We start from the raw sequence: 129,924 nt of genomic DNA on the forward strand, positions 1-129,924 counted from the left end.
ACAACAAGGCTGTAAGTTTTTGTGCTTTTTCTCTCTCACTCTCTTTCTCTCTCTCTTTATTCTTCACTCTTTTCTTGTTTTATAAAAGGAAATCACTGGCTATAAAACCAATGGGTATGTTTATAAAAGGAAATCACAAAAATTCCCTTCTTTATTAAGAAATAAATAAAGTGGTTGATCTTGTTAAGACTGTTTGGGTTATCAAAATGCTATTCAACAGGTAATAAAGATTGAATTGTAAATTTCCGTATTCTAATATTGACAAACTTATACCCAAAGTAAAATAGTGGTTTTGTTAAAAGCATTAAAAACAAAAATACCTGCTGATTTTGGTATATTGTTACAAAAACAAGGAGAAAAACTCTTTATTGCTTATTTCTGTTCCTTGTTTTCTGAACTAATGGATCTAGCCAATTACCAACTTTTGTGGAGTTTTTTTTTTGTAAATAAGAAGTTAAAATAACTCCCTACTCAGCTTTTTAATATAAGCTAATGCAGTAGAATGCCTTGTCAATGCAAAGTGTATACAATTTCTATACTATTACCACTGCTGCTGTTATATGATATAGTCCTTTTCTGGACTCATTTTCTGACTTTGGTAATATAATAACATAAGGACTATACTACTTGTTATGTGGTTTTGGTTGACTGTTGTAAACTAGTTTCTTATTCATCAAACATTTTCTGTATATGTTTGTGTAAAGGGGGTGAAGGTGAGGGGACACAATGCAGACAAGAGCAAAGTTTACATTCCTTTGAGGAGACTGGGCTGGCTCTGTTTTGTTGAACCTGTTTATAAATCCTTGATTAAAAAAAAAAAAAAAATCCATAAGTGAAGTTTTTATGGGATAGTAAAGCGCTAGCTTAAGCCAAAGATGAGCAGAAATAATGTCAAATAATAATTCAAACTTAACCAAACAAATAATGAGACAAAAAACAAACAAACAAGAATTACAATGAATATTAACATTCAAACTTAAAATGAATAGGAAATACTACAAACAGGAGTAGGGATAATCCTCCCTAAGGGTGGAAGGAGATATGCTTGGGCTCCCAAAGAAGAATTTTAAGCTTTGGGCCTTGGTCCATTCCCTCCACAGGCGGTTCATCAAGTGTAGCTCTATCCCCCTCTTTCTGTCTCTAAAAAGCTAGACCTCTAGTAATTTGCCTAAAAGTAGATTTTAGACCTAGATGGAATCTGGAATTTTACAGTTGGTTCATCAGACTTATTGAGGTGTATTTCCTCTTATCCCTCTGTTTTTTTTTTTGTTTTTTTTTTTGTATAATGTCTACCCTTGTCTACAAACACATGTGCAGTGATATGATGACTTATAAGCTCTTGGCAAAGGAAATCAGCAAGCACCTCAAATAGCTGACCATCAACTCCACAGGCTTTTAATTTGTATAGAAGTCCCTCGTGTCATACTCTTGGTAGTGCGGAATTATACAGTCTAACATAGATCGTTTTCTAAAAAAAAAAAACATATTGTGTGTCAGCCAATAAGCGGTGTGACTTAAGGTGCTGATAAAAGGTCTTGTTGATGACACTCTCATAAAATTTTGCTACATAGGACAGGTGACTGATTGGCTGATAAGATCCTACATTAGTAGGGTCAATATCTTCCTTAGGGATAGGTACTACATGAGTAACTTTCCAGGCTTTTGGAAATGTTCCCTCTGCAAAACAAATTTGAAACAGAGTGGCGAGAAGACCAGCAAGTTCAGGGTAACACCTTTTGAGGCCAATGTTAAACATTGTATCAGGCACTGAAGATTTGGTGACATCCAGTTGACAGAGCGTTCTAAACACCTTGCTACTGGTTATGTTTACATCAGTGATTTTTGCATCTGTTCGTTGAGGAAAAGAGGGAGGGGAGAGTTCCACGTCCTTAAGTTGAGAGACCTTCCTAAAATCTTTTGCAAAAGCATCCGCTTTTTCCCAGCTAGATTGCATCACCACCCCTTCAACATGAAGTGATGGAATTGAGGAAGATTTAGATGAGGGTAGGGGTTCTTTGACAATGCTCCACCATTGCTTTTCAGGGCACTTTTTAGCTTTGCTTCAAACTTGCATTTTTAATCAGTTCTTTCTTGGTGTGTGGCTTTAACAGACTTGTTCCAAACTCTAAAAAAAAACATCCCGATTTTCGTCCGATTTTGTCGTGCACCATTTTTTATGGGGCTTCTTTCTGTCCCTTGCTGCATTTCTACAAGCAGCAAATAAATGTATTTAAACATAACTTTTCTCTTATTCTTCATAGTGCTATAACAGATCATATACTCAAAGTTATTAAGGAATAAAAGTGCAAGGGAAAGAGACAATTCTTAATGTGGATTTAAGAATTTTGCTGTTTTGCAAGATAATACTCATTCTGATGATCTTTTTTCGACGCAGGTATCTGATATGCAAATAGAAAACATGCAGGTTTTAGAAGGAAGTTGATGCTGAAAAATTTTATTTCAGATTATCCACTCAAATACTTAACTTGATCGATTAGCAGTAATCAACAAACAGAACAAACAGTTGTGTAAAGGTAATGAGAAAGGATTTTCATCAATGAATAATGAACCCTAAACCAACAAAACTTGCTGTTTTATCTTTTTGAAGCCTTTTGACTTTATGCAACAAGTCCTTTTTGGTGGCCAACTGGGTTCTCCTGATTTTAGTTATGATATTAGTCTTATCATCACTAAAGAAAGAAGCCGTATGCATTTCAGAGGCAACGCTATAGCGTTGCCTATAGTAAAGGCCATACAGCTCCAATGTTTTATTATTATTTTTTTTTTCTAGAGGCACCGTCGTATAAATTTCAAAGGTGGCTCATTCGATTGGAAATTGAGAGTTCTAGTGCCCTTTTTAAGAGTCAAAAGTGATCGGAGGGCAACTCGCCTCCCCCCCCCCCTCACGCTCTTTATTTCCCAAATGCATCCAATAAAAATTTTGAGATACCCATTTTGTTAAAAATATTTCAATGATACCATAACAAAAATTTCGAAGTCGACATAGCCCCCAAGGGACTGGGGGCAGGCGTTGTAAGTTATGCCCTTGCAGCATATATGGTTCTTATGGAAGGAATGCTCGTATAAACTTCAGAGAGGGCTTATTTGATTGGAAATTGACAGTTCTAGTTCACTTTTTAAGAGTCAAAAGATATTGGAGGGTAGCCAGCCCTCCTCCCACGCCCTTTTTTCCAAAGTGCATCCGATAACAATTTTTAGATAGCTATTTTGTTAAAAATAGTTCAAAGACCATATAACGAAAACTCTGGTGTTGACAGAACCCCCCAGGACCCGGGGGCAGGCGTTATAAGTTATGCCCTGGTTCTTATATATGGTTCTTATGGTTCATTTGATTGGGAATTGAGAGTTCTAGTTCACTTTTTAAGAGTCAAAAGAGATTGGAGGGGATCTAGCCCCCCCCCCTCCACACCCTTTTTTCCTCAAACCCTTCTGATACGAACTTTGAGATAGCTATTTTTAAAACAGTAGTTCAAAGACCATATAATAAAAACTCCTGGCCAGCCCCCCAGGGCGTGAGGGCAGGCGTTATAAGTTATGCCCTGGGGGAATATATGGTTCTTATGGAAGGGATGCTTGTAAGATAGCCATTATGTTAAAAATTGTTCAAAAGTCAGATAACAAAAACTCAGGTGTCTACACAACCCCCAGGGCCGGGGGGCAGGCGTTGTAAGTTATGCCCTGTGGCATATATGGCTCTTATGAAAGGGATGCTCGTATAAACTTCAGAGAGGGCTCATTTGATTGGAAATTGGAAGTTCGAGCTCACTTTTTAAGAGTCAAAAGAGATCCAAGGGCAACAAGCCCCCCCTTAATACCTTCTTTTTCCAAACCCATCTGATGAAAATTTGAGATAGATATTTTGTTAAAAATGGTTCAAAGGCTGGATAAGGAAAACTTCGGTGTCAATACAACCCGCCAGGGCCCGGGAAAAGGCGTTCTAACTTATGCCCTGAAGGCATGTATAGTTCTTATGAAAGGGATGCTTGTATAAACTTCATAGAGGGCTCATTTGATTGGAAATTGAAAGTTCTAGTTCTGTTTTTAAGAGTTAAGAGATTGAATGGTGACTAGCCCCGCCCCCCACGCCCTTTTTTCCCCAAACCTATCTGCTACAAAATTCGTTCAAAAATTAGATAACAAAAACTCCAGTGTCGACAAAATCCCCCAGGGCCCAGGAGTAGGCGTTGTAAGTGTTGTCCTGCAGGCATATATGGTTCTTATGGAAGGGATGCTTGTATAAACTTCAGAGAGGGCTCATTTGACTGGAAATTGAAAGTTCTAGTTCTAAATTTAAAAGGGGGCTCTTTTGCTTGGAAATCGAGAGTTCTAATGCTCTTTTTAATAATCAAAAGATATCGGAGGGTAACCAGCCCCCCTCCCCACGCTCTTTTTTTCCCAAATGCATCTGATAAACATTTAGAGAAAGTTATTTTGTTAAAAATAGTTCAAAAATAATATAACAAAAACTCCAGTGTTGACTCAACCCCCTAGGGCCCGGAGGCAGGCGTTGTAAATTATGCCCTGGGGGTATATATGGTTCTTATGAAATGTATGCTCGTATAAACTTTAGAGAGGGCTCATTTGATTGGAAATTGAAATTTCTAGTTCACTTTTTAAGAGGCAAAAGAGATCGGAGGGCCCCCCCCCCTCCATGCCCTTTTTTCCTCAAACCCATCAGATAAGAACTTTGAGATAGCCATTAAAAAGAAAATGGTTCATAGACCATGTGACGAAAACTCCGGGGTCGACACAGCCCCCAAGGGCCCGAGGGCAGGTGTTGTAAGCTATGCCCTGGGGGAATATATGGTTCTTGTGGAAGATATGCTCGTAAAAGTTGAGAAAGGGCTCATTTGATTGGAAGTTGAAAGTTTTAGTTCAGTTCTTGAGAGTCAAAAGAGATTGGAGGGCAACTAGCTCCCCCCCCCCCATGCCCCTTTTTTCCCAGATGCATCCGATAAAAATTTTGAGATGGCCATTTGTTAAAAATTGCTCAAAAGTCAGATAACAAAAACTCAGGTGTTGACAAAACCCCCCACGGCCCGGGGGCAGGCGTTGTAATTTGTGCCTTGGGGCATATATGGTTCTTATGAAAGGGATTCTCGTATAAGCTTCAGAGAGGGCTCATTTGATTGGAAATCGAAAGTTCGAGTTCTATTTTTAAGAGTCAAAAGAGATCTGAGGGCAATGCCCCCTCCCACGCCTTCTTTTTTCCAAACCCATCTGATGAAAATTTTGAGATAGACATTTTGTTCAAAAAATAGTTCAAAGGTCGGATAAGGAAAACTCTGGTGTCAATACATCCCCCCCGGGCCCGGGGGAAGGCGTTCTAAGTTATGCCCTAAAGGAATGTATGGTTCTTATGAAAGGGATGCTCGTATAAACTTAATATAGGGCTCATTTGATTGGAAGTTGAAAGTTCTAGTTCACTTTTTAACATTCAAGAGATTGAAGTGCAACTAGCCCCCCCCCCACGCCCTTTTTCCCCAAACTCATCCGCTACAAATTTTGAGATAGCCATTTTTTTTAAATAATTTAAAAATCAGATAACAAAAACTTCGGTGTCGACACAACCCCCCAGGACCCGGAGGGTAGGCGTTATAAGTATTGTCCTGGGGGTGTATATGGTTTTTATGAAATGGATGCTCGTATAAACTTCAGAGAGGGCTTATCGATTGGAAATTAAAATTTCTAGCTCACTTTCTGAGAGTCAAAAGATACCCGAGGGCAACTAGTCCCCCCCCCCCACACACACACCCCTTTTCCCCAAACTTATCCAATAAAAATTTTGAGATAGCCGTTTCGTTAAAAGTAGTTCAAAGGTCAGATAAGAAAAATTCCTGTGTCGATGCAACCCCCCAAGGCCCGGGGGCAGGCGTTGTAAGTAATACTCTGGGGGCATATATGGTTCTAATGGAAGGGATGCTCGTATAAACTTCGGAGAGGGCTCATATGATTGGAAATTGAAAGTTCTTGTTCACTTTTTTAGAGTTAAAAACAGATCGGAGGGCAACTAGCCCCCCCCCCCTCCACGCCCTATTTTACTCAAACCCATCCAATAAAAACATTGAGAGAGCTATTTTTTTAAATGGTTCAAAAGATCATATGACCAAAACTCCGGGGTCGACACAATCCTTCAGGGCCCGGGGTAGGTGTTGAAAGTTATGCCCGGCGGGCATATATAGCTGTTATGGAAGGGATGATCGTATAAACTTCAGAGAGGGCTCATTTTATTGGAAATTGAAAGTTCTAGCTCTGTTTTTAAGAGACAAAAAAGATAAGACGACAATTATCCTCCCACGCCTCTTTTCCCCCAAATGCATCCGATAAAAATGTTGATATAGCCATTTTGTTAAAAATAGTTCATAGGTCAAATAACAAAAACTCCGGTGTCTACACAACCTCCCAGGGCACGGGAGCAGGCGCTGCAAGTTATTCCCTGGTGGCATATTTGGTTCTTTTGGTTCTTTTGGAAGGGATGCTCGTATAGAGTGCTCATTTGAATGGAAATTGAAAGTTCTAGTTCAATTTCTCAGACTCAAAAGAGATCGGAGGGCAACTAGTCCTTCCCCCCTCCACGCCTTTTTCTTCCCCAAACTCATCCTATAAAAATCCTGAGGTGGCCATTTTGTTAAAATAGTTTCAAACGTCAGATATTAAAACTTTGAGGTCGACACAACCCCCCAGAGCTCGGGGACAGGCCTTGTGAGTTGCGCCTTGAGGGCTTACATAGTTCTTATAGAAAGGATGCTCGAATAAACTTCAGAGAGGGCTCATTTGATGGAAAATGGAAAGTTTCTCATTTTTAAAGAGTCAAAAGAGATCGAAGAACAATTAGCCCCCCCCCCAACCCCCACGCCCTTTTTTTCCCCTAATCCATCCGATAAAAATTTTTAGATAGCTATTTTGTTAAAAATAGTTCAAGCATCAGATAATAAAAACTCCGAGGTGGACACAAACCCATATTTTACTTTGATTTTGGTACTTTGATACTAGTTTTGATACTTTGATTAACATTTGACTTTGAAATAAAATAGTTTAATTTTGAAATAAAGTATTTTTAAAAACTTGAAACTTTTCGCAATAAAAAAAACAAAAATTAATTATAAAAAAACTTTCCGAAAAAAAAGTTTTTCAAAGAAAAATAAAAGCCATTTTAAACTTAAGATCAGCAGATACAAATACCTCTTAAAACAAACAAACAAGAGTTAGTTTGTATATGGTCTCCTACTCTCACTGTAAAAGTCTAAAACCTACTGCGTCATGGCGCTTTACTGAAAACTATATGTGTCTTGAACAGTCTTAAAAAGTATAAACAAAATCAAATTGAATGTTTGATATATAATGATGTTAATTGTTTAAAGATCCATCAGTTCAAGATTTTATTTCACTGTAATTTTATTTTCATTTTCAATGCTGTAAGAACTGGAACAGAAAATATTTGTAATACAATTCGTTTTCAGTAAAGTGCCATGACGCAGTAGGTTTTAGACTTTTACAATGAGAGAAGGCACCAAACTCTTCTTTGTAGGGATTTTGGTTCGTTTCAAGCTTGATTTTCATATGCAATTTAAGTTTCACTCGTTTTAAGATTTATTTATTCATTTACTTTAGTATCTATTGTATGTTTGTTTGCATTGATTCTTTATCTAATTTCTGTTCGTTTTGGGTTTCATTTATACTTCAATACCAAATATATTTTTTTCGTTTTAAGCTTGATTTGCATATTCAAATTCAGCTTAATCTCTTCAAGATTTATTTATTCATTTGTATTTGCTTGTTGTATTTTGTTGGCTATGATTGTTTATTTAATTTCTATTCGTTTTGGGTTTCATTTATTCTTTAATAGTAATTTCTCGTCGTTTTGTGTTGGAATTTTAACAGGTACTTGTATCTGCTGATTTTAAGTTTAAAATGGCCTTTACTTTTCTTTGAAAAACGTCTTTTTCGGAAAGTTTTTTTTTTAACTAATCATAGGCAGCGCAATAGCGCTGCCTAAGTAAATAACGATGTTGGCACAATGTATTATTTATTTTTTTTTCTTGGTTTTAGACCAGGGCACTTCGTATCGAAGGAGTTGTCATAGAAACTTCTAAAAGGGCTCACTCGATTGAAAATTGGAGTGGCTAGTGCCCTTTTTAATAGTCGAAAGTGATTGGAGGGCAATTAGCCCCCCCCCCCACCACGTCCTTCATTTCCCCAAACACACCCAATCAAAATTTTGAGATAGCCATTTTGTTCAGCGTAGTTGATTTAAAGATAGAAAATTTTGTTTTTGAGAAGGTCACTCCCCCACAACCCTCAGGGCAAGGGTTTTAAGTTATGCCCTGGGGGCATATAAGAACGATGTTGGCACAATGTATTATTTATTATTTTTTCCTTTAGACCAGGGCCCTTCGTATCGAAGAAGTTGTCGTAGAAACTTCGAAAAATGCCTTTTTCAATTGGAAATTGGAGTGGCTTGTGCCCTTTTTAATAGTCGATAGTGATTGGAAGGGAACTAACACCCGTTCCACGCCCACCATTTCCCGAAACACATCCAATCAAAATTTTGAGATAGCCATTTTGTTCAGCGTAGTTGATTTCCAGATAGAAATTATGTTTTTCTGGAGGTCACTCCCCCACAACCCTCAGGGCAAGGATTTTAAGTTATGTCCTGAGGGCATATAAGAAAAATGTTGGCACAAGGTATTATTTTTTTTTTTTTTCTTTACACCAAAGCTCTTCGTATCGAAGAAGTTGTCGTAGAAACTTCGAAAAGGGCTCATTCAATTGGAAACAGGAGTGGCTAGTGCCCTTTTCAATAGTCGAAAGCGATTGGAAGGCAACTAAAACCCCTTCCACGCCCACCATTTCCCGAAACACATCCAATCAAAATTTTGAGATAGCTATTTTTTTTAGCGTAGATCATTTCCAGATAGAAATTATGTTTTTGAGGAGGACACTCCCCCACAGCCCTCAGGGCAAGGGTTGTAAGTTATGCCCTGGGGCCATCAAAGGTTTTTGTAGATAGCTTTGTCGTAGAAACTTCAAAAAAGGCTCATTCGATTGGAAATTCAAAGGGCTAGAGCCCGTTTTAATAGTCGAAAGTGATTGGAGGGCAATATCCCCCTCTCACGCCCACCTTTTCCCCAACCACATCCAAAGAAAATTTTAAGATAGCCATTTTGTTCAACGTAGTTGAAAGTTTTGTAAATTAGGTATTTAAGGATGACAACCCCCTCCCCCCCACAGCCCTCAGGACAAAGTTTGTTAGTTATGTCCTTGGGGGATATAGGGTTCTCATATAAAGTGTTTTCGTAGAAACTTAAAAAAGGGCTCATTCGATTAGAAATTTAAAGTGCCAGTTCTCTTTTTTAGAGTTGAAACTGATTGGAAGGCAACAAACACCCCTTCCACATCCACCATTTTCCCAAAAACATCCAATCAAAATTTTGAGATAATCATTTTGTTCCACGCAGTTTAAAGTTCAGGAAGTTATACCTTTGATTAGAACACTCCCCCCACAGTCTTCAGGGCAAGGGTTATAAGTTAAGCCCTGGGGGCATGTAAGTTTTTATTGAAATCTTTGTCGTAGAAACTTGAAAAAGGGCTCATTCGATTGGAAATTCAAAAGGGCTAGCGCTGTTTTTAATAGTCTCGACAGTGATTTGAGGGCAACTAACCCCCCTCTCACGCCCACATTTTCCCCAAACACATCCAATCAAAATTTTTAGATAGTTATATTCAAAGTAGTTGAAAGTTTTGGAAATTAGGTCTTTAAGGATGACAACCTTTCCACCCCCACATCCCTCAGGGCAAGGGTCATAAGTTATGCCCTAGGGGCATATGAGGTTTTTATAGAAAGCGTTGTAGTAGAAACATCAAAAAGGGCTCATTCAATTGAAAATTGAGAGGGCTAGTGCCCTTTTAATAGTCGAAAGTGATTGACGGGCAACTAACCCTCCTGTCACGCCCACCATTTCTCCAAACACATCCAATCAAAGTTTTGACATATCCATTTTGTTCAACGTAGTCGAAAGTTCTGGAAATTAGGTCTTTTAGGATGATAACTCCATCAGAGCCCTCAGTGCAGGGGTTGTAAGTTATGCCCTGGGGGCATATAAGGTTTATATAGAAATTTGTTGTAGAAATTTCAAAAAGGGCTAATTTGATCGGAAATTGAAATTGCCCTTTTTAATAGTCGAAAGTGAGTGGAGAGTAATTAACCCCCCTGTCGTGCCCACCATTTCACCAAACACATTCAATCAAAGTTTAGAGATAGCCATTTTGTTCGACGTAGTTGAAAGTTCTGGAAATTATGTATTTAAGGATGACAAACCCCCAGAGCCCCCAGGGTAAAGGTTGTAAGTTATGCCCTGGGGGCATATAAGGTTTTTATAGATAGAGTTGTCATAAAAACTTCAAAAGGGGCTCATTCAATTGGAAATTGAGAGGACTAGTGTCCTTGTTAATAGTTGAAAGTGATTGGAGGATAACTAACCCCCACTTTTTGGATAACTCTCACGCCCACCATTACGCAAGACACATCCATTCAAAATTTTCAGATAGCCATTTTGTTCAACGTTGCAGAAAGTTCTGGAAATTAGGTCTTTGAGGATGACAACCCCCCCCCAGCCCTCAGGGCAAGGGTTGTTAGTTATGCCCTGGGGCATAAAAGGTTTTTACTGAAAGCGTTGTCGTAGAAACTTCAAAGGGGCTCATCTGATTTGGAATTGAAAGGGCTAGTGCCTTTTTAATAGTTGAAAGTGATTGGAGAGTGACTAACGCCCCTCTCACGCCCAATATTTTCCCAAACACATTCAATCAAAATTTTGAGATAGTCATTTTGTTTATCGTAGTTGAAAGATCTGGAAATTATGTCCGAGGATGACAACCACCCTCACAGCCCTTCGGTTAAGGGTTGTAATTTATGCCCTGGGGGCATATAAGGTGTTTATAGAAAGCGTTGTCGTAGAAACTCAAAAAGGGCTCATTCGATTGGAAATCGAAAGGCTTAGTGCCCTTTTTAATAGTCGAAAGTGATTGGAAGGCTTGACATTTTTATAGTAAAGATCGATGTGGGTATAATGTATTATTTTTTGGTGTTGTTGTTGTTTAGACCAGGGCACTTCGTATAGAAGGAGTTGTCGTAGGAACTTCGAAAAGGGCTCATTCGATTGAAAATAGAAAGGGCTGATGCCCTTTTTAATAGTCGAAAGTGATTTGAGGGAAACTAATCTCCCTACCCCGCCCACCCTCCCATTTGTCTTTATGTTTAAAAACTAAATTTTGTCTTAAGATTAAATCAAAATGTACTGTGTTAATGCTAATTCCCAATAAGGCATCTCAGCAGTATCCCAAAAACAACTGAGGGTATTATGTTCAAACTTTTGGGGCTACTTCTGCTCTTAAAATTTGACCAAATAAAAATAGCGTAAGTGTATCCAAAATATCAAAGAAAGTAAACAGATTTTTTTGCAAATGGTATCAAGTTTTCTATTTCAGGTCAACTAGAGGAGGTATGAAACTTAATTAAACCACACTATTTGTGTCCAGATTATGTAAAAGGTTGTAAGTTTTTAATAATTGCTGAAAATTTTTCTCCAGCATACAAATAGCAGACCAAACTATAAATTCTTAAAAAAAAGAAAAGATTTAATGTATTATTTTCTTTTTCCTTGAAAAGACTTCAATAGAAAACGAACAGAAACTAATTAAAAAGAAAAATTCCACAAAATAAGTTTTTCAAAGAAAAATAAAGAACTCCATTAAACAAAAAATGAACAAAAATAAAATCAAATAATCTACCAAGTGTGAAACTACCACAAATCAACATCGATAAATAAATGAAAGTCAAAACAAACAGAAAGTACAACAAATAGCCGAGTCAAACTCAAAACGAGCAGAAATTAACATAAGTTGGGCTCAAAATCCCTATGCCTTCCCAAGTCCAGAAGATAATTTGCACTTTACTGAAAAAAATACGAGTGAATGTGCATTGTCAGTTGAATATACATACAGTGATACTTAGTAATAACACTGACGGTACTATTTGATAAATCGGAATTATGAAAGTACAAACATTTAAATTTTTTTCAGTAAAGAGCAAATTTTATTATGGCCATGGGAAGGGATAGGGGTTTTGAACCCAATTTATGAAAATTCTTGTTTGTTTTGAGTTTTCTACCAGTAGAGATGCCAAAGCGGGCAGTAGGTATGAAAAAATCGAGTACCCCCTGCTCTAGATGTTTGGTATTTTTGAAGGGAGCCAGAATACTGCACTCATTTATGGTAGTTCGTGTTTTTTTTTTGACTTCATTGATCTTGTTGATTTATGATTGTTTTAGATTTAGTTCTAACATTTATCGCTATTTCATTTCGCTCCTAGTTCAATATCACTTTGTTTCATAATTTACACACTGTTTTTCATTATAATGTCTAATAAGCAAGTTCAGGATTTTTTTTATCCAAAATGAGAAAATTTGCAGCCGAGTGGCAACATGTATATTTACTAACTAAGGTAAAAATCAAACGCAATCTGTGAAGTGTGTACTTACTGTATTTTGATTTTGGACGTTTATATATCAGTAATCACTTGCGAACTATGGTGGAGGTTGGGTAGCAGTTAAAAAAATCAATCTGTGTGCTGTACTTTGTTTTTGTGTGCTCATATTTTGTTTGAATCCTGTATGTGTGATCAGTGAAAAATCCTCAAGTACCAACTTTTGCAGATATTAAGCATCAAGTGTCAAAAACCATTTTTTACAAGCTTTGATGGAAGTCAAACATAGATTCACTTTTCTTTGACTTGGACAGTCGTTTGATCATTTAAGACCCCTCACCAGATGATCCTTGAGTTATCACGAATCAAATGAGCTGCAAATTTTTTGCACTTGCGGAAGGAGGGCACCTGCACTGCTGGTTCCCTGCAGTGATGTAGACCTAAATTCTGGCACGATTCTAATTTTTTTTAAATGAAAAGTGTTGGTCTTGCTGCTAAAATATATGTCTGAAGTTTCTTTTTTTAATTATATGTTTTGCATTTTTGGGCCCTTGCCTTTCAGGCTGTACAAATCATAATATCCCCGGAGGTACATATTATTATCTTTCAACCTTTCAGATTAAAGCGGCTATTTTTGAATTTTAGTCAAGCAGCACGTGGGGCCCGGGGTACAAAAGCCGTTGAAAGGGCATTTGGTTGTCAATGATAGACTTTGACCCTTAAAAAGGCACTAGACCAAAGTGCGCAATCGGATGTGGCCCTCCCCCGCCCCCCGCTTTCACAAACTACTTATTCCACGTTATGAGGCCTGAGGGGAAAACTTCAATAAAGAAAAAATATGTGTGAGAAACACAATATGATTTACACTAAGATTTTCACAATATTTGTAAATCATAGAATCGGCTTTGATTTAGAAATGTTTATTTAAGATTTTTACAAAGAAATTTCGAGCTGCTAGAATTTTATTTATTTTTAATAGGTACTTCTGGGGTCCAGGTGTTTCTTCTTCTAATTCACAGCAGGCGGGCATGTGTTTTTGTGCTTACAATTTGAGGGTATTCTTGTTCTTCCTTTGTCTTTCGGGTTTTTTTAGGGACGCAGAGTCTCATTGAAAAGCTAGTATGGTGTAACAACGGAAATAACTGATGTACAACTCTATGTCTAGCCATGCAAAAGTCTGCTGTTGTACTTTTGTCACTAGTCAGCCATTTTAATTTTGAAAAAGATTAAGAATTAACCTGATACTTAGCAAAAACTTTATGTATTTGGTATTTAGAGTGTCCAGTTTCATGAAAGCGGGAAAAATCATAAAGAAAATGTTACTAAGAAGATTACTGATCTCAGAAAAAAAGGCATCAAAGAAAAACAAGAAAAGGACGAGTTTGATGAAGAAATGAGAAGAATAGAAGAGGTTAGTAAGTTTGTTCACTTCTATTACAATACAGGGAAAATTTCTCTCTTCCGTAAAATTATCTGATGAAGTTCCTATAGAAAACTAATAGCCTAATTCTATTATTAAAGATTGTGTTATTATTTTTAAAATGATTATTTTCGCATTTTTTCTACTTTGAAAATCTAGATACTTAGGTTTCCTAAGCAGGCTAATTGAAATTATTAATGCTTTAAAATTACAAATAATAAAAAATTCTCATAGTATGTGAAAATTTTGAATAGGATCCAAATTTTAATCCAATGTTTTAATTAAGAGGCTAAAAAAATTGAAAATATTCCTACAATTAACACATAATGACAGTTTTTAATTGTCGCAATCAAAGTAATGCTGCTATAACTCATACAGTGGCTCCTTAGCCAAAATGTATCAAGCTCCGGATATAAGTAACAGTTCAGCAGGGAAAATCCTTTTATTCGACAGTGAAACACAAAAAAAAATCTCTTTATATTTCGTTCACATGTACAGTGGCCGTCTTCAGCAGATTTTTTTTAAAGTTTCGCTGTCGAATAAAAGGATTTTCCCTATTGAACTGTTATTTATACGTCATGAAGAGACAGCGTGGTCTTCGAAAATATTTGCTCTGGATACATTTAGAGCTTGCTCAAAATAGGTGTAGTTGTAAAAATCTAATCTGTAATTAGCTTTCATCAATTGTATGTTTTCACTTGGCACTTTGCATATACTGTATGTGTATTAAATAGTTATTTATAAAAATGCAGGCTTAGGGCCTATACATTATTATCAAGGTCTGGTCCATAAGAAAACCAGGAAAAAAACAGACTAACTGTTCATAATATGAAAAATATGAAACATTATTGGGAAATCTCGAAAACCCTCAGGTTTTGGTGTAGGCAAGGACCAAAAATTGAAGATATTGTTCATGTTCAGTTTGATTCATCGCAGTTTTCAGATACGAAAGCAGACGATGACATCATTCTTTACTTTTTAATAGGACCGAGAGAGTAAGATACATTGTAGAAGTCGTGTCTTCAGAAGGCACTGCACCTCTCTACTGATAAAACAGAAGCAACAGAAAGGCTTAGGAAGAGTTGAATTATAATGTAGAAGAGGGGATAAACAATCCTAGTTCCATTAATAAGATCCAACCCATAACACCACAAGCTTTTTGGTTTTGAATTAAAGCTAGGATTTCATTCCATAATATCTTTTATTCTCTGTTGGGACAGTAGAATTACGAATAATTGCCCTTGTCCAGAAATTTGTAAAGGTGACAAAAGTCCCCCACTAGTTGTAGGACAGGTTGAAACTTTTAGCTGTTATAAAACCGCATGTTGCTGAACCAGCTGCAATGCAGCCGTTGTCTTCTTTATTATTATCATACAAAGCATTACCATTTTGCGCTTATTTTAAATGTATATTTGCACTATTTCTGAACATGATAAAGTTCTGGGAATCAGTTTTGGAAACTTGAAAGATCTCTATATACCTCTAAGCTACAGGATATTTATGAGATAGCTCATGTGAAAAAGACTAAACTACTTTTTTTTAATGAAATATAGGGATAATTGCCTTTTTTTTATCGAAAACAACCTGTTATGGTTTTGAAGAGAAAGTTTCTGGTAATTTTACGCATCGGATACTGAACGAGATGATCCCCAGTGCGTCTAAATCAGTTAAAATGCTATTGTAGAGGCGGAAAGAAGAAAAAAAAACTGATTTGAACGAAGATTCTACGTGTGGGTATTAGAGAAAAGGGAAGGAGATATGGGATCAAACATATTCCTTCAAATGGGGACTGTGTAGCGGATGGTATAATAGGAACATTTCTTGTTTTTAGAATATCTGACAAGTTAACAGGTGTAATCGTCAATAAACCAGCACGCTAGTAAATGAAATATTCTAGCTTCTTTTTTTTCAGGCTGCTCTTGAAGCATACCAGTCGGATGTCTACAAGAATCCAGATATGACAGGCTTTGAGGTTCAACAAAAAGTGGAAGAGGTAACTGGAGAAAAAATTGAGAAGGAATGTGATTGGTACGAAGCAAAATCGGATGAAGGTCATACATACTATTGGAATATCAAGACACAAGGCAAGTACTTAAGTTATATACCTTATCGAGTAGTTTTTGGTATCAAAGGTGACTAGAAACTGAAGTTTATCCACCATGATAGGTACCATTCCAACATTACAAAGGCCTGCTCCCCTCAAAGTGAAATGAAGGCAAAATCAGTTCAAGAAAAGCAGTCAAGAGCCGTATGTTTGTATGGACCTGGAATATAGTATAGTTTTCTCAGCGGCCTTAAGATTCATTTGATGGATTCATTAAGATCCAAAGAAGAAACTGTGCAGACAATTGTATTCTTTGAGGCATCAATATTCTCTTAGTATGCTTCTGAAACGAACACAATATGGTCTATTGCTTTTCTGTTGTCAATAGGGAGTGGCAGTAATTGACATTTTTGTTGGAGGTGTGGTGGGGGAAGAAATACAGGAATTTGCATTTGAATGTAACCTTCTTCATTTCATTTATAAAGTCTTAAATTGAACTATTGAGAGGAAGTGTTGCGGAGACAAATTAACATATACAATTTTTGCGGGAAGTGGTGGAGCCAAGGAAATGATGTAAATGAACTTTAATTTTTAAGAGGAAATATTTTGATATAATCGTGTAATGAGAACAATATTGACGACCACGGTTACACCCTCTGCAATGACGACAAAGCGACTCTCAACGTGAATAGCATCGCAGAATGCGACAGGGATGTGAGCGACCTCAACTTTGAAAATAAGCTTGTTGCCAGCGACTATTTTAGTGTTGAGGCAAATGAAGATTAACAGTGCCAATAAGAAGATTGAAGACAGAGGATGATATTGATGACAGCCTCTACGATAATAGGTATTGGCACTAGAGATTGAAGTTGGCGTCTACAGCTGTATTAAAATGGAGGAATAACCGTAGAATAATTTGCATACAGTTTATTTCAGCCTCTTTTTTTTTAACATTCGTCCGTCCCACTTAGTTGGTTTGGTTGGCTAGATTCTTAGTACTGGGAACAAATCCCAAATATATCCCGATTCCGGTTCTTATCCAAAAAAATTTTGCTATATTATCAATATTTCTATCTACACTTAGTGGGTAGCCGAGGGGTATCATATTCTTCGTGATAAATGTTAATTTCAAACGACCAGAAGAAAAAAAAACTAAGTACTAATTCAGATTCTCACTGTCTGGGAGAGAAAAATGTGCAATTAAGTATTCTTCCCTGTCTATGGATTTTTTTTTTTTTTTTTACTTCTACATTATCGTATCGTCAATCGGATGTACTACGAGTAGCCTAAGTATGCACTTCTGTTGAACTGTGTCTTTATCGTTACTTAGTCTATACAATTTCTTAATCGTTCCAGCAACTCAATGGGAGAAACCTCCTTGTGGTTACTTAACTCTTGAAGAACAGCAAAAACGAGAGGAAAAACATCTCGAGGATGTGAAGAAAAGCGTTGTTCCCGAAGAAGAAAAGAATGAAAAGCATAAGGGGATCAAACTTTCAAAGCCTACCTTGATTTTCAAAAAGAAGGTAGCTAAGGAAGAGAAGGCTGTCTCAAAAGAAGAGGTATCAAATTCAATATCCTATGGTCCTGTCCCTGCTGGAGACCCTTATGGTGGATGGGAAACAAGGGTCAAACCCATGTAAGTTCTCTTTTTCTTCTTTAAATGTAAAGAAAGATACCCATAGCGTTTCCGTAGAAATAAGGACATCTCACAACCGAGGTCGTGTCCAGGGGAGGGTTACCGGGTTTGAAAACCCTCAAGCCCCCCCCCCCAAATTTTGTCTGACTCGTAAAAACGTTACAAAAATGCACATAAACCAAATATTGGTGCGTTTTTTAAGGTTTTTTTTTTTGTAACCCCCAAACAAAAATCTTGGATGTGGCCTTGCACACAACCTGTTACTCTTCAATTACAACCAAGGCATTACCAATGTGTAGGACGTTAAGCCTATCTTTCTCTAAAATATACATTTTCTTGACCGTGGATAACCAAATGGAGTTGCCTCTTCCGATAAGCCCTCCACTTAAATGCTTTTTTCGGTGTGGTACTACTGCCCTCTTTTAAGTTGTCCCTGTTCCAATTTCCTCCTTTTTATGTATATGTTTTGACAAAAAAATTGTAACAGGAATAAAAAAAAAATGAGAGATACATTTTCTAACCTGCGCAGCTTAGGTAAAAGAAGGTAAACAGGTAACATGGATTCTGGCTGGCATGTCAGTCGGAAATCATAATTCCTATTCAAAATTCTTTCAAGTATACAGTGTGCTTCACCATTTTGTATTCTTTTTTTAAAGTGACATTTTTAGACATTGTAAGTCAAATGTTTGGGAGAAATAAGTACCAAAAAATTCTAATGAACAACCAATTGTATAGATATCAAGAGCTACAAGACTAGAGCAATATGGAGCATCGGGATGGGGAGCATAATTGCAACGGTTAAGATCAACCCCTGTTTAAAACCATGCCTTAAATGTATATTCGCTCAAAGGTAATCAATTTTTTATATATGAAACTTATAAATGAATTCCACATTGAAACTTTCCTTGTTAAGCTCCTTGCCTCTTTTCTTTCTAATAGATCTCAAGCAGTTAAATATCTAAATTGTTTCTCAGATCACCTCCCCATATTTAATGGCATTCCTCAGGGGACTATTCTAGGTCCTCTCCTTTTTTCTCTTATGATTAACAGCCTTTCAACCCTTTATGACAATAGATGGAAATTTGTCGATGACTTGACAGTTTTAGAGATATGTCATAAAAACATCTTTAGCAACCCAATGGGCATACTCCAAGATATTGCCTGTGAGGCCTCTTCCCTTGACATGACAGTTAACCCTTCTAAATCCGCAATAGTCTCAGTAAGTTTCCTTAAATCCCCTCCCCTTTTTCTTGCTCCTATTCCTCCTGAAACCTCTGTCACATCTCTTAAACTCCTTGGTGTTACAATTTCTTCTAATTTGAAATGGGATGCCCATATAAATAATATCCTACGACAAGCAAACTCCTCGTTTTCCCTCCTTAAACTTTTAAATAAATTCAGTTGCCCCCACTCACATTTACTGCAAGTATACATTTCTTTTGTGCGTCCCATATTAGAGTACGCTTGTCCTGTGTGGCACCCTGGCCTCTCTAATGAAGCAACACAAAAAATTGAAAATGTCCAACAGAGAGCTCTAAGAATTATTTTTAAAGAGGGCAAGATACCCTATTTGTATTTGTTAAATATTTCAAACCTAGAGACCCTCGAGAGACGAAGAGATAATTTGTGCCTCCGTTTTGGTAAGTTTGCACTTTTGAACCCCCGTAATGCGAACTTTTTCCCTGAATACCATGTACCTGATAGAAATCGTCCTCCACAAACTGTGTCACAGCCTATTCCCACCTTGTCTCCCATTCTCTGTACTATCTCGCAGTATAAGAAATCTTTTATCCCTTTTTTTACTGATTTAATAAATAGTGGTTAATTTGTGAATAAATTTTGTCGTTTCTCTTATATAATAAAAGAAACAGCTCGGTTTTCTCTATACTCTTTTTTTTGTTCCCTATCCCCTTTTTATTTTGTTTTTTAAATATTTGTTAATTTGTATATTATTTTTTTTTTTTTCAGTTTTATTAGTTTTTATATTATTAAATAGTTGCCATTTTTAATTTTTTTAATATAAGTGAACAAGTAATCATAAAGCATTCCGATATTTGATTTTTTTTTTTTTTTTTTTTTTTTTTTTTTCATTGGTTGCCAATCTTTAAATTGTTGTGCTTTTGTTATGATTTTCTTGCTTGTTTGTTTTTTTATGGACTTCGAAATTCGAATTCGGCCCTTCAGGGCTTGTGATAGTAATTTCTCGAAATAAATATCTTATCTTATCTTATATGTATCAACAGGGGAGATATTCGCTTCTCGGAAAATTGTTTCTTCTGTTTGCTATAAGCTACCTTTGCTGCAAGGTAACTTCATAATATCTTCAAAACTCTGTACTTCCACTCTAAATTTATTGGATTAGCGAAAACTCATCTTCCTGAGTATTTTTTCGACCATACAAGCTATTTTGTAGACAAATATACACTACTCACAAAATTAACTGTATTCCACATTAAAAAAAAATACTCAACCGAAAAGTTTTCTGATCTACTTTTAATTTTCAAATAGTATCAGTAGCAGATGATTTAATCAAAACCAAAATTTAAACGAGGATTAGTCCCTCATTTTGCCATTATCATTTTTGCTATATAATCAAGCTCAAACAGGAGTGGCGCCCCTTGAGGAATTATAGCCTAGTAAACGACACAGCATTCGCATGGGACTCTGATTGATGGATAATTCTTCTGGGCTTGATATTTTGACGGGCGTCTTCTGCCTGAAAAACCTCTTCCTAGCTAATTTATCTACAATGGGCTGCCTCCCCGTAGTAGCATAATATTTGTAGGCATGCATATATAATGAGTCGGAGGTAATAGGCTTGAGATTGTCTGTGCAGGATTTCGACTCTTGTTGATAGAAGAGCATCGCCAAGTGCTGAAAACCATGTTGTGACCAAGATGGGCCCAGGATTGCAACAAGCCTCCGTTCATGGAGGTCCCAGGGACTTCTTGCTGTTCGGTTCTAAGCCGGCTTAAGCACTTCGGTGTAGATTTGAGAAGATATGTGATCCCCATCATGCACTGGTATCCGGATCATTGCTTGTCCTGATGCCAAAATAATGTCAATGATTTAAAGAATATGAAAATTGGAACTTGGGATGTTACAACTTTAAAAAATGACCATCGTATCGACATTTTGAGTGACGAATTTAGACGATTCGAACTGGACTTATTAGGAATTTCAGAAGCTCATATCCCAGGGGTAGGAAGCATGAAATTATGTGATATAGAATTTGTTTAATCAGGCAGGAAGGATGGGGAACATAGACAGGGAGTAGGGCTCATGATGAATAAGGAAGCTGCTAAGTCTTGTTTAGGCTGGGAAGGTATTAATAATAGAATACTAATTGCTCATTTAATGACTAAAAAGTTAAAATGTATCAGTTATAGGCCCCTGCAGAACCGACTGACAGAAATACTAGTGACTCAGATGAATTTTACTTACAGCTACAGGAGCAAAAAGACAGGGTCCCAGGTAGAAATATGGTGTTTTTACTAAGAGATTTTAACGTCCAGGTTGGTAGAAATAGGGATATATGGTATACCAGCCTAGGTAAGTTTGGTGTAGGAAAAGAAAACATTAATTGATACAGACTTTTGCAATTTTGTAGGTATAACAATCTAGTTATAACCAATACGGTGTTTGGTCATAAAATGGCTCATAAGTTAAACTGGTATTCACTTGATGGTAAGACAGCAAACCTTATTGATTATGTTATGGTAAACCGAAGACTGGCAGGATCAATAAGAACAAGAACTGGCAGACGAACAAGATACTAGGGTATTTAGGAGTGCTGTTATTGATGTTAAAAGTGAAGATCACCATCTAGTAGTGTCCAGGGTTAATTTAAAGCTGAAATTTCGGAAGGTTAACTACCTCCCGGGGTTTTATGATGTTAGTAGAGTCCAGGATGAGAATTTGAGAGAAAGTTTTCAGGAACAGTTGAATACTAAATCGGAAAGTTTAAAATTTGACAGTGTGAAAGATGGATGGAATTATTTTAGGAAAACAATTTTCGAAGTTGCTGATGGTGTCTTAAGGAAGAAAGATAGGAATGTAGCTAAGAATATTAGTGAAAAAGCTTTATGTTTAATAAAGAGGAGAAAGGACTTGTATAAGAATTATCTGAGTGATAGATCATATGAAAACATAAGGAATTTAAAGAAAGTGGAGAAAGCATTAAAATATGAACTAAGGAGATGTGAAGTGGAGGCTATGGATAAAATTGCCGATGATCTGGAAGATGCAGCTAGACTACATAATAGTATAATATTGTACTGGCATGTTAATAAATTGAGAGGGAGTAGTCAATCCGCACTTGGCCCAGTTAAAGATAGGAACGGGGCCACAATTAGTGATAAGGAAAGAGTCAAAGAGAGATGGGCAAAACATTTTCAAAATTTGCTGAACCGAGATAGAGCTGCAGGAAAAGATATAGGCGAAAATGAAAAAGTTTGTGATGCCTTGGATGTGAAGGTAGATTTGTTTTGTGAGGATGAATTAGCGACAGTACTAAAAGGATCAGAAACAATAAGGCTCCAGAGTCTGATAGGGTGGAAAAAGAGTTTCTTAAATATGGTGGCTCTGAGGTTAGAAATAAGTTACTGAAGATTATGAATATGATTTTTGAAAAAGGGGAAGTACCTAATGATTTTAGGAAAACCTTAATTAAGCCAATTTATAAGAAAGGTGATAAAAGTGAGTGTGGTAGTTATCGAGCTATTAGTCTGGTTTCTGTAGGTAGCAAATTACTTACTAATATGATGCTTTTTAGACTGAGAGATGCCGTAGACAAAGTTTTAAGAGAAGAACAGTGCGGTTTTAGAAAAGGTACAGGATGTGTCGACCAACTTTTCACTCTTATAGATTATGAGCAAACGTTCGATTATGTTGATAGAAGAGCTTTAGTAAAGCTTCTATTCTTGTTTGGTATACCAGAAAAATACATTAGAGTGATTAGTGCTATGCGCGATAATAACATTGCTGCGGTTAAGTTAGGAAATGAGGTTAGCAGCTGGTTTTGTAATAAATCAGGAGTTAAGTAATAGTCAAACTGGAAAGCGATCAGCCTTTAAGACTGCTTTACGCAAAATGAAATTCTGAAATGCCATTTAGACTTGTTTTTTTATTCAGTTACCCTTTCACCGTTACTAGGAAAGGGTCGTCCAATTTTAGTTTGGTGTTTTTATTTTAAGGTTTGGTTTTTATATTTTTATCAGTTTTATTCTGCACTGAGGACAGTCAAGCAGAGGTCTTGACCGAAATAATTGCATAATTTTTCAATTTTTTTCACCGGCTGTTAATTGTCCTCGTTTTCTTCCTTTCTTCTCGATTTTTTGTTTTAGTTAAGCAGGGGTGTGTTCTATCCCCCTTTTTATGGATTATTTTGATGAACTTTGTCTTAAGGAGAACAGGAAAGGCAAAGGGAGACCACGGAATCAAATGGGGAGGAAAAAGTCTCCTGGACTTAAATTATGCTGATGATTTAAGCCTCCTAGATGAAAGTGGGAGCAAAATGAATGAACTTTTAGAGATTTTGCGAGTTCAGGGTGCTAGAATATGTTTGAAAATTAATGTTAAGGAGACTAAGTCACTAAGGCTAGGAATACGTGAAGATGAAAATGTGACGTTGGATAATGAAAAGATTGATCAGATAGGCAGCTTAATTTACCTTGGTAGTATTATTAGTAAAGATGGTGAGAGCAGTGAAGGTGTTAAAAGTAGAATAACCAAGGCTCAGGGTGTTTTTTCATATTAAAAAAAGTTTGGAAGAATAGGAAGATAAGTCTGCAAACCAAGATTAGAATATTAGAAGCTACGGTGATGACAGTGGTCGAAAATAGCTCTGAAGCATGGGTGCTCCGAAAAGCGGATGAAGAGTTGCTATGATGTTTTTCAGAAAAATTGCCTAAGGATTGTTCTGGGTATCCGGCTGACTGACCGTATTTCAAACAATAGGCTGTACGAAAAATGTGGTTCAATACCGCTCCCTAGGGCTATAATGAAAGAAAGGTTAAGGTGGCTAGGGCAGGTTGTGCGGATGAAAGATGACAGATTGCCGAAGATTGTTCCTTTCGGCCAACCGTCTAGGGCTAAACGGAAAGCAGATCGTCCTCGTCTAGGGTGGGAGGACGTCATAAAGAAAGATTTAAAGGAAATGGGAACTTCTTAAGATGGTGTAAAAAGGGAGACTTTGAATAGACTGAGATTGAGGAGGAGAGCGTTGGCTGTGTTGGCCTCAGGCGGCTTGGTGCTGCGGTGAGTTGTTAGTAGCAGTAGTAGTATATAATCAAGCTCAAACAGGAGGCCTAAAAAAATTGGTTAATAATCTACATACTGACGCCTCCTCACTGATTCCTTCAATATTCACTCTAATGGCAAGATCTTCATGTCTAACACCATTAATAAATTAAGCCACTGTTTAATTTCATAATGATGCCCTTAATTCGGGTTAAATTGCCAAAGTTGCACCATTTCCTGGAATGAAGGTTGCATCGTATTTACAAATCCTGACAAAAAAAAGTTTTGCAGCTGTCTGAAGTGATCGCAATCGTGTTCAGAATGTTTTCACGTCGTGTTACGATTATTTACCATAATAAGCTAAACTTATCAAATATTCGAGTTAAAGTTTTGTAGCGGTTTGTTTTGTAGTTTCGAGAATGGCCACACAAGCCATAAGGCTTTTTGGGAATTTTTTCTTTTTTGTATTGTTTTTTGTGTTTTTTAAAATAAATTCTCTCTCTTAAAGACCCTGAGATGAAAACCAATACCTTAATTATCTTCTTATTTAGTATGTATTGACTGCATTTTTAGTAGTAGCATAAATTCTTTTTATGGTTAAAGCAGTAGTTGCAATCTAGTCAAGAACAGATCAGTGACCAAAAATTTGAAAATACGTGTTTTTAAGGAACTTTGTAGTGACAGATATTTCCTAATCTGTATTAATTTGGAAGTAGTATCCAGAGCTGTGGAGTCGGAGTTTTAGTAAATTTTGTCTGAATGGAGTCAGTGTTGGAGTCGGAGTCGGTTATAAATCATAAAAGCTATTTAAATGAAGCTTTAAAACCGGGCTGTGGAGTCAGAGTCGGAGCTTGAGTTGATATATTGAAAATGTCGGGGTTGGAGTTGTAGCGACTCCACAGCCCTGGTAGTATCCTGCTGATCTTGCTGAACAGTATTTTAACTATGAAAGTAGTATTCAATTTCTATTGAAAGTCTGAAGTCGCTTAAATATGACCATAAACCTTAAATACCACCATAGTGGAAAACCCTGGACTAGAGGTTTGCATCCCCCACCTTGAGCAACATCACATGTATGCAATCACATGTTTGCATCTTGCCACAACAAGTTACCATTTCCAGTCATTTTATGCTATGAAACATCAATTTTGGGAAATCATGTAAAAAATTACGAAGCATAGATTCTGAGATAACCAAATTATTTTCCATGGTCGGACATCTTAAAATAAGGTTTACAGTCCTTTATTTTGAAACCAAGGGAAATCGAACCGTTTTGTGTTAGAATAATTATGCACAATTGTTGTGACTCCTTATTTTCTTCCTTTTCCCTTGAGGGAGGGGGGGGGGGTATTTTTTTTCTTTTTTAAGTGAAACGGCAAACGATATTTAATTTCGGTTTTAACTTTAGGACAGACCAGACTGGCCCAGTTGACTTACAGCTACCTCAAACGGATCTAGAAGAAATACCTGTTCCACAATTGCACCCTGAGAAGCGTTTTAAATTCCAAACTAAGGTGGTAAATAGTCTTGGGGGTACTGCCGAGTTCAAAAAGCGAAGAATAAACGAAGAAACGAAAATGAATGTCCGCACAAGAGGAGAAGATTGATTTTAATAACTTTTAAGCGTGGGAGGGTCACTTTGAATTGGAGAATCGGGGTTTTAAGAAAAATTGGAACCGAAAAACTTTCCCGATTCTCAAGACAATTCCACGATTAAGTTGTGTTTTTGAAATACTAGAACAGTTTATCTTGGGTTCCCATCTACCAGTATTAAAATATGCAGTACTTGGACTTCATGAAAGTCTTTGATTGAGATAGGGCAATTTTCATACAAAGGATGGAATCATGTCAAGCTTTTCTAAATTGTCATTATTATTTGTACTTACAGGCTTTCGTAATTAAAGAATGTGAGTTTTGTTTATGTCGCTTAAAGGGCAATGCTGAATCTATAATTTCTTTTGTAGTCTTAATATTAGTTTCCTATATGAAAAAAAAATTATTTTAAAAGGTGGTATCAGTGAAGGTAAGAGTAGTTTTTTTGGCTGAGGTAATAATTATTCGATTTTTCTGGAAATTTGTTACTTTAAAACTTGGGATTGAGCAAAGGTTTAAGGCTCAAAACACTTTTATTTTGCCTCATTTCAGCAGAAGATCTATTTTGCAAGGTTTCACTTTTATGACACAAGGATTGTTAAAGTCAGTGCCCTTTAGAGGGAGAAGGAATGGGGGTAGATGGTTCAAATATTTTTCAAAGAGATTTTTAAGGGTCTGGATGTACTCCCGGAAGTTCCATTCACCTAACTCAACTGGTTTCCCAGATGGCAAAAAGCTCCTAAACTAGACTACCAAATATGATTTTAGCCCCATTGGCCTCTGCCTATTAACGTGCTAATAACTTAGTATCAACAGAAATTTTTTAATAGGTCAGTATAAACAAATCGAATAGTTTTTTTGTTTTTTTTTTCCAATTTTTTTTTTCAATATGGCCTTGTGTTTCAAATATGGTTCTGAAGCATGGGCACTCCGAAAAGCGGATGAAGATTTGCTAGATTTTTTCCAGAGAAATTGTCTGCGGATCATTCTGGGTACTCGACTGACTGACCGTATTTCAAACGGTAGGCTGTACAAAAATTGTGGTTCCGTTCCGCTTCCTAAGGCTTTAGTGTAAGAAAAATCGTCATTGTTGGGGCACTTCTTATGGATGAAGGAAAACAGATTGCCCTTATCGGACAGTCGTCGAGGGCTGAACAGAAAGCAAGTCGTCCGCAGTTGGGGTGAGAGGATGTTATACAGAAAGATTTAAAGGAAATGGGAACTTCCTGGGAGAGTTTAAAGAGGAAGGCTTTGAATAGATTGGGATGGGGGAAGAGCGTGCGTAGCTGTGTTGGCCTCAGACGCTGTGGTGAGTTGTTAGTAGTAGTAGTAGTAACAGTTTTTTTATGATTTTAGGGCACAAAGGCTCTAATCTGCACAAGTGTCTGGCATCAGACTTTACCTGAATGTTTTTCTTTGTTTATTCGTATGCTCTGGATGTATAAAAGCATGATACAAAAGCTAACATCAAAACCTAATTTTTGTAATGGGTGTCTTTTTTAACAAAGGATTTAAACTTCTATAGATAGCATAAATAATATATAAAATAGGTAGTCTATGAACTGTAGCTACCTCCAAGAGGACCTGAATGAAAGACTCGATGTATCTATAATCTTCCAAATTTGATATGCTTGATTGTGTTTACATTTTGGATTCACAAATGCATGTAAATGAATGTATAAAGAAGCCTATTTCCAGCAACTTGTGACCCTGTGTCTTCGAAAAAATGATTGAAATGAAATAGTTGAGCCAGGTAAATTAAAGAAAATGTAAATGTTATAGCTAGTGACCTTCAAATTGAAGGTTCTATTTTTAGCCAGGAATTAAAATCATCCACACTACTTATGCTTGCTGAATTTTAAGCAGAGCTGATTGTAAAATAGCTTTGTCTATGGACAAAATTTGGAAGAAGTACTTAAGGGCTAGGCACACGTAGCTGATTTCGGGAACTGATTTGAGCATCAGTGGACAAATGATAGCGGTAAGAAAAATTTGCTGAAAGAAAAATTTTTTGCGCGAGATTTTCAAAACAAAAAATCATGGACACAAATAGTCAACTGGAGTTTATTAATAGTTGCATCTTAGTTCTCAGTTTATTTCTCAGCTCAGTAGCGGGTTCTTTCACCACAGACATCTCTGGCTGACTATTTATTTGTATCCCTATCTTTTTTATGATGATCATGATGGAAATTGGTGCCGAAAACTAGAAAATTTTTCAAGCTCAAATCGACGCCGATTTCTTTTAAAATCAGCGCTAATTTGGAAAGGAGTTCCCGAAATCAGCTACGTGTGCCCATCCCTTTAGTGCTTATATCCTGAATCAAACAGTTCGTGGTAACGAACTGTAAGTAAGGAGCGACCCGGCTCAATAGTGATCGAAACTCTAAAAAACAGGATTTTGATACCAACAGATAGATCAGATTTTAATGCTGATTTCAAATATATAAGTTTCATCAAGTTTAGTCCTACCCATCATAAGTTACGTGCCTGAGAAAATTTGGCTGACTTTTGAAAAAAGGGGGGAAGACCCCCTAAAACTTATAGAATCTTAATGAAAATCACACCATCAGATTCAGCGTATCAGAGAACCCTGCAAAAATGTGGAATTTTGTATTTTTTTTTTTTCCAGAAGAAAGATCACGAATGCGTGTTTATTTGTTTTCTTGTTTCTTTGGTTTTTTTTTCAGGGGTGATCGTATCGACTCAGTGGTCCTAGAATATGGTGGTATGTCTCATTGGAACGCAAATTAAAATTTCTAGTGCCCTTTTTAAGTGACCAAAATAATGGAGTGCAACTAGACCCCCTCCCATGCTCATTTTTTCCCAAAGTCACCCGATAAAAATTTTGAGATATCCATTTTGTTCAGCATGGTCGAAAATATGATAACTATGTTTTTTAGGATGACTTAATCTCCCAAAGTCCCCGGGGGCAGGGCTGAAAGTTATGAATTTTAAAAAATGTTAACATACATGGGCGCCCATATGGGGGGGAAGGGGGGGGGTCTTGCCCCCCCCCCCTGGCTGAATGATGCTGCCTTATTTTTATATTTTTGTTCTGAGATTTCTATTATATAGCATTAAAAGTGCCAATTAGACAAAGTTTGCCCCCCCCCCTGGAATTCAGCTTATGGGCGCCCATGTTAAAATATAGTATTGGTTATTGGGAAGTATACAGACGTTTTCAAGGGGAATTTTTTCTGGTAGTGGGGGGGGGGGTCGGGGGTTATTTGGGAGGATCTTTAAATGGGGGAGGGACATTGCTATGAAGGGGGCGCCGGATTTCCCAGCATTATTTAAAAAAAAAGACCAGAAATTAAATAAAAAAACAAGTTTTTCAACTGAAAGTAAGGAGCAACATCAAAACTTAAAACGAACATAAAGTATTACGTGTATGATTGGGTTCGCCCCCTAGTCAATACCTCACTCTTTAAGCCAAAGCTTTCTTAGTACTTTCATAAGACCTACTTATTCTAATTAACGGCCTTTGTGATTAAGGGTTCATTTTTAAAGGATTGGAACAAAGTTCGAACTTTAGCGTAAAGAGCGATGTATTGACTAGGGGGCGAACCCCCTAATATACATATTGAAAATATATGAATATAGAAGTTCGTTATGTAAGCTAATTCGTAAGTTATGTATATTTATTACTAATAAAAACGTTCGTAAACCAAATTTCCAGAACTTCCAACTACGTTGAAGAAAATTTCTATCTCAAAATTTTGATTGGATGTGTTTGGGGAAATGGTGGGCATCAGAGAGGGGTTAGTTGCCCTCCAATCTCTTCCGACTATTAAAAAGGACACTAGCCCTTTTAAATTCTAATCGAATGAGCCCCTTTTGAAGTTTGTACTACAACACTATCTATAAAAACCTTATATGCCTCCAGGGTATAACTGACAACCCTTGCCCTGAGGGCTGTGAGGGGTTGTCATCCTCAAAGACACAATTTCCAGAACTTTCAACTACATTGAAAAAAAAAATGGCTGTCTCAAAATTTTGATTGGATGTGTTTAGGGAAATGGTGGGCGTGATAGGGGGGTTGCCTACCATCCAATCACTTTCGACTATTAAAAAGGGCACTAGCCGTTTCAATTTTGGATCGAATGATTCCTTTTTGAAGTTTCAACGACAACCCTTTCTATATAAAAAAACGTATATTACCCAAGGGCAAAACTTAAACCCCTTGCCCTGAGGGCTCTGGGGGAGTGTCATCCTCAAAAACACAATTTCCCGACTTTTTAACTAGGTCGAGCAAAATGAATATTTCAAAATTTTGATTGGATGTGTTTGGGGTAATAGTGGGTGTGAGAGGGGTGTTAGTTATCCTCCAATCCCTTTCGACTATTCAAAAGGGCACAAGCCCTTCTAATTTCCAATCTATTGAGCCCTTTTTGAAGTTTGTACAACATCACTATCTATAAAAACCTTTTATGCCCCCAGGGCATAACTTACAACCTCTGCCTCGAGGGCTCTGAGGGGGTTATCATCCTCAGACCTAATTTCTAAATCTTGTCACTACATTGAACAAAATGGCTATCTAAAAATTTTGATTGGATGTGTTTGGGGAAAAATTGGGCGTGAGAGGGGGGTTAGTTGCCTTCAAATCACTTTCGACAATTAAAAAGGGCACTAGTCCTTTGAATTTCCAATCGAATGAGCACTTTTTTAAGTTTCTACGACAAAACTTTCAATAAAAATCTTATATACCCCCAAGGCATAACACAAACCTTACCCTGGGGGCTGTGGTGGGAGTGTCATCCTCTTAGATATACGAGTAATTTCCGGACCTTTCAACAAAATGGCCATCTCAAAATTTTGATTGGATGTGTTTGGGGAAAAGGTGGGCGTGAGACGGGGGTTAGTTGCCCTCAAATCTTTTTCGACTATTAAATAGGGTACTAGTCCATTGAATTTCCAATTGAATGAGCCCTTTTTCAAGTTTCTACAACAAAAATTTTAATAAAAACCTAATATGCCCGCAAGGCATAACACAACCCTTACCCTGAGGGCTGTGGGGGCAATGTCATCCTCTTAGATATACGAGTAATTTCCGGACCTTCAACTACATTGAACAAAATGGCTATCTCAAAATTGTGATTGGATGTGTTTGGGGAAAAGGTGGGCGTGAGAGGGAGGTTAGTTGCTCTCCAATCACTTTCGACTATTAAAAAGGGCACTAGCCATTTCAATTTCCAATCGAATGAGCCCTTTTTGAAGTTTCTACGACAACGCTTTCTATAAGAACCTTATATTCCCCCAGGGCATAACTCGCAAACCTTTCCCTGATGGCTCTGGGGGGGTTGTCATCCTCAAAGACCTAATTTCCAGAACTTTCAACTGTGTTGAATAAAATGGCTATCTAAAAATTGTAATTTTATGTGCTTGGGGAATAGGTGGGCGTGAGAGGGGGGTAGTTACCCTCCAATCATTTCCGACTATTAAAAAGGGCACTAGCCTTTTGAATTTCCAATTTAATGAGCCCTTTTTGAAGTTTTTACGACAAAGCTTTCTATAAAATCCTTATATGCCCCCAGGGCATAACTTACAACCCTTGCCCTGATGGCTCAGGGGGAATGTCCTCCTCAAAACCATAATTTCTGTCTGGAAATCAACTACGCTGAACAAAATAGCTATTTCAAAATTAAATTGGGTGTGTTGCCTTCCAATCACTTTTGACTATTAAAAAGGGCACAAGCCACTTCAATCGAGCCCTTTTCGAAGTTTCCATGACAACTTTTTCGATACGAAGTGCCCTGGTCTAAGACCAAGAACCAAAAATAAATAATACATTGTGCCCACATCGTTCTTTACTTAGGCTGTGCATTTGCTCTGCCTATGACAATGCAGAATTTGGTTTATTAACTGTATTATTATTTATGGAATTTTGTGTAGTTATTGATGGGTTCCGACTTCTCGATCGATATTGCAATTCCGCCGAAATGAAATATTATATCAGTTGTATCGTGGAAGATTTTTGCAAACTATTGATGTTATTTTGACAGAATAGCAAATTTAAATTTGCACTTCTGTGTTTTTTGATAAACTACCCAGAAAGAACTTTTTTTCTGACTCGTAAGAACTGAAATACCTCTTTCTCAGAACTATTGTCTCAGTCGCATTAGTTCATGTTCATGAATAAACGCAAACTTAATATACTCAAAGCAAAGCAGTACATTCGTCGAACAAGCAGCTATCCACTTTTTGCGAATGTACCCAGAAAACCACTCATTTCAAATAAAAATTGGAATGAAATTTGCCAGAAAAAGAAAGAAGGATAAAATCCAGTGGATGAAGAAAAATTGTTTTATGTGACTAAGAATTTGTTGACTGTTTTTTTTTTTTTTTTTTTTTTTTTTTTTTTTTTTTTTTTGCTTCTATGATCCTTGACATGGATACAGTGAAGTCAGCCATAGTTCATGACTAGTTAATTGGACTTCTAATATTTCTTTCAAGACATTTGAACAAATTGGGGGCACAATTCTATCTAAAAATTTGATGAAGTCAACTATAGTTCAGTTAAGTCCATCCAATGAAAATTAACACATGCAAATTTCTAGCAATGCATTCCTTTAGCTATAAAAAGAAAGAAAAACATTGTCTAACTCATTATGTAGAGATTCATTTAAGCAGAGAGCCCTCCTGACTTTATTTTATAAACAGTTGAAAAATTTAAGGGCAATATGTAAATAACTTCTTAGACCATTTTTTCGTTAGGGCAATTTGTTTAATGATTGGAGGATAACTTATAATTAATTCTATGTTTAATGATCAGAGGATAACTTATAAATAATTCTAAATGACGTAAGAGTGATCAGAACAGAGAGAGGCGCATGTGGCGGGATCCGTGCGTGCCAAATTTTAATTTACCGTCTTCTTAGCAAATAACCCTCTTTTTGTGCCTCGATTTGTCTTCTTTTGAGGCGTCGGTATTTAGTAACCCTGATCTGTATGCCTTCATCCCTATAAAAGGCAAAAAACTATGCAGATTTTCGGTCCATTGAGTTCCTTCTACCTATCCATCCAAAGTTCTATAGTACAACTATCGTCAAAACTTAAAATGTAAACTTAAAATGTACTTAAAATGTAAATAGCAAACCAAAATCTTAATATTTTTGTAGGAAAATCAAAAGAAACCTTACATATATTCCTTTTATGAGCAGAAAAAAGAAATTGTTTATCCAAAACGAACAGCCATTGATTTAGAAAAAAAAACTTTCCGAAAAAGTTTTTTTTAAGAAAAGTAATGAGCTAAGTTTATCCAAAGATAACGAGAAACAGCCAAATCACAATTCTAACTTTAAAAAAATAGAAAGTACTATCAATGAAGAAATGAAGCCTAAAATGAATAGAAATTAAAATGAACAATCCAGTCAAAATAAACAAAAGTTACCCTAAGATTTGTTTGGAGACCCATTTGTTTTTTCTCTTTTTTACCTTTTCTTAAAAAAGTAAACTTGTTACTTTGGTCAATATATTGGCGCCCTTGTGACATTGCCCCCCTCCTTCCAAGAATTTGCTGTAGATCCACCTTTGACCTGAAAGTTTTTTTTTGGAAAGTTTTTTTTAATTATTTATAAAATAATTATTTTAAATATTTATATCCATTATGAAGTCTGTTCATTCTGCTTGTCATCTATTCATTAATAGTTATTTCTGTTCATTTTAAATTTGAATTATGGTTTGAGTTTATATCCGGTCGTTTTTAGGTAAATGAATCTAACTCCATCCTTTTTTTTGAAAATTTTTTTGGAAAGTTTTTTTTAATTAGTTATAAAAGTCCGAATATCTTTGCCAAATTTCAAACCTATTTTTTCGAAAAGGGTTGTGTTTGTAGTAGCAGTAACTCTGCGTATTTTTATAGTCTGAAAGAATCAAGGCACCGCTTTATTTTATTTTTTTTTAAGGCACAGAGGTACACGGGCGAATGGGTTCTCAGAACCCGTGTTCAGCCACGCTATTCTGGTGCGTTACAATTTTGAAAAACCCGTATCCAACACGCTTTGAATGCTTGAGCTTGGGATGCCAAATGGACACTTTTAGTTGCTTTTGGACACTTTTTCACTCTGAGGAACACCGGGACACTATTGGATCAAAAAAGGACATTTTTCCAAATCAAAACCAAATGTCTTTATTTTCTTCTTCTTTTTTTTATAAATACGACTGCTTTTAATTTATTTTTTACTTTTAAGCTTTGGTAACGGCTTGGGGATTTTTCTTAGATGTTTTTGCGCCCTGCGCGAACACCATTTATCAACCGAATAGGAATAGGACCTAAAGTCTTAACCAATGTGGTATTCTAGAACTATCGAATCCATCTTTTTCTTCCATCTTACGTTTAACGTTTGTCATCAAGTCGGTCAACTTCAAGGACCCACCTACTGCTAGTGGCAAAGTCACCAAGGCCGCTGAGAAGGCTGGAAACAAGAAGTGAATGGTCATTCCCTGCTGGCACGTTCCGCGTAAATCCTTGTGGCATGTAGCCGTGTGCATATGGCTATTATTACACTGCTGTCATAGAAAGAAAGGAGTTTCACAGAAAAGCTGTGTTGCGGCTCAATTTTATTTATAGCCGCTAGCGAATGTTTCTGTTTTATATTCTATACTTTAAGCTGTGATTTTTTGTCAAACGCTTTTGGCCAGTTTCTATCGAGTATAACTCAAGCGAATTTATTTCAATCGGCCTTGTCTTTTCACTTTTAACCCTGTATATTGGCTAATTTTTTAGAGGGGCACCATAAAAGTGAACATTTTTGGCTGATTTGGACTTTTGTTCCTAAAAGTTTGGCAACCCTAGTTTGAGGGAATTTCAAATTGTGGCTAGCACATGAAAAATACTGAAGCATATTTTGTTTTTTATGTTCTTTCAATTTTTCATGTGGCTAATGCCACAAATCAGTTGATTTTAATATCTTTTGATGGATTTCGACATGATTACCTTGAGAAAACCAATCTGGCTAATATTGAAGGCATTGCTGACAATGGAGTTAAAGCACCTTACATTATTAACACCTTTGCAACAAAGACACTGGTGAATCATTTTACGTCTGTAACAGGTGTTTCTGCTGAAACTCACGGAATTATGAATAATGTTTTCTATGATAAAATATTGAAAAGGGACCTCAGTGCAAAGGATGCTTCATTTTGGCAATGGGGAATTCAAACTATAACACCAATTTGGGTAGGTACTCAAATAAGAGATTTCACTTTATAAGAGGTGCTTTACACTGAGGGAAAATGGTTTCTAGTAGTCTTGGTGTAGCCTAATATTCTTTTCTGAATACAACAGTAGGCTATAGAAGGGGTAGCCTATCATTTGTATCCCCACTCAACATTCTTTCCATATATAATATTGACTACTATGACAATTATGTGTAAGCCAAATCTTGGTGCGAAATTCCTTGGTAACAGTGAGCACTAGTGGCTGTAGAAAAGCAAACATGCTAATGAAATTGGCACCAATATTGGCCTATCCTTTTTATGCTAATTCTAGTTATCAGATTTGTGACAGTGCAATCCCCATTCCCATCAAATGGTCTAAGATATAGCCCTAAATAGTATATTTTCTTATACATAGCCTATATGACACAATGCAAGTGTAGACTCAATCATCTCTCACTAGAGCCAGCCCAGTGGGAGTAATTTGTCCTAATAAATCCAATATGTGATCTCTGATTTGACAAGCAAGTGAAATGATAGAAACACACGTGTATTATCTGTGATTTACAGAACTAAAATAAATAAATGAGATTTAGAATTTTAGAATCAGAAGACAATCAGCTTTTTATTAATATGTGCATAATACTGAAACACTAAAAGGATATACATTAAAATAGGATAATTGGTATGTCCAAAAAGAGGTCTTTCTTGGTAAGTCAATAAACTAATAATTTTAAGTGAATAATCTTAAATAATTTTAAAAACACCCATGTTGTTGCATTGCTTGGATTTTTAGCTATTCATTGGCCTATACAAACCTTTTCAACTCTAATTTGATAACAAGATATGAGGTTTTAAGTTTTAAATAATTTTGCTCAATTGGATACTGGTCTTTTACCCTAGGCTATGGTAAAATTCTAGACAAGCTATTCTTTGCTGTCTTGGAAAGGGGTTGGGTTAGGAAAATGAAACTTTCAGTAATGAATCCAGGGCCATAAAAAATACTCAATGAAGGTGTCTTCAAGCTTCTACATTAACCCTATTCTGATTTCTAAGTCTTGGAAATTTGCCTTGGCAGGTTTCAGTTCCTGTTTTGCTGGATTTTGTTTTGAAAATGCACTTCCTGTTATTTGAGCAGAATTTTAAGCCATATCAATAGGTTTTTTTTTCTAAATTTAGGAAATGTATTTGTAGATCTTTGAAACTTCATAAATTGATATTGAGGAGATGTATGAAGCTGAAAATACATTTCTTGTGCTTCATTCAAGCAGAAGATCTATTTTCCAAGGTTTTATTTTTATAGCCCACAAATTTTAAAGGTCATCATAGGTCAGTGCCCTCTAAAGGGAGAAGGAGTGAAGTTAGATACATTGAAGCACCTTCTTTAGTCTGTTGATCCAATCCTGAAATTTTCACTTTCTTATCATAACCCCTTTCCAAGATAGCCAAAAGTAGCTTGTCTAGAAGTTTACCTTATATATTCAAAGATTCATAACTAAGGTGGACAAGGAGACAAGGTGAACACATTAATTGATGCCTGTTTTTATGATCTTTCCAAAAATATTAATTTTTTTACTCACAAATTCTCCCCCTCTCTCTGTGGTTGCATAAATAGCCCTTTTACTTGTTTTCATATTCACACATCATCTGTATACATATTAATTGTTACCCAAAAGGTTTGAAATTCTTTCATTGTCAGATATAGGTTTAATGCTTTTGGCAGGTCAAAAAAAACACAAAGATAAGTTAGATAAGATGTTTATATCAAAAATTGCTATCACAAGCCCCGAATAATATTGAAAGCAATAATGTTTTGGTGTCAATTAATAAAAAACAGAACAAACCAAAGACCTAAAATGCAACAAAAACTAAACGAATGTCAAAATGAAAATCTATTCATTAATCAATGTTCAAACTGAGATGAGTCATAAAGTGTTACAAAGATAAAAACAGGTAAAAGTTGATAAAACAAAAATAGATAAACACAAATACAAAAAATATATTCAAAGAGATATTTAAAAAAGAAGAGAAAAAACAAGCTAACAAATAAAGAATATTGGCAGCATCTGTACCAAATAACAAAAAAGGGAAACTATCTAGATGTTTGGTTTATTTTTTTTAAATGTAGAGTACAATGGTTTTATCATATCTGGTTGTATGGCACCAAACAGGGGACAAGGTATGAACAAGCTGGGAAACAGGCTAAGGAGAGAGGAATTTGGATAGGTAGTATCTTTTTGGAACAATATGTTCCATGTGAGGGTTTGTTGTTGCATTTTAGAAAAAATGGTAGCACAACATCCCTTTCCTGTACTGAGGCATTTCTAATGCAGTCTTTTTTAGAAGGAGAGACTTATTTGACTATACCATTTTTTGAAAATTATTTGCAGGGCTCTTTTTTGGATAGAATAAATTGTATCTGCCTCTTTTTTGGAAATGCCAGGGTGCCCAACTGGAGAAACATATTTGAGATGAGGGTGGGCAAAGTAATTATAAATCCTTAAGGAATAAGAAGAGGGGATGCAAAATTCACCTAAAAGCTGAAGGATAGAAATGGATGCATTAGCTTTATGGATGAAATTTTTAACATAGATACCCCACTTTAAGTTAACAGGAATTATGATGTCAAGTCATTTAAAGGAGGACACAGAGATTTCAGGAGGGAAAGGATTAAGAAAAGGGGGGGGGGTAAAGGTATATATTAACAGAGTATTCAGATAGCCAAGAAACAAACTTATCTTTATAATCGATAATTTCATCCTTGACCCAAGTATGATATTCATTTCCATTGTGAATTTAATTTTAAGCCCTTTACAGACCCTCAAAGATTATACCTTTTTCTGTTATTTTAGGTACAGCTTATATATCTGTATTCACAAACTTACCTCTATAAACAGAATTTCATTCTGAATCCAAATATGACATTTGTTTTCATTGCACATTCAGTTTTAATTTAACCTTTCTAACCTTACCCAAATATAGAGCTTGTATTATATATATCCCATGCATTTATTGATTCTCAATTTTATTAAGGTCAATTCAAATTGTGGGTAAACTGGTTTTGACAAGGTTTATGCTATCACAGGTATATGAGCTGTATCTAAAATAAGAGAAATTGTATCATCTTTGAGGGTCTGTAAAAGGCTTAAACTTAAATTTCAACATAAATGAGTGTCATTTCTGGATTTGGGATCAAATTCTGATTGTAGAGGTAAGTTTGTTTCTGGCTATCTGAATATTTTGTTAATATATACCTTCACCAAATGGGGTAGGAACTAAGGAAACAAATTGGTATTATCACAAATTTAGAAAAGTTTACTCTCATGTCCAAGTATGAGCTATCTTGTGCAATGTCCTTGAGCATGCTCATAGGGTCACTCAATAAAGTTCTATAGGAAATTTCAATGATTATGAAGTCATCAATATATATCATTTTGTCTACAAATTCCTTAAGCAGGCTGTTAACTCATGACTGAGAAAAGGAGGGGCATAGGAGAGTACCTTGGGGTACTCCATTGTGGACAGGAAGAGGATTATAATAATGATTCTGATATTTAACTACTTTTGGTCTATCTACTAGGAAAGAGGCTATCAATTTTACCAGGGAAGAATTAAAATTAAATTCAGTGACAAGTTTGTCTACTAATATGTTGTGATTGACAAGATTAAATGCTTTTTGGAGGTCAATGGAAATTAAAGTGTCAGTTTTTTCAAGATTTTTTCCAATGGTAATCACAAGATGATCAAGTTAATGGGATGTTAAATTGGATTTGAGGTTCCCAATTTCCTTCAGGTCAGTAAAAGCTTGGTTTTGTTCTCTAAGCCTGTCAGCAAGGAATATTTCATTCAGTTCAACAATATAAGAGTGAGAGAAATAGGGTAAAAACCTTCAAAACCCAGCTTTCCAATTTCTTTAAGAGTATTATGAAACCCTGCTTCCACTTTTGTGGAAATTGCCCAGAACTGGTAATATCATTGAAAAGGATAGACTGGGGTGCTGAAAGGAAACAATTGAAATTATTAACAAGGGGAAAAAGTATAGCCTGTCCAGAGGGCAGACACTTGTTTTTCTTAGTCTCCCAATCCCTCTTTTGATCTCCAAAGTAAACAAAGTATTATCAAATATTGTCAGTACTAAAGTATGTGTCAATCACAAAAAAACAAAAGATAAGAAAACAAAATTGAGAAGATAACTGCTTCCCTTCTTCAGCAATATTAGACAAGTTAGATTTTGGGCAAGTTGCTGACCTTTTTTGATTTGGGTTTATTGTTTTTAATTCATTATTGTTTTTATTTTACCTCTCATTTTCTTCTGTGTTGTTAGCTCTTTAACTTTTCCGAGTTAGATTTTTGTCTTGTTTTGATTTCCACATGGTTTGCTTTTGTCCTTTATTATATGTTTTTTCTGGTCTAAATGGTTTGCATTTTTGCTCATAGAATTTGCACTTGATTTTTTGAGAATTTCTGCAAAATCTCTGAAGAAGGGAAGCAGTTGTCTTCTCAAAATATCCATTGTGTTGCATCCAGTATTTTTGTTGGCTTTATAAATCCCCATCCTTGCTTTTATTCTCTTGTTTTTTTGTTATGGCAGACTGATGTGATGTATAAAATGATCTAAGGTTGTTAATTGTTAAGTATGTGAATTTCACTGCTTTTAATCAGTGTCCGTTGAATTGGCCTATATGACCTGGAAAGAATTGATTTATAATTGTTGGTATGATGTTAACCACTTTTCTTAACCCATGTCTTGTGCCAAAAATAAGGAGTTAGGTGTCACTCTAGGGCTCATTAATGTGCTTTGAATTGGATTTGCAAGTGAAGTAATTATTTTATTTAGATAGAGCATAAAAAAGGCATTTAGTAGCAGGCTCATCTTGTCCCTACCTCAGTTATGGAATCTTAAATATATATATTTACCTTTTCCCATGTTGTTTTTCATCTTGTGGTGTGTTGTTTGTTTTTTGTTAATAGGTAATTGTATTCTAGACCTGTAAAAAATATAAGGCCTGTGTCATTGCAATAGGATTGAGTTAGATAAATTACTATTTACAAATATAAATAAAAATGGAAGGAAATAAGATAATCATATTAATACAAACATGTCACATATTAAGTAAGAATTTTATTGTTTTTATTTTTTTTTTTTTTTTTTTTTTTTTTAGTTTTGTATATGTCCTAGGACTATTTCTGGGACCACAAGGAGTGCATTGGGGTATGTCATTACAAATGGGAATGTGATATTTTGAAAAATCATAAAATAAGGAATCTAATAGACTACTTATATTATATTAGCATGTTTCCTTCTGTGAAGCTGCTAATATCCATTTTATAACAATTACTTTTCTAAACCAAAGACTTTAATAAACAAAAGAGTTAAACCATTTGATTAGTCATCTAACACTTGTTTGACATATTAATTTAAACAAATAGATGAAAATTTAAAAGGCAGTGTGATCAAAGAAATTATTTTTCATAGATAAAGTAATGTACTAGGTACCAGGCAGTAAAAACATATTTTTTACTTTAAATAAAAGCTGGATAACTTTTAGTCCATTAAAATTCAACAAGTATAATAGCCTATATATCATTTCAAAATTCAAAAATTTAATATTGAAATCCCTAATGTAAATTTCAGTGGCCTGAAAGTAGATGTCAATAGCTTGCCAGAAGTCCAGACTCCTAAAACTTGCATTTCTGTTTTTGTTTAATAGTAGTGTTTGCCATTAATTTTGTTGACAATAATGTATGTTCAGTTCCAGTTTGAAGGAGATAGTGTAATAACAAAAGAGTGCACTTTCTAGATATAATGATTTTTGCCATGAGAGTTGCACCCCACCTCTCAAATGGGGCCAGATAAAGCCCTAGATTATACATAAAAATTCTGAAGAAAACACTGTAATAACAAAACTCTTACTTCATGAAATGCAGAAATACAAAAGATCCCTTTGAATTTAATCCATGTTTTTCAATTGTTCTCTTTTTGTATGTTTCCATATTAAAAAATATTTGTAGTCAGAGTTTCACAAATAACTAAGTAGACTATTCCAAAGGTTCAATAGCTTTCAAGAAAATCTGAGAAAATTCTTGGAAATTTTAAACAACATTTTTATTTTTGAATTAAGAGGAATAGGCCTACATACTTTCAAAATACAGAAACATGTAGGCTAGAGATGAACAGTGGGAAGCTTGAATTGCTTTGGGTAGTTTTAAAAAATTGAGGTAACCCTGAAAATACAGTTTGAATATGCTACATCAAACAGTTTGTGGTAACAAACTGTAAGTAAGGAGCGACCCAGCTCAATGGTAACCGAAACTCTAAAAAACGGAATTTTGATACCAATAGATACATCAGAAGAATTAGATTTTTATGTTGATTTCAAATATATAATTTTCATCAAGTTTAGTGTTACCTATCAAAATTTACGCGCCTGAGAAAATTTGGCTGATTTTCAAAAAAAGGGGGAAAGACCCCCTAAAAGTTATAGAACCTTGATGAAAATCACACCATCATATTCAGCGTATCAGGGAACCCTACTGTAGAGGTTTCAAGCTCTTATCTACAAAAATGTGGAATTTTGCATTTTTTGCCAGAAGAAAGATCATGGGTGTTTATTTGTTTGTTTGTTTTTTTGTTTTTTTTTCTCCCAGGGGTGATCGTATCGACCCAGTGGTCCTAGAATATCGTGGGAGGGCTCGTTGGAATGGAAATTAAAAGTTCTAGTGCCCTTTTTAGGTGACTAAAAAAAATGGAGGGCAACTAGGCCCCCTCCCATGCTCATTTTTTCCCCAAAGTCACCTGATCAAAATTTTGAGATAGCCATTTTGTTCAGCATGTTCGAAAATATTATAAGTATGTCTTTTAGGATGACTTAATACCCCGAAGTTCCCAAGGGGAGGGCTGAAAGTTATGAACTTTACCCAATGTTAACATATAGTATTGGTTATTGGGAAGTATACAGACGTTATCAGGGGAGGTTTTTCTGGTAGTGGGGGGGGTCGGTCGGGGGTTATGTGGGAGGATCTTTCCATGAAGGAAGTTTTCATGGGGGAAGGGACATTGCTATGAAGGGGACGCCGGACTTCCCAGCATTATTTAAAAAAAGATCAGAAATTAAATTAAAAAAAACAAGTTTTTTTCAACTGAAAGTAAGAAGCAACATTAGAACTTAAAATGAACAGAAATTATGACCTATAGGAGGGGGTTCTCCCCCAAGTCAATACCTCGCTCTTTACGCTACAGTTTTTTTAGTGCTTTCAAAAGAGCTATCTATTCTAATTAAACGGCCTTTGTGATTCAGGGGTTTTTGAATTAAAAATTTTTTTTAACTTTTAACGTAAAGAGCGCGGTATTGACTAAGGGGAGAACCCCATCATATACGTAATAACATATACGTAATAAAAAAACAATAAATAAAACAAGCAATACGACTCAATAGTAATCGAAACTTTTAAAAACGGAACTTTGATGTCAATAAATGTATTAAAAGAATGGGCTTATAATGCAGATTCTAAATATATGATTTTTATTAAGTTTAGTATTACTCATCAAAGGCTACGAGCCTGAGAAAATTTCTCGAATTTTTTAAAGAGGGAGGAAACATCCCCTAAAAGTGAAAAAATTTTAATGAAAATCACACAGGCAGATTCGGCGTATCAGAAAACCCTATAACATAGGTTTCAAGCTCATATCTGCAAAAATCTGCAACTTTTTATTTTTTGCCAGAAGAAAAATATACGAATATAGAAATTCGTTACGTAAGTTAATTTGTAAATTACGTCAGAACCAAATTTAGAGACAGCCATTTAGCAAAAGAAAGGTAAAATTTTTATGCAAATTTTGTTTAATTATTCAATGATGGCGAGCCAAAACAAAAGATGCATTAACTAAAAAACGATCAGAAATTAAATTAAAAAAAAACAAGTTTTTTAAACTGAAAGTAAGGAGCGACATTAAAACTTAAAACGAACAGAAATTATTCTGTATATGAAAGGGACTGTCCCCTCCTCAACGCTTCGCTCTTTACGCTAAAGTTTGACTCTGTCTCACAACTTTTATTTAAAAAAAAAAAATGAAAAAACTTTAGAGTAAAGAGCGAGGCGTTGAGGAGGGGACAGCCCCTTTCATATACGGAATAATTTTCTGTTCGTTTTAAGTTTTAATGTCGCTCCTTACTTTCAGTTTAAAAAACTTGTTTTTTAATTTAATATTATAAAGGAATGAATCTATTATCTACTGTTTTGTGTAACCGAGCTTTCGTATATGCCCTATGACTATATCTGGCCTTATCAGATGAGGGGGAAAGGTTTCCATTGTCATGGCAAAAACTTTATATTTATAAACACTGTTCTTGGGAAACAGTATAAAGTAAGAAATATGTTATTTAGGCTTTGGTACAATTGAATAACTGAAGTTTTGTTGTATAAATTAAATAAATAAAAGCAAGTTTTTTTTACTGAAAGTAAGGAGCAACATTAAAACTTAAAACGAGCATAAATTATTCCGTATATGAAAGGGGCTGCCCCATCCTCAATGGCTGACTCTTTACGCTAAAGTTTGACTCTTTGTCACAACTCTACTTTTTGAAACAATAAAAACTGTAGCGTAAAGAGCGTGGCGTTAAGGAGGGGATAGCCCCTTTCATATGCGGAATAATTTCAGCTCGTTTCAAGTTTTAATGTCACTCCTTTCTTTCAGTTATAAAAAACTTGCTTTTTTAAAATTTAATCTCGGAACGTTTTTCAGCTAATGCAGGTTCAAATTTGGCTCACCATACATGAAAAAAAAAAAAAAATTGCCTATTAATTTTGGCAAATTTATTCCATATATGAAGGATTGCCTCCTCCTCAATACCTTGCTCTGTACGCTATAGCTGTTAGCACTTTTAAAAAAGCTTCTTATTCTAATTAAACGGCCCCCGTGTTTCATTAGACGCTCTTAAAAATTGGGACAAATGATCACACTTTAGAGTAAAGAGCAAGGTATTGAGGAGGGGGCAACCCTTCATATATCGAATAATTTCTGTTCGTTTTTCAAATAATGTAAAGTAAAGCTGGCTCACCCTCTATGAAATATAATATACCTCTCCCCATCACGAAAAACTCCTCCGTGGAAATTCCATCCAATGTAAAGTTCACCCCCCTCCTTGTCACATTCCCTCCAGACAGTCAAATCCTCGCTGAGAATCCCCCTTTCATGTAATATTGATTGCGCACTATTCAGCCTGAAAAATTCTTCTTAGCATTGTTTCATTTGAATAAGACTTCAATCTCTAATTGGTTTCTCAGTTACTCCAGAAATGTCCCCTTCCGTGGAAATTATTTCCGAGAAATCAAAACACGCGGAAAAAAGCCCCTGTATAATTCCTCCGGAACATCTTCACATCAAAAACTTGGCAAAGAGAATGTGAGACAATTAAAAAGAATTTCGTATAGTAATTCTCTCATATCCCCCCAGTGTAACATTTCCCCTGGAATACTCACCCCCCCTCCAGAAATTTCCCTCCCCATGGTAGATTCTCCCTATAGAAATCCACCCAAGCACCCCCCCCCCAAAAAAAAAAAATTGTTTGTATACTTCCCAATAACAAATACTATGCGTAACAATGGGCAAATTTCCTAACTTACAGGCCTCTCCCCACGGACTGCGGGGGACCGTTTTACCCTAAAGACATAAATATTTGATCTTTCAACTATACTGAACAAAATGGCTATCTCAAAATTTTGATCAGATAATTTTCGGGAAAAATGGGTGTAGTAGGCGCCCAGTTGTCCTCCAACCTTTTTGATCACTTAAAAAGGGCACTGTAACTTTTAATTTCCGTTAAAATGCACCCTCTCCCGATCTTCTAGGACCATTATTTCGATACAAACACCCCTGAAAAAAAAAACAAAAAAAAAACACGCATCCGTGATCTGTCTTCTGGCAAAAATAGCAAAATTCCACATTTTTACAGATAGGAGTTTGAAACTTCTACATCAGGTTTCTATGGTACACTGAATCTGATGGTGTGATTTTCATTAAAATTCCTTTAATTTTAAGAGGTATTTTCACCCTGTTTCAAAAATCAGGCAAATTTTCTCAGGATCGTAACTTTTGATGGGTAACACTAAACTTAATTAATTTTATGTATTTAGAATCAGCATAATAATTTGATTCTTTTGATGTATCTATTGATATTAAAATTCCGTCTGTTAGAGTTTTGGTTACGATTGAGCCAAGTTGCTCCTTAATTACAGTTTGTTACCACAAACTGTTTGACTGAAGTTTTAACTGAAGCATGCACATGTTGTTTAACTGAAGTATATAATTAATGATGAAGTATATAAAACTGAAGTATATGAGCATTTTGTTGTTTTAACTGAAGCTTTTTTTAATGCATTGACAAACATTAGAATTGTATAGGCTCAAAAAGTACCACATTATTTGTACATAGCACCATTTACGAAAATGTTTACTAAAACTGATAAGCCTGGATTTTGTTCAGTTTTCTTCTGTTTTGCAAAATATCTCCTACATTTCCCCCCGTGGACTCGCAACTCTTATCTTGTTGGAAAATTCAGCTTAGCTACCCTGTTATATCAAACAGTTTGTGGGAACAAACTGCAAGAAAGGAGCAATGCAGTAAACTAAAGCTACCTCAATTGTAACCTAAACTCTAAAAAACAGAATTCCAGTACCATTAGATATATCAAAAGTTACGAGCCTTCGAAAATTTGCCTGATCTTCAAAAAAGAGGGAACACCCCCTAAAAGTAAAAGAATCTTAATGGCAGTCACACCATCAGATTCAGCGTACCCTACTGTAGAGGTTTCAAGCTCTTGTCTATGAAAAGGTGGAATTTTATTTTATTTTTATTTTTTTTGCCGGAAAAAAGATCACAAGTGCTTGTTTATTTGTTTGTTTGTTTTTTTTTCCAAAGTTTAACTTTTGTCCCAATTCTTTAAGAACGACTCCTGAAACACAAGGGTCGTTTAATTAGGACATTAAGAAGCTTTTTAAAAAATAATAAAACACTTTAGTGTGAAGAGCAAGGTGTTCAGGTGGGGGCAACCCCCCCCCCCCCACTGTACGTAATAATTTCTGTTCGTTTTAAGTTTTAGTGTTGCTCCTTAATTTCAGTTGAAAAAACTTGTTTCTTTTTTTTTATCTGTAGAAAAATAAGTCTGTATATAATGCGCGTGTTTCGACCATCCTCGGTCTTCGGTGTTTCGACCATCCTCGGGTATCCTCGGTCTTCGGTGTATCACAGGGATTTATAGAAAAATTTGATGAATTTTTTATGCTCCCTCTTTCTTTCTTTTTTATGGCCGGGTTTTAAAATAAATAATAGTAATAATGGAACATCAGAATAACATGTACAATATCCTAATTTAGTCGAAATGTCAAAGATTTCAAACATAAGTCCAGTTTCTACTGCCTCAACTATTACTAAAAATTTTCTGTTAGATCACAAACACTTCATCATTAACTAACAAAAATGTTTTACTAGTAATTTGTAAAAACATGCTAGTTAGGTAAAAAATTCAAAATAAGACCTTCAATTGTCAATAGAGATTAAAAACGACATTTCAGACTCCAAAATATGCATGACACTTTCCACAGTTATTCCTTAAATAATGGAATTTGCAAGCTTTAATTTTACCGTTTGAATTTTTCTCTTGAAATCAATCAACGATATCCTTGTCAGTGTATCCAATTGTTGAAGAATTTCATTGACAATTACTAGTAACAGTTGTCTTTTATCTGGCTGAAACACAATTTTTTGGGTAAATTGGTTATAATGGTTTTTGTTAGGAAGGCTGGAAAAAGGCCTGCTTTAGAAAGCCAATATGGTCACCAACCACTGAGGAAAAGCGAGCAGATTTTTTTTCTTGCGTTTTCGAATATTGCCCTCCATAACTCCGAGGCAGATTTCTTTTCCCTGGCTAATTCTCCCTCCCTCCCTCCTTTTTTTTTTTTACCTCGTTTCTCTTTCTCTGGCTCAACAAAAATCCTGTTTTTATCCCAATAAATTTTCTACAGAAAGATTTAGAAGAAATTGTACCCCATATATAGTAGAGTACCGGGAGCACGGCGGTTTTGCCGCCGGGCCCTGGCCCTCAGCACGCGGCAGGCTTCTATATATGGATTCTCATTGTCACTTCTCTTCTAACTACAGACGTGAGCCTTTTCTTTTTGTCATGATGGCACCACAGGTTCGTTTCTTGACAATCTTTTTGAGATTTTGATTTTTTTTTTTCTAACCAGCTCTATTATATCTGTTTTTTTTCCTTTTGCTGTCTTTACTGACTCTTACATGCGAATTTGGCCAATCTGGCTTGCTGTATCCATTTTCAGTATATCTCTTATCCTACCTCAGAAACACTATATTTTACATACAAAACAAACTATGCATCTCTCAATACTACATGAGATTTAGCCAAGCAAGTCAAATTGCTGGATTAAGAATTTAATTTTGTTTTTAATCTCTTGATGAATTATGTTTTTAAATATATTATTTTTATAAGATGGGATTCACATGCCTGGCCTTGAAATTTTGTTTTGATTGTGTTTGCCTTGTGTACAGCCTCTCTTGTGGCATGGCTTCTGCTGGTTTTGAATAATGGGCAACAGTTTTTCATTTGAGTTTTTTTTTTTTTTTTTTTCTTATGTGTTGATTTAGTTGAGTTGCATTGATTTAGTTTTTCTTTCTCCCACATGAAAGATAGAGATTTAATTTGGATTACTTTGCTAATTGTTAGTAGTTCACTATAGGCTCGTTATTGGTTCGTTATAGCTCATAATAGGCTGTTGATGTAAAGTCTTCAAAAAAATTAATTAAAAAAAAAAACTTTCCGAAAAATAATTTTTTCAAAGAAAAGTAAAAGCCATTTTAAACTTAAGATCAGCAGATACAAATACCTTTTAAAATTCAAACTCAAAACGGCCAGAAATTAAAGAATAAATGAAACCCAAAACGAACAGAAATTAAATAAACAGTCATAGCAAAAACATACAACAAGTAATAATATAAATGAATAAATAGATCTTAAAGTGAGTAATGCTTAGATTTAATGTGAAAATCAAGCTTAAAACAAAAAAAAATATTTTCCTATTGAAGTATAAATGAAACTTAAAACGAACAGAAATTAAATAAACAATCAATGCAAACAAACATACAATAGATATTTATGTAAATGAATAAAATACATCTTAAACGAGCGAAACTTAAATTGAATTCAATTCAATTTATCATAACCTTTCAAAACAGAAAAGGGCGCCAGTGCCCTAAATGACAAAGTACATAAGAGAACCAAAAGAAAAAAGACAAGAAAACTTATACACTGAACAAAAATTAGTAGTTTTTACAATCATGATAATCACAGTCATAATCACAAATCATATATCATAATCACAAGATAAGACATAAATCAAAAGACATAAAAAAACTCATAAAAATAAAGAGGGCCAATCATGATTTAGTTTACTGGCGGAAGATTTAAAATCTTTTGCTCTTTTATCAATAATTGTCGAAGGGAAAATAATTGTCTAATTATTGGGATAATTGTCTTTTTTTCAAGATTTTGAATGGCAAGCTTAATAGTTTCCTTAATTGAATTTCCAATGGGCATTCCCAGGTAAATAAGGCTTTTAGAGAGAGGGATACAAGTTTCAGTAAGTTGGAGTAATTATCAGACTATCCTTTGAGGTTGAAACCGACAGCTACAGTTTTATCCACATTAAAACTTAAACCAATCTGCTGATATTCTAGTTTTAATTTCGAGAAAGTGCTCTCACAACCAGAGAAAGTGCGACTCAGATTTAGGATATCATCAGCATATGTAAGTAAGGAGACATCTAAACCCCCGTAAATACAGGTGGACCTAATAGAACTTTGAGCTGGAACGACTGAATTATTAAAAAGCGCGGGGGAAGTGAGACCTCCTTGTCTAACGCCTTTAGCACATTAAAAAGCTCTGAACCGCGAAAGGGCTTGTGGGTGTTAGTTGCTCTCCGGTCACTTTTGACTCTTAAAAAGGGCACTAGAACTCTCGATGTCCAATCGAATGAGCCCCTTTAGAAGTTTATACGACGACCCCTTCTATATGAAGTGCATCTGGGAAAAAAATGAATGGAGTGTGGGGGGCTAGCGGCCCTCCAATCACTTTTGACTCTTAAAAAGTGAATTAAAACTTTCAATTTCCAATCAAATGAGCCGTCTATGAAGTTTATACGAGCATCCCTTCCATAACAACCATATATACCCCCAGGGCATAACTTACAACGCCTACCTCCGGGCCCTGGGGGGTTGTGTCGACACCGGATTTTTTTGTTATCTGAACTTTGAACTATTTTTAACAAAATGTCTATATCACAATTTTTTTCTGATGCAGTTCGGGCTTGAAGGGGGGGGGGGGAGGTAGTTTCCCTCTGATCTCTTTTTGATCTTAAAAAGTGAACCAGAACTTTCAATTTCCAATCAAATGAGCCCTCTCCGAAGTTTATAAGAGCATCCCTTCCATAAGAACTTTGTATGCCCCTATAGCATTACTCATAACGCCTGCCTCCAGGCCCTGGGGGGTTGCGTCGACACAGGAATTTTTCTTATCTGACCTTTGAACTATTTTTAATGAAATGGCTATTATGAAAATTTTATAGGATGGACTTGGGGAAAAAAGGGTGTGTGTGTGGGGCGGGGGCGGGGGCTAGTTGCCCTTGGATATCTTTTGACTCTTAAAAATTGAACTAGAAATTTTAATTTTCAATCAAATGAGCCCACTCTGAAATTTATACGAGCATCCCTTTCATAAGAACCATATATGACCCCAGGACAACACTTACAACGCCTATCCCCAGTGCCTTGGGGGGAGTTTTTTTTATCTAATTTTTGAACAGTTTCCAAAAACACTGGCTGTCTCAAAATTTGCAGTTGATGGGTTTGGGGAAAAAGGGCGTGGACGGGCTAGTAGCCTTTAACTCTCTTGACTCTTAAAAATTGAACTTGAACTTTCAATTTCCAATCAAATGAGCAATCACTTTCGACTATTAAAAAGTGAACTAGCCATTTAAATTTCCAATCGAATGAGCCCTTTCTGAAGTTTCGACAACGACAACGCTTTCTATAAAAACCTTATATGCCCCCAGGGCATAACTTACAATCCTTGTCCTGAGGGCTGTGGGTGGGTTGTTATCCTCAAAGACCTAATTTCCTGAATTTTTAACTACGTTGAACAAAATGGCTATCTGAAAATTTTGATGGGATGTTTTTGGGGAAAAGGTTGGCGCGAGAGTGGGGTTAGTTGCCCTCCAATCACTTTGGACTATTAAAAAGGGCATTAGCCCTTTGAATTTCCAATCGAATGAGTCCTTTTTGAAGTTTCTACGACAAAGCTTTCTATAAAAACCTTATATGCCCCCAGGGCATAATTCACAACCCTTGCCCTGAGGGCTGTGGGAGAGTGCCCTCCTCAAAACATAATTTCTATCTGGAAATCAACTACGCTGAAAAAAATAGTATCTCAAAATTTTGATTGGGTGTGTTTGGGGAATTGGTGGGTGTCGAAGGGGTGTTAGTTGCCTTCCAATCACTTTTAACCGTTAAAAACGGCACTGGAACTCTCGATCTCCAATTAAATGAGCCCCCTTAGAAGTTCCTACGACGACCCATTCCATATAAAGTGCCTCTGGGAAAAAAAATTAATAAAACATTGGAGCCGTATCGCCTTTACTATAGGCAACGCTATAGCGTTGCCTCTGATAAAGTAGGGTATTTCGGTTGCGTCAGGCATTTATGCAGGAATTTACTTGGAAAATAACAGTAAAATAAGCACATTATGTGAAAGTTATAAGAGATAGTGGGCTAATGGTAAGGCCCACGAGATATTGAGGCACCCTCCGTGTTTAGAACTAGAATATTTCTAGTAAGCCCAAACATAATCAATTCTTTCTACGTTTTTTTAATCATAATCAATTCTTTCTACGTTTATTCTTCATACTCTTTTTTGCTTGGCTAAGGAATATCCCAACGGATGGAAATTTGTCAATGACCTTACAGTTGTCGAAACTTGCTATAAAAATTTAATGAGAGCTCCTGCGAGCATCCTCAATGTTATTGCGTGTTTTCCTAGAACTTGAACATGAGAGGAAACCCTTCTAAAACATGATAATGCCAGTTTTATTAAATCCCTGCTCCATTTTGTTAATCCTATCCCGCCTGAAATTTTTGTATCCTCCTTTAAATTAGTTGGTGTCACGATTTCTTCTAATTTTAAGTGGGCAATCCATGTTAAAAGTATCATCTGTAAACCTATGCATCTCTCTCCTTCTATAAGCTTCTAATTAAATTTGGCATTCTCCCTTCCCATTCAATAAGAATTTATACTTCCCTTGTCTGCCTTCATCTTGGACATGCTTGTCCAGTTTGGCATCCTGGTATTTCCAGGGAAGAGTCAGATAAACGTTGAATCTATCCAAAAAGAGCCCGGCAAATAACTTTCAATGATGGTCAAGTCCCATGCCCTCTACTTTAAAAAAGAAAAAGCTGGGTTACAAGTGTTTAACTACAGGAGAGGTTTGCTGTACCTCTATTTAAAAAAAAGTGCAATAACAAACCCCCACATGTAACACGTTTTTCAGAAAAGACACTTCCCTGCCAGATTCCGCCTTTCTCAGGCTGTTTCTCTACCTTGTAACTCCAGATATGAAAAACCTTTGTGCCCAACATTACAGAAAAAACAACAACAGAGCATCTCGCTAGTTTCCCTTCTTTTATTAATTGTACAGGTGCTGCCCATGTTTTGTCTTGTTTGCTTGTTTTTTCCCTTCCTTTTTTGATACCTCTTAAATTTTTGAAAAATTTACAGTTTTGTTTAAATGAGTTTTACCTATTTTATCTTTTTAATATGTTATGGCAATCTCAGTTTAATTAAGTTTCGTTATGATATTTTCAATATTGGCATTCTTTTGTCTGTATTTTGGTTTTGTTTGCTCTTTGTGCTTTTTTATCTACTGTTTTTTTTATGGGCTCCAAAATATGCATTCGGCCCTTCGCGGTTTGTGATAGAAATGTGCGGCTTGTGATAGAAATGTTTTGAAATAAATATCTCATCTTAAAAGGAGTTTCAAACAGTTGCAATTGAAGCTTGAATAATTTTTTTTTTTTATATATATATACAAGACCAGTAAAACTTAAATTGCAAGAATAGTTTTGGGCAAATTGTTGCAAAAATCAGGTGGATTCGGATATGATGAGCAAGATATAAAATATGAAAGTAATTTGATATATAGATACCTGCAAAAGAGGATCCTTTACTAATGAGGATGTTGTATAGTGTCCAGGATTAGGGTAATCCTGTAATGGCTTGCTCCATTATATGTATTTTTTGTTATGTTGAAACAAATTCTTAGTTCATGAGAAAAACATTATGTCCTTAGAAAATGAAATAAAAGTTTTTGAAGTCATACGTTGGATTTCTTCAGCCTATTTAAGTTATATTATAAAAATTTTAGAGTGCAAATGAAGCAATTCCTGGCAAGTACAGTGGGAGTTCCATGTGGCCAGGGTCAACCTTTGTAGATAAGCCAACATATGACATGGCTTTTAATCTGTCAATCCCATGGAAAGATAGAATTGACACTGCTTTGAAATGGATAGTGAATGAGGAAAAGCCAGCATCTTTTGTTAGTCTGTATTTTGAAGAGCCTGACATGACAGCACATCTTTATGGGCCTGATTCTAAGGAAGTTGTTGACATGCTGCAAACAGTTGACAATACAACGGGTACGGTTAAATTTACATATCATTTTTTTCAAATGAGTTGAAACTTTTTTAATTTTATGCAGTTTTGCTATACGTAGTATTGAATAAAATAGTTTTTTTTTCAAATGAAAGTAAGACGGATGTTAAAATTCCGAACAAGGAAAAAAGCATCTTTTATGTGAGGAGGCATGCTGCCCTTTCAACATCTGCTCTTTATGCTAAAGTTTGCCCTGTTCTTTACTCAAAGCATTTTGGAACGCAACAAAACTAGCCTGATAGTAAGTGAAATGGGTTTAGATGCCAATTATCTTTCAAAACAACTAAAGTGAAAATATTATTGTTTATTGTAGCCTAATTGTGAGTGATTAAGTTCTTCCATTCTTGAACGTCTTGGGTAAGAAAAAAACTTTTCATTAAAGTGCTCTTGAATTTGGGGGATTCGTTATAAAGTATTGAAAAAAATCAAGCTCAAATATAAAGAGTAAAAAGTTGTGGGGGCAAAAGCCGCCACATGCGCTTGTTAATTTCGGTTTCTTTGAGATTTAATGTTACCCTTTATTTGTATCTGAAAACAACTTTTATGTATGTATTTGTATTAATATCATAGTCAGAGTTATCCTAAGTTAGAGAAATGCTGGTGCCCCCTAAGCTGCTCTTATTCTCCACAGTTAAGTTTAATTTTCATGTAACAATGCTTCAAGAAAAAAAAACTCACTTTATCACAATGCTTGGGTTTACCGAAGCTAAGATATTCTGTTAAACACTACTTTTTCTACATAAACTAAAGTGGTGTTTCCCCCTCATCACCCATATTTCACCCTTTGTTGAAATATATTCCTCCAAACAAAAGCAAACTAGGGCTTTGACCCTCCTATCCTTTTTTATCTGCTTCACTTCTCATCAGCAAGTTTGAAAGTTTTCGCTTAAAATCGAATTTTGAGACTTTTTCCAAGATCCAATAATGAATCTTGCATATTTTAAATCAACACAGAAACCAGATTCTTTTCTTTACAGAATTAAAACCTAGGTAAATTCAAACCATATTCTGTTTTATTAGACTATACATACATTCCAGACTTTTTTTTTAGAATTCTAGTTTTATTGACAAGTATTGGGTTTGATTCAGTGGCCTGACAAATGTAAGGACCTCCCCCCCTTTTCCATGTCCTACTGGTACGTTCATGTTTAAATTTTTTAAAACAATGCTTTGAGACTGATAGTAAAGTACACTTCTTAAAATATTTCTTTAAAGTTTGTTCTCTGAACTGTCAAAATTATTTTCAGGGTTAGAATTTCCACATTTTTCAAAGGAAGTTCTTTCTACGAAACCTATGTGTCCCTATCCTCCTCCTTATATGCAGGTAAGCTTATGAATGTAATTTTTTGTGTTATAATCAATGTATTTCTACAATAAGGATGGACTGTCACCCCACAGAAGCCTTATTACGGGCTTGGTCCAAGATTATTCTTCCAAATGGAAAGTGGTTAGTAAGAAAATCCCCATTCTCCTTCTTTTATAATTATTTAACGACTGATAACGGTAAATATAAAATTTTGGCCAAAATGCACTATCTGGGACTTCAGTCAATAGCTAATATAAATTCTACAAGTCTTATCTAAATTTTCAAGGTCAAATTATACTATCTGTAAACTTGTAGGGATGTATTAATGCAAATATGAATTAATGTTAGTGGTGATCCCATGGTTGTAGCAATAGCTGCAATCATTTAAAGGCGAACACGTCCCATAGTAACAACATAATAGCCCGAAACCCCTAAAAATTGTGCCAGATCGGAACGCGAAGTACAACGTTGGAACCGCCTTGGCCGAAAACCCTATAGGCTACAGAAAACTTGCAGTCCCTTGGCTTAAACAACAAGAAAAATCCATTGGCTTGAAAAACAAGGAAAGTGGCTGAAACCACGAAATTCCGCATTGGAAGCATCTTTTTTCTGCGTGGGAAATATCTTTTTTTCCGTTTTTCCTTCTGTGTTACCGGGCACTGGAACATCATAGAGACCTGTTTGATAGCTTATTTTAAAGGAAATTGTTATATCTTGTGAATTTTGCAATTAAAAAAAGATACTATCTAAAATACACACACATATAAACCCATACACACACACACATAATAAATCTTTTATACCAAGTTTATCAAACACTTTTTGTTTTGTTTTTTTGTTGTTTTTTTTTCAGAAAGAAATGTTATCTAATCCGGTCAGTACTTTATTCAATTCAATTACAATATGGTTAAACCATATTCCCGGTAAAGCTGATACTTTTTAGAGTCCCATCAAAAACCCATCAGATAAATCGATTGAAAAAAACACCAGGTAATATCATTTGTAGCTCCTTTTTGGCTTTAGTCCGACTTCCCTTAGGGTTAGATATTTACCAGTCTGAGTTATAGTATCATACTCGAGTACATTATCATGGAACTTGGACGATTCCTGTGGAAGACATTGATTAGATCTACCGATATGCCTAAAGGAGTTAAGCTCCTTCAGAGCATGATTGCATCTCCATAAGTGCAGAATTCCAGCGTTTAGCCATCCAGTGAGAAATTACTTGTACACCTTTCCAAAATATAGGGTCATCGCTATAGAACAGACATTTGTGATTTCATTCGTCTCCTCTTTTGGCATGTGTCCGACTTCGCTTAGGGTTAGATATTTACCAGTCTGATTAATAGTATTACACACGAGTATATTACCATGGAACTTGGACGGTTCCTCTGGAAGACTGATTAGATCTACCGGTATGTCTAAAGGAGTTACGCTCCTTCGGAGCAAGTTTAAGATTTTATGCCAAATCGATGTCCAGCGGGAGTGTACACCATGTGATCAGTGAATATTTATCTGGACTCATCGTATGCCTGTCAAAGAATATGGGCTACTTATAAGAGTGGGAACTTGCGCTGGTGTCTGAAAAAGGTTACCAACAACTTCTAGCGTTTGGTATTTCTTGGCATTTTTCAAGCTTCGTACGACTAATTTTTTATTGTTGTTTTTTCTTCTTCTTCTTGTTAACATTAAAGCGAGGTTTCGCTGATGTAAGTTACTCCTACTCTTTGGCTGGGCAGTAAGACTGTCCCAAAATTGAAAAAAAACAAACAAAAAAACTCGCAAAAAAAAAGTAGATATGACACAAAGAAAAATAAAGTCGAATCTATCGTATAATATTCATTCCTGTGTTCTTTTTTGGTAGGTTATATTTTAAAAAGACTTACCGAAATGAATTTAATCGATGACTTCAATATTATTGTTACAAGTGACCATGGTTTTACATCAGTGAGCTCAGAAAAAATGATCAACATCTCAGCTATAGTTAATACAGATTCTTGCACTTTCCATGGCGACACTCCTGTAATGCATGTACTTCCAAAAGAAGGTAAGTCAGTATGAATATTGCATATCTTTTTCAATTTAGTGCTTTCCAAAATTACTCTTCTGTTACTAGAACTAATATTAGACTTTCTCTTGTTTTTCTTGAGTGGGTATTAGCTGGTAGAAAGACCCCTTTTCAAAAATAGTAATTATATTCCAAGGTACAGAGAATTAATTCAGCGGAGGTAAAGTAGCCCTCAAATGAAATGACCACGGATTCATGCTTTCGAAATTCTAGTTTTAGAATTCCTCTGCCATATACAAGTCAAAAATGAAAAAGTTCACTGTCTTAATAATATTCTTTTTTTATAAATTTTTGTCTAGCTCTCTATACCTTTATTAGAATTTATTCTAGTGCTGCTTTGTTTAGTTAAAATTCATGGAAGCATCACATTCAGAAAAATTCCACAAAAACTAAAATTTTGATGACTAAGGACCTTTTTAAGCATCAGATATCAGAGATCTTCTTATGATACTGGTTTGTTCTAAAAATTTTGGCTTTCTAAGTGTGTCCAGAAAGCTGCAATATGTAAATGGAAGCAATGCTGTGGCCGAGAGGGTTGTATTTCCCTTCAAAGCTGTCCATTCAAAATAAAGCTTAAATTATTTAACCTGATGGACGACTCTAAAATTGCTCGTCGTAGACTCTGGGCTGATAAGTTCGCTGTCTCCTTTATGGAGGAAAATATGCAAGCGTATTTCCATTGTAGAACTTCAATCTTTATATAAGATGTAATGCTTACAGGTATCGCTTGCTATATTTTTCAACGGCACTGATTAAATTTTTGCGTTCTCGAAAACTATTTCAATTTGTTAATCTCAAAAGTATGTGGCTTCGTTTTTCTGCTCTTATGATCCTATATCTCCAATTCATAATCAGAAATACATAGCTAAAACCAAGGAATGCCTTCAATTTAGTTTTTGGAGCCCTTTTTCGTAAATCTTTTCCAGAAAAACTTTTTTAACCATCAAAAAGGCATAAACAGAAAAGAAAATTAGCTGCCAAAAATGGGGCTAAACAAGTTATTTTTAATTTGCGTGATGTCGCATCATCTGAGTTTTTTTTTCTTATAGACAGTATAGATTGTTGAAGAACAATTTTGAAACACTTAGACTATATTTCTCTTTCGCAGGATTGGAAGAATATGTGTACGACACGTTTAAAAAGGCATCCGCGAGTCAGAATTTCACTGTTTATCGGAACACTGAATTGCCAAAGGAGTGGGGGTATTCAAACCCGGATAGAACACTACCTATTGTCCTTGTTGCTGATGAAGGCTATGTATTTGATGATTTTGACAAAACAATGGATTGGATGGAATCGACTTATAATAGAACTAGTAAGAGGGGTTTAAACATTTTTTTTCCCGAAGTTTTGATGTCCAATCGTTTTTTCATGATAAGCTCAAATGAACTAGAAGAACAAACCCACTCACTCTAGAATGGTTGCTTTGCCAAGAAAACCCTTTTTATTGATCTCTTCTCTTTCAAGCAGAAAAGTCTACCTGACCTTCTGTTTAGGTTTATTTGTTAATTACATTCTAATGTAGAATGTTCCACCATCATTGTTTGGGCACTATATCGTTTTTCTACTACTGTTTTTGCAAGATGAGTATAAACCGATGCAATTAACATATTTTTCCGAAAAAATATTTGGAAAGTGAAAAAAGTATTTTTCTTTTTTTTCTTTTTTTTTTCTTCTTCTTTTTTTAGACCTTTATAAGGCCTGGCCATATTTTTTTCCTTTCTTTTTCGGAAATTTTTTGGTTATTTTTCTACACTGGTCTTCAACATTAACTGTCATTTCTCTATATGGTAACTGCTCCTTCAGACTTTGTTCAGTTGTGTTGACTAAGCTTTCACTGGCTTCTGTATAGTCACATGGAGTAAACAGTAATTATATGTCTGAAATATATACCTGAACTGTACTTCATATTTCTTTGGTCGTAATTTCGATTTGCTCCCTTTTTCTTCTTTTTTTTTTTGTTGAGTTTTTGATGCTTCAGTTTTTTACGGTTGTCTTGTTGTATTCAAGTCAGAATTGGGCTTAGGCTTTCTACGTCCAGAGTTTCTCGTGCCCCTTTGGATATATTGTTTTTCGGAACAGTCTGGACATCTCAAGTCTTAAAAAATACACAAGTTTTAGTTTTACCTGTGTGTCTGGATAAAGCTTAACACTGTGGGAAGCGACTTTTGTAATGCCCTGTAAAAAATTATCCCCCTGCCATCTTTCGCTCTGAAGTGCAGCTGCTAATCTGACACGTGTAGTATCAGTCAAGATATCATTAAATTTCAGTTCTAGACTAAAAATATTACCATAGACAGCGTAATCACGCTGCCTAAGTAAGGAACGATGTTGGCCTTTTTTTTTTTTTTCTTTTTTTTTTTTTTACCAGGGCACTTCGTATTGAAGGCGTTGTCGTAGAAACTTCGAAAAGGGCTACTTCGATTGGAAATTGGAATGGCTAGTGTCTTTTTTAATAGTAGAAAGTGATTGGAAGGCAACTAACACCCCTTCCACGCCCACCATTTTCCCAAACACATCCAATCAAAATTTGGGATAGCCATTTTGTTCAGCGTAGTTGATTTCCAGATAGAAATTATGTTTTTGAGGAGGACACAGCCCTCAGGGCAAAGGATGTAAGTTATTCCCTGAGGGCATATAAGATCTATATAGAAATCTTTGTCGTAGAAACTTCAAAAAGGGCTAATTCGATTGGAAATTCAAAGGGCTAGTGCCCTTTTTGATAGTCGAAAGTGATTGGAGGGCAACTAACCCGCCTTTTCCCCAAACAAATCCAATCAAAATTTTGTTGAGATAGTAATTTCGTTCAACGTAGTTGAAAGTTCTGAAAATTAGGTCTTTGAGGATGACAACCCCCCACAGCCCTCAGGGCAAGGCTTGTAAGTTATGCCCTGGGGGTATATAAGGTTTTCATAGAAAGCGTTGTCGTAGAAACTTCAAAAGGGGCTCATTCAATTGGAACTTGAAATGGCTAGTGCCCTTTTTAATAGTCGAAAGTGATTGGAAGGCAACTAACACCCGTTCCACGCCCACCATTTATCCAAACACATCCAATCAAAATTTTGAGATAGCCATTTTGTTCAACGTAGTTGAAAGGTAGCTCGCAACGTAGCTGGAAATTAGGTCTTTGAGGATGATAACCCCCTCAGAGCCCTCAGGGCAAAAGTTATAAGTTATACCCCGGGGGGCATATAAGGTTTTTATTGGAAGCTTTGTCGTAGAAACTTGAAAAAGGGTGCATTCGATTGTAAATTGAAAGGGCTAGTGCCCTTTTTAATAACTGAAAGTGAATGGAGAGCACCTAACCCCCCTCTCACGCCCACCATTTCCCCAAACACATTCAATTAAAATTTTGACATAGCCATTTTGTTCAACGTTGTTGAAAGTTCTGGAAGTTATGATTTTGAATATGACAAACCCCCAAACCCCCCAGAGCAAGGGTTGTAAGTTATGCCCTGGGGCATATAAGGTTTTTATAGAAAGCGTTTACTTAAAGACTACAAAAAGGGCTCATTCGTTTGGAAATTGAAAGGGCTAGTGCCCTTTTTTAATAGTCGAAAGTTATTGGAGGGCAACTAGCCCCCCTCTCAAGCTCACAATTTCCCCAAATGAAAAATGAAAAAAAATCTGAAAATTAAGTCTTTGAGGATGACCCTCCCCCCCCCAGAGCCCTCAGGGCTAAGACTATAAGTTATGCTCTGGGGGCATTTAAGGTTTTTTAAAGAAAATGTTGTCGTAGAAACTTCAAAAAAGGCGCTCATTCAATTGGAAATTGAAAGGGCTAGTGCCCTATTTAATAGGCTTGTCGAAACTGATTAGAGGGCAACTAACCTCCTTCTCACGCCTACCATTTTCCCAAACACATCCAATCAAAATTTTGAGACAGCCATTTTTTCAATGTAGCGGAAAAATTTGGATATTATGTCTTAGAAGATGATCATCCCCCCCACACACACACACAACCCCAGGGCATAACTTACAACCCTTGGCCTGAAGGCATATAAGGTTTTTAGAGAGCGTTGTAATAGAAACTTCGAAAACTTCGAAGGGCTAGTGCCTTTTTTAATAGTCGAAAGTGATTGGAGGAAAACTAACACCCCTCCCACGCCCACCATTTCCCCAAACACATACAATAAAAATTTTGAGATAGCCATCCTGTTCAACGTAGTTGAAAAGTCCGGAAATTGTCTTTGAGCATGACGCTCTCCCTACAGCCCTCAGCACAAGGGTTGTAAGATATGCCCTGGGGGCATATAAGGTTTTATAGAAAGCGTTGTCGTAGAAACTTCAAAAAGGGCTCATTCGATTGGAAATTGAAAGAGCTAGTGCCCTATTTAATAGTTCGAAGTGATTGGAGGAAAACTTAACACCTTCCACGCCCAAAATTTCCCCAAAAACATCCAATAAAAATTTTAAGATAGCCATTTTGTTCAACGTAGTTTAAAAGTCCAGAAATTATGTCTTTGAGGGTGACACTCCCTCTACAGCCCTCACCGCAAGGGTTGTAAGTTATGCCCTGGGGGCATATAAGTTGTTTTATAGAAAGTGTTGTCGTAGAAACTTAAAGAAGGGCTCATTCGATTGGAAATTGAAAGCGCTAGTGCCCTATTTAATAGTTGAAAGTGATTGAAGGGCAACTAACTCCCTTCTCACGCCCACCTTTTCCCCAAACACATCCTATTAAAATTTTGAGATAGACATTTTTTTCAACGTTGTTGAAAGTTCTGAAAAATAAGGTTTTGCAAGCGTTATCTTAAAAACTTCAAAAAGCACTCATTCAATTGGGAATTGAGATGGCTAGTGCCCTTATTAATAGTCAAAAGCGAGTGGAGGGCGATTGCCCCCCCATACCCATCATATCCCCAAACACTTCCGATCAACATTTTGATATAGCAATTTTGTTAAACGTAGTTGAAGGGTCCGGAAATTATGTTTTTAAGTATGACAACCCCCATCAGCCCTCAGGGCTAAGGTTGTAAGTTATGCCCTGGGGGTATATAATGTCATATAAAAAGTCTTGTCGTAAAAACTTCAAAAAGGGCTCTTTCGATTGGAAATTGAGAGAGTTATTGCCCTTTTTAATAGTCGAATGTAATCAGAGGGAGAATCGCCCCCCCCCTAACGCCCATCATTTCCCCAAACAGTTTGGATCAACATTTTGATATGACCATTTTGTTCAACGGAGTTGAAAGGTCTGGAAATTATGTCTTTGACAACCTGGACAACCCTCCCCCCATAACCGTCATGAAAAGGGTCGTAAATTATGCCCTTGGGGCATATAACGTTTTATAGAAAGTTTTGTCGAAGAAGCTTCAAAAAGGGCTCGTTCGATTGGAAATTGAGAGGACAAATGCCTTTTTTATTAGTCGAAAGGGATCAGAGGGCAAATGTCTCCCTCCACGCCTATAATTTCCCCAAACACTTTCAATCAAAATATTGATATAGCTATTTTCTTCAGCCTATTAGTAAGGTCTGGAAACCATATCTCTAGGAATAACAAATTTCCCCTGTCCTCAGAGCAAGGGTTGTAAGTTTTGACCTAGGGAGATATAGTTTTTATAGAAATGGTGATCACATAAGCTTCAAAGAGAGCTAATTGGATTTCTAATCAGACACTGTAGTACCCTTTTTAAGAGTCAAAGTGATCAGAAGGCCTCCCTCTCAACACTACACACACGTCATATTGTCCCGAAATGCGTCTAATAGAAATGTTGAGATAGCCATTCTATTCAAAATAGTCAAAATATCATATAACAAGGCTTCTGGGGGTTGAAAGAAACCCCCAGAGATTAGGGGTAAGGTTTGTAAGTTATTCCCAGGGGGTATTAAAGGTTTTTATGGAAGGGATGGTTGTTTAACTTCAGAAGAGGCCCAGTCTTTCTCCCTGAAAAAGACTATGTCAATATAAAACGAACAGAAATTAACCAAAAAAACTTTTTGCACAAAACAAGTTTTCAAAAAAAAGCAAAGAACTCCATTAAACCAAAAATGAAGAAAAATAGAATCAAATAATCTACCAAGCACACGACTACCACAAATCAGTATCAATAAATAAATGAAACAAAAAAAAAACATAAATTAAAATAAGTCAAACTCAAGACGAGCAGAAATTAATCTGAGTAGGGTTCTAAATCCCTTATGCTTTCCAAAGCCAAAATGTAATTTGTACTTTACGAAAAAAATTATTTTAAATGTTCTCACTTTCATAGATTTAAGAAATCCAAAATTAATTAATAATTTAAGGAATAAATATGAGCATATGTATGTTAAACTGATAATGCATATATTTTCAGTAAATTACAAATTATATTCTGGCTTTTACAAACCATAGGGGTTTAGAACCTGTTGAAATTAAATAGAGAAATCTTAAATTTAAGCAACGATTTAAAACAGCGACTTAAGCTTCAAGATACCTATCAAACACTTGGAACAGCTATAACCTGCAATGTAGTCTGCCTTTTTTTAATGACATTTTTGCATATTTGTTCTATATTCAGTAGTTTTTAAATCTTCCGCTCCAGTCTAACAATAGTTTTATTCAGAGGAGTTCATTTTATTAGAGACAATTGGGGTCATAATTTTTTGCAGGTTCACAGAAACACTTTACTGGCAGACACTTGCTATGAATCGCTGCTGAAAACCGCAGCTAAATTTGCAATCTAGCAGTTTGACTAGGATAGCAGAAACATGTCTGAATCTATAGAAACTAATTCTGCTTCTTATGTAATGAGAACAAGTTTGAATATATGAGTGCGGGGTTATGTTCACGATTTTTAAATGGCAGCATGTTTCTAACATCAATCAATTAACTAAAAGTTGTTGGTCGTAATGATTCAAATGATATCCGTCTTGCACGTTCACGAAGAGGAGGCCTTCAGGTCTGTGCGTAATTTTAACCGTATCAGGATTCGATTTAAGATTTTATAGGGGGAAACACAGAAAGTTTGAAAAGTATAAAAGTCTAAAGATCTTCTAGGATCATTTATGGTGTATTGGGCGTCAAACATACGTTTCAGTTGCTGGGTCTCTTTCAAAGGGACAGGTAGCAAACCTGTCGCCCAATCTTGCAGCAGCTCAAATCACCCCAGGTCGTAATCTGCCAAGTAGTGTCTATCCACTGTGCTACCACAGTTTGTCGGATAGTTTATATTGTAAATAATAAAGCTCAATTTACTTTACATCCGAAAGTAGAATATTTTTACTGGCTAGAAATCAAATGAATGGATTCATTAATTCGTACCTTGTTTCAGACTCAGTCCTAGCGGTACGTGGGCTTTTGGTGACTGTCAGTTGGAGTCTAGACCCATAAGTGTAGACCTGTTTAAATTCAATTATTAACGATTTAGAATAATTTCCCTGGCAAAGTAAATACACATGATAATCCTTTGTGTTACATCTTTTGAATATGGCATTTTTTTAAGTACGGGGGAGAACCAGAACACTACTAATAAATTGTTCATCGTGTGACGCATATCAAGTGCGTGACACGGGGTGGTAGCCCTAATCACTCTATCAAAAAAGCTCTCTGCTTCGTTGTTCAAAGTAAAAATGAATTATGCAGATTTTTTACAATTAAGAGAGCAAAGTTAGAGTAAAACAGCAAAAATTCTGACATTTTACTTGGCTGGATCGTCTCAAATGAAAAGAAAACATATTGTTGGTTTTTCTACCAAAGGATATTTTAATGTTTCGTGTTTTTTTTACGTACCTTTCTGCAAATTCGGTTGTAAAATTAACTGAATCATCCAAATCAAAAACGGAATAACTCAACCACGGAATCTAGTTGTCGCGAAACTTTTTTAGGTAAAGGATACTTAAAAATAATAAGTTACGCATAACACAGATAATTATTAAATATATACGAAAGATGTCAGATTACCGTACCAACAATTTCCAAATCTAAATCATTACAAATTCAGAAAAAGAACTTTCAACTAAATCTGATTCCACAATTCAAGATGCCCTTTTCCAAAATGTCTGCGTGATTTCATAAATTCCTCCAATCAATCTTTTTTTTTATATCCATAAAGCTTCACCAAAGGGCAAGATCTTTTTTTCTTTGTAAGAGTCCCTTAGGGATACTATTATGATGCTATTCAATAGTTATTTTCATTTGGAAAAGGTATGATTTTTAACTAGGGCAAGATTCGGTGATAATAGTTTCTTTAAAGGATTATTATCTATGGCATTTAATTCTCATATTTCTAATTTTTAATTAAATTATCTGACTATGGTATTGATAACTAAAAAAAAAATCAAAAACTCAAGTATCTATTTTTATCTCTTTTTAGCTAATTCTTCTAAAACTTTCTCGGTGAGTTGGTCAGGAGGGGGGGTATTCTTAATTATAATACCTCTTTACCTCTTCGTTTTCAGCTTGACTTCGTATACGAGATTATTCCTGCTTCCTTTAAGTTTTAATGCTGCTCTTTACTTTTTCTTGAAAGACTTGGTTTCTCATTTAATTTTGTTTTTTTCAAGTTGACACTTTTCTTATGTATCAATATCCGTGATGGTTTAGCATCATACTTTTATCAAACTTATGATAAATAATCCTAAATGATAGTAGTAACGAGATAGACGTGATAGGACCAGTAGTGATGATGATAGCAGTAGTAGAAGATCTAGATACGTTCTCCAAAACTAACATTTTATTGTGTAGGTTGGATGCTTTCTTTAAGGTAAATATGGTAAAATGTTATGTTATAATTTAATTTCATTAGTGCAACTGATTTATTATAACAATTTCCTAATTAAAAAAAAGTATTTAATCATTTTGGACTTTTTTCTGAATTGTCAGAAAACTTGATTTTCAATAACTTGGTGTATAAATGTGTGCAAAAAAAGTTCCTTTCTCATGTTTTGGATTTTATAATCTCTATTTTTAAATATCAAATTTAAAGTAAACTATTTTGACTGTAAAAAAAAGTGTGATTCTGTTTTTTTTTTCATTTAATTATTATTATGTGCAGAAAGTCCCAAAACCACATATGGCAATCATGGATATGACCCTCGCCTCTCAAGCATGCATCCGTTTTTTGTTGCTCAAGGACCCCAATTCAAATCTAACTTCATCGGTAAACCGTTCCATATTGTTGACCTGTATGAAATGATGTGCCGCCTTCTTGGTATATCAGAAGTTCCCTTTAATGAAGGAAAATTGGAAAGAGTTGAACAGTACTTGTTAAACTCACACAGTATCCCTTGGTATGAAGATTCGATTTTGATAGGTAAGTTTATGCTCTTTGATATATCTAACTATATAATTGGCAAGTCTCCGTAACTCACAGCCTATCATTACCCATCAGCTCTAAAACAATCGCGTGAAGTTATACAGTGGGTACCGGACGCCTGAAGGCAATTGAGTATTTCTTATTATAGCGACTGCATACAGTGACGAGATTTTGTCAAACGGTGACGAGTTTCATGCGTAGCTTGGGTAAGTGTACTATGCTTTGCCTCACTGAAGCATGATTGGATAGGAGCTTTAAAAAACAGTTTTTCTGAGGGGCGCGGTCAAGAGGCTAATAGGTTTTTTTTGGGCAAAGGGAGCAAAATAACTTTTTTCCTGTCTGTACAACAGACCTATGCGCTACTGTTTTTTTCTTCTTTTATATGAACTTTTTCCGGCAGGCCCTTTGGCTAGTTCTATTATAACTTTCAAAAGGCAGCCTTGGGCTACTTATTAAATATAAAATCAAAATTTTATTAAATGTGGTTAACTTTATTACACCCATACAGTATTCAGCATTTTGAGGATTTTATTGCGATATATGAGCCTATTTCTCAATTCCATCGTATCTTTTACTGTGTATGTTAAGATTTACTTACTTAAAAAAGGAGTTGAAAAAACAAATTAAAAAGGATAGTTGACCTATATATACGTTTCTTTAAAAGGGGTTTTAAACATTTAAACAAAGCTAGCTGTGGAGATGACCATATTATTTCAAGGAATAAGGGCTTTTAGAGCTAAACAAAGTCCTTTTAATTCAGGTTTTCACTAATTTCATTTGAATTGTGACGTGACTGCAAAGTGAAAAAAAAGTCCGGTGAGTAACTTGTACCTGTCGACTCCCACTCGGAAACTGACACGGTAGAACAAGCAAGAACTGCATCGTAATTTTCTCTCTCTCTTTCTCTCTCTCTCTCTCTCTCTCTCTCTCTCTCTCTCCCTTCTCTCTCTCTCTCTCTCTCTCTCTCTCCCCTTTCTCTCTCTCTCTCTCCCTTCTCTCTCTCTCTCTTTATCTTTTTCTCCTCTCTGTCGTTTATGAATCTATGAGCTGCTCTTTAAAAATATAATTTCTCGTTTCTACAAAAAGACTAATCTGGAAGACTTATTTCTGAGGATGGAGACAAAAAGTAAAAATTGCTCTTAGACACCGATGCTTTGAATCTTTCTGATTCAAGCTTAAACATCAAATTCTAGTGTCTAATCCAGCTAACAAACGTGATTGAAGTTATCCTTAGGGCCCTACAAGAAGAGCGAACGGACACTAAATGCTACCTTTTGTTGGTCTGAAAATGGAATCTATCGAGGGCATGTATTCAATAGAAGACTGAACTCTGAATTTGTTTCTGTTTTCAGTTTTTTACCGATATCTGAGCATACGTTTTGTTCTCCTAACTTCGAATTTAAGTCATAAAGCCCTAATCATTCATGGGTGTAAATTTTCTAGGAACATTTTGTCCGAGTACGACCGAGTTGCATGTCTTTATATTTACCAAATGCTTTGGTGGTAAGGGAATTTTCTGATGAATCTTTGGAAAGCGAATCTACCCATTTCTCTGTGCAGATAAGCCAAGGGTTTTTGTTTTGCTTGAGGATTATTTTTCGTTTCAGGCTTTGGTGTTCTTGTCGCCCTGGCTTTTATTGCCTCTGTTTTCTTGCTTCTTTGGATATCTTGTTCTGTGAAACGGTCAAAAGTGACGATCCGTGTCAAATCTCCATCCCCCAGGTTGGTTTAAATAATTGTTTTGTGCGTATTCTCATGGAAACGTGGTTAACAGTCGTTGCCTGATGTAAATGTGTTTCTACTTAAATCAGGAATTTCGAATTTCTCATAACAATCAATCTATTTGTAGATTATATAGGAATTGGGATTAATCGTTTTATCTTAACAATTGGTTTTTTTTTTGTGATACATAACTTGCACATAAGGAACATTAAAATTTTTTGAGGATAAAAGGGAAAAAACATATGAACAAACAGTAGGTTAGATGTGAGAAGTAACTCGAATAAGATCATGCTCACTTTCATGAATAAAATTATAAAACTAAACAGCCATAAATACTTCTTGGATAAAATTGGATAAAATTGAGCAAAATGTAATAGATCAAAACATATAAAATTAGGCTAATATGTTAATAGATTGTCAAATTGAGACAAAAAGGGAAATAACACATGATAGCAAAGGAAAACTCTCTTCTACACAAACACTCAAAGCCTCCTATTTATCTGTTGTATATTTTTCAAAATAACAAAGAAAACGCTCTGCTGCACCAAAATCATGTCTTCCTGTGTACAATAAATAGTCAGCTGTTGCGCGGAACTCAGAATAACAGAGAAAAATGTAATCGGATATTTTTCACTCCTTGGACCATAGCTACAATCGGATAATTGTGTAATTGCAAGTAATTCCGCGTTCGTCAATTAAATTGCTATCTAATAGTAATCAATTTACCCGGATGAAAATAATCATAATGGAATCTTAATTCTCTGTTTCTTGCAGTCAATTTGCTAAGTATACCAGACGAAAGCAATTAAGCTTAAAATTTTGTAGTTGATATAAATCACGCTTTGGTGTATTTGTGCCCTCTATTAACCATAAGAGTATGTACATGCTCTATCATTTCATGGAGTTCTCTGGGATATTGTGGAATTCAGGCTATTAGGATACAAAAGCCCATCAACCCGTTAGGTCTAGATTAGGAAAATTAGTTCTTTCAGAATCAGTCTTGTTTTCGTTGTCTGCTACCTGTTATACAGCAAAGAGTAAAATGAAGCATCAATAAAATTTGCATAAACAGTTTGCTCTTCTAGGAAGTGTTTTTATCCTATTAAACATTGCAGTTATTTGTATCCGTTGCCCTAGAGCGTGCGCTTCTGTGTTGTATATACTTTAAATTTACTTGGGTATCTTCAAAAGGAATGCAAGTGACAGTCTTTTACGGTATTAGGTAAGAAATCAAGCGTTTTCAAAAATATATATATACATATATATATATATATGATATATATATATATATATATATATATATATATATATATAGCCTCGTTCAAGTGCACATTTGTCTCAATTGCTGGATTAGGACTACAGTTTTTTTTTTTTTTTTTTTTTTTTTTTTTTTTTTTTTTTTTTTTGCCAAGTAATTACCTCTTAAACATAATATATATATATATATATATATATATATATATATATATATATATATATATATATATGATAATGGTAATAAGCTTACCTAAGCTATGGATGTCAGGTATTGTGTTATCTTGGCCATCAATGCCTCTACCAAAATCCGGGCCATATTACAACAATAATTCCAGGTTCGACTTATTATTAGTGTTGTTCAGTGATTTTAGTTTTATTTTGTTTAGTGATTTTATATTCTGGCAAGAGTCTTGAATTTGAACCTGATGATGACAGGCACTGGTCCTGTCGAAATTATCGTTCCAAGATAACACAATACCTGAATCCATAGCTTAGGTAAGCTTATAACCATTATCATGTACAAGAGTCAGGTTGGCCTCAGAGAATATATTAGTAAGACCTATGGAGGGTATGTGGCCAAGCAAGTCAAAGATCTATCTCTCCTATTTAGGAAGAAAGCTAGAATCATTAATCACCAAAAATTCTTACAACAATGTAAGAAACAAGATTTAATTCCACACTCTATGAGACCCAGAGTGAAAATATCTATTAAGAACTATAAATCTGCTCAACACAAAGCTGGCCTAATCTTTATTAATCATGAATTAAAGGACCTTCAACAGAGGAGAAACATGGTTTTTCAACAGATCAATACAATTAGACAGCAACTGAGTAATACTCTTAGCCCAGAAGATTTCACTAAGGTTGGCAAGATCCATGACAAAGATTTTAAGTTTGTTTTTTCAATAACCAGGAAAGTACATGTAGACAAGCTAGAAAAACTTAAATTTGAGAAATTTGCTACTAGGGTTACACATAATCCTAGAGTGTCACCAGGTCCAGCAGTCATCAATTTAAGTCAAAAAACATTTGACCAAAAGAAATTAGATATTCTTTCAAAAGGATGGAAATTTTCTATCCCCCCCAAACATATACCAGCAGAAGAAATCATCTCCAATATAGAGTCAGCTTTAATTCTAAGCAAGAAAACAATCAATTTTGATCCACAAGATATTAGAAGCTTGGTTTCTAATACCCTCAGAAAAGCTTTGTCCAAAAAGAAACATATTGAGGAGAATCTAACAAGAGATGAAATGAAGGTCCTCACAGATCTCAAGAAAGATACCAACATAATAATTACCAAAGCTGATAAAAGTAATACAATAGTAATCCTCAATGAGACCGAGTACGTCAGCAAATCATTAAACCTCCTGAATAACAACAAAGTATATGAAAAAGTTAATTTCAATGCTGTAAAGGTTGCTTATAACAATGTAAAAAAAGCTTTGGATAATCTTAGTCTTACAAATAGGATTAATGATCAACTTTATTGGAAACTCATCCCTGTCAGCCCGGTCATTCCTAAATTTTATGGTGCACCCAAAATTCACAAACCCGATATTCCCCTTAGACCTATTGTGTCAACAATAGGTTCAGCTACACAAAAGTTGGAAAGGTATTTGGCTGGTATTTTAAGATCCATAACTCTTAGTAGCCAACACACAATAAGAAATACCAAAGAAGCAGTTGAAAGGCTAAAAAAGCATCAACATCTTGGAGAATACCACAATGTGCAGTTTCGATGTTGTATCTCTGTTTACTAGCATACCCTTGCCCCGATTTATACCAGCTTTACAATCAGCTTTGGAAAATGATGATTCCTGGAAAGAACTGACCAGCTTAGACACCACAGACATCATTATTCTCACGTCTTTATGTCTGAACAATGCTTACTTCACTTTCAGGCATCAAACCTACAAACAGAAGTGGGGCATACCAATGGGATCAGCCTTGGCACCAGTTCTTAGTGAGGTGTTTCTACAATATATCGAAAATAATATCTTCAAGCAGGACTTCAAGGATCTCCAACTCTACATGAGATATGTAGATGATTGCTTAATAATTTGGAATGGGGCAGAAGAAAAATTAAGACCCTTTTTCAATACTTTTAACCAGCAGGATCCAGAAATAAAGTTCGACATTGTACTTGAAAATAACCACAGATTACCCTTCTTAGATGTTCTGATCACCTAACGGAAAACTCGGTTTGACTTGAGTGTATATAGAAACCCAACTCATAGTGATAGATATCTGAGATATGACTCTTATAACCACCCAATAATTAAAAATTCTGTAGTATATTCGCTGGTTAATAGAGCGTTTGTAGTGTGTTCCTCTGATTTGGAGCTGAAGGCTGAACTTGATCATATAAAAGATGTTTTTATAGGCAATGGCTACCCCCAACAAGTCATTGATAAGGTTATCTCCAGGAGAAATATTAGCGGAAAAACCAAGAGCTCCCCTAACACTGAAAAAAATAAACCCTTTTTGTCTTTACCTTATATTAAGGGGATTACTGACATTTTAAGCTCCAAACTCACTAAGCTAGGCTTTAAGGTGTTTTTTCCTTCTGGAATGACTGTCTCATCCTTCTTAAACAAAGGCAAAGATAAGATCACTTCAGATCCACCAGGAGTATATGAGATTCCTTGCAGTTGTGGTGATACCTATATAGGTCGTACCATGAGATCTCTACATCACCGATTAAAAGAACATACTGATTCCATTGATGCCTGCCTTAAAAAGACAAAGATTAAGGAGGAAGATACTTTTTCTGCACTAACCCTCCAGATTTTTGAAATCACTTCTCAATCCCTGAATCTTGACCAGGCTCAACTTAGTGCTCTTGTTCCACACAGCTTACACCAGAAGATCAGAGAAGATCTGGAAATTGCTAAAACCAAACCAGTCATCAATAAAGACAACGAAGAGTTCCACATCACTGAAATTTTTGAACCCATTACACATAGGCTAAGAACTCGCAAAAAACTCTACCCTGCTTCTATAGACCCAACCTTTTTGAGATCTACTAGGATAGCGGCCATCAATGCCTCTACCAAAATTCGGGCCATATTACAACAATAATTCCAGGTTCGACTTATTATTAGTGTTGTTCAGTGATTTTAGTTTTATTTTATTTATTGATTTTATATTCTGGCAAGAGTCTTGAATTTGAACCTGATGATGACAGGCACAGGTCCTGTCGAAATTATTATTCCAAGATAACACAATACCTGACATCCATAGCTTAGGTAAGCTTATAACGAACCTCTTGTTGACTGGGAGAAGATATTAATCCCACCGCTACACATGAAGCTTGGATTAATGGAACAGTTCACACGTGCTCTGGACAAGGATGGGAGGTGCTTCAAGTACCTGTGCCGAGCCTAACCTCAACTGGCCATTGGGAAGCTGAAGGATGGCATTATCGATGGCATGCAGATACGGCAACTCACAAAGGACACGGGGATCCAAAACTCAATGAACACGCTAGAGTGTGCCGCATGAAAATCGTTTGTACAGATAGGGAACAACCTTCTGGGGAACATGAAGGCAGCAGACCACGCCATGCTTGTCAGCAGCATGATAGAGGCCTTCCAAAACTCGGGTGTTTGATGAGTATAAGGATTTGCGTCCTGTTCTCACACATAGAGAAGTTTCTTGAAAACCTTGGGGTGACGAGTGACGAGCAGGGAGAAAAATTGCATTTGGACATGCGCTAAATGGAGGAGAGGTACCAGGGACGGTGGGACGCAGTGACGATGGTGGACTACTGCTGGTCGCTGAAGAGAGGCAACCCAGCAGCTGCTTACACACGAGAATCAAAGAAACGCTGATTTATGCCATGAACTTTAAAATTTCGTGTCACGTAACGCTCATTCTTTTACTAATATTATGAATTATGCTTATAAAATTTGATGGAGTAAATAAAAACTGAATTTGGATACGTTGACTGTTATTTCTTGAGAAAAATGGAAAAAATCGTCAGGGGTTTCTCAGCTGAGGATCCACAGGAATTTTTTATTTTATTTTATGCAAAATAGTTTTTTTTTACTTCTGTAGAAAAAAAAATCCTGACCTGATGAAGCAATCGAATTTACCTATCACCATAGTTAAAATCGTCCTATCAATATAAGTCTATTGATAAATAAAAATCTAATTAGAAAAATCAGTTCTCTGTACAAGCAGTTAAATTTACTTTTGAACTTATATCTATATTATGCCATTGATTGCCAGATTGCAACTGATCCACACTTACCTGGACAGAAACTCACCATAACTTTATATTATATTTTTCTTAAAATTACTTGGATTTGTCTCATTTCATTTGTTTTTTTTTTTTTTTTTTTTTTTTTTTTAGGAGAAAGGTGCCAGATGACACAAAGGAAAGATGGGAAACTGAAGGTCTCCTGTATTTTAACAAGTTTGAAGAAGTATGAACTAGTCAAATTTCTTAGCCGTCATGAGTTATATTAAAATTAAGCTACGGTATTTTAATTATATATTTTGTTCTGTTTTATACATTATTTAATCTAAATAAATACAATTTAAGGTTAATTTCTATGGCTTTAATTTTCTTGAAAAAAAAGAAAGTGCCTTGAAATAAGAAGAGATATTGGGTAATTTGAAACTGTAAGGAATTATGCAATGAAGTGTCATTTTCCTAAGTTGGTGAAAAATGGCAGTCATGTAAGTTTTCAATACCCAATTCTTTCATCGAACATTTAGTGTTTCTGAATACACAGGAACTCTGCAGGAGAATTAAGTCGTAAGTATGCAAGTTGTTTACTGACTTTGCGAGTCCATTGCGGAGTAGTTGTGGAATGCGCAAAAGAGATCGAGGCGAACTGGTTCCCGTTGTGGAGGAGCACACACTTCAAAGAGGGCTTGTTGCAGTCAATAAAGAGTCGCCAATATCTTGGATCGTATTGAGGAGCGCCGAGTTTACCAAGAAGACAGGCGACGTCTCGGCAGTACACGAGGTCTTCCTCCTGGCAGAAGTAGCCCATGTAGTCCTCATGCCTTCTACGAAAGAAAATGATACGCGCGTCCTCATTAAGTAGATTCTTCTCTTTGAATCTGGAGGCCAATAGCTCAGATAAAGTCTTCGGCAAGCTGAGATCCTGAACCAGATCATTAAGCTCACATTGTGAAAAGGGATGCGAACCATCTTGTGCTTTATACTCCTCTTCTGTATATCCTCTCTCGTTTGCACTGGTGGCCTCATCGTTGCTGTCGAGAAGCTCTGTGTACGCTGGTACAGGAATTTCTTCACAGTGAGCAACTGGACGGTCGGTAGATGGAAGGTCGGGATATTGGAGGCTGCGCTGATTCTTCTGGTTGACGCCAGTAGTATTGATGGCGCAGAAGTAACAATCCAATGCATAGTCTAACGGCTCCCTCTCGTCCACCGCCGGAGGTACTCAACGCACGTCTTGCACACCTTGTGTGGTGCCCAGGACTTATCCTAGTCACCAGCTTGACTTCAAAGTAAGCCTCATGGGCACGCTTTACAATTCCTGTGATATTCTTCCTGTCCCCTGACAGCGTATAATCTCCGCAGGTGTAGCAGAAAACTTCAGGATCATTCCTACATGACCGTCACGCCGAAACCATATGTTACGCAATAGTTATGTCATTTTATAATGTTTATGCTACTGTTGAGTCTTTTATCAGTCATAGTTGTCACTTGGAACCAGGACTTCTTCTTTGGAATCTTTCCCATAGGATCTAACGTTTTCTTCAGATTTCTCATTGGAAAGCACTTATCTTATTTTTTCGTGTTTTCTCATGTTTTTAGAACTATTGATGTTTCGTCTCATATTTTTAAATCCTGATTCAACCTAATTGTAATATGTCCTGATTTACTTTATCCTAATATCAACAAAAGTTGTTGACACAACATCTGGGCAATATTCTCATACATAACATATCTTATTCCCATGAGTATGGGTGATCAGATCTCTTTAACCTTTAACTTGTCGTAATGCTTTGAGAAAAAAAAACGAAATCTGCAGTATTCTGTTATGTTTGGTCATTCTTTCAGTCGTATGTGTTACCAAAAACAAACCCTAACCAGAAAATTTACTTAATTTTAGCCACTAATTCAATATTTAGTGGTTGTGTTTGGTAATTAAGGAGCCAAAATGTTATTTTTATTTCCTTTATTTACATTCAATTTTTTGGTAATACTGAAGTTTATATATCTTAGTTTTGGTGGTAATACCATAACAATACTTTTTTTTTCTTGATAACATTCAGAAAATTCCCATATATTGGACTTTCAGAGTCACTTACAGTTTTACTGCATTCCACTGGATATTCCTGGATATGTACAAAAGTCAGCTGTTTTTTTTTTTTTTTTTTTTTTTTTTTTTTTTTTTTTTTTTTTTTTTTTTTATTGGTGTTGTCTGGCATTATGAACCAACTTTTAATGGGGACAAGTAAAAAAAACAATTAATAAATATAAATCAATAAATCAGAAAACTTGTATGCAGCTACGAAGTATGTCCAGGCACTGAGGGGGGGGGCAATAGACTACATTCTGAACTTTTTTTTTTCTTATTTAAGACAAACAGGCTTGAACCAGCAAAGCCAATTAAAACATCTTTAGTGAAAATATTTTAGTTGCACGTTGCATGTTCTTTCCTTTCTTTCTTTCCTTTATACTAGTTCCACCTGTGAATTACAATACTAAGAGCATATTTTCTGTGAAATACCAAGTTGTTTTGTATAGATAAGAAATTTGAAGATAAAAATGTATGTAAATTTTACGCAATGAACTACAAATATGCTCAGAACTGTATGTCATTAAAAGTTAGTCAAAACTGTATTTTCGAATTAAACTAGTTTGAAAGCTTGCCAACCAAGTCTTGGCTTTCAAAGCTAACAACTGCGTGTTTACCAAAGACCTGTTTTGGGGGCTTATATCACGACTCATTTTTATTGTGCATAATTTTTTTATTATTGCGTTAGCCTATTTCTGCTGCATGAGCGAAATGAGTGTCTTCGGCCTCGAATGCAATTTTTTGTATCAGATATTGCGAAAAGAGGCGCTTTGATGCGTTTGGATATTACAAAATTCGTTCTGTATTTTACATGTGTTATGTAAACAGTAGTACTGTTTCATGACTCTTTGTAGGAGATCAGCCCCCCCTCCATCCACTATACCTGTGTACTTTAAAAGCCCGATAGACTGAACAGTATGTGATAAGGAATAATTATTCTATTTATAGATGCCTGCCGAATCAGAAGATGAAATCTCTATTCTTAGTAACACCGGTGACAATGAATTAGACAATAAGCCAGTAGGTTTGACCATCAAACCAGCGTTGCCACCGCCATGTATTTATCCATGTTTACATGTATTTTTTGACCAGTTCCATGGATATTGTAGATGCCATGGATTGCAATGGATTTCTCATTAAAAACATGGATTTTACCTGAAAACATGGATTTTACCAAGGAATCACGAGTTTCAATTTTATATGTCGGAATTTTTTTCATACCTTCAAATTTACTTCAAAAATGGCACAAATAGCCCTTAATATTAAAATTCCTGTCTGGGCTCTATTGCCGAAATGGGCTAACATAGAATAACAGATTGCATCTCGCCCACGCACTAAAGAATTCAAAAAGTTTCAGCGTAAATTCAAATGTGATTTCAAACCGCAAATCTGCAATGCCTAAACACCAAAAAAAGAAATTTGTCCCTGCTAAGGTAAATTGGAAATCTTCTGTATAGTATATTCCTCTTGGTCCTTTGCAGAAGAGACACTGAAAAAATGGAAGACAATTTAAGAGATTAAGAAAAAGCTTTCAGAACACATAGTTCAGTTAGGATGAAAATAAATACATCAATTGATGCATTTTCTTATGGTCTTTTATGTTTCTTTATTGATTTCAAAGTCAGACGCGTTAAATAATTCCACGCACCTGGCATCTGACAGGACACAGAATCTTGCATTATTGGGGGAAAAAAATCATCGTTTCGGTGATAAGAGTATTTTATGTGACGAGGATCTAACCGTCGAAAGGTAAGACCGCGAGCGACGCAAACAGCAAATTTTTGGTCCTTTTGCCAATACGTTCGCTTGCCATGGATTTTTTAATCGAGCTGGTGCAACCCTGCCTCCAACGACGTGTTACAAATTTGATTCGAGAGAACTTTTTCCAACCAGGCTTTTTACTTGTTTTTACTCATTACTTCCCACCAATAGAAGCAGGATAAGTAGTACGAAATGAGTAGCTTTATATCCTAATTCTGCTAGACTATGCCCCTGTTTTCTGCTATCATTGATTAGACAACCGATCAAACTACAAAGAAAAACAAGCATGTGTTAGCCTTTGTGAAGAAATCACTCAAACACAGGTAGACGTTTTAGATATCACTTAATACAACAACGGCAGCGCAGTTTTCCCATTTAATATGCTGGAGGAAACCCATTTGAAATTTACTAATGATGTTGTCCCAGTTTACATCTGGGGTGTATATTACGGTGGTAGCTATCCCCAATGTAATGTTTGGTAAAGATCAATCACTGGCACCAAAGATCCCGGACAAGTATCTACGAACAATCCCATCGACATTCTTGCGTCACCTTAGTATTTTAACTGTTAGCATTACTGTTAAAAAGCTACCAAAATAATGTAGATGCGTCCGAGTTCATTTATGGCCAATTCAACCAAATTAAAAAGGAAACCAGAGGTTTTAGGAAGTTTCAGGAATTTGGCAACGCAAAGATTCATAAGCTCTTTGAACCCAGACAGCGGACATAATTGTCTGTCAGATTTTGTGTGAGACTGATGGTCGAACCGTGGAGCCCTCTTTGGCTGTGCTTTACAAGTTTTGCTGCTGATGACCCAATACATGTGAATAACGTTGTTTCGAAACTACTGTCAAATCTCATCATGAAAGTACTTTTCGTATTTTCAGGATATGCGCTTGGACTCATCAGTATTAGTATCAAGACATTTTAGACTGAGGAACTTCTTATTTTCAAACTCAAGACGGAAACAAAAGAGTAAATATGTTTTTTTTCACTTTATCTAGCCATAAAAAGGACTGTAATACGATAATTGTTTTTGCTGAGATTGCTTACTTTCCACTGAAAATATGCAGATTATTGGTTTAGATGGATACTTTTTGCTAAGACTGCTATCAAATTCAATTATCTCTTTTAAGAATACCTAGAAATATACTAGCAATTGTCTTGGGAGTCTTTAAAACCATGTCTGAAATCTATGAGTGGGTTCCGGAAGATTTGGTCACCAGTATTGGATCATCGTCAATTGCAAAAGAGACTCAAGGTGGTTAAAACTAATGTAGCTTCCAAATAATAATAGATTATGCCTATTAAGTCAAGAATATGATTGGTAATTTTCAAAAAATGACTCAATTTATTTTTGTAGCATTCAGTTTAATCGAAACTCTATCTCAATTTGAATTTAAAAAGTATTTTCTAATTCGATATCTCAATGACTTATGCTTTTTCTTGAAAACAATGAAAAAATTGTGGAAAGGTCTATTGTAAGACTATTCACAAGCAAATACTCTAAAATTGATAATTAACACATTTTGACTGGTTTATATGCCTTAACAATTATTGACTAGCATGACTACAAATATTTCTTACACTCAGCAAATTTTTTCGCGAGTTTTCTACGAGGGTCTTCAGAAATTAAATAGTTTATTAGATTGTGGTAATTTTTTAGTTTTAGTATTGTTTTTTATTTCCCGTATAATTTATGCGTTAGTGAAAAATCATTAGCTTACACCACAAGGACTGAAAAAAGAATATTTGCAAAGGAATAAATATCAAAAACTAGCAAGAATATGTTGCATTCCATTTTTTAGCTCTCTGACTAATATCTTTTTTCAGATAAGCTAGAGTGAAATAGCTGATAAGTAGTTTAACTATGAAAAAACGTTAAGTTACAAATAAAAGAAATTTCTCATGCACAATGTTATGTTTCGATTTTCATGAATCTCGTATTCTCGGGCTTTAGCATTATGCACCTGATATTTTCCAGTGAAAACCTTGTAGGCTGTAATTTCAAATTGCCTACTCGCGGTATTTCGAACAAAATATCCCAGAAGCGCAATAGAATTATCTCAAGAAGAAGCGTACGAACTTATTGGGAGTAAAGAAAAATATTTTCAACCAAAAAGAAGAAGGGCAAATGATCTGATTTTCAGGGCACACGTCTTGATTGTCTGCAGTTGATTGATAGAAGCTGTAATGGAGCCAACACACTTCTTTGCAGTTAGAATAGATAGCAAAGAAGTAATATTTTGATTTCTGTATTATCTGCTTAGGCTATCATGTAAGAAAAACATATATTAGGCCTACATGACCTAGACTATGCAGAACTCTTAGTTCAATGTTATTTTAGAACAAAGGACAAAGTTTGGTGAAGCATTTGTTAAAATTGTCCCTAGATTTCTAAGTCAGCACTTTGTTTTGCCTATATTGTGTTGTGAAGTTTTGAATGCTTTGAATCATCTTAAGTCAAAATCTATTGATGCTGATGGTATCTCTAAAATGCATCTAACTCCCCAATGTGCTGAACTTGTGTCACATCTTGTGCTTTTGTTTCAAATGTGCTTAGCATCTTCTTTTGTCCTAGAAAGCTTTTTGTGTGGCAGCGTGACTTCAATTTTAAAAAGAGGTAAACCATCAACAGATTGCTCTTCTTACCATCCAGTTTCTGTTTCTTGCAATATTAGCAAGGTCTTTGAGTATATTCTTTTACCTAATTTAACTCAAAATATTTCTTTCTTTGGTGAAAATCAACTTGGTTTCAGACCTGGTGTGGGGTGTCAACATGCTCATTGTGTCCTTTCTTCTATTCTACTTTCTAATTCTTCTAAGGCCAAAGGCATATATCTCTGTACACTTGACCTTTCAAAGGCTTTTGATTCTGTTGTTCATAACCAGCTTTTCTTTTCTTTGGCTTTTTCTGGTGTTAATTTTTCGGTTATTTACCTTCTATGGTTTTAGTATTCTAATTCTTACCTCCACCTGAAATCTTCTCCAGCAACAACTATTAAAGTGCTTTGTGGTGTTAGGCAGGGAGGTGTTTTATCACCAACCCTTTTCAAAATATGTATTTCTTCTGTTCTGGAAAAGATCTCAGGCACTTATTTTTCTGGTTCTACTGATATTTCTTACATTGCCTATGCTGATGACCTTCTGCTGATTAGTTGTACTAAGTCTGCTCTTTCTGCAATGGTTTCCTTAGTTTCTCAGTCTTTCCTAAATATTGGTCTATCCCTGAATCTTGACAAGTGTGAATTCTTATCTTATAATCTGTCTTCATCTACTCCTCTGGTATGTAATGAATTTTCTGTACTTTCTGTCTCTTCCTTTTGGTGGCTTGGTATTACTGTTTCTAATTCTCTAGCTCTCTTTTGTAAACAGATTGTTGCTGATTCAGTAAGAAAAATTCAGTTCAATTATTCAAAAATTGTAGCAAACTGTGGAAAATATAACAGAAGAGCTCTTGGGCGCTTATTCTTGACTTTTTCTGATCATTCTGTGCTTTATTTTTGGGGTGTTCATCCTGTTCTTAAGCTAAAGGATTTAAATAAGATTAAAGTTACATATTTCAACTTTTGCAAATTTCTTCTTTCTCTGCCACCATGGACTAGAAATTGGTATCTAGTTAAAAATTTCTATGTTATGGATGTAACTCAAAAGCTTGGTGACCTACACAAAAAGCTTGCTGCTGATGCATTTTGTAATATTGGCCCTGACCACAGTCTTTTACAGTTCTTTTCTTAGTTTAATTGAATTGCTAGTGTTTGTTGAGTTCTTTTTTGTTTTTCTTTTTTATTATTATGTTTATACTCCACTTGTCTACTTGTTGTCTTGTAGTTGTGGGTAATAAATGATTGATTGATTGATTGAAATTGTAGACCCATCCCTGAAAGTTTCATTTTCCTAACCTAACCCCTTTCCAAGATAGCCAAAAGTAGCCAAAGTAGAATTTTACCTAGGAATCATCTGAATACTTGTTTGGGAGAATGCATATAATTATACTGTGTTTGAAATAAGGGAAATATATAGGCCTAGTATTTGAACTAATGGGAAATTTATAGGCTACATATAATATTTAACAGAGATGAATATAAAAATTCACCATGTGAATAAGCAGGGTCATCACATATGAGGAGGGGAGAGGCCCCCCAATGTTCTGGGGCACTTGATAAAATAATAATTTGATAAAATCATGCCACATAGCACCACAATTTTTCCAATGCTGCCAAAATCTTTTGTTTGGTTAAATGAAGACCATGAAAATGCTGACATGTCATCTACAGAAATTTTAAACTTTGTAGATAAACACAGCAGTTTTGCCAACTCCTGCCATGATTTTACAGATGGTGCGCCACAATTTTCCATTTGGTCAAATGAAGAGCATTAAAATAATGACCTGATACATACTGAAATCTCAATCTTGGTCAGTAAATACAGCAGTTTTACCAACCCATGCAGTGATTTTTATGTGTTGTATTCAGAAAAGACATTATACTAATTATTTATACAAAACAGGGTAAAAATGACAAGCCAGTCAGTAAAATCTCTTGCCTGCCTCTAAACATTTTGGCTAGTAACAACCCTGTGAAAAAGTCTTGGGCTTTTTCTTTTGGTTTTTCAATGGGAAATCCTATGCATGTGAATTTGGTATAACCTAGCATTTAATTCTTCATTCATAGTACATAAAAATTTAGTTTGTTTCCTTAGGCTATCAAATCTGGAAAGTTTCCTTAAAAGCCCTAGTAGTCTAGGCCTAGGCTATATGATTGGATTGTATATTTTAGCTACATACTATGCTGGACTTTGAAAATAATTAGCCTAGCCTATAAAAAGTTCCAAAATACTTACTTGTATCATTCCTAAAATTGCTCCACTTTACTTTAAGGCCCTTCCCCTGATGTGCAAAGATAATACCCAAATTATACATTTTTCTGTTTCTTGATTATTTTACTGTTTTGTTCAAATAGATTAAAGAACAAGTAGTATGATGTCAATAAAATCAAGAAATGTATAATTTGGGCTATATAGTTGTTCTTTAGGGGTGGGGGTAAAGTAAAGTGAAGCATATTTAGGAACGGTATAAGTAAGTGTTTTAGGATTTTTTAAGTTGTATTTAAAATTCTATATTGTTTCCTATTGAATAGGTCTAACACTGCTCTTGTACCTGGAATGATTTTGGTCTTAAGTTTAAACTAAAAAAAAAGTTTTCCTAGACTAGATTGTAGTTGGCCAATCTAAATCATCTAAAACTGTGCACTGGTGTCCATGATTAGGAACTTGCTGTCTCTGTTTAGGAAAATTATATTTTAATCAAAATAGTTAGCTGACATTAGACATTGTGTTAGTAGTAGAAGCCTTAACCTAAAAAGTAAAATTCAAGTTTTTTTTACATTTTTATGCAAGGGTCACATAAGTGATCCTTGCATACAACTAGTCATCATTCCAGAGCTCTACAAGGAGAAATCCCTAGATTGCTCCTAGCTACAATTTAAGGTAATTTTAAGGTAAACCCATGGAGTTGGTCAACTCGTATATGTAGCTTATATCTTGCCCCATTAGGAGAGGATTGTGAAATGTTGTTGTAGTCACAGCAATTATTATGTTTAGAAAATGGGTTAACCATTTATGACACAGGCTCTTAGAAAAAAAAAACACTTAGAACAATCTTAAGCACTTTCTCATCTCATTCCTTAAGGCCATAAAATTACCTATAGTGGGCTATATATTGCTCTATTAGTGAAATAAGGGTGAAGTAAATCAATATGCTATAAAGAGTGACATATGTAAGTACCATATTTGTAATTTTTTTAAGGTAGTTTTCTGAATTTCTTGGACTTCCTTCAACCCTGTATTTAATGTTAACTAGAAATAGCATTGAGTAGAGAATCTAGTTGAAAATGTCTGTAGTTTTAGTACAATCTATTACCTAGCCTTTAGGTAATACCTATAATAACAGAAGGAGTTTGGTGACTCCCCAACAACAGAATGCTCTTTCCAGATACCAGAATGCTCTTTCCAGACTTTTTGTAGGACAAAAAGTCCTACAAAGATGAATATTTCTACTTACAAAACAATGAATAATGCATACATGTGTTTATGTGTTGCTATCTACCAATGGATCAAACTTATTTCCAATAACTTGTTGGTTTATTTAATTTACTTAACACCCCCAATGTATAAATATTTCATTCTCAAATTATTACCATAAGTGATGTTATTTTGTGATAAGTTAAATTGTCGTCATGAAGATTGTTTTCTTAAGAAAAATTGACCTTCCCTCCTATGGTATGAATATGGAGCAGAAAAAACGCTTGGGCCTAGATGTATCAGAGCTTTAAATCTAGCCTGATCAAGACCTACTGTTATGATTCAAAATCCAATGCTGTTATCATGCATGCCATATGAATTGATTTATCACATTCAAGTCCAATAAACTTAATAATTTATAGATCTTTTCATTCTGCCTTTTCTTTTTCAGTGTTAATAATTAATAGATGAGTATTGTTTCTTTGAAAAAAGAAACAACAGTTCCAGGTCCATTGCTCCCTTTTTCAAATAGTTTTAAGTTGTTAATTTCTTCTTCTGACTGGTACTTCTTTTACCTAAAGCTCTTGTACTATATTTAAATTATAGATACACATGGGTCCAACCCTTAGAAGACATCATAGAATCGTTTTTTATAAGGACCAAATCATGCAAACAAAGAATAATTTTCCTTGCTTTTCAAGATGGAGGCTTGGAATTGCCAGTTGAGGGTTAAAATTATGAGAAATCAATTGGCTATCTTAGAATTAGTATTCCCCAGTATTTTGGCCCTCTTGGCACTAATATTCTTAGCTGAGTTTCTAACTTTCCTCACTAAGAATTTTTGGGCTTCTTTGCAAACTGGGCTTTTTGCCATTACTATTTTCTGATTCTAAAAAAAAAACCCATAGGCAATTGGGCAAGTCTGCTGAAAGTGGTTTTCTGGTTTGATTCAAGAGTTGCTCTTTACTTATTGTTTGATGCTATGAGCTGTTTGATCCAAGGCTCTGTTAAATGTGAAAGAAGGCTACTACTCCATCCTTCAACCCCTATTTTTTATATTCAAGTTTAATATTTGTAAGGCAATGCTTTGAGAATGATCAACATTGCTGAATAAATGTACCCAAATACAAATCTTTAATAAAAAGCGGCCTGAAATATCAAATATTGTAGGGTCTTCATTTCCACAATTTTCAAGGCAAGAAGTTCTTTGAATTGATCTTTTTATATGGATGCTCCCATGGATGCCAGAAGAGGGGCAATGCCCCTGGGAAACAAGAAGTCATTAAGCATTGCATGTAAAAAAAAAATATATATTACCATTAAGATTTCAGCCTAAAAGCTCCTTGGAGAAATGCCAACCCTCTCTCCCCACCTTAAGAAATTTCCTGGTAAAACTGATGACCCCCTACCCAACCCTCCACCTTTGTGCTGGTAGGTATATCAATGAAATTTCTTGTAGTTACGTATAAAAAAAAGTGTCTAAGTAACAACCCTTCCCAATACCAATATTACAGACATGGTCCAAAAATATTCCCAGGAATCAAGAGGGATTATAGATTAACTCCCCCTCCTCTCCTGAAAATCTTATTCTATTTTTATCTGGAAAGTCACAGAAAATTTTGAAATTTGAGCATAGTGCCACACTTTTTGAGGCTTCAAGGACACTCCCCTCACCTGCATAAAAGATTCACTGACACTCCTTTCTAATGGTTTATGTGCATTTATACATCACTGAATATAATTTTAATAAGCTTCAAATGAATAAACTTAGTTACATGAAGCTTTAAAATAAATGTTTGTGCTAACTTTCTTTTTTTCTGTACAGACTACATGTTTCTGAAGCAACAAATTCATGACCACATGTTTTTACTGAAACTAGAAAGCTCAATACTTAGTCTTTCAATAATTTTAAAACAATTGGATATCTCAAAATTTTCTCTCAATGGTTTTTTGGCATTCTTTGGGTCAAAATTGTCATTTGTTACCACGGAATGACTAAAACACCACTTTTTGTGGGACCAGACAGGACCAATGGTTTGATATGATTACCATTGAGGAAAAAAACAACAACAAATAAACACAAATCTGTGATTATCTTTGTTGGAAAAAAATAATAAAAAATTTTGTTTTTTGTAGATGGGGCTTGAAACCTCTACAATGGAGTTTTCTGGTATGCTGAATTCTACAGTGAAACTTTCATCAAAAAATGTTCAGAAGTTTCACCAAAACTTTCAACAAAAACACTAAGAAAAAAAAGTATTTTTCAAAACCTAAGGAAAGGGGGAGGACATTCGCTTATTTTTGTTGCATATTTGCTTGTTTATAGGTACCATATCAGATGGTCATGTGAGAGATTCATATAATGGCTTAATGCAGTTGCACAACAATAATTATTTAACTTTTTACAATATTTCTGTTTTAAATATTTTGTTCTTAATTCTAGATACAAAATCGAGTCTTGAATGTTCAAAATCACATATGCAGCTTAGACAAAAGAGTACAATCAACAATAATAGATGTGAAAGAGCTCCATTTGACTTGCTGTGTTGTCAATATCTCTCAGCCAGACATTTTAAGTAGGTAAAAATGAAATTTGATTTACAATCCACCCTGTGTCTGTGATTTGTGCCTTTACTTATTGATTAGAATTATTGAGAAAATAATGGATACTAAATAGTTTTCATAATCTTTGAATTAAAAATACTGATGAACTGTATTAATTGCAAAATAAATTAATATAATTACTTACATTCCGATATAGATTATATTTTTAGTTGAATTGGTAAGCCTGTAGATCTTGGTGGGAAAATATTATTTTCTTGTAATTCTCTAGAACAGGTTAATTTAATGAGGTATCTAGGTTTTTACCTAGAGTGTAATATGTCATGAAAACATCACAGTGATCTTGTAGCATCAAAAGTTGCAAGAAGCCTTGGAATTCAATTTCAACTGAAGCACTTTGTACCAGGTCAGGTGATATTGCTTCTTTATCATGTGATTATTAGCCCCTATATATTGTACAGCTGTGTGTTATGGGCTAGCAATTTTTTTGGTAATTTTAGGCATGTACAGGTATTACAGAATAAGGCAGTCCGTTTGATAGGGGGCTTATGTTAAAGAAACCAACAATACAGTAGCATGTTTTACGAAATTAAAGGTGAGGGATGTGGGACAAGTTCATGCCTACCAGGCTGTGGTTTTTACTTATCAGTGTTTGCATGAAGTGTATGCATTGGTGTTTTTAATTTTTTTTCGACAAAATAATGATTTGCATGATTATTGTACAAGCAATGCTAATAATCTGGTGATGGAGTATAGGAGTGGAAGTCGAATTGGATTTCAAATGAAACTACTGGGCCAGGAGGTATGGAATTCCCCCTCCCCAGATAGTGTAAAGGCAGCTGAACCCCAGAATTTTTTAAAATTATAGATTATATTTTTAGTTGATTGGCAAGCCCATAGATCTTGGAGGGCAAATATTATTTTCTGGTAATTCTCTAGAACAGGTTAATTTAATGAGATATCTAGGTTTTTACCTAGACTGCAATATGTCATGAAAACGTCACAGTAATCTTGTGGCATCAAAAGTTGCAAGAAGCCTCGGAATTATATGTCAACTGAAGCACTTTGTACCAGGTCAGGTGATGTTGCTTCTTTATCATGCGATTATTAGCCCCTATATATTTTATGGCTGTGTGTTATGGGCTAGCAATTTTTTGGTAATTTTTGGCTTGTACAGGTATTACAGAATAAGGCAGTCCGTTTGATAGGGGGCTATGTTAAAGAAACTAACAATACAGTAGCATGTTTTAGAAAATAAAAGGTGAGGGATGTGGGACAAGTTCATGCCTACCAGGCTGTGGTTTTTACTTACCAGTGTTTGCATGAAGCGTGTCCATTGGTTTTTAATTTTTTTTTTTTTTGACAAAATAAGTGTTTGCATGATTATCAAACAGTTCGTAGTAACGAACTGTAAGTAAGGAGCGACCCGGCTCAATGGTAACCGAAACTCTAGAAAACGGGTTTTTGATACCAATAGATATATCCAAAGAATAAGATTTCAATGCTGATTTCAAATATATAACTTTTATCAAGTTTAGTGCTACCCATCAAAAGTTACGCGCCTGAGAAAATTTGGCTGATTTTCGAAAAAAGGGGGAAAGACCCCCTAAAAGTTATAAAACCTTAATGAAAATCACACCAACATATTCAGCGTATCAGAGAACCCTACTGTAGAGGTTTCAAGCTCCTATCTACAAAAGTGTGGAATTTTACATTTTTTGCCAGAAGAAAGATCACAGATGCGTGTTTATTTGTTTGTTTGTTTTTTGTTTTTTTTTTCCCAGGGGTGATCGTATTGACCCAGTGGTCCTAGAATATCGTGGAAGGGCTCATTGGAACGGAAATTAAAAGTCCTAGTGCCCTTTTTAAGTGACCAAAAAAAATTGAGGGCAACTAGGCCCCCTCCCATGCTTATTTTTTTCCCAAAGTCACCCGATCAAAATTTTGAGATAGCCATTTTGTTCAGCATGGTCGAAAATATGATAAATATGTCTTTTAGGATGACTTAATCCCCAGAAGTACCCAGAGGGAGGGCTAAAAGTTATGAACTTTACCCAATGTTAACATATAGTATTGGTTATTGGGAAGTATGCAGAAGTTTTCAGGAGGTTTTTTTTCTGGTTGTGGGTGGGATGGGTGGGTCGGTGGTTATGTTGGAGGATCTGTTCATGAAGGAAGTTTTCATGGGGGAAGGGAACTGGCCATGATGGGGGCGCCGGACTTGCCAGAATTATTTATAGTTTATTGTGAATTATACAACCATTTTCAGGAATGATTTTTTCTGGAGGGGGGGGGGGCTAGAGGAGGGGCGACTCTGGAGAATAGCTCCGTGGAGGATGTTTCTTGGGGGTAAGGGACATTTCTATGAAGGGGGCGCCGGATTTCCAAGCATTATTTAAAAAACGATCAGAAATTAAATAAAAAAAAACAAGTTTTTTCAACTGAAATATAAGAAGGAATATTAGAACTTAAACGAACAGAAATTATAACGTATGTGAGGGGGTTCTCCCCCAAGTCAAAACCTCGCTCTTTACGCTACAGTTTTTTTTAGTGCTTTCAAAAGAGCTATCTATTCTAATTAAACGGCCTTTGTGATTCAGGGGTTTGTGAATCAAATTTTTTTTTAACTTTTAACGTAAAGAGCGTGGTATTGACTAAGGGGAGAACCCCCTCATATACGTAATAACATATACGTAATAAAAAAACAAGCGATACGGCTCAATAGTAATCGAAACTTTTAAAAACGGAATTTTGATGTCAATAAATGTATCAAAAGAATGTGTTTATAATGCTGATTCTAAATATATAAATTTTATTAAGTTTAGTATTACTCATCAAAGGCTACGAGCCTGTTGAAATTTACTCGATTTTTTAAAGAGGGGGGAAACATCCCCTACAAGTGAAAGAATTTTAATGAAAATCACACCGTCAGATTCAGCGTATCAGAAAACCCTATTACATATGTTTCAAGCTCATATCTTCAAAAATCTGCAAATTTGTATTTTTTCACATAAGAAAAATATACGAATATAGAAATTAGTTACGTAAGTTAATTTGTTAAGACATCCATTTAGCAAAAGAAAAGTAAAATTTTTATGCAAATAAAAGCTACATTAACTAAAAAACGATCAGAAATTAAATAAAAAAAACAAGTTTTTTAAACTGGAAGTAAGAAGCGACATTAAAACTTAAAACGAACATAAATTATTCCGTATATGTAAAGGGCTGTCCCCTCCTCAACGCCTCGCTCTTTGCGCTAAGGTTTTACTCTGTCACACAAATTTATTTTTTAAAACAATAAAAAACTTTAGCTTAAAGAGCGCGGCGTTGAGGAGGGGACAGCCCTTTTCATATACGGAATAATTACATTTCAACTGAAATGTAAGAAGGAATATTAGAACTTAAAACGAACAGAAATTATAACGTATGTGAGGGGGTTCTCCCCCAAGTCAATACCGCGCTCTTTACGCGACAGTTTTTTTTAGTGCTTTCAAAATATCTATCTATTATAATTAATCGGCCTTTGTGATTCTGGGGTTTGGGGCTGTCCCCTCCAAAACGCATCTATCTTTACTATAAATTTTTTCTCTTTATAACAAATTTATTTTTTAAAACAATAAAAAACTTTAGCTAAAAGAGCGAGGCTTTGAGGAGAGGACAGCCCCTTTCATATACGGAATAATTACATTTCAACTGAAATGTAAGAAGGAATATTAGAACTTAAAACGAACAGAAATTATAACGTATGTGAGGGGGTTCTCCCCAAGTCAATACCTCGCTCTTTACGCTACAGTTTTTTTTTAGTGCTTTCAAAATAGCTATCTATTCTAATTAAACGGCCTTTGTGATTCAGGGGTTTGTGAATCAAATTTTTTTTAACTTTTAACGTAAAGAGCGTGGTATTGACTAAGGGGAGAACCCCCCCATATACGTAATAACATATACGTAATAAAAAAAAACAATAAAAAAACAAGCGATACGGCTCAATAGTAATCGAAACTTTTAAAAACGGAATTTTGATTTCAATAAATGTATAGATATAATGTGCTTATCATGCTTATTCTACATGTATAAATTTTAATAAGATTGTTATTGCTCATCAACTGCTACGAGTCTGAGAGAAATTATTTGCTTTTTTAAAGAGGGGGGAAACATCCACTACAAGGAGAAACATTTTAATGAAAATACCACCGTTATACTCACCGTATCATAAAACCATATTACATAGGATTCAAGCTCACATCTGCAAAAATCTTCAACTTTGTATTTTTTGACAGAAGAAAAATATAGGAATATATAAGTTAGTTACGTAAATTAATTTGTAAAGACATCCATTTAGCAAAAGAAAAGTAAGATTTTTATGTGAATAAAAGCTGTATTAAATAAAAAACAATCAGAAATTAAATAAAAAAAAGTTTTTTAAACTGAAAGTATTGAGCGACATTAAAACTTGAAACGAACAGAAATTATTCCGTATATGAAAGGGGCTGTCCCCTCCTCGACGCCTCGCTCTTTACGCTAAAGTTTGACCCTGTCTCACAACTTTATTTTTTAAAACAATAAAAAACTTTAGCGTAAAGAGCGAGGCGTTGAGGAGGGGACAGCCCCTTTCATATACGGAATAATTTCTGTTCGTTTTAAGTTTTAATGTCGCTCCTTACTTTCAGTTTAAAAAACTTGTTTTTTTTATTTAATTATACAAGGGATGCTAATAATCTGGTGATGGAGTATAGAAGTGGAAGTCGAACTGGATTTCAAATGAAACCACTGGGCCAGGGGGTATGGAATTCCCCCTCCCCAGATAGTGTTAAGGCAGCTGAACCCCAGCATTTGTTTAAAAAAAGAGTAAAGGATTTTTTGTTAGGGGGGGTGAAGAGCCATGATTCAGAGATTGAAGATATATGTCATCATTTATTTTCTTTATTATCTTTTTTTTCCTTTTTTTTCTTTTCTTTTCTTTCTTTTTTTCTGTGTTTTATTAGAATGTTCATTAGTATGCGTTAAAAATATAAACCATGGTTAACTTATAAAACCATGTATAAATTATTAAAAATTAGGAAAAATCAGGAATTCAACTTTTAATTAAGAAAGACCTCTGAAAGCAGTTGTACAGATTTTGTTAATAGTGGGTGCCAAATTAAAAAAAAACATGGGTGGAAAATTACCAGCACTACTACTACCACACTGTCCTATTCAAAGTATTGAGGGGAAATTAGAACTAAATCAAAAGACACTATGTGTATGCACATAGTCAAAAGGGCGTAGGCTATCTCAAGAATTGATTTGTGTATTAAGTTGAAACGTTCAGAGAATGCTTAAAAGGCAAGATCGTCTCACCAAAAGGCAATATGCACCCACTACTGCTATTACTATTGTCACTGCTACATTTACAGCTACTACCACTGCTTCTATTGCAATGACTTGTGAGGCTAAGAGTATTAGATGAAAATTTCAAGAAGTATATGAACATACAAAGCACATATCAGCAATGTCATAGCAACGGCTAATTGTATTAAGTTGAAACTTCTAGTACTCGATGAGAGGGATGTTCTGCTGACCAAAAGACAATATGTTCGTTGCTACTGCTGCTAGTAGTACTACCGCTATTCAATACTATTACAAGTAATATCTATAAAACTACTGTAACTACTATTGTTACTACTACTACTACCAATAAAAACTCGCCACAGCCCCGAGGCACCTGAGGATAGGGCGGTTATGTTCACTCTTCCTCTATCCCAATCCATTCAAAGTTTGTCTCTTTACTCACTTTCAGGAAGTTCCCATTTCCTTTAAATCTTTCTTTATGAAATCCTCCCACCCAAGAAAAGGACAACCTGCTTTCCGTTTAGCTCTAGATAGTTGGCTGAAAAGGACAATTTTCGGCAATCTGTCATCGTTCATCCACAGAACTTGCCCTAGCCACCTCAACCTTTCTTTCATTATAGCTCTAGAACGTGGGATCGAACCAGATTTTTCGTAGAGCCTACTGTTTGAAATACGGTCAGTCAGCCGGATTCCCAGAACAATCCGTAGGCAATTTCTCTGGAAAACATCAAGCAAATCTTCACCCGCGTTTTCTGAGCGCCCATGCTCCAGAGCCATATTTGATTACTGTCATCACTGTAGCTTCCAATATTCTAATCTTGGTTTGCAGACTTATCGTCCTATTCTTCCAAACTTTTTTTAACTGTGAAAAAACACCCTAAGCCTGGGCTATTCTATTTTTAGTATCTTCGCTGCTCCCACTGTCTTTACTAGCGGCTTGGACTCCAAAAGATGGTCAACTTTATTTTCATAGTAATTTGCTTGTGCCTATTTGATTTTCGATTTTATTTGGTTTGCCAACTGTTTTGCTTGGTTCTCTTGACCTTTTCGTATTAGGTGCAATTTATGTTTTATCAGTTGCTTTATTTTTGAATTTACGTATGGTTTATCACTAGAACAGAATTTAGTCTTACGTTCGGGAAAGCACTCGAGAAATTTTGAATTTACCTTATTATGGAATTCTTCTACTTGGGAATCCAAGTTTTTAGCTGAAGAGACCGCGACCCAGTTTTCTCCCGTTATCCAGTCACCGAATTGCAGCGACCATGGTCAGTGATCGGCCTTGAAGTAACTTCGGCTACTGAATATTTAATTTTTACTTTTTCCAAGGGGTTCCACTGTCACATATAATGATAACTTCCACCAAGTGGTGCTAGTTTACTTGGATTCTGGTAATATTCCGAAAGATTTGTCAGGATCACATCCAGAGAAGTGTTCCCCTTAGTTGTTGGGAAATCGACTAGAGTTTTAAGGTTAAGTGACCTGCCCAGCGATTTGCTATCGAGTTCGTTAGCATCTCCTAGCATTACTACTCCAAAATATGAGTGAGTTCTCTGACGTAATCTGTCCATTCCTGCAGCTTCTCCCAAAAATCTTTTCTTGCTGCAGCTGGCTGACCAGGTGAACAATAGAAAACGCACACTAGGGAGTCGCTTAGGTGGGACTTTGACCCAAATAATTTCATCATTATCTTCAAGAAAAGATATAATTAAAAGCTGAGGTTTAAAAATCTTCATGCAGGAGTGTCATAATTCCTCCTCCTTTTTTCCCAAGAGGACGGTCATCAGGCCGAAGTTTAATAAAAGAAGAAAATATGGGATGTTGATGTATTCTTTCTGTTACCGTACTGATGAGGATCAAGGAGGGGTTCATCTTCAGCTTTTAGCCAATTTGCTACAAAACTTTCATATATTTTGCTGAACAAGGGGGTCAAAGTGATTGGCCTCACACCATCGAAATTAAGTTCAGTATTTCCTTTTTTAGGGTTTGGAGTAACATACCCCGTTTTCTATGTTTGTGGGTGAGCTGAAGAAGTTGAAATGCAATTGAAAATTTGTGTAAGTGGCTTAGTCAATTTGTCAGAAAATGCTTTTAGTGGTTCAGTCGGGATGTCTATGGGAGTTATGCTAATTCGTTTAAGTTTCGTTTAAATTAACATTAGGACTGATAACCACCATGCCTTCTCAAGATCAGAACATAATTTGCGCTTTGCTGAAAAAAAAAATTATCGTAGATGGTCAGTTTAATATACATATTCTGATATTTATTCCTTGAAGTCTTAATAATTCTGTATTTATTTAAGTCAAAAAAGTGAAAACATTTAAAATGTATGTTGTTTTCAGTTAAGCGCAAATTATTTCTGGTCTTGAGAAGGCATAGGGCTTATCAGCCCTATCCATATTAATTTTTGCTCATTTTGAGCTTTGACCTTTTAATTTATTGATAGTAATTTTTGGTAGTTTTACGCTTGTAAGATTGTTTGACTTTATTTCTGCTCATTTTTGGCTTAATGGAGTTCTTTACTTTTCTTTGAAAAATTTTTTTTGTTGAAAAATTTTTGTAAATTATCTACATGGAAAAGATTTAGAACTATTGCTACAAAAGATATAAACTTGGAACTTTCTTCTGTCTTAAATACCCTCATGTACTGACAAATATTACTAAGTTAGATAACAGCTCATAAACATGTTTTCTTTTTCAAGCATTTTGTGAATATTATGGGCAATCTTTCAATCAGTATTCATTTTTATGTCAGTTCATTTTTGTGTTAGTATTTTAGTTGCATTATTCAAATGAAAAACAATTCGAACCCAGAAATCGGGTGCACCATTGGGTTTAACATAATATACATTTGTTTTTTTAAGCTTGTTTGATTTTTATCTTTCTATTTTAAGTAGTTAATGTTGCTTCAAGTGCTAAATAGTTTTACGTGTAATTGGGCCTCAAGTGTTTTTCCATTCCTTTTATTGTTTCCTAACGATTTTTTATTGTAAATCTATCAGGATTAATTAATAATATTATGCTTATTGATCTAGAGCCATCAATGCCCTTGAAGAAACTATTTTGGTACTGAGAGAGTCTCTATTGTTATATCCCATATCAATGAACTTTGCTGGCATTGGACATTTTCGTAATAAGGTAGGCAAAAGTTTTATATCACCATTAGCTTTATTTCTTGAAAATTACATGACCTCTTACTCTGAATAGGGTAGCGGCTACCCTATTCAACTTTTTCAGGTATGGAAAAAGTTCCAAAGCTGCCAGTAGCAGAATTCGACAGAATTCCATAAGCTGCCGACACTTTAGCAGCACAACTTGTGTTTTGACAGCTTTTATTTGAGCGAAAAGTATTTTTATTATTAAAAATGGTATTTTCAGACAAAATCTGCCAAAAAATTTCACTAGGTCATGAAAACTGCCAAATAGGTTTCCTACTATGCTGCTCCACTTTTTGCATTGCGGGGGTAACCCAATGGTTTGTTTTTTACTAGGCTCCCCCTGAGGGGACAACCATGATCTTATCTGTGCAAAATAACCAGAGATAAAGCATGAATTTAGATGTTCCTATGATCTCATTTCCTCATTTTTTAGTTCTCACGCTTCCAAACGGGGTATTCCATCCATTAAACTCGGCAAAATTCGGAGAAACGCATAACCATTCACCTTGAATGGTTGAAACTCATCATTTAGAATTATCCCTTAGTGCTAGACTCCCGCAATGTGGAGAAAACTGTATAAATTGTGTCAATCCTCGTGCAATTGAACAAGAGTCCTTCTCCTCTTGCCGTTGAGCATACAAGCCCGACTTGTTTGCGAATTTAATTCAGGAGATCATGGTTGACGCGGCCTGTTAGGCTGAACTTGTGTCAGGAAGAAAGGCAGCCTGAAAAAGTTTCTGGACATAGCTGACATCACAATTGTGGGCATCGCTAACGACAAGGTTCAAGTCTTTTGCCCATTTTACAAGCTTTTGCCCATTAGTAGTAAGAGGTCAATTAAATAAATGCTTGACTCTGCAACACTTCTGCTACTCAACTCTAGTCTTCTTTTTCAACTCAAAATGAGCAATTTGGCTGTCGAGACTCTGATGTGTTCTAATATTTGCAAAACAGCAAAACTGTGTTCTGGAACTTGAAAAAAATGGTGTATTTTGAATAACAATCTATATACTTGAATTCGATTTGTTATGATTTTTGAGACGCATCTCTTAAGTTTAGAAAGCATGATATTAGAATATATATTTTTGCCTTTTTTTTGGGGGGGGGGGGTCGTGTTGTTAGGATTTGGAGACTCATCTCATAAGGTTGGAAAACACGATATTAGAACATATAGAATGTACTTGCCCAAGTAGAAAGAATGGGGTATTAATGACTGAAGATTGCAAAGTATCATTCGTAGTGGTGTCCATCCCCTTAGAGTTCACTGATGGATACAGTAGCAGAATCGACTCGGGATAGGTGATATCCTGCATAAAATATCTAATATTCCATAGAAATAAGTAATATCCCATATGAATTCTAGTTCTGTTGTTTTTCTGACTTTGATTGTCAATCACAGGGCAACATAAAAAGTTTTTGAAGAATACGGACATTTGGAAAAAAACGCTTTTTGGAATTATCGCTCCTATCTGGTTTCGAAATAATATTCTGATAATCCAAAATTGTTGACTTTGTGGGCAGGTCCAATGAAGTTAGCTATTCTTTTTTGGTCCCAAACAGGAGGACGGAGATAAAGAATCAGTAATATAGGCACCAATTATGGAGGGAGGGAAAATTGGCCCCCTCCTTGACTTTGCAAAATACTGTATTTTTCATTTGCAGATACCCTTTTTTAGTATTCTCTGTGGAAAAAAGTCGACAAACAACATATCTCCCCCTCCCTAAGTTTTCAAAACACATCCCCCCTACTCCCGGATTTTGGTGAATTGGCGCCACTGATTAGTAAACGTAAAGACTCTCAAGGAAAATTTAGTAACTGCTATCTAAGTTTGGTCAGAAGTATGGCTAGACACTGGTAAATTGCTAAAAAATTATCCCATAGAATAAAAAAATACAAGTCATTATTCGGCAAATAATTAGTTGTTTAATAATGTATTACTTTCCTTCCATTGCTATTCTGAAGTCTGTATTTATATTTTAAATTCAGAAAGCATGCTAACCGGTCAAAAATACAGTCTATGCTGCTCGTATATTGTCTTCAAAACTAGATTATGTTATAACATTAGTTTTTTTTTCAGACACGAAAAAATATTACACTATGAATTATTGAAATTTTTTTTTATTACACTATATAAAAGTCATATGCCATGGCCATGTTAATTTAACCGCTATTCATTATTGCTTTCCTTTTAGGTCCTTTATGCCAATTTACTTGAAGATGCCTATGGATCTCGTAGTAGGGTGCTACATCTTTCAGAGATTTTAAAGGAGAAGCTCATTCAGCGTGGTGTTTATGTTGTTGACAAGAGACCAATGACGCCTCATTTAACCATAATCAAGTTGTCTAAGGATGAAAACATTTTCTCAAAGGTGTAATTTTGTGTGTGTTAAGTTGTCAATTAAGTAGGTCTATTAATAAGGTTTAAGCGGTGCCTAAAAAGGACTTGCTATAGAAGATTAAGGACCTGGTGTTTTAGTGACGTTTCAACGTTGACGTCTAGATATTTTTACGTAGTAGCGTGGGGTAGCATGACCAAAGAAATTTCTCTTGAAAGGAATGTTCTATTTTCTTAGTCTTACAGATTATGGCTCTGAACATAAAAATTCTTAATAAAAGTACTACAGCTATCCATGGAAACAATATAACCTCTGAATTGTTTCAGCTAACTAAAAGAAATGTAGTTGATTAGCTTTGTCAATCAACAGCAAGCATTAGACAAATTATTCTTTTGGAATGTTAGATAGCGTACGTCGCTGGCGTCTAAGGCAAAGAAATTTAGGTGTCGCTGAAAGTTTTTGAAACGAGGTACCTTACCTTATTCGTATTTTTTTTTATCAAAATGGTCACTATTTTCAGCTATCCGTTTGTTCTAGCGGGAAAGAGCTTTTCTCCCCTTGGATGCCTAGTTTACTTCGTTAAACGTTTCAATACCAAGCTATAGCTATAAAGCTTTAGCTGGTTCAATATTGCTCCAAACCTATGCAAGCTCCATTTGCTGTTTAGTAGTTTCTAAAGTTCTCTGTAGTTTACTTAAGATTTATAGGGTGTCTTTAAAAACCCCGCTTTGAACGTTTACCTGAAAACTCTATAATCCATTTTTTTTACTGCGTTACAACTAAATCTTTGCCAATAAGCTTATTATGGAGTTTGGAGGTGAACGACATTATATACGCGTGTTTATCCTCGTTTGCTTAAATATGAGCATTAGTTATGGTGAAAAATTCTGTCCCTGAAGGTTTATTTTAAGGCACAGGTAGCTGCCCCGGTTCCTGCCGTCACCCCTCGTCTTACTTGTAGGTCTTAGGAAGGATAAGGGGGAATTTGCGTTGGAATCAATATTGAAATTCTTCCCAGTCTGAAGCTTGTCACATTGGCTTCTAAAAAATATTATTCAGACCTAGGTTTTTCAGGCCAATTCTTACTAGTTCAAGAGTTTTCAGAAATTCAGTCTCAATTTTGAGAAAAATTTTGAATTTCAGGTTTATGCTTGTATGCTGAACTTTTGAGTGTGCACTGTTTTGTGTGATATCATTTTTGAAATTAAAAAACAAAAAATTAACAAGATGACTTTTCATCAGCTATTGCAGACTACTGCTTTGATATCCTGTGTTTTGAGATTTTTGTTTATAAAATCATGAATAAAGGTACTTGCATTGTCAAAACTTTTGGAAATTAAAAAAAAATCATACAAAACTGCAAGTATGAAACTAGATGAAACAGATTTCAGAATAAATTCGATTTACAATGCCTAAAAACTAGGTCATTCGATTCGATTACATAATTCGATTACAGATGTAAAAACTAGGTCATTTCATCGTTAAATATTCCAAAATTAAAATCTTTATCAATTTTATATATAATTAAATATATTCCTCTTTTTTATAGTAACTGCAAGATGCAAGAATATCGAGTTTTCCTAGACGTAACTTACATAGGTCATTGATTTCTATCTCAACAGCCAGGAACTAAGTGTTTTTGTTCATCTTGAGATATTTCTAAATGCTGCTTTACACCTGAAAGACAAAAACTATTAAGAGTTTTAAATGTACCACACAAAGTTGCATTAGAAGACTCTGCTACAAAATGTTGATATATTTAAAAAAATCTAAAGCATCAAAATACGCAAAAAAAGTAAAACAAAAACGCCAAAGTTGTTAAATTTTGTTAACTCAATAATGAATGAATTAAAATTTTTGAATTTCAACGTAAAAAATTGTATTAGAACCACATAGTTTAGTTCCTGAGTAAAAAAGGTTAATTACGTTTGTTAGTATTGTCTGAAGATAAAATCCCCCAATTTCTTGCGACGTAAATATCATTCTTGCAAATAATCTTCCTCCTGAATAACATCAATTTTTTTCAGGGACTTGGACAAATTCATCCGTCCCTTTATGAAGTCTATTCTGCTGCTTCATTTGGTGCTTGTGTCATAAATAGTATTCAGCTCTGTGAAAGGGGAGAGAGGGACTCAAGTGGATATTATAAAATAGTTAGAGAGGTTAGCATAATACCTTCGATTCCTAGAGCTTTGACCATGTCCTTGGAAAGGAGTGAACCTGCTAAGAAAATAAGGAAGATCTATCCTGTAGAGGAAGATAATGTTACTGTAATTAACTAAGATATACTGCCTTATTTGTAATGTATTAATATGTTCTGCGTTTTCGATAAAGAGTACGAATTAAGTTGTTAGTGAATAAAGCAGCTGATTTATTCTTTTCTTGTTTTGATCTTTCATATACTGGCAAAACAGAACAAATTGTACATTCGACTACAAATGAAAGTAAAATACTTTCACTAATCTAAGCTGACCATTTTGTTCCAATTCGTTGGTTGGTCGGTGGGCTAGTAACCCGCCACCATAAAAACTGATTACTCAAGAAACAGCAACAGATAGCCTCGGATTGACTTCTTCTTCTTCTGTGATGACGACTAATGCACGCCCCCGGACAGGATTTTTGAAAACGGCCGAGTGTTTTCGTATTGGATACTGGAATGTTAGAACAGTTAATCAAGAAACACAGCCAGGAAAACTCAACAGTGTTATGAGAACCGTTGATAAGTTCCGTATTGACGTTGCTGGACTTTCTGATACCAGGCTTACTGGTTTTGGGACTTTGAAAAATGAGATTTACCACACCTTGTATTCCGGACTTAAGACTAGAAAAGAAGCAGGTGTCGCAATGGCACTAAGTAATCGGGCCAATAAATGCCTAGTGGACTGGGAACCAATTGGTGAGCGGATTCTTCGTGCCCGTTTCGCCACTTCACAGGCCAAATTGACAGTTATTGTAGTGTACGCCCCAACGAATGATGCCTGTGATCAAACCAAAGCAACTTTTGTGCGTTATCGAATGTTGTTACAAAATCGCATCGTCATGATATTGTGACTGTGTGTGGGGACTTTAATGCTAAAGTTGGAGGTGATGCTTCTTATGCCCCAACTATCCTCGGTAAACATGGACTGGGGGAAATTAATGACAATAGTGTGCGACTAATCGATTTTTGCGCTACTCATGAACTTATCGTCGGCGCAACATGGTTTCCACATAAACAGATTCACAAGTATACTTGGAACTCGCCTGATGGTGTAACACGAAATGAAATAGACCATATCCTAATTGCGAGGCGCAGGCGATGATGTCTAGAGGATGTTAGAACCTTCCGAGGTGCCGACTGTTATTCCGATCACCAACTTTCTGTTGCCAAGTTCAAGCTGAAACGAAAAACTGTGACAAAGCCCCAGCGGCCAGTGAAAACCTTCAATTTGAGGAAATTGCAGGACCCAAACGTATTGCAAAAGTATACTACAACTTTGTCAAACAAGTTTTCCCTTCTAAGGGACGAAGTGTCGCTTGATAGTCAGTGGGAAAAAATTGCAGAAACCGTGAAAGAGGTCGCACAAGAAGTTGTGGGCTACAACAGGAAGAAGAAAGAGCAGTGGATATCTGAAAGTAGTTGGGATATTATTGATCAAAGGGCACAACTCAAAATCCTCTTAGATAAGTATGACCATAGCACGACTTGTTCTAGAGAATATGTAGATAACCTGAAAGCGCAGTACAAGCGTCTCCATAAGCAAGTCAAAGCAGCAACCAGGGATGATAAGAGGATGTACCTCGAAACTATGGCCGAAGAGGCTGAGGCAGCCGCTAGACGGGGAGATAGCCGTACTGTGTATGCCATAACGAAGTAGTTAGCGGGTATTTCAAAGTCAACCCAAGTTGAAAGCAAAGAAGGCATCTTATTAACCCAGACGGATGACATAGTCCGACGCTGGAAAGAGTATTTTAACGAGGTATTAAATCAGAGACCTCCCACAACTACGTTAAATACCCCTGAAGAACTCCTGTTCGATCTCGGAATATGTTCCGAACATCTCATGCTTAGTGAAGTCAAGGAGGCCCTAAAGACTTTGAAAAACGGAAAGGCTGCAGGCAATGATGGCATATCACCAGACTTACTGAAGTACAGTAGAAGTGCCCTAGCCGAACCCATATTTGAACTTCTTTCCCGTGTTTGGGATGAAGAAAAAGTCCCTAGTGAATGGTCGAAGGCAGTAATTGTAAAAGTCTTCAAAAAGGGACAAAAGAGTAAGTGTGATAATTAGAGAGGTATTGTTTTACAGTCTGTTGGCAGCAAAGTCCTGTGCCAAATAATTCTTGACAGGATTCAAAGTAAAGTGGAGAAAGTTCTGAGAGATGAGAAGAACGAATTCCACCAGAATAGGTCATATTGTGACCTGATATTTAGCCTGAGAGTCCTGCTGGATGAATCCAATGAATGGCAAGTTCAGCTACTTATAGTATTTATAGATTTTCTCAAAGCCTTCGACTCGATACATCGCAGAACCATGTGGAAGATTTTAGTGTATTATGGAATTCCGACCAAAATTGTAAATATAATTAAAGCGCTATATCATGATATCATATGCGCAGTACAGACAGAGGGTGGCCTAACGGAGTGGTTTTCTGTTCAGTCAGGTGTAAGGCTGGGCTGCATTCTATCACCATTACTGTTTGCCATAGTGAGGGATTTTGTTCTCCGTGGATGCAGTTTTAGTGGTGGTCTACAATTAAATCCACTGAGAGAACTCAATGATGGTGATTTTGCTGACGATGTTGCACTTATTACCCACAACCTAGAAGATATGCAACGCAACATTAATGAACTCGGTCGTATGGCAAATGCTGTCGGACTCTCCATAAATGCTAACAAGACCAAATCAATGTCGAATGCAGTCATACCTGACTTAGCCGAAGGACTTTTGGTTAACTACGAGGAAATTGAGGAAGTGATAGAGTTCAAGTATCTCGGCAGCATTCTTACGCAAGATGCCAATTCCGAAAGAGAAATACTGTGCCGAATAACATTGGCTGGGTCTGCTTTCAGCTACCTTAGAAATATTTGGAGAAATAATAAATATTCCCAGAAGTTAAAGCTTAAAATTTATAATAGCAATGTGGTCTCTGTCGTTACGTACGGTTGTAAAACTTGGAGCATCACTCCTCAGCAAGAACGACGACTCCAGGTATTCGACAACAATTGGCTAAGGTCTATCCTAAGTATAGATTGGACGGAAAGAATACAGAATGATGAAATCTATCGTATGACAAATCATACCCCCATCCTTGATCTCATTAGACAGCGGCAATGGATGTATTGGGGGCGTATGGTGCGAATGGGGAATGGAAGGCTGACGAACGACGCATGGTCTTGAACACCCCCCGGTCTCTGCAAATTAGGGAGACCGAAAATGATCCTTGGAAGGTCGCTAAACAAGGAGGCGAAGCTGGCGAGGTCCTCGTTGGAGGAGCTATGGTTGGAGGCTCAGAACAGGTCGTCGTGGCGAACCACTGTTGCTGCCTTATGCGCCCCCAGGCGTAGGAGGACCTAAGTCTAAGTAATCTATCTTAGCTTTCTCTCCAATTAGCCATAGATTGATGGCAACTTAATTTTAATTCAAAAATCAACGGCGATAATTTAATAATTTCTTTTAATTTTGAAACGGTAGGTAGCTCTGTTCTCTGTCCCTAGCATGACAAACGAATGACTATTCTAAATAGATTTTTCTTGGTTCTTTTTTCGTCGTTTATATATATATATATATATATATATATATATATATATATATATATATATATATATATATATATATATATATATATATATATATATATATATATATATATATATATATATATATATATATGTATATATGTATATATATATATATATTAATATATTAATATATATATGTATATATATACAGTAATTTACCTACTGTATGTAATTTACCTAATTAAAGCAAGTTTGCATTAATTAAACTTGCTCCCAACGCAAGTTTATCGGATCAACCTATTTTGCGCCCCTTCCCTTTAAAAAAATCCTGGATCCGCCCCTGAAACCACCACATCTATTCCACCAGTTATTAGACGAAAAAAAAATTTCCTTATTTTCATAAATTTCATCAACCTCCTCGCCCCCCTTCTTAAAAATCCTATATAGGTCAATCATTTAAGTCTATTGTATATTAATAATAGATTAAGTCATAATTTGTATATAAAGTAAGTAATACACGTGAGATAGGACAGTTGTAAACCACTCGGCCGGCTCACAAGTTTTTTTCTGCTTTCGCAATTACAAATATTTTAATTTCGAACCATTTCTCATTGATTGACGCATACATACTAACCCGCTAATGCATGAATAAGTGGGAGGAGCTTTTTGTTCAGACCGAGAATGAAGAGCCAGAAATCATCTGCGGTAAACTTACTGCTAATTATATACACAGTGATAAGAACTACACTCTGACGAAGTTTTTCCACGCTTCAAAACTGAGGTGACAGTGCCACAGAGAAAACTGTCGGGAACCATAGAAGTAGATAAACACATCTGAAACAGTAGCTGAAGGTGATCTATCAAAGTTGGACCTCTGCTTGTTTTAAGCACCAAATTATTTTATCATAATATTTATTTAGAGACTGCTTATCATTTGAGAAACGGTCAGTAACTTGAAGCAAAGGGTAAGAAACTTTTATAGAACCCAATAACGTGGACAACGTAGTAATATAGAGTGGAAAATTAGCTCTACTCCAGTTCTTCCTGTAAAACCAATTAGAACTTTGTGTAAACGGTCTAGTAGAACGAAACGCGACTAGTGAAGCAGAGAACGAAATTGGGAGGTGGTCAATATCACGATCGTCTTCATGAACAAGAACAGTCGATACATTAATATTTGGCGAGGTAACTGCATGGTCAATATTAGACAAACTGCCAGATTGGTGAATATACGAATAATCAACACTTTTCTCGACTATTTTATAAGCAGAAAAAGCATCAAGGACTATATCGGATCGAACTGACTGACTTGTAATATCTGTGTTGAAGTCACCAACCACTATGAAATCATAACCAGTCGATAGAATAGACCTAAGAATAGCCTTAAGAATTGCCGAGGCTTTCATATACGCGTTTAAAGCGGAAATAGTTTTTTTGTTACACGGGAGATACACATTTATCAGCACAGTATTACCAAACCGACCCGCATGGATGAATTTATCACTGTGAAAACACACTGAAGAGAGCAAACTCAGGTTATTCTTAACAATGCACGCGAGGCCTCCAGAAGGTCTACCAAAAGTGACCTCAGCATTAGTTGTAAAAACGGAATGATTACGACTTCTTTTTAACACCTTAATACTAGTAGAAGTCAGGAGGTGTTCTTGAGGGCATACTATGTCAAACCGGTCACACAATTCATCAATCATATACTCCTTTAAACGAGTACCATTTATATTAAGTGAAACAATCGAAACAGGCACAATCATTTCTTCTTGGCAATGATATCTCTCAGCACTTTGCATCTAAGACTAAAGGAGGCATGATTTTCACCACAATTGGCAGATCTTGCATCAAGCTGGCAGGAAGAATCCTTGGTGGAAATATGAGGGCCCGGACAGCGTGCACACTTCGTAACCAAACTTGTACAATCAGCTACTCTATGGTCTGGCGAACGGCATTTGAGACAGCACCGAGGTGCCGACAGATTTTCTTTCACAGATAAGTATTGATATCCAAGTTTAACACCATTTTGCGTAGCCTTGGCTTTTGACCTGGAGTCACAAAACTCAAGTTTAACCGTCCCAGTGTCACCAAGCCGCATAGCTTCCACCACACCTGGATATTTTTGAAAGAATGAGAGGTCTAAGTCCTTCGATATTCCTCTGACTATCCCGAAAAACCGCTTAGTGATCACCTTGGATGGAAATGCTGGTAAAATCACTGAAATTGAGTCTTTGAATTCTTCTGCAGCAGATTTTTCAACATTAATTAGCCATTTGTCACCTCGCAAACTCAGCTTGGTAACTGCATCATGACAGCTTACTTTGTCGAACACTTCTTTGCGTTTTATCGGATCATTTAGTGTTTGCGGCACTTTTAAGACAACAACAGTGGTGTGAGAGTCAGTTGACGGCGTCACACGGGCAGGCAGTGGTGGAAAGTGATTATCATATGAATCGAACTTACTTGAAACAGTCTTTAGGAAGTGTTCCATTCTATTCAATTTTGCGTTCAAACTCGAATAAACAAAGCACGGATGACAGGGACATCATTTGGAGAACGAATTACAAACGTTGGTAGGTCTATGTCTTCATCGTCACATTTCACGAATATGCTTAACATATCCTTCAGATGGCTTTCCAAAGCCTTCGTCCCCTGTCTTCTCGGAAGCTCCTCTGGAGAACGAATTACAAACGTTGGTAGGTCTATGTCTTCATCGTCACATTTCACGAATATGCTTAACATATCCTTCAGATGGCTTTCCAAAGCCTTCGGCCCCTGTCTTCTCGCCCCCTCTGGATCCGTCACTGGATGGTTTATCATTTTTACGTTAACGTACGATAAACTTACGTTAGGAGCAAGTTTAATTAATGCAAACTTGCGTTAGTTAGGTAAATTACACTACTTTGGACTACGTTAGAGGGGGGGGGGCGCCCCCTCGCCCTCTCTCTGGATCCGCCACTGGATGGTTTATCATTTTTTTTTCCACGTCGTAATATTTATTTTCTCAGATTGTAGATCCTCTGTGACTTGAAAAAGGCTAATTACCTGTTATGGCGGAGAGCCGAGATAAGAGCTAGTTTCGTTTTCAATCAATGTTTTTAAATGGGCAGACCTTTCCTGAACTTTAAAGAATAAACACCTTTAAGAGTAAAAAATTTAACTTGATTATCGTTGTAAATTCATTCTTTGTCTTTCTTTCCATTCTTAAACCAATGTTTTATTTACCTTTTGTATTATTACAGCCCACCATATATACATTTATATAAATTTATATGCAGTGTTACAGCCATACCAATTATTCTCCTTTCCTTTTTTATTCTTTAATAATAATTTCTTGTCGTTTTGAGTTTGAGTAATTGTAGACTTCTATTTCTACTGATCCTAAGTTTAATATAGCCTTTACTTTTCTTTAAAAAACTTTCTTTTTCGAAAAGTTTTCGTAGTATGATATATATATATATATATATATATATATATATATATATATATATATATATATATATATATATATATATATATATATATATATATATATATATATATCGGCGCGTACAAACAGCTCCTCTCATTTGATCTGCCATCAGCGGTCCAATTACCCTGGAACACATATTTTTGCAGAAACTTTCTCAAAATGCCTTTGAAACCAACTTGAGACTTAGAAACCTACTTTTAATTTCTAAAAACATCTAATAATAACATTGCACTACTAATTACCGATTTTCATATATGTATTGGAATAAATTAATTTGAAATTAGTTTCTTCAAAATTTAGTGTTCCAGCCAAAATTTAGTGTTGAAACCAAGTTTCGCGTTCAAGAGAAATCTGGCTTGTCTACCTGTGAAAAAATCTAATGTTGCTTATGTTTCTACGTTCTCTGGAGTACTTGTGCCTCGGTCCGGGTTTGTATAGTGAGCGAGGTGGGGACGTATCATACTGCCTATTATATATAAAGTGGCTTTTATCGAACAATTACTGTTTCGTGCAATCTTAGCAAAATTTTTGAATATATTCCTCTCGCTTTCATTTCAGAAAATGTTAATGTTGGTGAAAACCAATTTGGCTTTCAAAAAAGGCTGGGATGTCAGCACGCACATCGTTTTCTGGCTTCCCTCCTGTTGCAAGCTGTTAATAATAAATCTCCTCTTCATATCTATGCTCTTGATCTTTCGAAAGCTTTCGATAGTATAGTCCACTCACATGCACTCTATTCACTTTTTTTCAATAATATTAACCTTTCTATTGTTGTTTTGTTACGGTACTGGTATTCTAACTCTTTTATTCGGGTAAAATGTAATGGAGTAGTTTCTGATTCAAAGGTGTTTCTTCGGCGTGGGGTCCGTCAAGGTGGTGTGCTTTCTCCAACTATTTTTAAGTTCTGTATTGCTCCTATCCTTTCATCTTTACCTTTGACTTTCATTTCTGATGGAATTGATGTCTCGTATCTCGTTTATGTGGACGATGTTCTCCTTGTCAGTCGTTCTAGGGCTGGGCTCTCACATTCTGTCAGCTGGATCTCAGACCAGTTCAGACGGATTGGGCTTATGTTGAACGTTGATAAGTGCGAGTATACTTCTTTTAATTCGAGTGCGAGTCTCCCTCTTAACTGTGGTTTTTTATCTATTCCCAGTGTCTCTTCTTTTCGGTGGCTTGGTCTTCATATTACTGATAATCTTAAAACACTTCGGGTTCTGACAGTTTCTAATGCAACAAAAAATTCCGATAGGATATTCAAAAATTGTTGCGAAAAGAGGGAGGTACAATAGAAAGGCGCTTGGGAAATTATATTCTTCATTTTGCGATGATTCTATTCTTTTTTTTTATCTGGTTTTCTTCCAATTCTGAAGCCTAAAGATCTGAAATCTATCTTGACTTATTATTTTAAATTTTGTCGGTACCTTCTGTGCCTCCCTCCGTGGTTCCGGAACCGGCATCTAATATCGCGATTTGGCCTCTAGTTACAATTAAGCTAGATTACCTTATCTTAATTTATCTGTGACAGACGGCTCCTTTTCCTTGACAGAACTTTTCAGACTGAGAAAATTCACCCTGTCCGATCGGCTAGTTTAGCTTTGATCATAGGCAGCGCATTAGCGCTGCCTAAGTAAAGAACGATGTGGGCACAATGTGTTCTTTTTTTGGTTCTCCATACCCGGGAACTCCGTATCGAAGGAGTTGTCGTAGAAACTTCGAAAAGGGCTCATTCGATTGGAAATTGGAGTGCCCCTTTTTAATAGTCAAAAGTGATTGGAGGGCAAGTATCCCCCCCACGCCCATCATTTCCCAAAACACATCCAATAAAAATTTCGAGGTAGCAATTTTGTTCAGCGTAGGCCTAGTTGAATTCCTGATAGAAAATATATTTTTGAAGGGGAAAATCCCCCAAAACCTTCAGGGCAAGGGTTGTAAGTTATGCCCTGGGGGCATATATGGTTTTTAAAGAAGGCGTTGTCGTAAAAACGTCAAAAGTGGCTCATTCGATTGGAAATTCAAAGGGCTAGTACGCTCCCACACAACCCTCAGGGCAAGGGTTTTAAGTTATGCCCTGGGGGCATGTAAGGTTTTTATGGAAGGCGTTGTCGTAGAAACCTCCAAAAATGCTAATTCGATTGGAAATTCAAAGCGCTAGTGCCCTTTTTAATAGTCGAAAGTGATTGGACGGCAACTAGCCCCCCCCCCCCCCCAACGCCCATCATTTCCCCAAACACATCCAATTAAAATTTTTAGATAGCCATTTTGTTCAGCGTAGTTGATTTACAGATAGAAAATATGTTTTTGAGGAGGATATTCCCCAACAGCCCTCAGGGCAAGGGTTTGAAGTTATGCCCTGGAGGTATATAAGGTTTTTAAAGAAGGCGTTGTCGTAGAAACTTCCAAAAAAGCTCATTCGATTGGAAATTCAAAGGGCTAAGGCCCTTTTTAATAGTCGAAACTGATTGGAGGGCAATTAGTCCCCCCCCCACACCCATCATTCCCCCAAACACATCCAATAAAAATTTTGAGATAGCCATTTTGTTCAGTGTAGTTGATTTCCAGATAGAAAACATATTTTTGAGGAGGACATTCCTCCGCAACCCTCAGGGCAAGGATTATAAGTTATGCCCTGGGGGCATATAAGGTTTTTATTGAAATCTTTGTCGTAGAAACTTGAAAAACGGCTCATTGGATTTGAAATTCAAAGGGCTAGTACTCTTTTTAATAGTAGAAAGTGATTTGAGGGCAACTAACCCCCCTCTCACGCCCGTCTTTTCCCCAAACACATCCAATCAAAATTTTTAGATAGCCATTTTATTCAACGTAGTTGAAAATTTTGGAAATTAGGTATTTAAGGATTACAACCCCTCCCCCCATACTACTACTACTACTACTAATCACTCACCGCAGCACCAAGCCGCCTGAGGCCAACACAGCTACGCACGATCCTCCTCCACCCAAATCTATTCAAAGCCTCCCTTTTTACACCCGCCCACGAAGTTCCCATTTCCTTTAAATCTTTCTTTATGACGTCCTCCCACCCCAGACGGGGACGACCTGCTTTCCGTTTAGAGCTAGATGGTTGGCTGAAAAGAACAATCTTCGGCAATCTGTCATCCTTCATCCGCACAACGTGCCCTAACCACCTCAACCTTTCTTTCATTATAGCCCTAGAGAGCGGTATTGAACCACACCTTTCGTACAGCCTATTGTTTGAAATATGGTCAGTCAGCGTCCATGCTTCAGAGCCATATTTGACCACTGTCATCACTGTAGCTTCTAATATTCTAATCTTGGTTAGCAGACTTATCTTCCTATTCTTCCAGACTTTTTTTTAACTGTGAAAAAAGACCCTGAGCCTTGGCTATTCTATTTTTAACATCTTCACTGCTACCACCATCTTTACTAATAATACTACCAAGGTAAGTGAAGCTGCCCACCTGATCAATCTTTTCATTACCCAACGTCACCTTTTCATCTTCACTTATTCCTAGCCTTAGTGACTTAGTGACTAACATTAATTTTCAAACCAATTCTAGCACCCTGAACTCGCAAAACCTCTAAAACTCCATTCATTTTGCTCACACTTTCATCTAGGATGCTTAAATCCTCAGCATAATCCAAGTCAAGGATACTTTTTCCTTCCCATTTGATTCCATGGTGTCTCATTACCGTTCCTGTGCTCCTTATAACAAAATCAATCAAAATAATCCATATAAAGGAGGATAGAACACAGCCCTACTTAACTCCTGATTTAATGCAGAACCAGCTGCTAACCTTATTTCTTGCCTTAACTGCAGCAGTGTTATTCTCGTAAATAGCATTAATCACCTTAATATATTTGTCTGGTATACCGTACAACGATAAAACCTTTACTAAAGCTCTTCTATCAACAGAGTCGAACGCATGCTCATAATCTATAAAACTGAGGACCAAAGGTGTTTGAAAACTCAGAAACTTCTCAATTATTAGCCTAAGAGCGAAAATTTGGTCGACACATCCTCTACCTTTTCTAAAACCGCACTGCTCTTCTCTTAAAACTTTGTCTACGGCATCTCTCAGTCTAAAAAGTGTCATATTACTAAGTAATTTACTACCTATAGAGACCAGACTAATGCCTCGATAATTACCACACTCACTTTTGTCACCTTTCTTATAAAGTGGCTTAATTAAGATTTTCTTAAAATCCTTAGGTACTTCTCCTTTTTCAAAAATCATATTCATAATCTTCAATAACTTATTTCTAACCTCAGCGCCACCATATTTAAGAAACTCATTTACCACCCTATCAGCACCTGGAGCCTTATTATTCTTTAATCCTTTTAGTACTGTTACTAATTCCTCCTCACAAAACAAATCATCCTTCACATCCAAAGTATCACAAACTTTTTTATTTTCCTCTATATTTTTTACTGCAACTCTATCTCGGTTAAGCAAGTTCTCAAAGTGTTCGGCCCATCTCTCTTTAGTTTTTTCCTTATCGCTAGTTGCGACCCCATTCCTATCTTTAACTGGGACAAGTCCGGATTGACTACTCCCTCTCAGTTTGTTAACATGCCAGTACAATATTTTACTATTATGCAGTCTAGCTGCATCTTCCAGATCCTTGGCAATTTTATCCATGGCCTCGACTTCACACCTCCTTAGTTCCTACTTTAATGCTTTCTTTATTCTTTTTACAATTCTTTTATTTTCATAGGATCTATCACTTAGATATCTCTTGTACAAGTTCTTTCTGCTTTCTATTAAACATATAGCTTTTTCGCTCATATTCTTATCTGTAGTTCTAGCTTTCTTCCCTAAAACACCTTCAGCAACTTCACAAATTATTTTTTTTAAATTATTCCAACCATCTTCCACATTATCAAATTTTAAACTCTCAAGTTTAGTATTCAACTGTTCCTGGAAAGTTTCTCTCAAATTCTCATCCTGGAGTCTACCCACATCATAACTTCCCGAAAGGTAGTTAACTTTCCGATATTTCAGCTTTAAATTAACCCTTGACACTACTAGATGGTGATCTTTACTTTTAACATCAATAACAGCACTCCTATATACCCTAGGATCTTGTATTGATCCTGCCAGTCTTCGGTTTACTATAACATAATCAATAAGGTTTGCTGTCTTACCATCACTTGAATACCATGTTACCTTATGAGCCATTTTATGACCAAACACCGTATTGGTTATAACTAGATTGTTATACCTACAAAATTGCAACAGTCTGTACCCATTACTGTTTTCTTTTCCTACACCAAATTTACCTAGGCTGGGATACCATCTATCCCATAGCCCTCAGGGCAAGGGTTGTAAGTTATGCCCTGGGGGCATATAAAGTTTTTATTGAAAGCGTTGTCGTAGAAACTTCAAAAGACCTCATTCAATTGGAAATTGAAAGGGCTAATGCGTTTTTAAATAGTTGAAAGTGATTGCATAGCGACTAACGCCCCTCTCACGCCCACCATTTTCCCAAACACATATCAAATATAAGTTCTGAGCTAAAGCACAATTTTAATCTTTAAATAATATATAAATTACTTACTTGAAATTGAAATTTTTCCATCCATATCATAGGCAGCGCGCTAGCGCTGCCTAAGTAAAGAACGATGTGGGCACAATGTGTTTTTTTTTTCCATACCCGGGCACTTCGTATCGAAGGCGTTGTCGTAGAAACTTCGGAAAAGACTCACTCGATTGGAAATTGGAGTGGCTAGTGCCCTTTTTAATAGTCGAAAGTGATTGGAGGGCAACTAGCCCCCCCACGTCCATCATTCCCCCAAATACATCCAATCAAAATTTTTAGATAGCCATTTCGTTCAGCGTAGTTGATTTCCAGATAATAAATATGTTTTAGGAGGACACTCCCCCACAACCCTCGGGGCAAAGGTTTTAAGTTATGCCCTGAGGGCATATAAGAACGATGTTGGCACAATTTACTATTTATTATTTTTTCCTTTAGAGCAGGCCACTTCATATGGAAGGGGTCGTCGTAGAAACTTCTAAAGGGGCTCATTCGATTGGAAATTAAGGGTTCTAGTGAGTTTTTTAATAGTCGAAAGTGATTGGAGGGTAACAACCCCCCCCCCAACGCCCACCATTCCCCCAAACACATCCAATCAAAATCTTGAGATAACCAGTTTGTTCAGCGTAGTTGATTTCCAGATAGAAAATATATTTTTGAGGAGGACACTCCCCCAAAACTCTCAGGAAAAGGATTTTAAGTTATGCCCTGGGGGCCTATAAGGTTTTTATAGAAGGCATTATTGTAGAAACTTCAAAACAGGCTCATTCGATTGGAAATCCGAATGACCAGTACCCTTTCTAATAGTCGAAAGTGATTGGAGGGCAACTAGCCCCCCCCCATGCCCAGCATTCCCCCAAACATATCTAATCAAAATTTTCAGATAGCCAATTTGTTCAGCGTAGTTGACTTCTAGCGTCTTTCTTCTTGCACAGTAGTTTCTTTTCGTAGAATCTCTTTAATCTCTTAAAATTAAAATGACTTGTGAGTTAAGTATAAACAAGGGTTGAACTAAACACGAAATGAAACGGGTAAAACAAAGAACTGGCCGTCAAGAACCAAAAGATATTAATATATTTACACCAGGGGCTGGATACCCTATATTTAGTTATTACACCGGCTGCATCGACTGGTGGAACTAAGCACCGCATAAAACGGATTGAACTAAGAATTGGCATTCAAGAATCGAAAGACATTAATATATTCACACCAGAAGCTGGAAACCGTATATTCAGTTATTTACACCGACTGAATCGACTGGTGAAGGCCGAGGAATCACCAGGGGCTCTCTTTTGGATTTGTACAAATTTGGACCGAATTAATTTAGTTATCCATAATCTAAGCTACATTTGGTTATTAGACTTGTTGCATCGACTGGTGAGGACCGAGGAATCAACAGGCGATCTCTTTTTTATTTGTATTAATTCGGTACAAATGTGGTTTCATTGTAATCGATTGAGTGTTCGTTGACGATTGGGTGAACTGGTGTTATATGAACTAAAAATATATCATTTTCATACACACTTCAACTTAAATGATTACATCAATACAAGTTTGGTGGATTTGAAACAATCCTGTCAAAGAAACTAGCATTTATCATCTTATTTCCAATACCTTATTTTCATATTTTTCTCCAAAAGTAGTTTAGAGGCAAAAATGGGAAATTTTATTATTTTTTTCCTCCAGAAGAAAAATCACGGATGCGTGTTTATTTGTATTTTTTTTTTCAGGGGTGATGGCACTGAACCCAATAGTTCTATAACATCGGGAGAGGAATCATTAAAACGGAAATTAAAAGTTCTAGTACCCTTTTTAATGAACCGAAATTGGAGGGCAACTAGGCCCCCTCTTACACCCTTCTTTCTCCAAAATCGTCTGATCAAATTTGGAGATAGCCATTATGTTCAGCATAGTTGAAAGGGAAAATTACTTTGCTTTTAGAGATACTATCACCCTTAGAGAACACGGGGAAAAGTTTTGAATTTAAAGATATAAAATTTGTCCATTGTTTACGTATAGTATTTGTTATTGGGAAGTATGTATATATTTGCCATATGCAGGGGGGAGGTTGAATTTTCTGCTGGGGAGATTTTCCACGGGAAAATTTTCCATGGGGAGCGAAGTTTCCGGAGGGTCAACTTTTCATAAGAAATTTCACACTGAGGGAATTTGCCAGAATTCCTCTACGTTTTTTTTATTCATCTTACTTTCTTTTTGCCAACTCATTCTTATGCATGGAGATGTTAAGGTTAATTCACCAGAAGATCGTTCCGTGGGTATGGGGGAATTTTGGTGGAGTCGGAGCCAGATTTCCTGGCTTGGCATTATTTAAAAAGCGATCAGAAATTAAATTTTAAAAAACAAGTTTTTTCAACTTAAAGTAAGGAGCAACAGTAAAACTTAAAATGATAGAAATTATTAGGCATATGAGGGGGGCTGCCACATCTTCAACACATTGCTCTTGTTTCAATTGAAAAAATCTCGTTTTTTAAATTTAATTAGCATAAAAAGCCAATTCTTTTGATGAATCTATTGTTACAAAATTATGTTTTTCTAGAGGTACCAGTTGTTACAACGGTGTAATTGAACCTTTTACAATATAAGCATATCGATAACTGGCTAATACCAGATAAATGAACTAACAGCGAAAATGGAGGAATAGAAGCTAAAAAAGAATCAAAACTTGAGTCCAGTTCGGGTAGGAATCGTTAAATGGAAGACTGAAATAAGGTTTTAGCCTAAATTCGTTAAATTTACATTTTAAGACATACTAGCTAGAACTCATTATGATAACATATTGTATTAACGCATCATAACGGCATCTCAGATGATCAGACCACCATCTCAAATTATGACGTCATCTTAGGCCCACCATTTTCCCAGACACATCCAATAAAGATTTTGAGATAGCCATTTTGTTCCACGCAGTTCAAAGTTCAGGAAAATATACCTTTGAGCAGGACACTCCCCCCACAGTCTTCAGGGCAAGGGTTATATGCTATGCCCTGGGGGCATATAAGATTTCTATTGAAATCTTTGTCGTAGAAACTTGAAAAAGGGTTCACTCGATTGGAAATTCAAAGGGCTAGTGCCCTTTTTAATAGTCGAAAGTGATTTGAGGGCAACTGACCCCCCTCTCACGCCCATCTTTTCGCCAAACACACCCAATCAATATTTTCGATAGTCATTTTATTCAACGTTGTTGAAAGTTTTGGAAGTTAGGTCTTTAAGGAAGACAATTCCTCCCCCCGCAGCCCCCATGGCAAGGGGTTTATGTTTTGTCAAGAGGGTTAATAAGTTTTTTATTGAAAACGTAAAAACTTCAAAAGGGCTCATTCAACTAAATATTGAAAGGGCTAGAGCCTTTTTTATTAGTTGAAAGTGATTGGAGAGCGACTAACGCCCCTCTCACGCCCACCATTTTTCCAAACACATCCAGTCAAAATTTTGAGATATCCATTTTGTTCAACGTAGTTGAAAGCTCTTGCAATTAGATCTTTTAGGATGATAACCCCTCAGAGCCCTCAGTGCAAGGGTTGTAAGTTATGGCCTGGGGGCATATAAAGTTTATATAGAAAGTTGTTATAGAAATTTCAAAAAGGGCTCATTTGATTGGAAATTGAAATTGCCCTTTTTAATAGTCAAAAGTGATTGGAGATTGATTAATCCCCCTCTTACGCCCACCATTTCTCCAAAAACATTCAATCAAAGTTTAGAGATATCCATTTTGTTCAACGTAGTTGAAAGTTCTGGGCATTATGTATTTAAGGATGACAAACCCCCCAGAGCCCCAAGGGCAAAGGTTGTAAGTTTTGCCCTGGGGGCATATAAGGTTTTTATAGATAGAGTTGTCGTAAAACTTCAAAAGGGGTTCATTCAATTATCAATTGAGAGGGACAGTGCCCTTTGTAATAGTCGAAAGTAATTGGAGGGTAACTAGCCCCCCTCTCACGCCCACCATTCCTCCAAACACATCCAATCAAAATTTTCAGATAGCCATTTTGTTCAACGTAGTGGAAAATTCTGGAAATTAGGCCTTTGAGAATGGCATCCCCTCCCCAGCACTCAGGGCAAGGGTTGTAAGTTATGCCCTGGGGGTATATAAAGTTTATATAGAAAGTTGTTATAGATTATAATCTGGATACCAGCAATTTTGCAACCTAACCTGTGAACAAAACGTGAATAATTCCTGTCTTGGATAAGACTTGTGGATACTTTGACTTAAGGTGACCCATTAATCTATTTAACTTTGTTAAAATAGTGAATATTTAAATTTTTGGCAACTGATTAGTAAACACTAAACCAGATTACTGGTACTTTTCTCGTTATTGTTGACTATTTTAAATTTATTGTGAAACAATTTCTAATTAGTGTTCGAATTTGTGAGTTTGAATAGCTCAAATGTTTGGAAAAAAGGAGCCTCCAAAACAACCTCCTGATAAGGATATGAGTAAGTCACCATTTCAACCATCTTCGAAAGCCCTTGCTAAAGCCCCCCCTACAGCTGCGAATGTACCAGCGACCTCTCTGAAGAGTATTCATACCCTAAACATGGATACCACCCAATGTCTATCCCCCTCAACAACTGATACTGAAAAAGATGAAGAAGGCTTTAAGATAGTAAACTCGGCTAAGCGTAGAAGACAGAGAACAAAAAGTCCACCAGATTCAGCAATAATACATCTAACCGATACCACGAACAACTCTTCAAGAAATCTAGCCGAGTCCCCGGTAATTATTCAACTAGTTCCCCAATCTGATAATTGCTTGTTTACCAACCGTGATCTACCAAAGTTGCGAGTTTCCCTCTTCAAGACCATTTGTTGCAACTTTAATATGAATATAAACAGATCAGGATCCCTAGATATCCTTTTGAACGATCCCACATCAGTGAAAAAGGTAATGGAGCTAAAAAGTGTTGAAAATGTTGTTGTCACAGCCCACCTGTGGTCCCCAAGCCCAATAAAAACAAAGATAGTGCTCTACCATATCCCTATATCATTTCTAAACTCGGACCTGATGGAAGCATTGATGAATGGAAAAGGTGAATGCATTCCGGTCTCTAGTGTTCATACCCATGGTCGCGAAACCACTGAAACCTCAAACTTTAAAACTGTGTTGTTTGAGCTTCAAGGACAATTTAATATTGACAAAGTGTTCCTCTTTGGCCAACAAAAATCTTTCAAGCCTTACAAAGAAAAGCCATTACAGTGTATTAAATGTCTAAAGCTTGGTCACTCAGATAAATACTGTAGAGAGGATTCCAACATTTGTAAGATTTGCCTAGGCAAGGACCATAATGAGTCAAACTGTCAATTTGACCCAATATGTACTAATTGTAAGGGCAAACACCAGTCCCTAGATAAAGGAAACTGTCCCAAATATAAACAAAGGGCAGAGATACTAAGAATAGCAAAAGAGCAACAACTTCCAATCCCTTTTGTAGCAATGCAAGTCCCAAGGACACCAAGAGTCCCCCGTCCCCCAACAGGCCTCAGGCAACCAACCGCCCCTGAACCACCAACAGGCCCCAGGCAACCAGCAGCCCCCAGGACACCAAGAGTTCCCAATGCTTCCCCTAGTGTTGAAAGTTTTCAGAATAATCTCATCCGAGACAAAACTAATGCATGGTTCCCCTTGATAGCAAGTGCCCCCCCAAAAAACCTGAAGAACCCCCTTTCGGAAAATCCTACGCAAGGAAAGACATCAAAACCGACAAAGCTACCTGGAATTACTCCCCACAGATGTCACACAGTTTCTCCAAATGCTTTGGAAGATGAATCAAACGTGTACTTTAAATTAGCCAGCTTTACAGTTACCTCTATGCTCATCTCCCAATTAGAGTTACCCAATCAGTTGAAATGCATTATTCTGAAGAATTTGGCAAAAACCCACTTTGGCGAGACCATAGTTTCCGAAGCAGAAATTCAAATTGAGAGTGTTTTAAGCCAACATAGGCTGATTGAGTCACAATCAGAACGCCTGACGACTATTTAATGTGTGACTTTTCGTTTTTAACTAATTTATCCCTTTCCAATAACATTGTTTTTAATTATCCCGATATAGATGATAATCAGCATGCCAACCCTATAAGCAGCCCCCCTGGTACCTTAACAAATGCTAGTTGTAAATACCTTGATATTTTCGATTTTGCTACTAATGTGAAGCCAAAACTAGTAAATAATAATTCCCTTAATGTTCTTTGTTTCAACATCAGAAGCATCCGGGATAAGTGGCTCAAGTTTAAAGATTTAATTTCAATTAATGGTGTCTGCCCTTTCGATGTAATAGGATTAACAGAGACATGGCTTTCCGATAATGATGACACTAGTGATTTTTTACTCCCTGGTTACCAAATAATCCATATGCCCAGGAGATTGACTAAGTGTTCTGGTGGTATCTCACTTTACATCCGTTCGAATGTAAATTTTACCAGGCTATCAGAGTGCGAATCTATTTTCTCTACACAACTAAATCTCAGATGTATTTATTCAATAATTGTAAACATAGTTATCGGCCAAAATTCCTATATACTCTCCTTATTTTATAAACCTCCTCCATTTCCGACCTCATGTTTTTGTAATCTGTTTGATGATTTTTCTAATTTTATTAACCTACCCCATAAAAAGGCAATAATTCTTGGGGACTTTAATTGCAACCTTCTCAATGTTGGTAAAAATATTTAATCTGACTCTTTTTTGAATCAGTAGCCACTTACTGTATTCTATCTACTATTTTTTTCCCCAGGAAAGTTAATCAATTGAGATAAACTTCCCTATTATTTTACACCGATTTTGTATCTCCTTACCATGGCAAATAATTTTCCACAAATATAGTATTTTCAGGTATGTCAGAATAATTTACTATTTAATTTTATCTACCTTCGCACCCACTACCTCTACGGTCTAGAATTAATATCCCAACACCTACTCGAAACTACAGTTCTGCAAATATAAACCATTTCATCGATGGCCTAAGAACCACTGACTGGTCCGATGTCTTAAATTGTCACGAGGTAAATTCTGCCACAAATGGTTTTGCGCAAAGGCTAAGTGAGATTATCCATTCAACTTTTCCTATTCGTAAACCTAACCGGAAAAATATCCCTATTTGCCCCTGGATGTCACATAGCCTCATTGTCTCCTCATATCGTAAAAACAAATTATATAAGTTAGCCTGTAAGACCCGTAGTGATATTGACCTATCTAATTATAAACATTATAAAAACTTATACACTAAACTCATCCGTGAAGCGAAGAAAAATTATTATTATACAAAAATTCTCAATTGCAAAGGAAATCTGAAAAAGATATGGTCCACCATTAATGATATACTTTCAAAAAATAGAAAATCAAAGTCTATACCTATTCGCCTTAAAGACACAAATGGTAGGTTAATTGACCCTTTACATGCACCTGATGCATTTAATAATTATTTTTTGAATGTTCCTCATACTGACTCCCGCTCCTCCTCACAGGCTGTATTCCCTTGCTTCAATTTTAGATCCTTGTTTTTCTGCCCAACTGATAGCAATGAGGTACTTAAAATCATCGGTTCTCTCCCTAATAGTTTTACTCCTGACTGTCTTGGATTAAGTAATTAGCTCCTGAAGACCATATCTCCTTTTGTCTACGAGCCCATCAAGCATATTGCCAACCTATCTTTAACCCACGGAGTTTTCCCTGATTTACTAAAGTCAGCCATTGTTATTCCAGTTCTTAAAAAGGGTGATCCAACTGAGATAGGTAATTATCGTCCAATCTCAATTCTTCCTGTTATATCCAAATTGCTCGACAGAATCATCTTCAGACGTCTGTCTCCCTTTCTGTTTGACAGTCAGCATTCCGTATCCTTGATTTCTCCTCACCAATATGGCTATAGGCCGAACTTCTCAACTTCTCATGCTCTAATTGACGCCACACAGTTCATACGCTCACAACTCGACCTTAAAAAAACTTTATTGGGCTTATTTTTGGATTTTTTTAAGGCCTTTGACATGGTCGATCATAGTATTTTAATAAGTAAATTAAATAGTTACGGTATTCGTGGTGTTCCCCTCTCTTGGTTTGATTCTTATCTATCTGGAAGGGTACAGAGTGTGAGCCTGGGTGGAGTATCCTCTCAGCCCTTACCTGTTCGTAGGGGTGTCCCGCAAGGCTCCGTTCTGGGCCCTATTTTATTTCTCCTGTATATCAATGATCTTGTTATAGACCTGGGCCCTTCAGTGTATCCTGTATTATTTGCTGATGACAGCAACTTTTTTCATCACTGGCACCAATCTACCATTGGCAGTAACCTCTGCCCAAGTCCTTCTGAACAGAGTCCAGGCGTGGTGCCTTACGAATAACATGACCATTAATAGCAAAAAAAGTCAAATAGTGTTATTCAGAACCCCCTACAACAAAGACGTTATTCAACCTGCTCTTGGTCTCAGGTACTCCTCCGACATCATCCCACAAGTGGAGGTTGCCAAGTTTCTTGGTGTATTTATTGACTCATGCTTGTCATTCTCTAATCATATTTCTTACATAACAGCAATAATTTTGAGACAAGTAGCTATGATTAACCGTGTGAATTATTTTCTTCCTCCTGACATCCTAGTTACCCTCTATTATTCCTTTATTTTTCCTTACCTTTCTTATTGCGGATCAGTTTGGGGAAATACAAAACGGTCCTTCATTAAAAAACTCAAATTTGCCCAAAACCGCGCCATTAAAGCAGTTTTTCGGCTTCCCCGTCTATATCCAACTCGTGATTTGTATTCAGATTTTGGCATAGCTCCACTTGATCAAATCATACAAAAACTAAATTTATCGCTTGCTTACTCTGCTTTCCACAATAATCTTCCACCTCAACTCCTAACCTATTATAATATTAATAATTCGGAAGCCCATTGTCTCCGTTCATCCAATAGAGCCTTTAAAATTCCTAAATGCGTTTCTAGTGCTGCCCAGCAATCTCCCATTTACAAATCTATTATTCAATGGAACAAAATTCCCTCCAGTGTTGAACTAGCCACAAGTTTCTGCAAGTTTTATAAAAATGTAGCAAAACTTGATGGTATAATTTAATATTTCCATTTTTAACAAATTTGGTCTAATTAGCCCTGTTTTATTCTTCTATTTTTTTTTTCTCTTTCAGTGTTAATTTATTTTTTTTTTCTCTTGGTCCTTAACAAGTTATCTTCTAGGATCTTTATTGTTATTAATGTTTGTGTTATGTTTTTATTCGAATAAATTGAATTGAATTGAATTGAATTGAAATTTTAAAAAGGGCTTATTTGATTGGAAATTAAATTTGCTCATTTTAATACTCGAAAGTGATTGGAGAGTAATTAACCCCCCTCTTACGCCCACCATTTCCCCAAAAACATTCAATCAAAGTTTAGAGATAGCCATTTTGTTCAACGTAGTTGAAAGTTCTGGAAATTATGTATTTAAGGATGACAAACCCCCCAGAGCCCCATGGGCAAAGGTTGTAAGTTCTTCCCTGGGGGCATATAAGGTTTTTATAGATAGAGTTGTCGTAAAACCTCAAAAGGGGCTCATTCAATTATAAATTGAGTGGGCTAGTGGCCTTTGTAATAGCCAAAAATGATTGGAGGGTAACTAACCCCCCTGTCACGCCCACCATTCCTAAAAACACATCCAATCAAAATTTTCAATTGCCCATTTTGTTCAACGGATTAGAAAGTTTTGGAAATTAGCTCTTCGAAAATGACACCCCCCCCCCAGCACTTAGGGCAAGGGTTGTAAGTTATGCCCTGGGGGCATATAAAGTTTATATAGAAATTTGTTATAGAAATTTCAAAAAGAGCTCATTTGATTGGAAATTGAAATTGCCCTTTTTAATAGTCGAAAGTAAGAGTAATTAACCCCACTCTTACGCCCACCATTTCCCCAAAAACATTCAATCAAGTTTAGAGATTGCCATTTTCTTCAACGTAACTGAAAGTTCTGGAACTTATGTATTTAAGAATGACAAACCCCCGAGAGCCCCAAGGGCAAAGGTTGTACGTTCTGCCCTGGGGGCATATAAGGTTTTATAGACAGAGTTGTCATAAAACTTTAAAAGGGGCTCATTAAATTGGAAATTGAGAGGGCTAGTGCCATTTGTATCAGTCGAAAGTGATTGGAGGGTATCTAACCCCCCTCTCACGCCACCATTCCTCCAAACACATCCAATCAAAATTTTCAGATAGCCATTTTGTTCAACGTAGTAGAAAGTTCTGGAAATTAGGTCTTTGAGAATGACACCCCCCCCCAGCACTCACGGCAAAGGTTGTAAGTGATGCCCTGGGAGCATATAAGTTTTTTATTGAAAGTTTTGTCGTAGAAACTTCAAAAGGGCTGATTTGATTAGAAATTAAAAGGGCTTGGGTCATTTTTAAAACTTGAAAGTGATTGGAGAGCGACTACCGCCCCTCTCATGCCGATCGTTTCCCCAAACACATCCAATCAAAATTTTGAGATAGCCATTTTGTTTAACGTAGTTGAAAGTTCTAGAAATTCGGTCGTAGAGGATGACAACCACCCTAACAGACCTTAGGGTAAGGGTTGCCCCTTTTATGCCCTGGGGGCATATAAGGTGTTTATAGAAAGCGTTGTCGTAGAAACTCAAAAAAGGCTCATTCGATTGGAAATTGAAAGGCCTAGTGCCTTTTTTAATAGTCGAAAGTGATTGGAAGGCTTGACATTTTTATAGTAAAGATCGGTGTGGGTATAATGTATTATTTTTTGGTGTTGTTGTTGTTTAGACCAGGGCAAACAACAGTTGTCGTGGGAACTTCAAAAAGGGCTCATTCGATTGAAAATAGAAAGAGCTGATGCCCTTTTTAATAGTCGAAAGTGCTTGGAGGGCAACTACTCCCCCTTCCACGCCCACCCTCCCATTTTCCCAATATGTTTAAAAAATAAATGTTGCCTTAAGATTAAAACAAAATGCACTGTGATAAAGCTAATTCCCAATAAGGCATATCAACAGTATCCCAAGAACGACTGAGGGTATTATGTTCAAAATTTTGGGGCTACTTCTGCTCTTAAAATTTAACCAAATCAAAATTGCCAATAAGACATCTCTTCAGTATCCCAAGAACGACTGAGGGTATTATGTTAAAACTTTCGGGGCTACTTCTGCTCTTAAAATTTAACCAAATCAAAATAGCGTAATTGTATCCAAGCTATCAAAGAAAGTATACCGATTTTTTTGCGAATGGTATAAAGTTTTCCATTTCAGGTCAACTAGAGGAGGTATGAAACTAAATTAAACAGTACTATTTGTGTCCAGATTTTTAAAAGGGTGTATGTTGTTAAGAATTGCAGAAAATGTTTCTCCAGCATACAAATAGCATGCCAAACTATAAAGTCTTAAAAAGCGAAAAGATTTAAATTATTATTTTCTTTTTCCCTGAAAAGACTATGTCAATATAAAACGAACAGAAATTAATTTAAAAAAAGCTTTTTCCACAAAAATAAGTTTTTCAAAGAAAATTGATGAACCCTATTAAACCAAAAAGGACCAAAAATAAAATCAAATAATCTACCAAGCGTGAAACTACCATAAATCAGCATCGATAAATAAATGAAACCCGAAACGAACAGAAATTACAATAAATAACCGAGTCAAACTCGAAACGAGCAGAAATTAACATAAGTTGGGCGCAAAACCGCTATAACTTCCCAAGGCCAGACAAAATTTGCACTTTACTGAAAAAATACAAATGAATTTGCATTGTCAGTTTAATATACATATGCTGATATTTAGTAATCAAAATGTTAATATTGTTTGATTTATTATAGTTATAAAAGAAAAAACATTTATATTTTTTCAGTAAAGTGCAAATTTTGTTTGGCCTTGGGAAGGCAAAGGGTTTTGCGCCCAACTTATGTTAATTTCTGCTCGTTTTGAGTTTGACTCGGTTATTTATTGTAATTTCTGTTCGTTTTGGGTTTTATTTATTTATCGATGCTGATTTGTGGTAGTTTCACACTTGGTAGATTATTTGATTTTATTTTTGCTCATTTTTTGTTTAATGGAGTTTCTTTACTTTTCTTTGAAAAACTTATTTTGTGGAAAAAGTTTTTTTAATTAATAACATTTAAAATCCAAACTTTTCATTGACAATATTTCTAGCCTTTTGGACGAGAGGCAACAATTCAGCAGTATCATTAATAGCATCTCCACAATCAAGTCTATAGTATGTGCGAAGCACGAAACATGTGTCCATCCTGTACCTACTTGGAATGCAGCATCCTTTACAACCCGAACTGCATTTGCTCCATTATTAGTTACTACAGCAACAGCCTTTTCCTTGATCTCCCACTCAGTGGCAATTCTTATAACTACTACTACTACTACTAACAACTCACCACAGCATCAAGCCTTCTGAGGCCAACACAGCTACGCACACTCCTCCTCCATCCCAATCTATTTAAAGCCTCCCTTTTTACACCCGCCCACGAAGTTCCCATTTCCTTTAAATCTTTCTTTATGACATCCTCCCAGCCTAAACGAGGATGACCTGCTTTCCGTTTAGCCCTAGACGGTTGGCCGAAAAGAACAATCTTCGGCAATATGTCATCCTTCATCCGCACAACGTGCCCTAGCCACCTCAACCTTTGTTTCATTATGGCCCAAGAGAGCGATATTGAACCACATTTTTCGTATAGCCTATTGTTCCAAATGCGGTCAGTCAGCCGGGTACCCAGAACAATCCTTAAGCAATTTCTCTGGAAAACATTTAGCAAATCTTCATCCGGTTTTCGGAGCGCCCATGCTTCAGAGCCATATTTGACCACTGTCATCACTGTAGCTTCTAATATTCTAATCTTGGTTTGCAGACTTATCTTCCTATACTTCCAAACTTATTTTAACTGTGAAAAAACACCCTGAGAATTGACTATTTTACTTTTAACACATCTTCATTACTCTCACCATCTATACTAATTATGCTACCAAGGTAAGTGAAGCTGCCCACCTGATCAATCTTTTCATCTTTTCATCTTCCCTTATTCCTAGCCTTAGTGACTTAGTCTTAGTGACTTAACATTAATTTTCAAACTTATTCTAGCACCCTGAGCTCGCAAAACCTCTAAAACTTCGTTCATTTTGCTCACACTTTCATCCAGGATGCTTAAATCATCTGCATAATCTAAGTTCAGGCAACTTTTTCCTCCCCATTTGATTCCGTGGTCTTCCATTGACTTTCCTGTGCTCCTTAAGACAAAGTCTATCAAAATAATCCATATAAAGGGGGATAGAACACAGCCCTGCTTAACTCCTGATTTAATACAAAACCAGCTGCTAACCTCATTTCCTACCTTAACCGCAGCAGTGTTATTCTCGTACATAACACTAATCACTTTAATGTATTTGTCTGGTATACCATACAAGGATAAAAACCTTTACTAAAGCTCTTTTATCAACAAATCGAACGCTTGCTCATAACATATAAAACTGAGGACCAAGGATGTCTGAAATTTCAGGCACTTCTCAAATATTAGCCTAAGAGTGGAAATTTAGTCGACACATCCTCTACCTTTTCTAAAACCGCACTGTTCTTCTCTTAAAACTTTGTCTACGGCATCTGTTAGCCTAAAAAGTATCATATTACTAAGTAACTTACTACTTACAGAGACCAGACTAATGTCTCGACAATTACCACATTCCTTTTATCACCTTTCTTATAAAGTGGCTTAATTAAGGTTTTTCTAAAATCATTAGGTGCTTCTTCTTTTTCAAAAATCATATTCATAATCTTCAGTAACTTATTTCTAACCTCAGAGCCACCATATTTTAGCAACTCTTTTACCACCCTATCAGCACCTGCAGCCTGATTATTTTTTAACCCTTTTAGTACTGTCGCTAATTCCTCTTCACAAAACAAATCTTCCTTCACATCCAAGGTATCACAAACTTTTTCATTGTCCTCTATATCTTTTTTTGCAACTCTGTCTCGGTTAAGCAAATTCTCAAAATGTTCGGCTCATCTCTCTTTAGTTTTTTCCTTATCGCTAATTGCGGCCCCTTACCTGTCTTTAACTGGGCCAAGACAGGATTGACTACTCCCTCTCAATTTGTTAACATACCAGTACAATTTAATGCTTTCTCCACTTTGTTTACATTCCTTTTGTTTTCATATGATCTATCACTCAGATAATTCTTGTACAAGTCCTTTCTCCTTTCTATTAAACATAAAGCTTTTTCACTAATATTCTTAGATGAAGTTCTAGCTTTCTTCCCTAAGACACCTTGAGGAACTTCACAAATAATTTTTCTAAAATTATTCCAACCATCTTCCACATTATCAAATTTTAAACTCTCAAGTTTAGTATTCAAATGTTCCTGGAAAGTTTCTCTCCAATTCTCACCCTGGAGTCTAAATTTACATAAGGTGAGCCAATAACATCAGCAATATGTATATATATATATATATATATATATATATGTAATATATATATATATATATATATATATATATATATATATATATATATATATATATATATATATATCATGCATAGTTATAACTAAGCTAGATTACCTTGTCTTAATTTATCTGTGACAGATAGCTCCTTTTCCTTGACAGAATTTTTAAGACTGAGAAAATTCACCCTGTCTGATTGGCTAGTTTAGCTTTGATAACATTCAAAATCCGAAATTTCCATTATAACATCATTTGTTTTGAACTTTCATTCTCAGTTGGTAATAATTCACACGTATCTGACTCACGAGCCGGAAGTGAATTCTTGCGAAAAAGATGCTAGGGTAAGATGTAAGATGAGGATAAATAAAATCAATTATAAATGAAAGAATTCAAACCTGCAAAGAATCTCGAAGATGTATGCTGAAAATTTGCAGAATTTTCATCTGGTGGATTTTCCGCGGGGAATATAGGGGGTTAGAGACCCCTAAAAAATATCGGTTTCAATAATACGTTTCGACATTCGATATCGATATTTGGTCTGATATCTCGATGTATAAATATGGAAATCAAATATCGCCCAGCACCTGGGATGCCAGATGGACACTTTTAGTGCCTTTTGGACACTTTTTCACTCTGAAGGACACCGGGACACTATTGGATCAAAAAAGGCAGCTTTTTGAAATAAAGGACACTTTTTGGACATTTTTCCAAATCAAAAATCAAATGTCTATTCTTCTTTTTTTACCTTTTTTAACTTGTTCTTTACTTTTAAGCTTTGGTAACGGCTTGGGGATTTTTCTTAGATGTTTTTGTGCCCTGCGCAAGCACCATTTATCAACCGAATAGGACCTAAAGTCTTAATCAATATGGTATACTAGAACTATCAAATCCCTCTTTTTCTTCTATCCTACGGTTGACGTTTGTCATCAAGTCGGTCAACTTCAAGGACCTACCTACTGCTGTTGGTTAAGTCACCAAGGCAACTGAGAAGGCTGGAAAGAGGAAGAGAATGGCCATTCCCTGCAGGCACGTTCCGCGTAAATCCCTTTGGCGTGTAGCCGTGTGCATAGGGCTGACATTATAAGCCTTCTGAAGCCTATTACTGATTCTAAGTGAGAGCAAAGGGGTAGCTAAGCCTGGAAATTTCCACGGCGGTGGTGGGCAACCAGGCAATGAGGCTTGACTCTCCGTCCCAAGGCTGCATAGGAAGTCCGCTAGCGCACCTCAAAGTGGTGAAGGGGTGTAAACATCACCGAGCTCCATGCCGAGCAAGGTGATGGCCAACGCGCTTTGGGTGACCGCAAGACTGGAGACCTTGTGATGTACCTTATCCCCAAGAAACGCTCAATAATGATGACAAATATGATGATTAAAAGTTTGGCTACGGCATCCCCGGTATTATGCAATGCGACGAGAATGGCGTTCTCGCCCAAAAGTATGATAGCTACCGTCCTATCAAGAAGACAAGGCCAGAATATTGGCTGCTGTAACCTGTGCTCGATTAAATGTTTATTGACACAATCTTTTCTAGCTGATGAATATTATCTTTATAACTTTGATAATCTGTGTGTTTCTGACACGAGACTAAATGGACATAACATCTTGACCTTTGAGTTCTTGGCTGGGAAGTCTCTTTTTTAACTCGGGACCAATAGATGGATCTGGCCGGGCTGGAGTAGGTATCCTGTTGTCCCCCAAAGCAATCACTGGGCTCATCGAATATGAGCCTGTGTTTGCGAGATTCGTACGGGCAAGAATTAAAGGTCGCAGGAACAATCTGACTATCCTTAGCGTTTATGCCCCAATAAGAGATGCCACTGAACAGCAAAAAGATCAGTTTTTTGGTGACCTGCAGACAGTCATTGATAAGATTACCCGGAAAGATATCCTTCTCATTAGAGGCGACTTCAATGCCAGAATCGGCAGAAAGCTGAATAGCTTGGAACGGGCGATCGGCAAGCACGGCCTCGGAGACCGGTGCAGAAATGGAAACAGGCTTCTGCTGTTCGCAATGCAGAACAATCTCGCTGTGGCTAACACCTGGTTTAGGCACAAGTCGTGTCTTGCGTATGCACGGAAATTTCGTGATGGAAGATTAAAGGCCCAAATAGATTATCTCCTTGTATCCCGATGATAGAAATTTATGGTGTTGGACTCAAGAATGCGCAGAGGTGCTGACACGGAATCACAAAATGGATCTGACACTTCTTGCTGAAGACAAGGCTAAAGTACAGACTTAGCTCAAGGAAGACTACTATGCCGAACCAGAAAATAGACGTGTTGAAGCTGAAAGTTGATGAGTACCGAGTAGCGTTTGTCCTTGAACTCTCAAACCGATTCGTTGTCCTTCAAGATGACACCAAGGAGGCAACCCCGACTTATCAGTGCCCCAACTGCCCCAAGATAAAGATTGCCAAGAAATGGAGAAAACTCAAGGACCACATCAATGAAGCTGCCTCAAACATACTTGGGTTTGTCAAGCGTAAAACCAAGAAATGGATCTCAGAAAAGACACTCAAACTCTGCCAAGAAAAAAGAAATGACCAACAAGAAATCCCCCACATACAAAGTGCCACGACAAGAATGTCACAAATCGGGAAGAGCTGACAAAAAAGCCTACTGGTCTAATGTTCCCAGTGATATGGAAAGAGCAGCATAACGGAGCGATACACGAAAACTCTATCAGATACTTGGAGACTGCACCGGGAAGAAGAAACAAACTACCATTCTCTCGCTTAAGGTGAATGATGGGAAAATACTCAAAAGCAGTGAGCAGCATATCGAAAGATGGCGTGCTCACTTCCAAGAGCTATCGAGACCAGAAGACAATAGTATTCGAAAACAACCACTTACCGCACCGCAGAACCCCCACACAATCAGGCTTATGAAATGTATGGACGGACCCACCCTCCAGGGAGGAAGTAATTAAGGCGATCCAAGTTTTGAAAAACCATAAAAGCCCAGGAATAGTTGGAATTCCTGCGGAGCTACTGAAAGCTCTGTAGGTGGTGATGGATAAACTTCATAGCGTGATAACTGAAGGCTGGGACATTGAATACATCCCAGATGACTGGAAGACCTCAATAATTGTCCCTATCTTCAAAAAAGGAGACCTAATGGACTGCAAAAACTACCAAGGTATATCCCTTATCCCCATTGATGCCAAGCTGTTCGCAGTCATACCTTTAAATAGATTCAGAGACACCCGAAACAAACGAACGGGACTTAACCAAGCAGGATTCAGGCCGGGCATGAGTTGCTGTGACCAGATTTTTAGCCTGTGACAACTCCTTGAACACCGGTTTAAACACAAGCATGAATCAATCCAAATCTTCATAGACTTCATTACCGCGTTTGATTCGCTCCATCGTGATGCAATATGGGAAGCAATGAGAGAGGACGGTGTGCCTGAGAAGACAATCAATCTGCTCAAGGTATACTATGCTGGAACAAAGGCCCGGGTAAGAGTCGATGGCCATCTTTTAGATCTGATCCTAATCAAGGATGGTGTATGTAAAGGCTGTGTCCTTTCATCATCTTGGTTCAAATTCGTCGTCGATTGGATCTTCAGGGTCCTGGACAAGTATAAAGGTGTTGCAGTGAGCATGTCCTTCTCCGTCACAGATCTTGACTATGCTAACGATGTGGACATGCTTGCTGAATCTTTTGCAGAAGCCCAGGCTATAATAAATGACATGGCAGTCAAGGAACTCTCGACTGGTCTCCAAATAAGCCTACCAAAAACAAAATATATGCGAACAGATGGGATGGATGAAATCCCTGTTGCCCTAAATGGTAATCAGATAGAGGACGTCCAGTCATTCAAATACCTCGGATTGATAGTAAACCTTGCCGGCAAATCTTTAGAGGAAATTCAGAGCCGCATATCGTCAGACTGGAGTGTCTTCCTTCAACTACGGAAGCATGGAAGCAGACCGAAATATCGCCACGCACAAAGCCCCGAGTGTATGAAGCTATAGTTCTCTCTGTCCTCCTCTATGGATGTGAAACATGGAAACTTAAAGTAGCCGAAGCGTTGAGCTTGAATATATTCAACCACAAATACCTGCGCTATATCCTGGGCATCCACCTCTCAGATAGAATCTCGAATGAAGAAGTAAGGAGAAGATATGGGGATCGCCCATTTGTCTCTGACATTGTTAAGCACAGGAGACTGAGAAGGTTTGGCCACACAATGCGCAGACCAGATGACCCTATAAGCAAAATATGTCTCAAATGTCTACCACTTCCGGCATGGAAGAAGAGGGCAAGAGGCTTAAAGAAGACGGGGCTAGCAATAGTTAAGTCGGATGTGGAGCCAATCGGAGGATTTCGAAAATACGGTTTTCGCTGGGATCGCCAGTGGCTTGAAATGGTGGAGCCTGTCACTCTCGAGCGAAACCTATGGAAGGAGACAAATCATCATCTGCTGGGTGCCGCAATGAGTCTGGATACGGCTTGAACATGCAATAAGTACAAGTGAGCACAAGGTTGTTATTATACTGCTCTCATAGATAGAAAGGAGTTTCGCAGAAAAGCTGTGTCGCGGCTCAATTTTATTTATAGCCGCTAGCGAATGTTTCTGTTTTATATTCTATACTTTCAGCTGTGAATCTTTGTCTAACGCTTGTCGCCAGTTTCTACCGAGTATAACTCAAGCGAATTTATTTCAATCGGCCTTGTCTTCTCACTTTTTTAGTTCTCGAAAACGTCATGTTTTCTCCGGGCTAATTCTAAATGTTCAGATAACGACAAGATAGAGGAGTTGTTAAATGATTTTAACCCCTTCACCAACCAGTTGACTAAGTGGTTTAGGAGATTGACGTATTTTGTTGAACTTTAAAACCATGTAGGTCAAAATAGACATTTCGTTGCTAAAGCCGTTTGGACCTTGTCGCACCCAAAGATCCTTAATAGCTACCGAAGATCAAAGACTCGCATCTTTTTCGCATAACTTATGAAAATGCCAAAGTGAAAATGAATCTCTATGATTGGTTCTTTACTTTTCAAATAAGATAGGTAGCGGCATTGATAATCGATAAAAAATTTCGTTCTGTTGACATTCTAATGACGATTTGTTTATGCCATATCTTTAAATTGAACTAGTAATAAAATTAATTTATTGGTAGCGTTAATGACAAAGATGGAAATACTTGCAGAACTCATGCAGGTAACAGACCCTGAGCTAGCGGAACAAAGAAGAACGAATTTCACAGATTTCTTGGCACTTTTTCCACAGGCTCCGAAAATTCATAGCGGCAACCCTGTATATCGGCTAGTTTTCTAGAGTGACACTAAAAGTATCCATTTTTGACTGATTTGGACACTTTCGTCCTTAAAAGTTTTGGTAACCCTGCCCAGTACTATGC

At 36.2% G+C, this 129,924-nt stretch overlaps 5 protein-coding genes across 7 annotated transcripts in view; all 5 read left to right on the plus strand.

The window, feature by feature from the left end:
- The window catches only part of LOC148955111 (WW domain-binding protein 4), a 30,284-nt gene extending 4,520 nt beyond the window's left edge, over positions 1 to 25,764 (plus strand). Inside the window, exons 2-6 of the mRNA XM_089100411.1 lie at positions 1 to 11; positions 13,779 to 13,913; positions 15,835 to 16,006; positions 17,323 to 17,605; positions 25,254 to 25,764. The exon at positions 1 to 11 is cut by the window's left edge and continues 70 nt beyond it. Coding sequence (XP_088956537.1) covers positions 1 to 11; positions 13,779 to 13,913; positions 15,835 to 16,006; positions 17,323 to 17,605; positions 25,254 to 25,452 — 800 coding nt within the window. The 3' untranslated portion in view covers positions 25,453 to 25,764. The remainder of the gene's footprint in view (positions 12 to 13,778; positions 13,914 to 15,834; positions 16,007 to 17,322; positions 17,606 to 25,253) is intronic.
- An 8,485-nt stretch (positions 25,765 to 34,249) lies between these two features.
- On the plus strand, positions 34,250 to 72,512 carry LOC148955112 (ectonucleotide pyrophosphatase/phosphodiesterase family member 5-like). 2 transcript variants are annotated; one of them, XM_089100424.1, is made up of 7 exons: positions 34,250 to 34,616; positions 52,083 to 52,353; positions 55,540 to 55,722; positions 56,852 to 57,058; positions 64,716 to 64,973; positions 66,584 to 66,698; positions 72,316 to 72,512. In XM_089100424.1, the coding sequence occupies exons 1-7, from the start codon at positions 34,263 to 34,265 to the stop codon at positions 72,392 to 72,394; spliced, it is 1,467 nt and encodes a 488-aa protein (XP_088956550.1). In that variant the 5' UTR covers positions 34,250 to 34,262; the 3' UTR covers positions 72,395 to 72,512. The 2 variants fall into 2 exon arrangements, with proteins under 2 accessions (XP_088956550.1, XP_088956558.1); XM_089100432.1 differs by lacking the exon at positions 66,584 to 66,698.
- Positions 72,513 to 78,003: 5,491 nt separating this feature from the next.
- LOC148955113 (A-kinase anchor protein 7-like) lies at positions 78,004 to 97,786 on the plus strand. Of its 2 annotated transcripts, none has more exons than XM_089108062.1 (5): positions 78,004 to 78,241; positions 84,468 to 84,604; positions 92,950 to 93,052; positions 95,266 to 95,442; positions 97,437 to 97,786. In XM_089108062.1, the coding sequence occupies exons 1-5, from the start codon at positions 78,197 to 78,199 to the stop codon at positions 97,689 to 97,691; spliced, it is 717 nt and encodes a 238-aa protein (XP_088964188.1). In that variant the 5' UTR covers positions 78,004 to 78,196; the 3' UTR covers positions 97,692 to 97,786. The 2 variants fall into 2 exon arrangements, with proteins under 2 accessions (XP_088964188.1, XP_088964189.1); XM_089108063.1 differs by having other exon boundaries at positions 78,006 to 78,241; positions 84,468 to 84,600.
- A 209-nt stretch (positions 97,787 to 97,995) lies between these two features.
- On the plus strand, positions 97,996 to 99,266 carry LOC148955114 (uncharacterized). Its single transcript, XM_089106168.1, has 2 exons — positions 97,996 to 98,412; positions 98,853 to 99,266. The coding sequence occupies exons 1-2, from the start codon at positions 97,996 to 97,998 to the stop codon at positions 99,264 to 99,266; spliced, it is 831 nt and encodes a 276-aa protein (XP_088962294.1).
- Positions 99,267 to 127,944: 28,678 nt separating this feature from the next.
- On the plus strand, positions 127,945 to 129,017 carry LOC148955115 (uncharacterized). Its single transcript, XM_089106182.1, has 2 exons — positions 127,945 to 128,275; positions 128,359 to 129,017. Exons 1-2 carry the CDS (start codon positions 127,945 to 127,947, stop codon positions 129,015 to 129,017), a joined length of 990 nt encoding a protein of 329 aa, XP_088962308.1.
- The last annotated feature ends 907 nt before the right edge of the window (positions 129,018 to 129,924 follow it).

This window comes from Artemia sp. Qi Xiang Cuo, chromosome 2 (genome assembly GCF_049724085.1).
Source record: "Artemia sp. Qi Xiang Cuo chromosome 2, ASM4972408v1, whole genome shotgun sequence".
Lineage (NCBI taxonomy): Eukaryota > Metazoa > Arthropoda > Branchiopoda > Anostraca > Artemiidae > Artemia > Artemia sp. Qi Xiang Cuo.

Excerpts from the sequence above, each read along its gene's own strand:
- LOC148955112 (XM_089100424.1), top strand. The coding sequence starts at position 34,263 with ATGAAAAATACTGAAGCATATTTTGTTTTTTATGTTCTTTCAATTTTT. Across the intron at positions 34,617-52,082 it reads AAACTATAACACCAATTTGG|AGTGCAAATGAAGCAATTCC; the intron begins GTAGGTACTCAA and ends TAAAAATTTTAG. Across the intron at positions 57,059-64,715 it reads ATCGACTTATAATAGAACTA|AAAGTCCCAAAACCACATAT; the intron begins GTAAGAGGGGTT and ends TATTATGTGCAG.
- LOC148955113 (XM_089108062.1), top strand. The coding sequence starts at position 78,197 with ATGGAGCCAACACACTTCTTTGCAGTTAGAATAGATAGCAAAGAA. Across the intron at positions 84,605-92,949 it reads CAGCCAGACATTTTAAGTAG|AGCCATCAATGCCCTTGAAG; the intron begins GTAAAAATGAAA and ends TTATTGATCTAG. Across the intron at positions 95,443-97,436 it reads ATGAAAACATTTTCTCAAAG|GGACTTGGACAAATTCATCC; the intron begins GTGTAATTTTGT and ends AATTTTTTTCAG.
- LOC148955114 (XM_089106168.1), top strand. The coding sequence starts at position 97,996 with ATGACGACTAATGCACGCCCCCGGACAGGATTTTTGAAAACGGCCGAG. Across the intron at positions 98,413-98,852 it reads ATCAAACCAAAGCAACTTTT|GACCCAAACGTATTGCAAAA; the intron begins GTGCGTTATCGA and ends AGGAAATTGCAG.
- LOC148955115 (XM_089106182.1), top strand. The coding sequence starts at position 127,945 with ATGAGAGAGGACGGTGTGCCTGAGAAGACAATCAATCTGCTCAAGGTA. Across the intron at positions 128,276-128,358 it reads AGTCAAGGAACTCTCGACTG|ATAGAGGACGTCCAGTCATT; the intron begins GTCTCCAAATAA and ends AATGGTAATCAG.